The sequence below is a fragment of the Hydractinia symbiolongicarpus genome, chromosome 3 (assembly GCF_029227915.1).
Source record: "Hydractinia symbiolongicarpus strain clone_291-10 chromosome 3, HSymV2.1, whole genome shotgun sequence".
NCBI classification, from domain to species: domain Eukaryota; kingdom Metazoa; phylum Cnidaria; class Hydrozoa; order Anthoathecata; family Hydractiniidae; genus Hydractinia; species Hydractinia symbiolongicarpus.
Window position 1 is genome coordinate 30,636,588 of NC_079877.1, and position 104,029 is coordinate 30,740,616.

Below are 104,029 nucleotides of genomic sequence, written 5' to 3' on the forward strand. Positions count from 1 at the left end.
AATTGTCACCCCTAAATCGTGGCTACCGAATAAGTTTACGATCTGCTCGAGGTGATCTTTCGGGAGCATCGCGTGCGTGTAGAGCTCATTAGGCTCACCCTCGACAGTGATCGAGATTTTTTCGATCTTTGGGTTGTAGAAGACCTCGTTAGCACCCGAGTAAGCCTTCACTTTCCCCGGATCTACGAACAATAATAAGACGCCTTTTAAACTTTTTGCTGGAGTATCAATTTGCAAATTGTAGCTGGTATCAGCCTTTTTTATCGTGACAACCTTGCTACGGAGAACCCTTTCATAGGGTAGCGCCAAACGACTATACCATGACATCATAGCGCTCGCGAGACCCTCGTTATTAACCTTGTCAAACTCTAGTGCGATATTAGTGATCTTGTACGCACTGTCTGCGGGCTTAGCTGCCGTGCTTCCAACAGCTGGGGTACCACCATCTTTGATAACGTCACCATATGATGCAAAATGTATAACGAATTGCAGCCTATCGTGTAGCCCTGGCTGGTAGAACGGCAAGTCTCGTGTCAATTCATTTTACCGATAGGGATGCAAAAGGTGTTGCCGTAAGCTACCACGATCGCTCTTTCCTCATCCGTGCCTACATGATCAGTCGCTTTTACCTGTAGGGCGCGGATTGTACCGTCATTCGGATTGATCCCCTCTAGGATCAAGTTGTTTTCCCGATCAAATTTTGGTAGCCAGAGATCCCGGTAGACTGCCAGGGTGCTGAAATCGCTAATATTTTGCACCTCGTTGCCATTCAAAGTGATACGAAGATTTTGCACCAGGGCTTTGCCGATATTGCTGACGATAGTGCGCTTCGTGTTTGTTCCCGTAAGTTCCAGATCGAAAAGTAGTTTGATACTGCCTGGAAAAATTACATCGTTCTGCCCCATGTTGGGAATGTCAACATACAAGTCCTCGTTCTGATTAATCGTACTAGGCACATGACTTACTTTTACACGCTGCTTCTTCCCTTTCATAGCCATCATTGTTTTAATCTCCGCGTAGGGATCGAGCTTAGTTCCGAATATGTTACTCATGCTTTATTATTAGCTGATTTTCGTTTCAAATAAATGCAATGCCCCAGTAGTTTTGATAAATTTTTTATGGTTGTATAATGATTTTTCTTATTATCGGTAAGCAATAGCAGATTAACCTGAGTATCCCTTTCATTAAATGCCGATCGCCGTAAGATATTAAAATTTTTACCTGTTGCATACAGAATGTTCACAGCAATGTCAGGGTTGTTACGTTCAAATTTTGTGATGTCCTTGATACTAGTAGGGAATTTTATACCATCCCAATTATACCGCTCTGCATATGGTCGAAGCTTGCTTATTCTTTGATGGTTTGTACCTATCTCTTCGTGATGTATGGCGGCGATAATTGACCATTTAAAGCACTCATCATCATCATTAATAGGGTTGATGATGGCTTTTTTCATTGAGATCCATTTTGGTGTTTCGATATATGATAAGCCTCTCGTTAACTTCAATTTATGAAAATCTATATCCATGCTAAAATCTATATCCATGCTAAAGCCACTCTTGGGTAATGCAGGATTCTCCACATGTGTTTTAATTTGAGCAAACATCGTATCCATCACTTCATCCACATTGGTTCCTTGAAATATCGATGTCATGTTGCTGCGGAATACCTTGTCTACTTCTATAAACTCGTTAGTACCATCGATTTGTTTTTTCCACAAAATCCATAGAGAGCACCGGATTTTCGCAGAGCCCATTTCCTCCACTTGGTTTTCGATGAGTTTTTTTACATTTGATCGAACCATATCCAAGTACCCATTAATGTCTGTTCTATCTATACCAGCTATACGATAACTTCTAAAAGTCTTATGAATCGCATGCTTATGCTCCTGTGGCGTAAAATCTTGATTCGGTTGCTCTGAAGCATGATCTTCCCTCGCTTCTTCCTCGAACTCGCCAACCAGGGTCTTCTTGGCACCATCATATAGTGAAAGTATACTTTGCACTGTTTTTTTTATAATCTCAGGCACATGTGATAATAGCCAATCTGACCACTCCCGCAGCTTATTATTGACTACTGGACGAGTTCTCTTCAGTTCTTGGCGTTCAAAATTGTTCATTTCCTCTAACGTGGGTACATGTGGCTTGATGTTCCTCTTAATAGGTCGGTATCTAGCCATCTCTTGTTTTTCAAAAATGTCCATGGCTTGTTGTGAGAATGGCTGCGTCTTTAATAAAGTAATAAGATCTGCTTTGCGTAATTTTGAATAACGCGTAAGCCCACGTCTTTTTGCAATTACGTGTAATTGTTTTACAGTATTTGAATTTAAATCCATCTCCTTTATATTATATATATTTTTTTTCAATCAGCAATTTTTCTGGCACGGTCATGATAATTTTTACTCGTATTCTGTATAATAGCATATATGCTATTGCTCATGACGTCATTTATATTATTTAATATGATTATGTGTTAGTATTTAATGTATTTATGATTTAATATTATTTTGTGTTGGTGATTGGTAGATGACGTCATGTATCTTACATTTATATATTATTATGTGTTGGTTATTGGCATATTCATATTATTTTGTGTTGGTGACTAACAGATGACTTAGGGAATTTCCCTTTTGGTCGACGTCGACGTTTATAAAATTCATTTTGTGCCTCGTTAAATTTATGGAATAAGGTAGACAAATTTCATTTCTCAAAAAAAAAAGCAAGTAATAATATAAAACACAGTTATATTAAAAATATTTTATTTTTATCAAAACTCTTCAGCTATATACAAAAATTAAAGGTAGACAAAGTTATTTTACTTCTACTCTGAAAATGTTGTGCTCTAATATTATAAGACTAGTCGTTGCCCGTGGAAAAATCCACGGGTTCGCCCGCCCATTATATTTACCCGTCGCAACAAAGTGGATAGAAATAGATCGCATTTGATATTCGTGTTTCCGTAACATCATTTTCTAACTCAGCGGGGGTCCGCGCAGAGAGACACAGACGACGGCTATTATTTTAGAGACTAGCCGGTTACCCGTGGAAAAATCCACGTGGTCGTCCGTCCTTTATATCATGCATTTCGTGTTTCCGTAATACGACGTTTTTCTCGCAGACAGACAGACAAAATACGGCTATTATTAAAGAGAAGCTTTTGCTGATGACCATGTTTTAGGAATTTACGGATGGCTAGTTTTCAAGATAGGGAATAACCCAGTAAAATAGACATAATTTTGCTGCACAATCTTTCTTGATGCAACCTTGCATTTTGCCTTGTTGATGAAGTTAATAGCGGCAAAAATTGTTAGCCACTCCGTAAAAACGGCTCAGGGCTCATAAGACCCTGGGGACGAGGTTGAGCTTGATGGCCCTAACGTTAAAAAGAATTGGATCTAGTAAATTAAATATTTTATCAATCCAAAAGTGGATGTAGTATACTGTTGCATACTTGTCTTCAGGGCTTATAAGGTTTTATATTATTTGGAAGTAGAATGTTACTACTGTTTTTGATGACGAAGACAGTGATCTATGCTAGGAGTGGATCAACTAAATATTATTACAGTAACACAAAATTTAAAACAAGGAAGAATTTTGCTCATTTTTATTAAAACAGTATCAAAGCGACAAAAAACAAGATACCAAATTTTATCGAAAACGAAACGCGCCCTTGTTAGTAAGTCAGATAAACGCGCCCTTGTTAGTAAGTCAGATAAACGCGCCCTTGTTAGTAAGTCAGATAAAGATTACAAATCCGAAATCATGCTACGTACAAACGTATAAACACGCCATTCATATTTGAAAGTGTGATTAAAATAATCTTTCCGTGACTGTAGGTGCCTGTTTAAATAAATCATTCTGCTGGACTAAAATACAAGTTGTCGCCAAAAGAAAACATGTATTTTAAATAGAGTTTTTTCGTTCACTAAATTAAATTTCCGTTAAAATAATTTTTGTTCTCCGCTAAATTAAATTCCCGCCATAATAATTTTATTATCGCAGTTTTTTGCACAACAAAATGACCAGACTCGTATACGCTTCTTCTTTTACAAGAATATTCCTTATAACAACATCAGGCTAAAATTTTAGGTTTAAAAACAATAGCTCTATTGTTTAGAACAACAGAGTAAATAAGAATAAAAACGAGCCTGGTTAGAAATTTGATATTCTTATAAAACAAAAACGTATTAAATTAAAGGTTTTCAAAATTACCATTAACTGTTCTTTTTACTTAATTATCTAAACTTCTTCCAATGAGGTATTCTTATACAATTTATGTGAAAATAAATGCTTCACAAGTTATCATCAGGATAATTAAGCTAGTAAACAAGACTTCAAACCTTTTTTTCAAAAGCCAATTGCTTTATTTACATAACAAAGAAAAAATATACATATTTCCGACTATACCAACATTTTCATGGTATAGTTATCACGTTTGAGCCTACAGACTGTTTATTTCATTTCTATCTTAAGATATCATCTTCAAGTAGATTATCCAAGAAGATGAGTTTATTACTGATACAACGAAGCAAGTATTCCAAGAGCTGTAACGATGGACGTTCCAACAACAAAATAACCAGTCTTGTATAAAGTCTTCATATCGTAGCCACGACCGGTATCCCATGCCTGACGAAAAATTAAAACATATAAATAATAAAAGCACGCCTTTAAATTATACAATATTAGTATTAAACAAATAAAACACTTTAAACAACTATATGGTAACATTACAAGGTATATGTAGCCAACCATAGGTTTATAGGTAGCCAACCATAGGTTTATAGGTAGCCAACCATAGGTTTAGGTAGCTAAACATAGGTTTAGGTAGCCAAACATAGATTTAGGTAGCTAAACATATAGCTACAATATCAGGCCCTGATAAGTTCTAGGTGCCTAGGTAGAAATAACGTATAGATGACCATACATATGGTTTAGATTCACATAAGGACTAGATGTCCAATATAAGGTCTAGGTATACATGCACAATGTTTATATAAATGCCCAGGTAGACAAACAAGGTCTATATAGCCACATATAGGTTTTAAAAAATAGACGTACTAAGTGACGAACGCCATTAAATGTGTGATAAACAACTGGCCATATTAACAAAAGTTTTCCGGATGCCAGGAACCAGGTCGGAAGATCAAATGCTCTAATAACTTCAATATAACTTGATGGATTGCCAGGTAAAACTAATGATCCAACACCAACCAAAGCAATAACTAAAAGCAATTGAGATGGCGTAATATGTGTTGAAACGTTCGCTGTATTTTCATACAACTGCAGGTGCACATAAAGCGAGGACAAGAATGATGTATTGACAAAGAATTTTCTTCTCCACTGCCTAACCAAACGCGAAATGTTCTACTACATTTTATGTTATTAAACTGAAAATCATTACACAAACTATAAAAAAGTAATTTTAGCTGTTACCACGTACTTATCTCTCCAGTGAATGAAAAAAACGCCATGAAATTCAAATACCGTATTCTCTGGCGTTAATTAGAGAGTGGGCGTTTATTAAAAGCAATTAAAACTTTAGTAATAGGTTTTATATTTTTAAGAAAGCTGTGACAAAGAACTGGTAAGTCATGTGCTGATTGAAATATGAGGCCTGATTTTTCATTTCCTGAATAATAAACGTTTACACACTTCGTCCAAATATTGTCTTTATTTCACCCCCTTTACATAAAATATCAGATGGGCGTTAATTAGAGAGGGACATTAAATAGAGAGGGGGCGTTTAATACGATTTTTGATGTTTTAGGGTGAGCGTTTATTGTGGAGGGGCGTTAAATGGAGAGTTGGCGTTAAATAAGACTCACTTATTTTAAGCATTAAGGATATTAATAAAAAAAAATTTATGAAATATGTATATATAGTATTCAATATGGAAATATTACCTCCAGACAACGCAAATCCTGTAGCACGATGTGACCCAGACAAGAGTGCAGGTAACTCAAACCTAGAAGAATAGAATTTTTCTTAAAAACCAGGGTTCAAATTAAAAAAGTAAAGTCGGTTCGCAAAAATTTCGGCACTCCGTAACGAAGTAAACCACCATCTAGATGTGGCATGGGAACACTTTAGATCAATTACCATTTTTCTATTGCCGTTCTTAAGTTTTTAAAATGCGATCTAAAAAGCATTTTTATCGCCGATTTCGTTCTTAAATTTATAAAACGATCTAAAAAACCTTTTCTATCGCGGTTCTTCGTTCTTAAACTTTTAAATGAGACCTAAAAAAGCATTTCTATCAAAATATTTCTATAAAAATATTCGATTCGCAATTTTATTATTTTCTTCGCAAAGTGATTCGCAAAAATGGCATTTCGATTCGCAAATTGCAAATTGCGAACTGCTAATTCGATCCCTGAAAGCTATTTTAATTTTCAAGATATTGAATCAAAAAAAACAATATAATGCTAAAGATTCTATTTGTAATTAGCTTAAAGCAAAAAACTTATGTACAGTATTAAGAAACAAACTGAATTCACTTTGTTCTAATGTAAACAAACCCTTTTTCTACTAAACAGGGTCAAAAGAAATTTCCCTACTTGTAAATAGTAAGATGCGGTGACATTGGTCGTTTCATTCGCTCATTCTTGTCCCAGAATCCTTCATTAGGTAGCATCTTTCTTGTAATTTCTTGTGATGAAGATGCACTTGTTGACAACGGCAAGCTGGCCACAAAAAAGATAAAAAACGAAAATACAATATAATATATATATAAATATGCATAAATAACTATTGTTGGACAAAGTTTGCAAAGGTAGCAAAAAGCATATATACAGTTTTCCATAAAAGAACAACATTGCATGGTTTTTATTCTGAAGCATACAGTTGCATTGCAATATTTCTAGGGAGTTTCATTTTTGTTGCATACTCCATTACATCACATATATACTGAAAGTTAGCTTAATCAAAAGTAGCTCACTTCATGTGATGAACAAAAAACAGGCAAACTTTGTATTTTATCTTGAGCACATTTAAAAATTCAAGAAAAGAAATTTATATTGGTAAATCCGAAGAAACATTGATTCGATTTATATAATTTTTCTTTATCAGTGGAGATAAGCTTAACAGTATTGCTATGGCATATAGGGTTATGTGAGATTTTAAAAAAGCATGGACAAATATCCGAGAGTGCACAGTTTTTGCCAGACATTTTTTGTTATTGGATAATATGAATATTATCATGCCATATCAAGCCAGTCAATTTAAAGGTGAGCTTTTGACAGCTAAAGATGTCATTGTCTCTGTCCAAATTTGCTATTACTTAAATATGACATCATAATTCATGCAGCATAATTAAACTGAAATTCTTTAAATGTGAATATCTTGAGAACGAAAAGAGCTTTTTAAAAATATTTAAAAAGACTTGTTAGCTAACTTTTTAAGCTCTATAATATAAGTCCAACATCATTTCAAACCTCTGGCTCCCAGTAAGCTCTTTTGGCTTTGGCATTTACATGGCAGGAAAAGAGATGGAGGCATTAGGTGAAGCAAAGTAATTATCAGTCCATTTCTTCAGACAAAGGCATTCTTAGGACTTTTAACGAATTCAAATAAATCAGAAGGCATCGACCTACTACTTTATAACCATAACAATGTTTCTGTTAGAAGAAATCCACATTAAAAGACCTCTCTTTACCAAATCCTACCATCTTTTTCCTGACACGCAAATGCCAAAGCAAAGGAGCTGACCGCTGAAAAGTAAACAAAAAACGTCACGCTAGGCAACTATATTGAATATAGCTGGCCAGGGGAATGGTTTCCCCAGTCTCCTGCACAAAAAGTATAACTACTAAGCTAAGGTGTTATAAAATATTATTTCAAAATCATATAGCTATAACTAAACCTACAGATAAATGACAAATCAACAATATAATACTATATTTTACCATATTTGTTTTGTTGTAAAACTTGACATTCTAAATACCATTGATCTTTTTCCATGTTGTGAAACGATTCTAAAAAATCACAGCAAATTACTAGAAATGGAAAAAAATATAGCTAGCATAATACATGCATAACAAATCAAATCATAGCATATAAAAAACCACTGTGGCATTGAAAAAACTGCAGAAGTTATACCTGATAGTTCGTAAATGCGCCGCCATCTTGTAACTTTGTATCCGAAGTGTGAGCAGTCGCACGATATAAACACGGTCCGATAAAAACGGGATCTGGACCCTCGCGCAATTTCCACTTTCGGTTTTGCAGAAACAAACTTTGATCAGATCAGATTTTTAAAGTAAAGTAATATATTTTTATATCTTTTATATATACTTTGTAATATATTAAAGTAATGCATTCAATATATTTATTTTTGTGTTGAATGTTTATAAAATCCGCCGCCATTTTGTGAACACCCAACTTTTTACTTTTTATGTTTTACTTTTCTTTAACAATTATGGTCAAAGAAACATTGTCTCCTTTTTCAGCAGTATCGTGCAATAGGTTATTTGACTCAGACCTTGTCTGTGTGTTGTACCCAGGCATTCTTCACATATCTTCCATTTCACACAAGTATTAGTTTCCTTTTATGACTTCAACACTACTTTATGGCGCCGTAGATTAGTGGTTATAGCTCTCGTACTCTGTGCGGGAGACCGGGGTTCGTTTCCTCTTGACGGTGATTCAACATGGGAGAGTGAATGTTACCATAGCCCCGGGTTAACCCAAGCCATGTGAGGGAAATTGGGAAGATGGCACACTGTGTGGGCCGTTGGATGTTGCCGGGAGTTGTCTAGTAGAGCGCGGGCTCTAATTGGGTCTGCGCAGCTCAAAAATGGGTCCGCGTAGCTCAAAATGAGCATTAAATACTCTAGGACTCTCCATCTACGCCATGGCCCCTCCTGGAAATAATAGACAGGGTATATCCCTCGATATTTGTGAGGCTAGACATGTAAAATATGCACATCTATCTATCTATCTATCTATCTATCTTAATGGTATATTGAAAAGTCGGACACCTTTTTGAATGAGAGACTTGACTCTTAAATGTGTTTAATTGATGTTGAAATTTGATTTATTAGAATATTGTTTGCAAAAATCTACCAATACGTAGTAGATTTTGTAAACTATACTATAATATATATATATAAGATCTGAGTTTTCAATTTTAATATTGCAAACAATTCCTTCCAGTATTTTCCAAACATAAATTGTTGTTTGATGTGTCTTAATCGCTGGAAGTAATTTAATTCATTTTCACATGCTATGTTACGAATAAAGGATCGCTGCACCTTCTCAATTATGGCAATTTGTCTATTGATAAAGACAGTCAAATAAAACGAGACCTGTACCGGCAAAAAGTACACTTTCGATTATGCAGAGACTTTGAAACATTGTTCAAGTACTATAACATATTTTTCCTTGCGATATGGGTAGGTAACTACATGCTTTTGCTAATCTAAATACTTCTTAAAACTATACTTTGTTTTGAATTGTTTGTGGCGCCTCTAGTATTTAGTGTTTATCACTCTCCTTCTTTGTGCAGGAGACTGACATTCGATTCCCTTTGGCAGTGATTCAATATGGACAATTTAATATTACTATAGCCCTGGGTTAACCCAAGCCATGTGAGGGAATTTGGGAAGATGGCACACTGTGTGGGCTGTTTGATGTTGCAAGAAGTTGTCTGCCAAAGCGCTGACCCTAATTGAGTTTGCATAGCTCAAAGAGAGCAATAAATACTCCAGGACTCCCCATCAAAGCCATAGCCCTCCTGGAAATAATAGACAGGGTATATCCCTCGATATTTGTTATATATGTGATTATATTTGTGATATTTTTGATCAAAATTTGCTATAAATGCAAGCTATGATTGTGAAAACTTAATTGAGTTGTCTGGCAGAGCACTGACCTTAATTGAGTTTGCTTAGCTCAAAGAGAGCATTAAATACTCCAGGACTCCCCATCAAAGCCATGGCCCCTCCTTGAAATAATAGACAGGGTATATCCCTCGAATTAAAACATTTCAGATTTGTGTTGTTATTATTAAATGTTAAGTTGAATGTTGAGTGAATGTTACGATAGCTCCAGGTTAACTCAAGCCATGTGAGGGAAATTGGGAAGATGGCACACTGTATGGGCTGTTGGATGTTGCCGGGAGTTGTCTAGTAGAGCGCGGGCCCTAATTGGGTCTGAGTAGCTCAAAATGAGCATTAAATACACTCTAGGAATCTCCATCTAAACCATGGTCCCTCCTGAAAATAATAGACAGGGTATGCCTCTATATTTGTGAGGCTAGCCATGTAAAATATGCACATCTATCTATTCATGGATTTTTAAATCTTGTATTTGGCATCTTTTAAAAAATCATATAACTTGTTACAAAAGAAGGCCTAAGAGCCTCAAAATATATTATTGGTCTGGGTTCCTCGGTAGTAACACATCATAATAGTATTGTAGCAGCGTCATAATAGTATAACATCCTTCTCATTGGAAAGCAATTGTGTATTCGGAAATGGATTGGAATGCCAGGAAATAAGATTAAACATGGACGGGCAGGACAGGTACATGTATTGCCAAATAATCGTAATCGGATAATTACACCAAAGGCTTGCTAAAGGCAAGGACAGTAATAACTCCAGCATAGAGATAGATAGATGTGCATATTTTACATGGCTAGCCTCACAAATATCGAGGGATATACCCTGTCTATTATTTCCAGGAGGGGCCATGGCGTAGATGGAGAGTCCTAGAGTATTTAATGCTCATTTTGAGCTACGCAGACCCAATTAGAGCCCGCGCTCTACTAGACAACTCCCGGCAACATCCAACGGCCCACACAGTGTGCCATCTTCCCAATTTCCCTCACATGGCTTGGGTTAACCCGGGGCTATGGTAACATTCACTCGCCCATGTTGAATCGCCGTCAAGAGGAATCGAACCCCGGTCTCCCGCACAGAGTACGAGAGCTATAACCACTAATCTACGGCGCCACACATATGCACTTGAATGATGTAACACACTCACAGTGACATGTGCAAATTGGCTGCACTCCATTGTGAGTGTCTCCCACAGCATATCTCATTTTTCCCTTCATCATAATGCACTTAAATGTTGTGACACACTCACAATGACATGAACATCTTGTAGTCTTTGTCATATAAAAATTGAAGGCGAGTGACGAGCTAAGCTTTAATTTACAGCACATCTAAATTATCAAGGCATGCGATCTCGAAGAAGATAATGAGGCTGAAGATAAATTGTTCATCTTCTTTTATCGGCCGTGTAGATAATTTGGACACAACAAGGTCGTTAAGTTCACTTTCGTATTACTTATGGCTTAACCATGCATTGAATACGCATACGTTAAAGCAATGTTTTTCCATTGAATGATAAAGAAACTGTCATGGGACATAAATAGAACAAAATGACGCACGTGGTTTGCACGTTATCAAAAGAAGAAACAAATCGACTTTTAATTTCCTTTTAATAAATTTATTAGTTTAACAGGTTGCTGCATGTATCCATTTTATTATTTTTATTATCCCAAAAGTAAGAGCACATGCTGCACAACTTTATTATAACAATTTTTTAAATATAACTTTTTCGCAATATGTATTTGCTGTCGGTCTACCATAAACGCAAATAATCTAATAATTATAAGCTCCATTTTCGTGCTCCACAGTGCTTGATTTTTTTACTAAGCAACCTCAAACGATCGCAGTTTTGTTACTGGTCATACACTTTCTTCACAAACAGAAAAATTTAATCATCTACGAAAAAGAATATTTAAAAAAATTATATTTAACTCAGAACATTTCAAGAGAAAATAAAATGATTAACTCAGGCGTGCTTTCTTTTGCTTGTCTACGATGAAAATGAACACTTTAGAAGTGTGATGTTTCGCACGTCTAAAGTAAACAAGGCGTGTGCGAGGGTGTGCGCGTGCGATCGCACGCCTTATGTGACGAAGCGTGATCTTGGCTGCACTCCATTCACAGCATTGCATCATTATATCTTGTTATTCTCTTCCTATTCCTCAATATAAATAATAATATAAACTAATAATACAGTTCTGTGAAAAGGTTTGTTAACATCGTGTTTGTGTAACGAGCGTGGTGCACACGAACCACGATAAAATTGTGGTCTTTATGTATAACTAACATTCAAACATTCTATCGTGGCCATGACGCTAATATTATTATCTCCACGAAGGATCGTGTGTCCCACGATTATTTTCGCGAGCTCCACGATTTTTATAGTCAGTATAATTTAATTTTTTTTCTTTTCAAAAAAGTCTTTCATTAAAGTTAATTTGTTTGTTTCAGGTTTTATCAAGTTATAAAAGCATACTCATAGGTTTTGCTTGGTGTATACTCCATGGACGCGGTTGTATTTTTACGAAATGTCATTTGGCTAGAAAAGTTAAATTTGTCTGTGGCGATAGAAATATTTTTTAAGATCGCATTTTGATTCACGAACGATTAAAATCTATTATATAGCTAGCTTTATGACAAATTAAAATAACAAGTGTTAATTTATTTTTTTGCCGTCGGTTTTTTGATTTAATTGATAAACTAATACGGTCTTTGTTGTTTTACAATAGAAGTTATCTATCGTGGACGCCACGGTGTAATGTTTAATTTTTGTTCGTGTAGTCCATGAAACATGATCGCGAGGTCCACGATTGTTAAAAATACACATTGTGGGCTATTGTGCGTAACATGAAATAAACACGAACCACGATGTTAACAAACCTTTTTACAGTACTGTAGCACACAGTAATAATATCAAGTAATGATATAATAAACAGGCCACACACATGTATCTGTCCCAAATTTCCGGCTGACTTAGAAAGCCCAACATCCCCAAATTGATCCAGTCATGTAAAACATGCACACCCATCTCTATTATGATGGTTTTCATTTTTGAGTTCTTATTGCTGACTGACCCTATTTTAACGTGTAATGATTTTAACACTAAATAATTGTGATTTTTACACAGAATTCCCACGCCTCCTAAAAATCTTAAAAAATCCTAAAAAATTAAATCCTAACCAATCCAAGAATATCCTAAAATTTCCTGATTTTTGCAAATACTCCTAAATTTTTTAGAGAACAACTGTTTTTGAAACTAATTTGTATATTGGATTTTTTTGTCGAATATAAGTCAGATTTATATTCTGCATCAGTTATCCTATACTAAATTCTCCTAAAATCTTCTAAATTTTTGTGTCGTTTTCCTGCTTATTGAAAAAATCTCCTAAAAAACTAGTTAAAATCCTCCTAAATATCTTAAAAAAATTACTTGCAAAATGAGTGGGAAGCCTGTTACATTTTCAGGTCTTTTTACATACCTGACTTTTCAATGACATTTACAAAAAAAATTTGCATAACAATTTATTATTTTTTCATTTTTTCTTACATGTCTGCCTCTTTAGTGTGTTGCTCCACAACCCAGAAATGGCTAAGTAATAGTAAAATTGGGTCATTAAATTTTGCCTTCTTTTTCAATATATATTTTTTTCTAGGGCTGTAGATCTATAAATAATGATATATACAATTCATGTATTATAAAATCTAATTGTGGTTGTAGGAAACATTCCATTAAAACTCTTTCGATTTATTAAGGATCCCACCAGTGTAATTAAAGATCTTCAGCCCTCACAAAACTTTTTCAAATATTTAACTAAGAAAAACCTCCTATTATTATCCTGGGTTGGAGTGTCCATTTAGGTAATTGAATACTTATTTAAAAAGGTTATTTTGCCCCGTACCCTCACCTTGTCGTGATAGGCCTACTGTATGCTTTGATAATACAAAAAATAAAAATGTTTAGGTGAACGTTTTGATGATAAGTTGAGCATGAGTATGTCTTTTTAAGGAAAACAATTATATAACTGTATTCAATCAAATTGCAGTATTTTGTTTTAGTGTGAAGGGTGCTTTTAGTTTAGTTCCTGTTGTGATATGCCAAAGGTGCAAAAATATCATTCTTGACTTGATGTCTGAAAAAGAGTAAATGACTTCTGTCTAATATAGACTGTGTTAAACTAAATTCTTTTTCGACAAATCTGTCCTATTCAACAAATCTGTCCTAATTTTTGTTGTGTTTTTTTCTAATCTGTCTCTGCTTTGTGTCAAGGACATATGGTTTTAGAGTTTCATTTATGTTCCTCTTCATGTGAAAATATATATAAAAACAAGCACCATTTTAAATGTTTCATGTTGTCATTTTTTAAATTTAGAATTTGCATTTAATACAATCAAAACTCCGTTTTGGTAAGTTACTGTAAAGGGTTAAGTTTACAATTACAATATTTTCACACTTGTTTGTATCAATTTTTTCAGTTGCAATATATTTCAACAAACATTTAATAACTGCACCTCTTGTTGTTGTGAATTGCTGATGTAAAAAATGTTGCTTCTTGTTTATAGTTTCATGTAAAAGATGACAGAAAATACAGCAGCAGTGTTTGGAAATTATGGTGATTATTCCAAAAGGTAATGTATGGTCAAAATTATTAAATTTGTCATTAGGCCACCAAAAACAACTTTTTAAGCTCAGAAACCTGATACTTGTTAACTATATATGAATATTTTTTTCAGTAAAGTCAAATTGAAAAAGAATCCTCATTATTATCCTTCCTTGTCAAAATACAGTGACCAAAAGGTATATATCTCTGCTAAAAGTGATTTGATACTGAAGTTTGGGAATTAGTGGCAAAGTTAGTACATTGTGCTATATAATATTTTTTATTTCAGACTAGATTAAATCCACATTTTATTGATAAGCCTGCCAATGTTGATTATGGTAATCCAACTGAACAAAACAAAGATCCTTCCTTTGAAACAGATGACCAATTTATTAGTTTGATAGAACTTGATGGCAAATCAGATAGAACTACATTTGTAGAGGATATATCCAATTCAACAAAGTATAACGAGTCATGGCCGAATATTGAACAAGTTTCCTCTTTTGAAAGTCCATTTTTTGAAAGTTTTTCTGATGGAATATCAACAGTAAGAGCTGTTGGAGATTTTGGCACACAAAAAGATGTTGAAAATGAAAACGAAGGAACATTGGCAAAGTAAGATTCAAGTTGTAGATTTTCTTGAAAAAAAAACCTTTCCAGACTAAAATGATTATTGTGTGGCAGAAAGTGGCACAAATCAGTAACAATTTTCATACAAAGGTGTTGCATTGTTTCTTTAAAACAATGTTGCTTATCTCTATAATAATAGCCATATTTTGTCTGTCTCTGCGCCACTGAGTTAGAAAATCATGCTATGGAAACACGAATATCAAATGCTATATATTTTTATCCACTTTGTTGCGACAGGTAAATTTAAAGGATTGGGGAACCCGTGGATTTTTCCACGGCCCACCGACTAGTTGTTGAATAATATCCCGTAGAAAAATTTTCATTGCACTAAGTTAAATTTAAGAAAAAAGACCATTTTAACTTGATTTGAAATATTTTCTTGTTTTCATTACTTAAGAATAGGGATTTTATTCTTTTTTTTAATTAAGTTGTTTATTGCAGAGAACGGCAGCCTAATTAAAGACCTTATAAGCTGTTATATGTGACAATCTTTCAGTTACATTCTTAGTATCCACTATAAATGTTGTGACTTAATTTGAAACTATATAGGCATAAAAAACTCCAACATGCTTTTTATATGTTTGATAGGTATGTTCAAAGATTTCGAGAACAGCCACCTCAATCACGACAGGAAAGACAGGGAAATGCATCGGATCAATTTTGGTGGACGCTATCTTCACCAAGTAACGCTAGTACACCTAAAACCTTTGGATCTGACATCACAAGTGATGCTTCCAATGTAACAAGTGGCGTTGAAACACCGGTTAAATCTAACAAGCACAGGATACAAAAGCACAAGGTAGGTGCTTTGTACCAAAGTCACTCTAGTTCACGTAAGAGCAGCATCATTATATGCGAGTTTGTACAACAGTCAGAAATGATAATTATCCTAAGTTAATTTGAAGCATGGTGTTGAAAAAACAAAAGTGAAGATTGTGTTTTTTCTGACTTAACGAAAGATTTAGTATCTTGTTTGTATTGAATGACATGCTGTGCTAAATGCCTTGCATTTTTATTTCTTTTCAGAATGGTCATTTGTTTCGTAGAGATGAAGAAACAGAGAGTGAAACAAATCGAATTCAACTTCGCGCTAATAAACTGTTAGAAATGAGGTATATGAACTTTATTAAAGAAGGATAAAGACATTTAAAGAATCAAAAAAAATTTTTATGCTGGATTATACAATTCATTGCACAGAGAATCTTAAGCTTAAAATTTAGGGCTTTATTTTTTGTTTTTTTAGTGAAAGCACGTTGAACAGTAGTTATTCGAGTCTTTCGCAAGGTTGTAAACAATCAGCTAATAAGTATCGCACGTTAGTTTCAGATTACAAGAAGAAAACAGCTGACAATGCTAAAAATTCTTCATTAAGTTCTCTCACTTTAACAAGTCAGTTTACTGAATCGCAGCAAGACAGGCAAAATAAAGATGTGGGAAGTCCATTGAGGCCTGAAGACGATATCTTGCAGCAATGGAGACTGGCGAGAAAAATGGAACTTGCCTCCTTGGATGCTGAGAAGAAGACTAATGCTTTTCTCGAGCGGAAAGTTTCCTTAAATTTCATGCAACGTAGAAATAATTCAAAAAATAATGAAGATATCAAAACTTTTAATGATGCAGCTTCTGAAAATATTCAGAACACCAACGAACGTAATCCTGTCAATGCGATGACGAAACAATGCTGTGACAGTAATCGTTTACTTATTAGTTCTTGTAAAGAAAACATCAGCAAGGAGGAACATGAAAATTCTAATCAGGTTCCACAAAGAATCTTAAATAATTGTCAATGCAGACAGGAAAATATTCATATAAGAGAGACGCAAGAAAAAACTATGGTAGATAATAATGTTGTTTGTGTGTTTCATGATACTAGTGCTCCATCACCGAGTACATGTACTAAGTGCTTTTGTAATCACAGAAATAAAAGGGATGTTAAAAATTGTGGTGATAGATCTCCTACGGAGAGGTCAATGCATCAATTCTTTTGTAGCGTAGAAGATCGACAGAGAAGGTGCAAAAAGAGCTTATCAAAGGGTAATAGTAATAATGACATTCCTTTGCAGAAAAAGCATGACAAATTTTGTAAAGACAAGTGCTCAGACAGAATCAACTCTCCTGATGTTCATAAAGGAAGTGACGTATTACCGTGTGTACATAGGGGTGTTCAACCAGCGTTAGTGAACACGCATTGTTCCAGTAGAAATAATGAAGGTAGACGCATATCCAGTGAACTTTCTAAAACATCCACCGATCCAAAATCTTCCAAATGTAAAAATAGCACGCTGAAACCAACTATTAAAAAGGTAGTTATAAATTTTTTTTACAAGGCGTTATCAAAGTATATGTTGACAACATTATTAATTGATGTACCAAGTTGTTTTAAATCCTAAAAGTACATATTTTTATCCTATGTGGAATTGATTTCCGTGAAAACTTCGTAACGCATGTTTTGCTGTTTTAGGTTCCGTTGTTTCCTTACCCTTGCTTTAAATTATTTTTAGGTTATCTCTCATCATTTGTTCGCTGCTGAGGAGCCTATACCAGACTCTGAAAGCGATTTGACGATTATATCAAATAGTGACAATTCCTCACCAAATAATCACGACAAACCAAACATGAATGAACTACAGGCAAGTGACGTAACAGAGGAAAAACCAGTACTTGAACATCATAAGGATAGAACTGCAAGAAATAGTGAAGGGAAGAATATGTCACATATTGAAGAACCAGACATAGAAGCAGAAGCAGAAGTAAACATGTCAACAATGTTAGGTAAATTTGTTCAAGCATATTTGCTCTATTTAACGTTTTGAGAAGAATAGTTCCTTTTTTGTTTTGCGTTTAGATGTGTCTTCTTCAGAAGAAGAATTCGAATCAGATGAAATATTAAGAGAATTACGAAACCGTCGAAATATTAACAAATCAAAATTAAGGTATATTTTATGAAATTACTTTATTTCTTACAAAATGCTTTACAATATCGTAAAATTGAATTTTAGTCACAAATTGATTTTTTTCCAATGTGGTCAACAAAAAGGGGATCCGATACGAAAATAGGCAGTTCTTTTTTCATTGATTGTTTTTCTGTAAGGAAAATAAAACTGTATTTTAAAGTACCGTAATGTGGATTTTCAATTCCAGTTTCTCAATTTCAGGCATAAGTTAGAATAAAATGACTTCGGAAATAATAAATATTAACTGCCCCTTAAAGTAAACAGCAGATTTTAAACGAGGCCAACTTTGCGTATCTTTAACCCGCGCTAGTACACCGCGCTATCACAAACATCACATTATCTCACATTTGTATTTGCTTCCTTTTTTCCAGAAAATTTTGTTAAAGTACGTGTTAATTTTTGAGTCGTTGCATGTTTCTAATTTTTTTATTCCAAAAGAAAAGAAAGCTGTACTTATAGACTTCATGAAATCGGTGGAAATTAAGCTACAGGATTCAGTTTAAATAATTTCTTTCTTTCGTTATGTCGAAATTTTCTCCAGATTACTGGCTGGTCCATGACATCGGAAGTGTACACGTCCATTAATTAATAACCTCACGCAATAAGGACGACAGAATTCTGCAAGGGCACTCGCGAGTGGGAATCACGTGAGAAATTATATGCCATGTGTCAACTAACTTACATCTTTTATTTTTAACTTTGAAAGTTATTACTGTAAAAATCGGTAAGATAACTTGATCTCTTTCTACGTGGATACTTATAAGTATGGTCGTGAATAGGTTCAGGTCTTTGTGTTTTACCCATGGCCGTCTAATTCCATTGAATTTTTATATCGAAATTTAGCCTTTTTTTTAGATAATTATTGAAGTTCTCATTTCATTGAAATTTTCTGGAAGTTCATTATATAGCATCTTGTTTGCTCTTAAAACGTTTTTTCTCTATGATTAAGAATGTCCGTTTGGTCCTCTGGATCATCGAAAACATCTTTTTTTTTACTAAGATGTAAGGTGTGGCATGGACACTGACATCATAGGTAGGGAGAAAATTAGTATGCAACACTTTTTTTGACATATTACTGATGTTTTACAATTAATGTTTTACATTTTGTTAATCTACAATAAATTGTCCAAGGGGTAAAGTCTTTCGTTATTCGCTATGCGCTTCTCTCTCTCATCAAACTCAACCGTCAATCCGAATATGTACTCTTTTCTTGCTTTTTAGATGGAAATTCGTTACGGTCAAATAAATTGATCAATTCTACTTGTAAAAGATTGCGTTTGTTTTGTATTTTAAAAAAAAACTGAAAATATGATCTCACAGTGATAATGTTTGAATGAATCTAATTTTCTTGAGGACCGATACCTATTATTTGAAGCTCTACAAATGCCACACTGTAGTGAAAGTGGACGTCTTCTTAAACTCTTCTCTTTTTCGTGACGTTACATTGAGATGATACCTAGACTCAGAAGACCTGTGATGGAGATACGCATGGTTTTCTCTTCATCGCAGTGATTTTACTAGTGATTTAAACTGTCTTTAATTTTCCATTATTTTGAGTGTATGGGCGCTCTATAAACAACCTCACAACTCTACAACGCTGCTTGTCACGTCGGCACCGTGCTTGCATAACAGCGGTGCAACTGTGTCGTGAGAATTCGTCTTCACTGTTGCGTAGATTCATCATTTTTCGTTTCCTTACGCAAAATTAGTCACGTAGGTTGTACCTAGTAATTTCACCCCCCCCCCCCCCCCCGCATTGTTTTTTTTTACTTTTATTACCTTAACAGGATTCATGCAATCCTATATAACATCCCCGCAACCCTATTCAAAGAAAATTCATACTTATTTTTTAGAATATTCCTGCCAATGTCCACGCAAACCCTCAACAAATATTGCAGCAGTTATATCAATGCACACTTGTACTCGTTATGATTGTTTTGAAGCTTTTTGCAGGTCTCAATTCTAAAAAAAATTTCTTACTTGAATAATTATTTAGGGGGACAGTAACATAAGCGGGGAGGGAAGGAAAATACTGTAAATATTCACAATTTTCTGTTGTCCCGACCCTACCATTACAATACCAAAGATACATCAGTCTATTACACTCTACCTTTGAATAACTTCACCCGCACACCCAGCACCCCCTCCCCACACAATTAAAACCAGATTCATCCCTGACGCAGAAGTTATATGCGTGTCGAGTTACTGAGTGAACAAATTTAGCTTATATCAGTAACATTTGAGAATATTTTTTCTAAGGCGGGGAAGTACAGCATCCCCTTCTCCATATGAATGCAATTGATTCTTACTTTTATCCTTTTTAACTACCTTACTGGAAGAAATCTGCGCGAGAAATTTTGTGCTTTTCGCGGAATGTTTTAATTTCCACTGTTACTATTCGAAAATTATATTAAATTATATTCTCGCGAAATTATTGAATTTCCGCGCCCGAAGGTGTAGGAAATTCTTTAAAACCGTCGTTTTTTCTTTTGGAGCATTTTTTGAGAAAAAATCGACCCTGGGATTACACGTTCCACTCGTCACAGATGTAAACTTCGTACCCAAGCTCCCTAACTACTGGGAACTCATCTAAATGACGTTTCAGGACAAAATTTGTTTTCGACAAAATTTGGCACAGTTAACAAAAAAAGTATGCTGAACATAATGGTGACATAATAATTTTGATTTTTTGCCACCTTAAATGTCATTTTAGGACAAAATTGGTCCAAAAATTAAAACTACTTCATTTTCAACAAAAATTGGCACAGTTAATAAAAAAAAGTATGTTGAAAATGATGGTCACAGCAAAATTTTGATTTTTTGTCAACTAAATGCCGTTTAAGAGCATAAACGTTTCAATCGCAAGACTTTCAACCATGAATGATAGGCTGTATTTTTTGTTAGCAATTTATTTTAAAATTTGAGTTTATTATGACACGTTTTGTTTTGTTTGCGTTTGTTGTAAGATATAATGTCACTTGTGTGCTTTATCTTCAGAGGTTCATGCACCAAACCTCCTCGAATGTTTGGCACAATAACACAACGAATTAGCAGGTTTTCTTTAAATATTTTGGTAGCGAGCGGAAATTCTTAGAGCCCCCAGGGCTTCTTGTTTTTTTTCAAACCTTGTTTTTAGTAAAATTAAATTTTTTTCAACCCGTCTGGAAGTTTGAAAATTAATTCTCACAAAAAAATATTCGATTTGGTATTATCATTATTTCCTATTTATTTTTTAACTATTTTTTATTTATTTTATTTTCACCAATTTTTATTTAGATCTGTGGAAGACGCGCTGAAGAAATTTATTGTAGTAAAATAATGTTTGAAAAATAAATAATTTATTTTGATGTTCAACAACTTTTGTTTTGTTTAGTGGACACTTGTATATAAAACGAAACCAGCAAATTTAACAAGATAAGTAAGCGAACGTAAATGTAAAATTGATTTTGTTTGCATGTTTAAAAAAATTTACTCCATCGCAAAGGTTAAATAAATTTGTTTTTAAAACTTCTTGAGTACTTTTTGCTCCAACTTCCATGTGAAATGGCCGAAGATTCAATAACATATTGTAGCAATTCTGACTTCATTACAACTTGTTTCCCCTTTTATCCGCCATTATGTTTCTTACCAACTATCCGCGCTAATGAAGAAAAAGTTAAGAAACTTTAGGTCCGCTTGTGATTATGTTATGTTTTTGTAAGCAACCAATGAGATTGAAGAACTCTAGCGTAAATATTCCGCCTAAATTAAAATTACCCGAATGGAAAAATAGAACTGATTTTCGCGAAGTTGGCAAGTCGTAGAATTTCGCCTTGTCTTGAGTTATATTATTTTTCAACGGTTTGAGATATAAAATAACGACTGGTGAAGTTGAAATTCTCAATTAAGTTATGTAGTTTCGATTAAATCAGAAGGAAAAAATTGTGTAAATTCTTTTTTAGCAGGAGTTAATTTTCGCGTGTATAGCGAATAGAGAGTTTCCAAAACTTCCGCAGGAACTAATTTTTGCAACAACAACACGCGAAACTAGCAAAAATTAAATCCCTGAAATTTTCTTCCTCTTCCAAGCCGCACATGTACTTGCGGTACTTAATTTGCACTTTTGGGTCTATTTACAAATGCAAGTTCCACCAAATATAAAATTCGCAAAAGTAGGCGTAAAATTTGAGTGATTATTTTCGATGAACAGGGTAGCGCCAACTGTTGCTGGTGTTTTTATTTAAACCGGAGTTGCGATAGAGGTCACCATCGTTCCTAGGGTTTTTTGGCTTCTTAGTATGAGAAATGACGTCGTCTTCTCTTATATCAAAAGACAAAAAACCCTGGGGACGAGGGTGCGATAAAGACTGACATGGGGCGCATTGTTGTAAGCATTTCACACAGATGTAATATACAGTATCTGTGGGTGTCTGTAGTAAACGCTCAGTCCGGTGTCACCATTAAAAAGGAAACTATTTGGCAAAATAAAAAACTCTGACCGACTGTATTTGCTAACGGGGGTAACAACACGTTGTACCCGTGTTTTCTTTCAGCTGAAGTTGCGGGAAAGTTAAAAATATATTACACCCGAAACGGTTCAATGGATTTGCGACATACCGTATACCTACAGCGCGTGCCACGAAGTGTGATACGGTTATGGGCACAACCAGACGTTCACAATACTGGAAAGATTTTTTGCTGCGTTCCACTTTAGCGCTTACAGCAATAAAGCCTTCCCTGTGGTAAAAGCCTCCAATTTGAATATGCAACATGGTCTACCTGCGCTCAACCTTGCATTCAATGGTGGCTTAGAACCATCGTTTTGACATCAGGTCTCCCGGTTAGTTTTGAATAACAGAAAGGGACCAAAATTTGTTGGAAATAGCGGTTGTTTATTCGAGTAAAACTGGCCATCGTTGTGGAAGCATCGTCTATCACCGAAGAACAGAAAATGCGAGAACTGAACATTTACGGCCTTGTATGCAACAAGAACACAAAAACTCAATTTCTTTAGGTAAATATTCGTTTCATACAAACTATACTACAGCAGGGTAAATATATAACAACTGTACATCAGTCTTGATCGCTCACTTCTAACCGCTTCAGTCTTCAAACACTCGATACGATCGCAATAACAGCTGTAACAGCTCTGAAAACCGACCCATTGTATATTAGATTGGGTAGAAATTTATAAAATATAATTTTTTCTTGGCTTGAAATAGACAAAGATGTACACGATCACTGAAACCATTTCCACATTTCGACGAAATTTAATTTTTTTTGGATCGCCTTTTGCACACATTTTTTACAAAATCAGTTCTGTTTCTGAACAAAAGAATATTTCCGCGAACTACTGACACGCACGAATGCACAAAAATTAGTAAAAGTACAATATTTCGCGTGATTAATTTTCGCGCCATTCTGTTCCATGCAATGAACTATACGAACTATTATATACGCAACTATTCGAACACAAGGTTGATTCCCATTCGCGTAATTTTAAGGCAGGCGAAATATTCACGGTTGGAAATTTGGGAAAATTTTAATCGAAAACAAAAAACATGGCGGATATTAACAAATTACTTTACTGAAAAATAAATAAATTTTGGTTTGTTTCTTTATAAGAGTCTATAGAATATAGAATGAATAAATAGTGACCTTTAGTACAAAAAAAAAATTAACATTGATTTTTTTAAAAAATACTGTATCAATACACGTTTCCCAAATTACATGTTTTTTAAAATTTTGGAATTTTGATGTTTTGACCTTAACATCATTTTCAGCATCAGTAAATTGGTTTATGTATAAATTTTCAACTTAATCCGACATTGGAAAGTGCTGTTTTTCGACTTGTACTAAAAAGCCTTATTTTCAAGCAAAGGTTAATTAGTACAAAATTAAAAAAAACTGTTGTAGCAGGTCGTTGATGTATGAATATGAAAATTTCACGATTTATCACTTTTTGATGCGAGGATTTCGAAAATTACATAGATTTTCTTTAAAAAAATCGAGAAAGTGCTGCGGCACATCAAAGAAAATAAATTCGGGAAAGGTGTATTCCGACTTTATTAGAACTTGTTTCCCTAGCTCTTATTAAATATTCGTTCCCGTCAATTCCAGTTGTGATTACGTAATGTTTTTTAAAGCAACCAATGATGTTGAAGGGAATAAATAGTCCGCCAACCTCAAAATTAGGCGAAATGGAAAATAGAAAACATATCTATTCCAAATCTATATGCGAAATTATTAAGGCACAACCCCTCCAACTATGGATTTGAAATAACTGGAAACATTTAAGGGTCAAGCACTTACTTTTCATAGCACTTAAGCACAATAATGTGAAGCATATGTATTAGCTAGATGTTTGGAGTGGCAGAATGAAAAACCAATCAATTTGCCAACATACATTTTATAATCTCTGAAGACAAAGAAAACAGGCGTTTTTGTTTACTTTAGTAAAAAAAATTCCACCGATTAACATCCTGTATAACGCAGAGAAGCATGTAAACATTCTTTTGCTAAATGTGTTCTTTTGAACCTGTTTTTAGTGGGAATTTTGCACACCAGAAATCCATTAAATACAATATTAACCGGACACAGTTTCCTAATTAAAAATAAATGACAAAGGTTCAAGTTATTCCTGATGACTGGAATTTGATAAAATTTGCTGAGTCAGCATTCACCAATAATAAAAAACTCCAAGGAACTAATTCACTTCCCTCATCTTTCTTTTCCTTGATGCAGAAGAAGACGATTTTATTGGTTACTGTAAAGGAAAAAACTCACTTGATGAGTAGTCTCAGAAAAACCCTTATAATTTATCAATACTTTTATATTTTATGTTCTTTTGTTTCTGAATGCTTGATGAAAGACTTTTTTGATGGTGTTATTTTCGTGAGATGGTAATTTTTCAAAAAGAAAATATAATGAAATAAACACGCCAATTTTTTTTTAAAATGGCTTTTTTTTCCGAACGCGTGGTCGCAGACTTTTCGTTTTCGCACCATTATATTTAGCATAAATTAAATTAAAAAAGGTTCCCGGTTTTTTTTTCTAATAACGTCGTTATGAAATTATTTGTAATTATATATAATCATTCAAAAAAATGCATATCTTTTTCTTTCTGTCGTCATAATTCGCTAATCTGTAATTTATACAAAAAATCCGGGAACCTTTTGTGCATAATTTATTCAGCTTTTCATTACCGAAAATTTCAATGAGCCAATAGGAAGCTTTCAGAAAAAGAGATCACAAACGTAAAGGCATGTATGCGAAAATTTAATGATGGAAGTGTGAACTTTTTCTTTATGCTGAATATGCGTGCATGCGTTCAGAATTATTAATAGACAGAAAGTTAGGTTTACAAGAGACAGCTCATATGCATATTCCTTAACTTTGATTTTTTTTTAATTCGATAGTGAAAGTAAACTATCTAAAAAATATTATGATGCATATTTTTATATGGGAGTTCCATATTATGCACAATGTTTACAAAAAATATGCTCAACTCATTTTACACATATTTTTTTTAAAGGTGTGAAGGATATAACACCTCTAAAAAGGCTTTTTCTAGAAAAAAGGGATGTTCCAAATATTTTCATAGAATATAAATATGTCATTGGAAAGAAATTTTTTTTTCTGCATGTCTTGAATTTTTTGCAAAAAAACTAAAAAAAAAAATTGTTTCCTTTACAGTAACCTTAATTTGAAAACCTTTGTACAATAAAAAAAACCTGTATAAAAACGAAAATAAAAAATTAAAATAAAACCTCACACTTTTAAACGCTCCCTACAACCCCCATCCTTTCCTCCTTAAAAACTGAAAAATCAAACAAATATCCTAACTGTTTATTTTTTTTACTATTATCTCACAATGTTGTTGAAGAAAATTTTTTCAAACATAAACTTTTACGAAAAAAAGCTAAACCTTGCAACGCTTCAATAGAAATCCATATACTTTCTTCGTTTAAATAACTGAGAATTTTTTGCAATAGGTATTAATACTCACCAATCGGTCTGTTGCATTACCACTTCTGTATCGATGTAAGGGAAGTAAAAAATAGACATTCCATGAAAACCCAAATCTCCAAAAAAAGCAAGATTTGGTCGTGATGTACTTACTTCATCACATTGTTAGAAAAAGGTCACTAAAAATGAAAACCTTCTTAAAACTTGTAAAATGCAATGAAGTTTTAAGTAAACCAATTAAGGGGACTTATGAGGATAAATATTCTGCTGCATGTTTCTACTGAGTCGGTCTTCAGATAGCACATCCACATGGGACCTGTGTATTTAAATACATACAAATATCAATACAAAGACACTCTGCTACAACATACAGTAGCCCTTGTAAGGTTTTTATATTTGTTTTAAAAAAGCTACACAAAAAGATATTATCTACAGCACTTTTGATAAAAATGTTTGGGTGACCAAAAAGACTTCATTTGACAAACCCAATTTTGTTCAAAAATGATCGAATCTCTCCAATTAACAAAGCAAAACTTTAAACGAAAATTGTCCTGTTCTTTCTCCAAAGATTAAAATGCAGCTCGAATGTAATGTATGAACAATATTTGTTAAGCGCTGAAAAATAAAAAGCAAGAAGTGCAAAAAAAACAAAACAAAAGCAAACATCACGATAGAGAAATTAATTTACATACCTCTAGTATGGTGCATATCTGCCACGTCCATAAGCACCACCTCTTCCTCCTCTCCCTTGACCTTGTGGCTGGCCATAGCCTCCACCATATCCTCCATAGTAATCATAGTTATAACCATAGCCGTCCCAATCTCCATACCCATATGCTGGAGCACCACCATAACCACCATAACCCCCATAACCACCTTGTTGGCCGCCGCCTCTTTGCCCACCTGCTCCACGACCACCACCCCGTCCTCCACGACTGCCACCACCTATGTTAAAAAAGCTTTATTAAATCTAAATTCATATCTATATTTTATAGCTGTGCTATCGTGATTTTCTCGGGTTTTACTATCACCTACATTAGTATTTTATACTATCCGATGGTCTCCCCTTAGGTATTTATTTATTGTAAAATATACAGTTATCTCACATAAAATAAATACTACTACTACTGCCCTTGTTTAGGGTAAAAAAAAGATCAAACCTTCAGTTGTAGGAACAGATTTTTTTAATTCAATTCTTCTTCCTCCGTAATCGAAAGTAGCATGTTGAATAGCCATTTTATCAGCCATATCTGTACTTGACACCATTATAAACCCATAACCCTTGTTTTCCTCTAATTTGTTGCCTTGCTCATCTTTCTTTTTTATCAGTTGTATTGATTCTATTGTACCATACTTTGGATCATGGCGTGCATCGAAATACTTCTTTAATTCTTCTTCAGTACAATTAAATTTTGGCAAGTTTGCAATAAAGAGTTTTTTGGTTTTTTCATGAGCACCTGGCGATGTGTTATTCCTTGGAACTGCTCTATTGACATCCAGCACACGATTATCAAATTTTAACTCTTCTCTTTTAAGCAAGACCTCATCAACCATCTGTGATGTTTCAAAAGTAATGAAACCAAAATGACTCTTTTTCTCTGTGTCTTTTCTGATAATAACATGGTCACTGACCTTGCCATCACACATTGATTCAAAAAACGCCTTAAGTTCCTCATCTTTAGACTCTGGTGATATACCTCCAACAAACATTTTCCTCATCTCTTCTGTATCCAATATGGGTTCATGAATGTAACCTGTCTCTTGGCCCTCGACTATTTGCTCAGGTGGCACACCATTGTCTGTCTCTGCCATTTTTGATAATCTGAAATTTACAAAATATGTTATTGGTAATTTTATATGCATGTGTTCTCTCACGTTTCAAATTTTCATTGGATTAAACTAAAAATGTCTGTGTTAAAGTTGTACTACACGACATTATAAATGTAAATACACAGCAACATTCAGGCCTGACAGTAAAAGAAAACCTACTGATTCTGGTAAATTTAGGCTTATGTTTGCAGTAATAATCTCCCAGACCAAGTGTCTGGGAGATTATTACAGTCAGGAAAAACTGCTAACTTAACGGAATTAGCAAATTAGTAAAAGCTCCACAAAACATAATTATTGATTAAACCAAGATAAAGGCATAAATGCTGAGTCATCCATTAATTTCTAAAATTTTGCCGGAGCCAACTTAAAGGGATCCTGAGGTACTTTTACAAGTTCGACTTACCTGAAAGATTTTCATAAGAAATTCCCAATCACATATTCACTTTTTGTTAAAAGTTTATGTAACCCCAGATATCGTTTTTAAATACTTGTTTTTTTTGCTGCCTTGATGGCCGCTTCAATCTTCTTGTTCGTTAAAAATTTCAGACTAGCTCCAGTTCGTTTTAGTGGCACGTGACCCTATTACGTAGTATCTCAGTAGCGCTCACAAATTAATGACTTTCACTCGCTATTATTAATGACTTTCATAGTCAAAAACAATTAATATACTGTCGCAACAAAGTTAAAAAAAATCAACGTACTTCTCACATCGATCTCTGTACAAATGATTTGTTTTTTTTTTTAAAAAAATAATTGTACATGATATACTAGCCGTCTAAGCAAGAAAACAAAAAAATAATATATTAGCAGCAGGTGTGTGCATGAATTCTTTTATTTTAAGTTACTCAGTAGATGGATATATTTTTTATTAAAAAACTAGTTGTTAGCCCGTGGAAAAATCCACGGGTTCGCCCGTTCTTTTTTATACTGCATTGCGTGCGTCTTGCTACTTGCGCATCTAAGCTACCATTACCCGTATGACATATGTATACGGGTATTTTAATACAAATATTAAAAAATCAACAGAAAAGAAAACTACTTTAATTCCTCCCACGATACAGAAGGAGACAGAATTTACAGACTAATAATGTTTGTTTTCATGATATTCTTCCCATATGTAGCGCAAACATCAACGTAGTCTAGTAAACTGAACTCATCATTTTTCCCTTTTGTGATAGCGCGCTAAAATAAGCAGGGTTACAAAAGCAGGACAGACATCGAAGCGCAAAAGCAAAAAAGAGAGACAGGTATCCTGTCTAACTTGTGGCATGGTTCCAAATGGTCTTCCGTTCGAGTCTCAGTGTAATACACCAGCCAAGCATCAGAGTATCAGCATAAAGGAAAGGGGCCCGCGACTTAAATGTTCTCTATACCTTACGTTCTTCATAATAACACCGACCATTTTTAATTTTGGCATTCATAAGCTTTTTGATTTTGGTGACGCTTTGGTTCAGCCTAATGGCCTAACTTACTGAAAATCGAATTTAATTATTTTGTAGTCGCATTGAGTAAAAGAAGCTCAAACAAAACCAAAATTATTGTTATTTAAAAATTTCACAACAAAATTACGTCAGCAATTTTCTTGCCGACTTAACAGCGGTATCTTCGTATTTTACGTCAGCAATTACGTCGGCAGTGCCGAATGCAGACGCTAATTTTAAGGGCTGTTTCATAACTTTTTATGGGCCTATAGTCACACCTCCATATTTTATTTGCCTTATAAAATATATCCTTTTGAAGTAAAAACCATACACAAATGTGTGACATGTTGAATAATCAGTAACTTTCACAACCTGAGTCTCAAATAAAAGTCTTTTGAAATAAAAATCATACACAACTTGCGTCTCAAATAAAAAGTATGTTAAAATAAAAATCATGCACATTTTATTTTTCGTTTTATTTGCTTGGCTATATGAGAACATATGCAGAATTATTTCTATTTTTTTTAAAAAAATAATCGTTTGTAAAGAACTTTATGCAGAATTATTTTAATTTTTTTTAAAAAAATTGTTCGTAAAGAGCTTTCGTTTCACTTTGCCGCGCAAAGGTACATGTTTTGGCTATGCAGTTAGTAATAATTAAAGCGCTACTGAAATAATACGTAACAAGGTCACATGCCACTAAAAAAGACTGGAGCTAGAATGAAAATTTTTGACGAGGAAGGTCAAAGATAACCAAGATGGTGGTCGAGCGACGAAAAAATAAATATTTAAAAAGCTATATCTGGAGTTACATGAAATTTTAACAAAAAGTAAATATATCATTTCTCATGCAAATCTTTCAGATGAGTCCAATTTGTAAAAGTACGTTGGTATCCCTTTAAGTAAACAACTATTGACTCTAACACCAGATATGTGACGTCCACCTAAAAGAAATCTGATTTCGTAAATTTCATCATTCTTTTAATGTCATCTTTAAAATTTACGATGCTTAAACAGCCGAAAGCTCAAGTGATTTTTTTCAAAATTCAGAGCTCAAAATAACAACCACACAATCTGCCATTAATTGTGGATACCCTAAGAAGATCGATATCGATTAAAAGTATGGTAATTTAAGCAAATACATGTTGCGTTTTTAATAATCCTGTATCAGCTATAACTATTCTGTAGCAGGCCAGCTATCAGTTCCCACACTGACTGTTACAAGATAGGGTAAACTGGTAACGTCTGCCTTGGGTAATACTTTATTATGCTGACTTGAAGTGTATTGTACAGTAAAACAGAAATACAAGTATCGTTTCCTTACCAAAATTGATGTGGAGCGTGTGTAGTAGGTGAATGCAGTCAGAGCGCAAACAAAAGAGAGATGGATGTTCGAAATTGCTCGAGCATGATCTGTGGCGTGGTGACTAGCGCTCTTAGGTCTTGCTTACTCAAAATTAATTTTGTGTGTTTACAAGCATCTTCACAAAATTCAGCGAGTTGTCACGTGATTGAACTTACGGCTCTTCTTCTTTGGTATTATAATTCACGCGCATTGTTAAAATTATTTAACCAAATGTGAATTTTTTAAATTACAATAAAAATAAGTATTGCTATAAAATAATAAGCAGTCAGGAGGAGTGGCATTTATTTATCTCGATAACCTGTACCGAAACAAATATTTTTTCGTTATTTTCTCGGAATTATGTTTCGTCGCAACAAAACAAAAAAAAAGGGAAACTGCGCAGGACCAGCGGCGACCTTTTAAAGGGAAGAAGAATATGGGGAAAGGTAGAGGTCGAGGACGTGGTCGTGGTAAAGGTACAAAATTTCACTTACATATATATGGCTGACGAATTATTTAACAGATTTTTGTATTGGCTAAATGTCTCAAAATTCGTAGCTAAATGTCCAGAAATTTTCCTTTAACGGTAGCAGGTATTTAGATAGATAGCTAGATGTGCATAGTTTACATGGCTAGCCTCACAAATATCGAGGGATATACCCTGTCTATTATTTCCTGGAGGGGCCATGGCTTAGATGGAGAGTCCTAGAGTATTTAATGCTTTTTTTGAGCTACTCATACCCAATTAGAGCCTGCGCTCCGTACAACATAACACTTCTTACACAGGCCTCATACAACCTACCTTTTACCTCAATTGACAGGACTCCTGCTAGTCAACAAAGGAAGTAACTCTCTGAACTTTTTCCAAGCAGAACCTATCCTGCAAGTAACACTTCTACCAATACCCCATTCACTGCCCAACATATCACCTAAGTAACAGAAGTTCTCAACTATATAAAGATCAGAAAGGTCAAGATTTTTATCCTAACGATTGAGATGTATAAACGTTCAGGAAAGTAGGATAGACCATCCTGACAGCAACATTATTGGTACCCATTGCACGTAATGAACAGTCCACACTTTTAGGCGTCCTAAGTCCAGCGTAGCAGTGGAGAGTGTTACAACAAGTTTATTCTGCCTTTTCTTGAGGTTGTAAAACAAGAAGACAAAACTAGCTGCTTCTTTCCGTACTTCGCATAGCCTTTTATATTTCTTTCTCAGTTTTAAACTTTAATTTAAAAATTATTTTTGTCAAAACAATGCTTAAAAATCACACATGATCAGTTATCAACTGAAATCTTTCAATGAAACGTTTAAAAACTCCTTTACAAGGAAGAATTATTTCAATGACTGTCTTTGATTGACTTCTTTGCACGTTCAAAACCTATTTTTTCTTTTGACTCAGTTCTATGGTAGAGAGTTTTGTTTGTGCAATGGCAGGCATTTGTCTCACCAGCAAGATTACTAAAAACAAAACTACCCAACTTGTCACTTAGTGGTGATCAGAGATAGCTATGTATACGACGGAACAAAAGTCAAGCAGTTTGAATAAACATTAATAAAACAAATTAGAACAGAAATCAGGCCCATTGTCAGACATCATAAGTAAACCTGGATTTGACGTTATATTGGAACATAACAAATTGTGTATGTCTGTAACATAAGTCACATTCACATTCGTATTTTGTTTCCTTTTCTTGGTCCTGTTTTTGGGAGTGATTTACATACACTTGAACTTGTGTATAATAGTTATAAAATATTCTGTTGATTGTTTTAGTTCATAAGGTACAGAAGATTTATGTCTCAAAAACAACTTTAACCTTTGCCTCAAAATTCTGTGATGTACTGATTTTATAAAATGTAAAAATTTATATATTTTCTTATTAACTTAGTATAATTTTTTAAATTGACTTTTTACAAATTCGAACTTTTTATTAAGAACTACATTTCTCAATAGGAAATCTGCAACAGCAACAACAAAGACAGCAACAGCAGCAACAACCACAACAACCACAGAAACAGCAACAGCAACATGTGTCATCTGCTACTAAAAAGGGAATTGATGAAGAGAAAGAAGCACAGTTTCAAGACATTGTGTTACAAAATAATCCTTCTCAAATTTCTGAAGAACCTAAGCCTACGGAAGAAGCCTTACCAACTGCACCTAAATCTTGTCCAATCAAACCTGAATCATCACCTATTGAACCTAAGAAAAATGTTAAGCCTGGAGCAGAAACAGTTAAAATTGATAAGGAAAATGACCCACACAAATCTAAAAGTAAGACAGTGGGTCGTGGGAGAGGATGCAATGCATCTACAGGTAAACCTCAAAATCTCTTATTTTAATCTTTGAATCATTGTTCTCTCATTTTGCTTTCTTTGGTTTATTGTAGGATTCTCACCTGGGCAAACAATAGTAATAGGGTCCTCCATCTCACCGACATCAAATTCAAATAGAAAAGGTTTGTTTTTGTATCATGTAATTACAAGTTGATAAGGCCCATGGAAAAATCCACTAAGCCAAAAGAACAATAGAAAAAATAGGCAGTTTTAGTTGTTTTGCTGACGTCAACAGTGCATATACAAAAAAATTATCAAAATTTGTTTATCCGCTTGAAACGCTGATGAAAAAAATGCATTGCACCATGTGCTCACCACGGATGAGAGAATAACTTTATAAGAAAATTCTAAACCCATTGCTTTTATGGTAATGATCTTAAAATGCTGATCGAACTTTTGACAAATGGTTACAGAAATATTGTGTTTTAAAAGTTTTTTCCTGACATCAACCCAAGGCTTACCTAATTTGGTCCCAGATGTCCCTAATTTGGTCCCAGATGTCCCTAATTACCTGCGCATTGAAAAATAACTGATGTCACAACTTCGTTTCCAATTTATTTAGCCTCAAATTTATATGTGCATTGGAATGGTTTCATTAGAGTAATTTTAAGCTATTAAGTAAAATTCATGTTTTCGACGTTGTGACGTTTAATTCACCAATTAACATTTAAGACGAACGCAGTCTTCATTATTGCTATATACATAATTATTATTTGGGAAGTGGATATTAGTGTATTAAAAATTCCACCCTAATTTTTCCTGGGCTTCTATATTTCAAAATATATCGTTTTTTAAAGGCATTTTATTTTGTTATAGATTTTCCAATTCCAAAGAGACCAGATTTTGGAACAGCAGGTCGTAAAATTATGTTAACAGCAAATTTTTTTGCCATTAAATTTCCTGACACCGACATCCATCATTATGATGTGACAATTACGGAAGGAAGTTCTGTTGACAAAACTCCAAAAGAAATGAATCGTCGTTTAATTGAACAAATGGCTTATTCAAATCGGAAACTATTTGGTGTAAGACCAGTGTTTGATGGAAAGAAGAATTTGTATTCAAAAAACCCTTTACCATTTCAGGGTCAAGTGAGTTTAATATTAGTAGAATCTTATTTTTTTTTATTATTATTATATCAATTTTTTTTATCTTAAAGTAATCTTTTTGAAATCAAATTTATGATGGGAAGAAAAATATGTATTATGCCTGTTTTTATTGACAAATATTTAGAAAGATTTTATTGTCGAAGAAACTGAGAACGAGAGAACGCGAACATTTAAGGTAAAGCAGATTTATTATGACATTTTGTATAAAATAAAAATAGAAAATCAGTCAGAAAATAGACATTACTAAATATTCATGTCTTTAAATTAAAATTTAAAAATGTGTAAAAGAAGATCAATTGTAAATAGTATATCTTATTCATTCACCTTATTTTTCCTTATATGTTTCCTACCAGTGACATCAAAATTTTTTGGGGCAGAAATAACTGTACATATGGCATTATTTTTGTATTACTATTACACTTTAACATAATTTAGATATCATTAAAATGGGCTGGTCAGGTCAACTTACTGTCGTTGAAAAAGGCTGTTGATGCTAAAGGTGAAGTAACTCAAGATGCGATTCAAGCACTGGATTTGGTTCTTCGACATGCTGCAACATTAAGGTTTATGTTGTTATATTTTTTCTTCCATAAGTATGCCTATCAATAAGACAAAAGCACGCATTGATAAATTCGTTTGCACAAGCAATCTAAAAATATAAAAGTTACGAAGAAAAATTCAAGTGAAGTAACAAATTTCCTCTGCTGTGTACAGCGGCACTAGAGAAATACACTGCCTAAAGCTTATGAAAATTTCTGCAACAAATCATGTTGGTAGATAGAATTAAAAAAACATAACCTTTTTATGTGTTGTTTATTTGTAGGTACATACCTATCGGATCAAAATTTTTTACAGACACTGGTGCTGTAAATATTGGGCTTGGTCGAGAAGTATGGCATGGATACCATCAAAGTGTTCGACCATCGAGATGGAAATTATTGATTAATATGGATACTTCAGCTACAACCTTCTATCGCGAGGTTCAAGTTATTGAGTTCTTGTATGATATTACAGAATATGATTGTACTCAAAGCATGCAAGATCTAAGAGATGCAGATAGAAAGAAGTTCAGTAAAGAAATTAAGGGTTAGTTATCTTTTACACTTAATACAATTAACCTTTATTTACTCCATAAAAATAAGAAATAAACTTTTTTAGTAGCACTAGATTGTGCATTGCCGTAATATTACAATTTCCTCTACATGATTTTGGAGAAAGCGTAACTTTGCCATAAATTGCAGTTATTGTTGTTTGTTACATACAAAAGTTAAACTGAAAAAATGACACTTCAATCTTCATATATTATACTAGTGGATAAAGCCTGTGGAAAAAAAGCGTCAAAAGAAATTTGATGACGTCAGCAACCCATCTGAAAAAAAAAATTAGAACCTTGTTTTTACGTTGCCTCTATTGTGCGGAGTTTAAAGCGCTGATCAAGAATATGTATGTTATCACGTGCTTTTGATGAATGGTTAATGAGATATAAGGGTTTAAAAATTTTGCTGACGTCAGCAGTCCCTAATAAAAGTACAAAAAATGTTTCTTTTGAAATTTGTATACCTGTTGCCTTCATCTTATAGATCTTGAAACGCTGATCAAGAAAATGTATAGCATCATGTACTTTTGACAAACGATTACGGAAATATTGTAGTTTAAAGTTTTTTTGATGACGTGATAAACCTGTGCATTCCGGAACGGATTTGGGGACCTAGGTTTGAAAAATTTACCCAAATTGGTCCCAGGTGGTCCCTAGTTACACACGTGGTGAAAAAACATTGACATCACCACCTTGTTTTCAAGTTATTTGGCCTCAAAGTTTTAATTGCACTGTAATGGCTTCATCAATTTATTATGGGATATTGTTGTTAAAGTAGTGTTATTTACGTCGTGCCATAACGTCAGAAAAATTAACATATTAGACATGCATTTTTCGGCAACATCAAAGGAAAATGAACACATCCACTTTGCCTGTTACAGAGACACAGAACTGGCGTATTATTATATAGACAAGTCGATAAGGCCCGTGGAGAAATCCACTTAGGCCGAGGGACAATGGTAAAATAGGTTGTTTTGGATTTTTTGATGACGTCAGCAGTGCAGATACAAAAAATAATATTTGGAGAAGTTTAGTTTTCGTTGACTGTAATGTGTAGAGTTTGAAACGCTGATCAAAATAATGTATAGGATCATATATTTTTCAAGGAACACCCAAGGAGAAATAAGGGTTTAAAAAGTTTGCTGACGACAGCATTGGCTCGTCAAAACTCAAATTTTTTTTTAAGAAATTTGTACACCTGTTGCCTTCATCATATAGATCTTAAAACGCCGATTAAGAAAATGTATAGGATCATGTATCTTTGACAAACGGTTGCAAAGATATTGGGATTTAAAGGTTTTTGATGACGTCATCAACCCGTCTATTCCGAAACGGATTCGGGGAAGCAGGTTTAAAAACTTACCCAAATTGGTCCCAGGTGGTCCCTAGTTACCCACGCGGTGAAAAATCATTGACGTCACCACCTTGTTTCCAAGTTATTTGGCCTCAAAGTTTTAAGTGCACTGTAATGGCCTCCTTAACTTAATATAGGATATTGACGTTAAAGTAGTGTTATTGACGTCGCGCCGTAACGTCAGAAAATTTAACATATTAGACATGCATTTTTCGGTTACTTCAAAGGAAATTTCGGTAACATCAAAGGAAAATGAACACATCAACTTTGCCTGTCACAGAGACACGGAACTGGCGTATTATTATATAGATGTGATACATTGCACCGTAGAAAACCAGATAACTATTGATACTAAAACCATAAAATAATTAAGAAACCTAGACTAGCCCTTTGTTTAATATTTTTATTAAAAAATATATAAATTGAAGGGGATTAAATGCAGCTACAAAATGAAACTAACTTTGTTTTAATTGCAGGGTTGAAGATTGAAATTACATACATGGGTAAACAGAAACGAAAGTATCGGGTTAATAGTTTGACTAGGTTTTCAGCTAGTAAGCAAACCTTCCCATGTGAAAAAAATGGAAAGCAAGTCCAGGTTTCTGTTAAAGACTATTTCCAGACTGAAAAAGCTGTTACTTTGAAGTAAGAACATGTTTTTGTTGTTAATTACATTGTGTGGTTTCACAAAAAAAGGTGTTGCAGTAGGTGTTTCTTTATTGTCATCAATTTTATAACCTTTTCTTGGTAGCATAATTAATTGTTTTATTTAAAATTAACTTATATTCCCTTTAATGGACCTTTTGTTTTGTGATTTTTAAACTCTGACTTCTGTTTTTTTTTAGATATCCTTCACTTCCCTGCCTCCATGTTGGTGATCCAAAGAAAAATATCTACATCCCAATGGAATGTTGCAAAATTGTGAAGGGACAACAATGTAAAAAGAAGCTCAATGAAGATTTAGTAGCAAAGATGATTAAAATCACTGCAAAGAGACCTCATGAAAGAAAGAATACAATAATGCAAAAGGTTCATATAACGTTGTTGAGTTATAAAGAACAAATCCTCTTATAAGCATCCTCTTTTTAAAGGCTTCTTTTTATAACTGCCTTGCTCCAATAAGAATCCTGAGTTAAAAAAATTAAGTGTCTTCCTTTTTTATTCACATCCCTTGCAGATTTTGACAAGCATGTCTTTTGCATAGTGGGAAATGCAGATGCAACTATCAAACTTTGTCAAGTGTAGGGAATTTATACTGTACAAAGGATGAAAAAAATATTATCTTAATGTATGATTTTCTTGAAGCCCTTTTGGTAGATAAATTATTCGCATAAAGTTACTAAAATATGGTCACACTTAAGTTGCGTTTAAATACACTATGAGTTATTCAATATATTATTCCTCTCTGTTGAGTTTGTTATGTCCAAGCTTCAGTCATCACCCATTCTATTTAAAAGTGAAACTTTACTGCATGATAATTATGTACAAGTTTAATTTTCACACTTAATAGAGGATTTTCTGGGGCATAAATGTATAGAAGTGATTCACAAAATTAACAACTGTCCTTCCTAGGTCAATGATGCTAACTTTCAGAATGATCCTTATTTGAAAGGGTTTGGCATATCTGTTAATCCGGAAATGGAAAAGGTTGAAGCAAGAGTACTACCAACACCTGGCATTGTTTACGACAATGTAAGTAAAAGCATCAACACCTTGCTTGGACCATGTTGCGAGAGGTGTGCGATATAAAAACTTTTGTCTTTTGTCGTCTTTTGGTAAATAAAACTAAAAAAAATAAATATAATCATTGGCAAAAACGGAATATTATTTTAAGTACTGATATTCATGACCCATTGTCAGCGTTGTTTGCTTTTTAATGTCAAATATCGTTATCAGCAGCCCTTCAACTTTTTATAATATAATTTGCTTTAAATATTATGTCTTATATGAAATGGGCTGCTTGCTTAATATTTGTCAGAAAACTATAGAAATTTATTTTCTATAAGTTCTTTATGCTGGATAAATCACACATTTTACAAATGCACCCCAAATTAATATAATATATAATGATGTGATGATAATAACTCATATTCTAGCGGGAGTTAAAAATTGGATTTTTAGTAGCTACGGCATCTTCTTATATTTTCAGAATAAAAAGATGGTGCCATCTGGAGGTATGTATGTTTTTTAAGAAATAAAATGTCTAAGTTTCAAATTTTTTGTTGTATTTAGTCATTGTAAACCTTAGCACAAGTAATTGCAACTTTTTGATGCTAGGAATGCTAATTGTTTGACAACATTTAACATTTTTTAAACATTATAGGAGCATGGAATATGAAAGGTATTAGATTGTATCGTGGAGCTAAAATAAATTGTTGGGGTCTTGTAGTTTACAGTTTCGGAAGACCTATGCAAGAAAATGCTATATTAAAGTTTCAAGATGAGTTAATACGAACAGCGTAAGTATAATAAAAATCAGATAAAAACTTTCATGACTTTTAATTTTGCACTTTAATCTTAAGGAATCATAAATAAAACAAGATAAGTATAATTGTAAAGATATAATGTTATTTTAAAGTCAATGTTCTTTTAAAGTGAACAAGACGTATGATATACGTAAACAACCTCGCGAATAAAGTTTACAAAAAGCTGTCAATCAGATTGTGATTTCTGTTACGAAGTTAGACACGACATATTATGCTATTCAGATAGGCTATAATATTTGTTACGCACTATGCAGTTATTTTTTCAAAATTGATATGTGATATCTTTTTGAACGGAAAACACTTCGAAGGTGAATCCCAGAAGAACAATGCAGAAAGCTGATGGTTGATAAGTCTTCGTTTCTCTCTTACTTAATGTCGTGGAAATTTTGCAAACTACTTTCCAGGCATTTGGGAGACCTTAAGTCTGCCTACATTCACTTTTGTAAACTTTGGTAGAGACACTTTTACTTTACCAGTTAGTTAAAAAATGATTTTGAACACTTATCTTATATAACAGCAAAAAAAAAAATAAAAATAATTACCAAGATGAGATTCGAACACACGACTACTCCTGTTTCGGTGCTCAGAGAGGCAAAAATTTCCATTCTTGTGGGACACATTTGCGTTTTAATACAAGCTCACAAGCTTGTAACTAACAGAGTATTTTTATTTCTTTGTTAATGTTTGTTTTTTTATTTTATTCTTTCAGACTTTAAATTTTTTCTCTCACGAGCAAAAAAATGCTGTATGTAAACCAAAATATAAATATAAGCCTTATGTAAACCAAAAATAACTAAGGAACTGACTTTCAGACAGAAAATTCTGGACACCCATTCACCATCATGTATTACATAATAATTATAAAAAATTTGTAGTTCATCTATGGGTTTGACTATTGGGAAGCCATCATATCAACGAATGGCAGATACTCGAGATTTGCCTGAAGTTATTGTGACAGAAGCTTTTCAAAAAGACAACAATATGGAGTTACTAGTGGTTATTCTACCTGGAAAAACACCTTTTTATGGTAAAGAATTCATTTTATAATGATTGGAATATGTTAAACAAACAATTATTTGAATGGTGGTATTAAAACTAGCTTTTGGGCATGGTGATTTTTTTCACAATTATTTAATTAAAATTACTTCGTCATATTGTTATTGGAAGACATTTGCTTATGAAATGATGTAATACAATGTTTTAATCAAGTTATGATGTTTAGCTGAGAAGGTTATATCCTCTAAGGGTGTATACCTCTGTTACATTTTATGGTGTCAGCCAGCTAGTATAGTAGATAAAATGCTTTCTGCAGATTGATGTAGTTGTAAAATGTATCATGTAGCAATTCTAGGTTCAGAAAAAAGCCCATCACTAAATGTACTCATGAAATTTTTTTATGAATCTTCCTTCCATGATAGGTGATTTGAAAAGAATTTGTGAAACAGAAAATGGTCATACCAGTATAAAAGTTGATAGCATTAAAAAACGCTTAGAAGAAAAAGGCTTATGTACACAGTGCATTCAAGTGAAAAATGCATTAAAATGCAATCCAATGACATTGGCACAGTTGTGTTTAAAAATAAATGCTAAGATGGGTGGAGTAAATAATGCGATTGATGTTCAAAACAAACTGACGAGGTATGAAAAATATAAATTTAAATATATATCATACAGCTGACTGCAGTTTGATTTTTTGTATTTATTAAGTATTACTTAAATTTTGGATTTTCCAGGCCTGTCAAAGTTTTTTGTGAACCAGTTATATTTCTTGGTGCTGATGTTACCCATCCTGCAGCTGGAGATAAAGAAAGTCCATCAATTGCTGCTGTAAGCTATTTTAAAGTTCTGTACTAAATCTTGCTGCTTTTAAGCATAGGTTTAAGTTGATTTTGTCAACAGGATGTGTTTTCTACCAACACTATTACACTTATATAGCTCTAGAGCTAAGATTTTTTTGTCATTTTTTTGTGATATAGTGTCCTACTCATTGTTGTCTCTCTTGAAATTTATGGCGGACACCATCAATAGCAAACCCTCATTTCTTTACAAATCCATCTATGTAACCTGTCTCCATTATTTGATTAGTTTTTCAAGTTCTACATGATAAAAAGAACATGTTTAAATTTTTTTTTTAAGCATAAAGTCATCAAAACTACAAAACCTCATTATTATTTCCTTTGATTACCTACATAAATGGATTCTTCCACAAGGCTTATTAGCTAATATTTGTGATGATGAATAAATTCTAGCAATGAAGGATGAAGCCACATTAATTTTTTTCTATATTTCTACTTATATTTATACTCTAGGTTGTTGGAAGTGTGGATTTATTTCCAATAAGATATGCTGTCTCTGTTCGCATACAAAAGCATCGCGTAGTAAGTTCTTGTTTTTAAAGCTTAAAGTAGTTATTTTTATTTATGGATTGTGTATATTGCAATATTCTATTTCTAGGAAGTTATCGAAGATTTAGAGAACATAACAAAAGAGTTATTGGTGCAATTTTATCGAGCTTGTAAGGCAAAACCTGCAAAAATTATAATGTTCAGAGATGGAGTATCGGAAGGACAGTTTCAACAGGTACAAATTCTAAAATGCAATGCTACTTTAAACTTTAAAAGGAAATTGTGGTGCTTTAGTTGTATTAAATGATATCACCGGATGTATTACATCAGATTTAAAGTTTTGAAACCTTTTGAAAATTTTACAAGTTGATCTTTTTTGATTTCAGACATTTCCTTGTTAAGGTAAATAAGTTGAAATCACGCCACAAAAATTCCCCATATTGTACACAATTGCTAAACAAATAAGGGGGCGAATAAATAGTGGAAAATTAAAACATTTACTCTGCAAAAAATTGTTCAAATAACAAAAAAATCCCAATATATTTTAAAACATTTACAAATCTAACTTACATTGGCACTACTTTAGAATTTCAGATTAAATAGTCATCAAATAAATATTGTTCTAATCTTAACACTTTTAGCTCGTTTTGAATTATTTTGGAATAACAATTCGCTCCGTATGTTTTTACCAAACATTTTTTGGGTCTTTTTCTCTAAGGAACTTTAGCTACTTAGGCAAAAATCTTTGGACTAAATGCATAAATTCAATTGTTTATAAAAAGTTCATAACATGTATATTTGTAATTTTTAACAGGTCATGTTGAATGTTTATTGCTTGCACTTTTAGGTGTTGATGTACGAGATGACAGCAATACAAAAAGCTTGTATTTCTCTCGAAAAGGGGTACAAACCTGCAATCACTTTTATCATTGTTCAAAAAAGACACCATGCTCGGTTTTTTGTTGAAAATCCTAAAGATGCCGTAAGTAATTTACCATGACTACGTTAAGGAATTTGTGCGATAAGAAATTTTTGCGGAAATTAACCTTAAGAAATTTTTCAATAGTTCCCAAATTTCTTCCGCAAAATAAATTAAAATTCCCATTTGTGAATGTAAATTCTACAAAAATTTTTCTAAAGTAATTATTTTAATTAAACTAAAATAGCTTTCTGACCTATTTTTTAAAACTCGAAAAGTTAAAGACTGAATATATATATTAAAAAAATTCAAAAATGTCCACATTTTCTATGTGCCTTTCAGTTTCAACTCGTGAAATTCACAATTTTTGGACACCACTTTAATTTGTGCATCATGTTAATTTACAGTTTTTTTAGTTTTTTAGGTGTCTGTTATCGAAACTGGGAATATAGGGTTTAAATTAGCAAACCAATATGTCAGCATTGTTTTTTAAGAGGAAAATTGTTTAATTTGTAAATTTGCTATTTTTCTTCTTTTCTTTTTTTTACCCGAGTGCTTCTATTATAAACTGGAACAGTCTTACAATTATATTTTATTTGCAAAGTAAACTCCTGTTTAAGTACGAATTAAAAAAGAAATCTAGAAACCACTGTTGAAATAGCGTAAAGTTTTTACTTGTACTACCCTCTCTATGTTTTACAACACAGAAAGCAAAAGTGAAAGGGAAAGCTATACTTTGTATTTAGGATCGTAGTGGCAACTGCCCTCCTGGTACCACAATCGACAAGAATGTTTGTCATCCATCTGAATTTGATTACTATCAGTATAGTCATTCTGGAATACAGGTGCGTTTATAATACCAGGGTGTTTCTTCAGATGCTTAGATTCATCCAAAAATTGTAGAAATTCTATTAAATTTTTGTATTTATTTGAGTCTTTGTGAATTCCTATTAAGATGAGTCTATAGAGGAGTACTAAATTATTATAAGCGACTAAGTTATGAATTAATGCAACCTATGGCTTTGTAGTAACATTAAGGAAAGTAGAAGTTATTTTGTCTCCATCTGTTTTTGATGTAATGAAATCTTCTTTCTTTGTTCTTGTTTGCATGCAGGGTACAAGTCGTCCAACTCACTATCACGTTCTTTGGGATGATAATGACTTTACTGCTGATGAACTACAAGCATTGTCATTCATGTTGTGTCATTTGTATGTTAGATGTACTAGAAGTGTTTCTATTCCTGCTCCAGCTTATTACGCACATCATGTGGCTTTTCGAGCTAGATATCACTTGCAAAGGGAGCTCGGAAGGTTTGATATCAATTTGCTTTATATTTTACATTTACTAAAATTTGAAAATGCACCCTTGACACGTCCAAAATTACTGGTTATTACTGAAAGAAAGGTGGCATTACAAATTTTGCAGCATAAATAGACTTTTTTCCATATACTGCATTTTCCGTTATAGCGTAAAAAGCTCTCAAGTATTTTTGTTGTATAGGCAATTGGATAAAATCTCAAATTTTATTAAAGTTGGCATGCACTAACAGAAAGTCTTGTAAAATGGAAACAAGCCTTAAGTTTTTAAATGCGAATATTTTGAGAACAAAAGAGCGTTTTAAAGGATTTAAGTAAGATTTAAGTGAGCGGATGTCATTCCAGTTACAATAAACAACGCCTGTGTCACAAAAATGTTTCTTAAACTGAATGTTTTTTGTTAAACAGGAAAGTTCCATTATTCTATCTGGCTGTTTTTAGTATTGTATTTCCATTCCGCAATATCAAAATGATTCAGGAACTAATAGCTGTTGACAAGTAGGTCAACCCCACTTGGTATGATAACTGTGCATCAACAAGGATCTGGTTTTAATAGAGCCACAAAAGAATTGCTTGTTAAATATTAAATACAGTGCATAAATGCCTTTACATGAATGTGTGTTTAAAACTTCGCTGTCACATGAAATGAATTTTTTGTTTCATGTTTTAAAAATTGACTAGCAGGTAGCTTTTCGTCCTATTGAAGTAAAGGAATTTGTGATTGTACTTAAATTATAATATAAATCCATGCAACTGTATTTTATTATAGTGCTTCATCTGACAGCAGTGATTCTGGAGACGTAGTAGATAAAACGAAACTTTTGAACATCAAGGAAATTGTCAAGCCGCATCGTAGATTATTAAGCATGATGTACTTTGTGTAGGGGTGATCTGTTACATTTATTTTGTCTTACTTTCAATGGGCAATTTTAAATGTAACTATAATTAAAGCTTAGATTTATAATGCTTGATTTCCATATCAAATTATTTTACTGGCATTTTTGTCCTAAATAACTTTATCTTTGAGTTGCATGTTCAATGAATGTTTTATGGGTTTTTACTTCTCAAAAATTAAAAAATATATACTGAATATTGCCTATTTCTAATTATGACAAATAAAATCAATTTATTTTACAGAGTATATATTATTTTATTAAATTTTAATATTATGAATTATCTTTTTCTTTTATATGTAAATATATATTTTAAATGATAATTTTCCATGTTTATTATTGCTGAGCATGTTCTCCTGTGTGGTGTGTGTGTAACCTGTATCTTATACCTTAAAGAAAGTTATTTTTTTGTTTGTGTATTTATGGAAAAAAAAACACACTTTTTATAGTAACATAAAATAAGACTTTGCACTCAAAATTAATTTTTGTGAAAACTAATTCTTACAGGTCAGAAGGTCTTCATGCAGAAATGACTTTTTCTTCTATTTGGGAATCAGAATTTAATGTTTCAAAATCATTCTGTAAGCTAACCAATCAATAATGGCTGTACTGAAGTAATTTGACACATTTTTAATTTTGATACTGTCATTTATTCGTAATGAATACTCAATTAGTTGGGATATAGAAATAGTCATAGAACAGAAGTCTTTTTTTTATTTTTCTTGTCCTATTCATTTTCGTCTTGCATAGTTTATATACTCATAATAAGATGTCCAATTGTTATTATTCAAGCATAGCAAAGCATACCTGAAAGTTGAACAGAAATCAGAAATAAAGTGAAGAATTTATAAATAGTTAGATTAAACATTAAGAGATTTATTTTTTAAAAACAAAAAAACTATTATTAAATTGAGGGAAACCAAAGTTTTTGCTCTGCTTTTAGAAAAAGTGGTTATGTGTAATAACTTCTGGTTGGTGTAAATATAGCCTAAAGTAGTTAAAGGGTAGGTTAATACTTAATTGGTGTGTTTCTTTTAAAGGTTTTATTGTGCCCTGGTTTTTTTCATTGTGTGTTTTTAAGAAAAGCTGTATCATCTGGTTTAGCTCTGTTTTTCCAAAAGCTTTCTTATCATGGTCTAGTTTCACTTTGTGTCTTTTCTGAAAGCTGTTGCACCATGAAACAGTTATTACCAGTTTGTGTGTATTGACTTTCTTTAGTTTGTTTCTATTAGTGCAGTTTTCTCTGAAGTTGCTTTACTACCTGGTTTCTATGTGTGTGTTTTTAAGTTGAATAATAACGGATTTCAGAGAAAAAGTTTGCATTTTTTAAGTGAAACATGTTTCAACGTATGCCATCATCAGTCTACATAAAGGTTGGTCAAATAACACATTAACAATACATTTGTAATTACAAAATGTTTATTGTATTTTTAATAATTTATTTTACGACCATCTTTCATGTAGTAAAATTTAAAAATCATGAAATAAGATATTGGGAAACATGTATTACTAAAAAAAGTTTTTTTTTACTTAAAATTATTATTCAACATGTGCTGTTTTAATCATTTAAATAACAATTAGTTCTACCAAGCAACATGAAAAACACAGTTGCTATACAATCTGATTTGCTTTTTTCTGTTCTGTATTTTATCGTTTAGTGTTCTATTCACGTGTTTGGAATGTTTAATTTGTTGGCTTTTCAATTATCTTTTGTTTACCTTTCATAAAAGGATGTTATCTGTCTTTTGTGGTTTATAAATTATTTAAGATTTTTTAATGTCTTTCATATCATTGGCTATGAAAACAATTATGTTTTTGGTGCCATTGTTTTGGATGTTTCATGCTTTCAGGTTTGTCATCTTGGGTAGTAGTTGGTAATCTGATGAAAAAAATGGCGCTTTTAATTTCAACGATAATGTTTAACGATGGGAATATATACTGTCGTGTTTTGAATGGGTTTTGGATGTAATACAATGTCAAGATTTTGTTCATATAAAAACAGTGTTCCATTAGATCAAAGAAAGCTAGAAAAAATGTGAATGAAAGAAATGAAAGAAAGTAAAAGAGAGAAACAGTAGAGTTCAGTTTTTCTAGAAAACACCAGGGAAAACACCAGTTTTATGTGGTATATATGTATATATTTTTTGGTATTTAAATCTTTATATTCTCATGTTGATGTTTAATGTGTTTTTTTAGAAATAAATTTAAAACAACAACCACAGTCAGATAATGACAGAAAAAGTTCATGAGTATGCATGCAAATTAACGTGTTATTGTGTGACAGCCACTTATGCTGTGCAAGAAGTTATTCGATGTTTGTCCAAGCAATGTGACGTATATAAAAACCTCACAGATGTTGATCCTGAAAGGGCATTTTCATCAGTAATATCAGCATGTAAGGAATCTTTGGGTTATGTTAAATCAATCAAATACAGTAATAACAAGGATAAGTTATATGCATCAAAAGGTGTTGTTAAAGAGGAAGTCAATGTAAATGCTTTTGATATAACTGCACTCATAGACTTTCTAGAAAATTTACCAGCTTTTCCTTTGTGTAAAATAAAGTATATTGCGGCGGATGTAACACATGTGAAACACGGTGATGTAAGCTGCGGAGATGTTAAAAAGGTATGTTGTGCAATATGTTTACATTGCACAAAATGTAAAAAAGATTGTAAATTTATAGAATTATGTTCAAAGTTAAGGATTATTCAAACTCTACGGAATTATTATTCTCATAAAACTTATGAAAATTATGCAGAAATTGAAGCAGAATTAAAGAATGAGCCACCAGGTCCACTAGCAACAGAATGGAAGAAGAACCTGAAGTCTTGGGAAGAAGCAATAAAATGGTTATTAGGTTTTTTAAAGAAACATTCCCATATAACAGAAGAAACTTATGGAACTAAGGTATTCGAAGTTGACATAGTAAAAAGGTCGAAAAAAGAAGTTTATTGGAATTATTTCAACAAAGCACCCGAGCTAAAGCTTCTTGTAAATAATATTCCTAATAAGCGATTAGAGTTTAGTGTTGAATGTGATTCAACATCGCCCAATTTAAAGAAGGTTAAAGATTTGAACTCCCAACCTTCCAAGATTTTTCAAAGCATTGTCGAAATGAAGGCCTCAGACTTGTTGGAAAAACAATTATGTTTAGAAAACTCGTCAGAAAAATATCGTATTGATATGGATACCATGAAGTTTACTAATAATGGCCAACAGGAAAATCTTATGTGTGTTTGTGCCACATTTCATGTTAATGGTAACATACCTGATAGCTTTAATAAAATGACATCGAAAGAACCTGAAAAATTAAGGCTTGATCTTACTAATTTATTCCAATCAGAGCTTTGTAAAATATTTCAAGCAGTTGTTAAAGTGACTTGCGTAGGGTGGGAGTTTCATTCAATTCACGTCCATTTTGAGATAAATTTCATGAATTCGGAAATCCAAGCCTTAAAATCTGTCATCCAAAACGCACTTTCAGATATAATTAAAATTTCACAAGTGGGAAGCATTTTGAAAAATTATGATTTAGAGAATTGTGATGTTGATATTTCATTTAAAGAATTTGAAAGTTGTGTGTATAGTCAAAGGCTTACTGTTGGATTCACCATAACTATCTATGATGATGGTCTCATTGATACAGTTGAAAAAATATTACCAAGCATTGAAACAGAACTACACAGTGAAATTAGCAAGGTATGTAACCATTCAGCATTTTTTTTAAATTATATCTTCGTATTTTTTATATGGCCTCTTTTTGTGTTTTTAAAAGTACAAATTGCCTCATCTTACCTATATTATTAAGGTTGCCATTTTTGATAAATGCAACCACAAACTTTGCGTTGAATATCCACCTACTAGTGTTTTTTTTGTTTTGTTTTTTACAGTAACCACATTATTTGATCATTATTCTCAAATCTTTGTGATATTTCGTGCTATGACTTTTTACTTTTGTAAGAGATTACTGCTTCCTTAAAACAAAACAGGCTATATAACATCTTTTATACTTGGCACAATCTAAAACCTTATATTTGGGTAGCAATGTTGAGCTACAAATAGTGCAATTCTCATCCATTCACCACAACATTTAGACACCAGTCAATTCCATGGTGACAGGTGACAGGTTTACTATTTCAAGGATAACTACTTTGCTAGTATCTTTATTTAATAATTTTTCATCTACCCATGTCCTTTCTGTTTGTGTTTTATGGATGCTGATATTTGCGACATTTACCAGTGTTTGAAAAATGGTATGACTTTTAAAGCTTCTTTTTATTTTTATTTAGAAAATTGCCAAATCATCCTATACTCAGACGGAAGAGAAATTTGAAGAGTACATTATTACAGAAAAACCATCACAAAGTGTTTTTAGCCATTGCAAACTAGGAAAAGGTATGTTCTTAAAAAATTTATACTTTAATAAACTTTTGGAAGAGAAAAAAAAGTAATTGTGCTTTGTTAGCATTTTATGCTGAAGTAAACATTCAAACAAATTTTATGCACACCTCAAATTGCGGTTCATGCAATTATGATGATACTGGTGATTCATACTGGAAAAATTAATTATAAAATAAAATCTTTCTCTGTAAAAACTTTCTCCTTTAAAATAGACAAGCCTCATTTCTGACATTCTTATTTAGGTACTATTTTGTCCTCAGTCGTTGAAGAGAAATATAATATACAGCCAACAATTAAAAATAGAAAAGCCATCCTAAATGAAGATATTTACAGTTACGATGTCGATATTGACGACATTTACAGAAGCAAGTCAAACAATATTGTAGCTGCAAAATTAGCTCTTCAATATCCAATGGAATTTCCAAGTGAACCTGTCTGTGATGGGGATTTTTTATATACAAAGCATCCGATTTCATCTTCAAAGGTAAAGTTCGTTTTCTAATTTTTAGTACCATAAAGAAAGAAACTTTTGTAAGTCAAAAACATGGTGAAATGAACAGAAATAACTTTCACAAATGGCCTACTTTAAAATTTTTCACAATAAATAACTGTCCCAAATGATCATTTCAATGATGCTCTGCGAGAATTAACTTTCATGATAATGTGTAGGTGTTAATTAGTATTTGTTAAAACAGGTTTGAAAAGGTACAACAATTAAAAAACACAATTTTTAATCGATTCAAAGAACAATTATTACATGAAACATTGAACATTAAGGATCCCTCCAAAAATTAGGAGAGTAAACAAGAACCCATGGGAATTAACTTTCGGAAATAGCAAATCTTGAGATGTTTTCAGGGCATAAACTTTCACGATTAGGCGTCTGATACGTGTACTAACTTAAATTCTTTGTTCTTTTAGATTGTGCTTTCGGTTACTGATGAAGATGGAACACTGCACCAGGTGTGTTTTCATTAGAGTTATTTAAGGACTACAAAAAAAAGTGACTAAATAATGTAAAGACCAAAAATGTATAAAGTGATGAAATATTTTTAAGTAATGCGTATTTTTTCCAATGCAAATTTTTGTCTGACTTAGAAAGAAAATAACACAAGTAAAAAAGCAGACACATGTTGTGAGATTAATGTGTTTAAACAAAAGATAAAATACAGTTTCTTTGTTTTTTAAAAAAGTACATAATTAGTAATTGCAATTGCTCATCTGTTACATGATTTCGAAAATGAGGTTACATTATCACCAAATTTTATTCCATAGAAATGTCTTTTTGTGAATCTTTTTTTCCTTAAAATGGCATGTTATCAAAAGGTTCACAAAGCCATTTTGGTACAAAGAAGGTATGCATTTAGCAATGTTTTATAATTTAGGTTGTAATAAAATTACGTGGAAAAGTTAACCTTGTAGATCTGAAAAAGGCTGCTTCGTCGATGGTGAAGGAGCCTGGAATCAAAGGTGTTTTAAATCAAGCAAGAAAGTTATGGTGCGAAATTATTTTGTTTCACATAGCTGTATTAAAAATTGCTTCTTTATTTTCTTTTAAGTTCTTACTGTATGTTGCTGACTATTTCTATGAGATATTTGTACTTCATAAGGTGACCTTCCGTTTAATACAAATTTTAAAAGTAATTTTTGTTAGTATTGCTTGCTGAGAAGGACAGCCATAAAAGTGTCAAACTTAAGTTATTTTTTAGCTGCTTTAACATTTTTTATTTAGCTTGTAGTTCAAATAGGAAAATTAAACAGAAATAATAAAATTGTATGGATTTAAGTTCTATACCTTTTTACAATTTAAAAGTAGTTTCTGTGATGTTGTGTATTATGTACCGCCATTATCAATCTTAAGTGTAATACTACTGAAAAGCATTACCTCTGTTTTTTCATGTTATTTTACATTGCATTTTTTAGTTACAATCCCATCTCCATGACCTACGTAACACATTCGGGTGCTGTTAATGTCAGTATGATATGGAGTCCGTGGTCTGACTTTTCGTCAACTGCCTTCATTAAACACTGGGAAATGAATTTTTTGTCAAGAGAAGTGTTCCACAAAAGTGTATCTGTGATTGAATATTTGCATGAATTAACAGGATTTGATGCAACAAAATCTCCAAGAAAGTTAACAGAAAAAGAGCGAAAACTTCTGTTGAATCATATAAAAGGTTAGCATCTAAAGTTGTTAAGTGGTGTGATATTCTTTTAAAATACTATTTGTTGTTATCTTTCGTTCAACAAAATTTAATTGTCAACCTTGTTGCTTTATCTTTAGACTTTGAAGTAAAGCTTACCTATGATGGAACACAATTTTATGTCAATGATGTTATGACGAAGGGACCAAAAGAACTGACATTTGAAAAGAAGCAGCCTGATGGAATAAAAAGGAAATATACCATTGAAGAATACTTTAAACATGAAAAACAAACCACTTTAAAGTAAAAATTATTATAATAAAAATCCGCAGATCAGTTTAGCCACTTTGTTTTCACATTCTCCTTCTATACCTTAAATCTTAAAGAACTGTTATAGGCAATCTAGTTCAGGGCGTCTATCGGACTTTAAAAACTTTAAATATAAAAATTATAACATCTGTCTGATTAGGGGACATTGTCTTGTAGCAACTTTTTCTGATTGCATCTTTTCGAATATTCCTCTTCAGGACCATGGAATTAGTAAAAAGATTACAAACAAGTTAGCGTGTGCACACGTTTTTGTGTTTTTAGATATCCTGATCTCCCATGTCTGCACGTTGGAAGTGTTCACAGGAACATATACATTCCCATGGAATTATGTAACCTCATGAGTACAGAAAAAAGATTAATAGTTCCGTACAAATGTTTGGAAAGAACAGATGATGTATGTGTAACTATGATTTATAATATTTAACTATTCAACTTGTAAAAGTATCTGTTGTTCAGTATTACAATAAAAGACATTTTCGTTCTATCTTCTAATAACTCTTTAAACTCTTTTTTTGTGTCAATTATTTAAACCTGTTTTGCATTATGTGGTTAAAAAAGGCTTTATGTTAAAAACAGATATTTTAATTTTCAGAATTTCAAACATCAAGTGAATGGTAAGTGAATTTGTCGGTAATGTGAAAAAAAAAGTTATGGATTATAATAAACTAAAATAAATAAATGTTTCTCACTTTAGAGATGCTACAGGACCTTGAACAAAACGCTACTGTGAGTTCATGGGGGTTGGTGTTTCATAACATAGAAGCACCCATACCTGAAGAAGACGTGGAGAAATTTCAAACAGAGCTAATAAAATCTAGGTACGGATGAAACGTAAATGTTGTTTATAAAAAGTATAGCCGAATCATTCAAAATAGTTTTATGTCACCATCTACAAATAATACTAATGCAACATATTTCTTCGACTTGCTCTTGACAGGTTTTTAATTTTTAATTATTAATTGCAGAATTAAAATTTTGACTGAGATTTTTATGCTTTTTAGCGCATCTGTTGGGTTAAAAATCGGGCCACCATTGTTTTGTGAGAAATTTAGCGAAAATGATACAGCAGAGAGAGTTGTTTGTGAAGCATTTGAAAGAGATAGGAAGATTGAGTTCCTTCTGGTGGTATTAAATGGGAGATCAAAATTTTATGGTGAGTACAGACATCACACTTAACAATAGTATGATGTTAAGCATTTATTTATATAATTACAGAGGATCGAAATTCATAAGAATTAACCAATCAGGAACAAGTGGAGACCACCATTTTACTTTGATGGAAGAAGTATCTCCCAAAACATTGCGTATTAAACTATCATGTTTAAGAAATGATAAACGTTCATCAATAATATAAATACTGTACAGACAAACTGAAAAATATCATCAAATATAAATAGCGTCAAATATTTAGTTTTTGTTTTGTGGTAAAACATTTTAAAACAGCAAGTTTTTCACTATCTCTGTCTGTGAAGACAATCAGGCTGCCTTTGCCCTGTACGCAATGTTATCAAAACTGATTTTTTTTGTCCTCTGAATTTTTGAGTGGTCAGAATAACCATGTTGTCGTTGGTGTGTCTAGAAGGTTAGTTTACCAATTTATTCCTTTAGGGAACTTGAAAAACATATGCGAGAGTGAGCTTGGATATAACGTTATTGTTGATGGCGAGATCAAGTCTGTATTTAAAGAACGGGGTCTGGTTACCCAGGGTGTTACACTTCAGAATTTTCAAAAACACAATAAAGAGTTGGTTGATAATTTGTCCATTCAGTTGCGCGAAAAGATAGGTGCTGTTTTGACTGAAATTGTTGCAGAAAAACCTGAGAGGTGGGCTGACATTCTGGATAATGTGGACTAGATAATACACAAATTTTTAATAATAATTGTATCTTCCTTTTTTGTGATAAAGGACGATATTTACAACGATTTACCTTCTATATGCCAAGAAGGAATAAATGAAAGTCTGAATTTTCCATAGACTAACAGCTTGTTTTTATTATTTGATTTTTTATTTTTTTTACCTTTCGCAAGCTGTTAAATGTCTCGTAAGTGAGTACTGAATACAATTTTTTTCAAATTTCACTTTCACTTATTGTTTGTTTATGTTTTTTTAGACCATTACACTTATTCAAGGAACCTGTTATTTTCATTGGTGCTAGTCTAACTTTTCAGGCTTCAGGAGAATGTTTTGCAGCAGTAAGTTAACAACAACAAGATAGAGTGTCAACAGTAAAGTGTACATTTTCGAATACACAGTTTAATTTTTATTAAATGAATGACTGCTTTAAAAAACCCTTCCAGTGCAACTTCTAAAAAGTGAATACTCCATAATTTTTTCTTGCATGAACATTACTTTATAAAATAAAATCGACCTTCATAAAGTAAATACAAGTTGACATTCTTTTATTATCTCAATTTGCTCTAAAAATTTTTTACAACAATAAATATCCGTTTTTATATGGCTACTTATACATATATATACGATAGTATCTTGTTTTTAATAGCGAAAGTATCTTGTTTTTGTTAATTTTTTAAGTGGGTAGTCATTTTACATCTTTATTTTTCAGGTTGTTGGTAGTGTGGATCACCTTCCAATGCGATATGAAGCAAGTGTATTTCTGCAAACCAATGAAAAAGTAAGTTCTTTTTTTGTAAATGAAACACAATGTTAAAAATTTTTGCTGTACAATATTTTAACCTCGTAAACTGTCGATTGCAACGTATTATCAGATATGTTACGTATCATAAATTTACAGAAAAATTTAAGTGTCCTCTAGTTCTAAATATTTTTGCATTTGCTTCACAGTAGCAATGTTAGTATACTGCAAATATTCTACATTTTTGTTGTTAAATATTTTTTTATTTTAATCGAAACTTGTCATAAGATGTAGACGCTGCATAAACTATCTATTACAAACGCACCACTATGAAATATCGGAAATAGTGAAACACACAATTCTGCAACTTCTGCTAAGCATATTCAATCTAGCATGGAAAGTGGAAAGCCATGCTAATGAAAATGTTGATGTTGATCTGTTTTTTGTGTTCTGCTCTAATTGGACATCGGAATTTTTTGAGGAAAATATTTATTAAAAAAATTTAGAGTACCCAAAACCGATAAACCATATCCAGCCCCTCATTCACTGTGGAAAGTCACCTATCGAAAAAAATATATTTGGTTCGTTGTTTTTGTGACCTGCTGTTGTTGAACATAATGTTATGTAGAAATAACTATAAAAATTAACAACTTGTCAGAAGGCATGTTTTGCTTAATGGGCAACTTTGCAATATCATCCAGAAAAGTCAATTGAGGAATTTAAGGAGCGATTAATAACACATAATAAGAATATCTATACTTGTTAGTAACATAGCTGTAATTAAGTCTATATCAAATGTTTTTTTTTCTGCCTATCAAGTTGTTAAATTTTTTGCTAAGCAAATGCAATCTATCATTGAAAGTGGAAATCTACTCTAATAAAAATGTTGATGTTGATCCGTGTTCTGCTCTTTTTTTTGATGAAAATATTTATTAATAAAGAAATTTAAGGCACAAGACCGATTGTTTTTTTTTTAATAATTTTTAAGGAAATAATTTCTGATAACGAGAAATACAAAAATACAGAAGTATATATTGATTTGTTGTTTTTGTAACTAATAACTTCGCAATATTAACCAGAAAAGTCAATTATATCTATACAATAAAAATGCGAGATATTTTCTTGGTTTTAAGTATAAAAATATCAAGGGGAATAAATACATTTAAAGAAGTTATTAAAAAAATTAGGCTCAAAAGACCGCAATGTGTTAAGAAAATCTTAAAAAAAAATTAAGAAAATTACCAGGTACAAATGTCGACTTAGTCAGTTTTTTTTGTTAATCTGGTCTTTTTTTTTGTTAATCTGGTCTAAACACAACTCAGTTCTACAACTTGATATTACCTTGTTCTTTATGTGGGCCTCATAAAATAAGTTAAGAGATTCTGGCTAAATTTAAGAAGATTAGGGCTGAGGTAAAAAGTAGCTTTCCTATAAAAAAGTACATGTGATAACTTACAATGTCCCAATAACAGTTATAACAGAAGAAAATAGCAGTGTGTTTTAGATACGAGATAAGTTTTTGTGTTAATTCAAGTAAACCGAGGATGAGAAAAAAATAGGTTTATTTTCTTATATGAAAAGGGGCGCATAATATCTTAGAGAACCCCAATAAAAGTTATGAGAGAAGAAATCACACAGTCGCGTTGAAAACAATATTGGAACGACATTTTCCATGTCAATTTATTTAATATTATTACGTGTAGTGTAGCGATATCCGTAACTTGCTTTTTAGTTTTAACATAAACTTCTTCCAAACGATATAAGCTGGTTTTTTATGCCTGCTGATATTACCAAATTTTGCTAAAGGCAGTGGCACTGGCGAACCACTAGTCCAAAACCTATGAAGCAGAATCACGGCCATAATTCAACTGAAAGTCCTCAAATTAATTTTTAGATTCAATGTTCAACCCCGTAATTGGGCGCTCTTTCAAACCATTACAATATTTAGTAAAAGACGTATTTTCTATTTATTTTCAAAATACATTTGCTTTTTTTTGGTCATACTGTATAGCAAACTATCAGTGGTTGGTTTCAACAGAAAAATTTTTGCATGTTGACGGGGGCGAAATGTGTTTATAAGCAATACTTGTTTATCAAACAAGAACGTAGAAATAGCATTTATTTTATGTAAGATATGCAAAACCACAACTATGTGCAATACTACTAGCTTCCGTTATAAAATTTATTTGTACCTTCAGTACAAAAATTGTAAAATATTTAAACGATATGGTTAAAGTTTAAAGTAATGAATGTTTATTTGTTGAATGTTATCTTTGATGTACAAATTTCTGTTCCTCTTTTTGTTTCTGCGAGAGATTCTCATTTAGCATGGTTAGAAAAAGGCGATAATAAAAATAAAAATAAGCAACTTTTCGCGCCTTAGATGCTGGACGTTTTAAATTGACTTAATTCCACTGGTGTGTTAAGCAAGTTTTCGAAACAGTATGACTGTTAAAGCTTTCTTGTTATTGTTATTTTAGGCTGTTATCCTCGATCTTTTAAAAGCAACAAAAAACTGCTTGTTAAGTTTTTGGAGAAACCTAGGAGTAAAGCCATCAAAACTTATATATTATCGCCTTCGTGTGCACGACAGAGAAATACCAACGGTAGCAATGTTCAGGTTTTTTTTTAAATTCATCTCAATAAATTTACCTTCTGCGAAATAACAAGTTGGTTGGTGATATATGTTTTTACCCATTGAATTTCACATGAATATTAATACTTACTTATCATGATCATTATTCATACCAGCAGTCGTTTCTTAGCATCTAATTTATGATGTCATAGTTAGGCTTAATTACCTAAATATTGGATATGATTCTTTAAACCTTTATAAGAAACCAACTTGTTTTTTTGTGGTAGGTAAGCTTAAAACAATGTCCTTCAAAATCAATGTTTTCAAGACCAAAAATTTTCCCACTTTTATATTGTGTCCAACTTGAAGATTTAAGGCCAAGGTTGGACCAAGTATTATTCTGTAAAGGCGCTGTCTCTATTCAGCAGCCTCAATGGAAAAGTGTGGATGAAATAAGAGAGAAAAGTGAAAGTTTGAGAGAGGAGAATGGAAAATAGTAATGAAACAGTCACCTAAAAGATTTGGTCGTTGTCGCGGAATTTAGTTCAGAAAATTGGTTAGAAAATATGAGAAAAACCAAACGAAAAATTAAAAAGTAAACTGGTTGAAACGAGTGTACATTCTAGGGGGTTTGTATGAAGAGGGTTACGTTTCCGTAAGATATCCTTGGTCACACCTTCGTACCCTGAATAGAACATGTAAACTCGTTGCCATAGAGATAGAAATAGAGCTCCATGCACTAACTAAACATACACCAATGGATTTGTTACTTTGAGAAGTGCGAATTAGCGATCTTCTTGAAATGTTGAGAAGACTAAAGGAAATTGTTATCAAAACTATTCAGACAGGCATGATGTTATATATAACTGTCGTGGCCATGGAGAAATTTGTTTTACAAGAATACCCTGTTTCACATTCGTATAAAGAAATAAAACGTTGAATATCTTTAGTAGTGTATTGATTGGAAGTGTCCAGGACGAATATAAGTGCGACAGAAGTTAAATGCTGCAGCACTGAGCAAGGCTATCAACAGGCTTTTTGGTGTAAAAAACACCACACAGATATTTTAAGACAGTTCAAATATGTGGTTTGTTGTTTAAACAAAGAAAAGAGGTTGTATGTAGTAAGGGTTTTGTTACAACTTTAATCAAAAGTTAGGATCTACTCGATAAAGAATAGATGGATTGTTGTTTGGCGTTTGTTATACGATGTGTTTGTTACCATCATTGCTATAACGAGAGTGTTTTAGTGGAGTCAGATTCTGACTCCAACATACCTAACATCTGCTGCGTGTCTTCGTAAATAATTTTATGTTTTATCTTGTTATTGCTTTTTTTTTGTAAAGACATAATATCGAGAAAATTGTTTAACTACCCGAAGTATAACTTTTTAAATGCTATTATTTTATTGTCATGTTTTCTTTTTTTCCAGGTTTTAAACGCAGAGTTGTATGCGCTTCAAAAGGCATGCACTGGCCTACATCCAGACTATCAACCAGGGATTACGTTCATATCAGTTAAAAGAAAACCATTTCTTGTTGACGAGGTATGAAAGACTTACTGTGTTTTACACATTGTTGTGATCTCAAATCAGACATAACATTTCGTTAGTAGGAATTAAATTATTTCTAACTAACAGCTAACGTTATGGTTGAAAAATGATTTGGATGTTTTTGCTGATTTGCAGCAGAAATCTTGAAATTAGTTTGTGTAAGATTTATACTAAAAAAAGTAAAGGAATATTTACTTAAAGTTCCAAAAATAAAAGATAAAGTAAAGAAATAATGGTAGTTTGTGTTGCCATTAAAACGCTCAGTGTTTTTGTTTTCGTTTTAGTTTACTGTTACTTTAAAAATTAAAAAAAGACCTGTTAACCAACTTTTTAAGCTGGATAATAGAAGCCCAACATCATTTTATACCTTGGTTTTCCTTTAAATATCATATTGGGGATCCAAATATAACTAGAAATAACAAAAAAGTCCCCTACATATTTTGGAAAATTATGATTTTTTCGATATAAGCACTTACCTTGGTTTCAACTCAAGTTTTCTGATAAAATAAAATTTCTTTTTCAACTAGCTAGCTAGCTTTTTAAAATTTTGCATACAGACAGACCGGTTTATTGTACATAAAACCCAATTATTAAACCGGGTATTAAATACCTTCTTAATGCTAGTAACATAGCATTTTTTTTAACAAATACATCTCCTCGTGTTGTCTCTGTTTCCTCGTCAAAACAATCTGTCGATTTACTGATATTTAATGCATCCAATGAACGTAGCTTATTTTTCCCGCCAAAAAGAATACTAAAGGAAAATTTTTCATTTTTTAGAAAATAAAAAAAAAAGTAGCAAATTCATGATAAAAAATTTATTATTCATAAACAGGTTGTCTACACGTCTATGTTGTTCTAAAGTGTATATAATTTCTTGCATCTTGACCTTTTAAGTGGTTTGTTTATTACACGCCATTCTTTAAAAATTGCGGAGATTGAGCTTATTGAATCGTTTCGTATTTAAAGATGCTTTTTTAAATCTTTTTAGAAGAAAATTCTGAACGTACCTGGATATTGTCACGCTGGATTCAAGGTACCTAAGATCTTTATAGTAATTTATAGAGACTTTCCTGTCATAAAAGTGTTTCAGAAAGTTCTGTCTCGTTGTTTTGAACATAAGTGAAGATGTATGAAATATTTGTATCAATATTATCAGAATAAAAATAATTTTATATTCGTTGATTCACAAAGGCACTGGTAAATAAGCTAATCAGCTTTATTTCCTGGTAAAATTTTACATTCTGCAGTCGGTGCATAGGAAATACAAGTGATGCCTATAATTTGTTAGGTTTTGACTGAAAGTATTATTTTAGGAAAGCCGACCATTCATTTACCACATTTTATGGGACGACAGTGGTTTCGCAATTGAAGATTTGAAAAAGTTATCTATTTTTCTCTGTCATGCTTCTCCATGCTATTATTATGCTCATCTGGTCAGCGAAAGAATGAAGTATTTCATTACGACAAAGAGGTAAAATTGTTATAACAAATTATTGCTTTTATAACATGTATTGCGAAACATCTGTGGCGTTTTTTAACGTTTCATACCGTGAATACTGTAATAAACACCCTTCCCCCTAAAAATCTTAAACATTAAAAAACGTTCAAGCATTTAAAAGAGCATTTAGCTACGGTATACTCTAAAATGTTAATTACTAAAATAAAAACAGACAAATTCTATGATTAGCATAAACTCTTGTTCATCTTTTTAACTGGCGGAGAAAGGGCTCTGTGAAGGAGATTTCTGACCTTCCCCACTGTACATTTTGTTATTTCAGAAAAAATAAACCATCTGAGGGTACACGGGGCAGTGGAAAAATGTCGTATGACATCACAGAGCGTATGAAACAACACCCAGCGTTAGGGAACAAATTTTTGTATACGAGAAAGAATGAAGACGGGGATTCATGCAGCATTGTCACCAAATCGTTGAATGCAACAAAATCGAAGGACTCAGCTGGAATATTTTAAATTAGCACAAAATATGTTTCACATGGTTGCTTAACGAAACAAAATTTATGTTAGAATTTTAGATTAGATTTTAGCAAATAAGCAAGAGCCACATCTCCATTACTTATTTGTTTGAAGCATTTTGAGTTTGAGTAAAAAGTGCTAATCACTTGACATGGAAATATTGATGTAGTTCTGTTCTTGTTTTGAAGGAAATGCGGTTTTTGTTATTTAGAAAAAGTAAACGAAATAATATACATTATACAGTTATATTGGATTATATTGCGTTTAACTTTTCGCTCGTCGCGAGCTAAGATTGTTCTGCAAGTAAAGTTTTTCAAACTTTTCGTTATTCCTCCAGCGACGAAGATTTTGTTTTGTTGATTATCTTGCAATTCGCAACTATTCACTGAAACAAAATTCTTGTGGCTGGCGTGAAACGGGACGCTTGAAACAACGTCACTCGCCCAAAAACTCGCCAGCGACAATCGAAAACCGTAAGTAAATAATCAAGTCAAGTTATTCTTTATGTGATGGTAACGCGCTAACCTGTCTTGTTAAACGGCGGGTAAAATGGATGTGAACCAAAAACTCGAGCGTCATGTACGAAACGACACATCTACACGTATTTTTTTTTAAAATTATAGAATTACACTGACTTTTAAAACGTTACATTTAATTTTAGTTGAGCTTTTTTTTTTTTCTGTATTGCGCCAAATTATTTCTTTCATTGACCAACAGTACTCACTGTAATAAGGTATAATTGGAAAATATTCTGGAATCTAATTTTTATTTTACGGCAGTTTTATATTTAGAATTATGCTTGACGATCTCTAATTTTATTCTCCGATTGATGTCATTTCTAATTTCTCTTTATTCCGCCAATGGCAGGGAATCGCCCGTGTGCTTAAATTTTTGTCTCGCTGAGTAGTTGGAAAATTCGAACTATTAAGCGAGACAAAATCTCTGCCCTTGGCCACAGGACGTGATCTTCGGAACTTTTATTATATAAGATTTGTATATGGTAAAGGCTCGTTTCCATTTGACGGCATTTTGCGTCATAGCGCGAAAGCTCACGAGTTTTTTTTGTTATCGCATGCGCACAACAACAAAAATTAGAGATTTTGTCCAAGTGCGCATGTACTAACAAAAAAGCTCGTGAGCTTTATGCGCTGTGGCGGAAAATTCAGTCAAATGGAAACGAGCCTTTACTAATACATAAGCTTCAGAATTTTATCATTTATATTTTGTATTTTGTATTCCACTCATAGAGAGATGAAGATTTGTATGTAATACACTCACTCCTCAACTTTATTTCTTTTAATTTTTTCCAATCTTACATTTTTGTTAAAAAAAAAAAACGTGTATCGCCGGCACTATCGATCCTGATTTTTGGGCAACTTATCCAACCTTTTCTTAATAATCAGTTGAACATTGAAAGATCATGCTTGACGCAAACACATAAAACAAACGTATTTAAATTTTAAAAGGTAATTTTCTTCCTTTTTGAGGTCCTAAGTACCTACCATAAGGGAAGAAAAGTATACGCAACATTGCGAATTCATGGTCAAAAAAATCGTAAATTGCGGAACTAAAGATTGCGCATCTGATATTTTGTAAAGAATTGCGGAATTTATTGCAAATTGAAGCAAAAATCCATGAATTTTTCCACAAAATCGCTTGATAAATTTTTCATCTCTGTGCTATTTTAATCTCATACAAACCTGGAGAATTTGTTTCATTGTCTCACATTTCGTGATGGGGAGACGCTATTATACCAGGTTCTTTTAAATTCTATGCATGAAACATGTATGAACTGTAAAATCGAGCAACCCTACAAAAGCTTGTACTGGAAATACCATTGTATTGCATGATTAAAGTGTCTGACTTTTTCTTTTTATATGTAATTTTTTATCGTTAATTTTTAAACATTACATGCAAATTTCGAACTACTTTACAATATTGCCTAAATTTACTTTTTTCATCTTGGTCATTAAGATTTGTTTCTTTGAAAATTTCTTTCGATGCAAATAATTAAGGATTTTTTCCTGTAAACCTTTATATAGAAAAACAACGACAGAAATAACTCGTCTTTTTTTTGGAAAAATTCAGGTTTCTACCTAAGCAAAATTGATCAAATCCATTCATGTCGATTGATTGCAAAAGTAGGATGACCTTCTACTTTTTCATTAGGCGATCAATTTGACCATTTTCGTTTGAGTCGAAACCCGAAGCAAGCAAAACTGTTGTCTTTACAATTCCCTTTACACTAGTGGTAAAGGCGATATCAACTTCCATAATAAATCTCACATGGATGTCTAACGATACAAAATGTTTTTTTTTTGTTAAAGCATTAAAACACGTGTATAACGCCCACAATAAACACGCGACAAAATGACGATCGGAAAAGAAGATGATATGCAGCTCTCCATGGATGTTTGATTAGGTGATTGTTAAAATGTGTATGTTTTTTTCACTTTCGCAGCAGCAGCTATATTCGGCATCAGCACGTGATCAAGCATATATGCAACCAAAGCAATCAATAAAAACAATGTGATAAAAACTGCGTAGAGAATTCTTGGGATGGCAAACGTATCCACACTCTGAAAAAGATAATAAAATTAACATTAAAACGAATTCTTAAATACAAAAAAAAGCAATAGAATTGTAATCCAGACCAAAGTGTACAGAGGGAACTAAAAAACAACTGGTTAGCTGAAATACATGCTGACAGTAACAGCCGGTTCATGAAAAATTATACTCGAAAAAATTTACCTGTAATGTGTAAAACGTAAGGGCGGACATACTTAACAACTACAATGTATGTTATTTCTTGTAGCCCAGTAATTCTCAGTTTGTTTAAGAAAAAACATACTTGAATGGGACTTGGGGCAAAAAACTTACGCAAATTCCCACGTCTGTCTCAGTCGAAAATGTAATAAGATATTCATTCACCTCTTCGTTCTGATCTATATCCACTTCGCCAACTTCTTTTCGTGGATAAAACACCATGACCAGTGTTAACAAGACAAGCAAGAAACCGATACCGAATACTCCAGCTCTACAAAAACAAATCTTATTCAAAACAAATTTATCTAAAGATTCATTTCTACTATATTTATGTCTGCATTTTACAGTTGCTGAAACAAGTGCCTATTTGAGTGAGAAGAATTTGAACAAGAAGGTAACTTACTGCTTTCCAGATCTAGATAACAACAAGCATACAAAAATTCCAACAATCCAAATAATCCCAAGTGAAAATAACCCAGTTCCAATTCCAAACACCAAACCCATGATATGGCTTCTGGGTTATATCATCAGCCAGAATATATTCACTGTCTGTTCAAATTTCATATTTTTAATTACTGAAAATCACAATAAAAATATTTTTACAATTTATATACAACAACATGCTGCATGTTTTTGTATATAAATTCGAAAACGGCTCAGATATGCTTATGTTATAAGTAACTGTCAAAAGAGCTTATTGCTGAAAATGTAAGCAGAGAGATCCAACTATTTAAACAACGCAATAGGTTTACAACAACAATATTCCACGCCTTGTTTTGCCGAAATTTGATTATTTGAATCCCTTTAAAAATATTTTCAAAAATGAATACAAATTTTAAATAATCATTTAATAATCAGCGTTTGAAGCGCTTTAAATCAATGTTCACAATGTCATTCCCTTTCTAAGGTTTCTTTTTGCATTTAGGCTTAAATGCTCATAAATGTCTGAAGCTTATGCTGGAATTATAATGTACTTTGTTTAATTTTTGGAATTTCCCATGCTTGCTATGCTTATATAAAGAGTTCTATTATAAGGATACTATTCGTAAGTAAATAGTAAGGAATAACATAAACGTAAAGTGTTTATGTCTATAATATTATACATAAATACCAATAATACATAAATATTAAAAAAAGAAAGAGAAGTTTTACATAAAAATATGACTTAACACTTATCTATGCATTATATTATCAAAACTACACAAAACACCTTCACCTACAACAAAATATAACATGCATAAAACATCTTCATATGCACACTACAAAAGCACAAACGACCCATCCATGGTATCTGATTTACCTGTCAATTTTCCCGGAGTAGATTTCTCTTTAAGTTTGTGTCTATCAACAACTTTATTCTTCACAGCAACTGGAGTACTTTGGAAACCATCAATGACAACTAAGCTGGTATCTGCACTCCCACTAGTCAACACATCTGACATATCATCGACAACAACACCACTATCACTACTGCTGGTAAATTGGTGCTTTCCAAAACGTGGAATGACAGTAAAAAGAAAATAGTTTGTCAGTGGTTTTCAGTAGGTTTGCTGCTTTTTATCATTTCTTCCTTCCTGAGTGCTTCTGCTAAGGAATTGTCTTTCAAGAAATCAATAACTTTTCCTGTATGAAGGTTTTCTTTTGCAACATGCTCTTGCTGTTTTACAAATACTTCATACTCAGGAATTAGAAGCAACATTGCATCAATATTTTGTTTAATTTTCTCAATAGCTTGGGAGATTTCGTTGTAATATTCGGACTCTATAATAGCTGAAAGTATTTCTAAACATGCATCATAGCAATCTTCAACAAATTTCACATCACCTATATCATTCTTTGAATCATCATCATAAAGAAGTCCTTTCTGAATTATATTGAATAGCAAAAAACCTGTAATATCATCAAGCACATCCTCATACAGGTTCATCTATGAAGCATACTCTTTCCGGTGCCAACGCAAATTTTTTAACAACCACTTCATATCATGCCTTTCTTTGCATTCTTCTGGGTTCCCAAATATTTTACGCTGAGAAGTATTCCAGCTTGTTTTAGCTTTAAAGCCACTTAAAAAAAAGTGTTTTTGCTTTGTCTTGGGCTGTTGTTTATATGTAAATACTACAGTGTGGTGGAGAGCAACAGCAGTTTCTTGTAAGCAATAACGGATGAACTGTAAGAGTGTTGAATGAAATGGATCTCTTATGAATGATGTCCTGCCAGTTTCTTTGAAAATTTCTGGTGATTGACCAAGCAAATTTACCAAATCTGAATTGAGTGTTGAGTAACTCATGTTAACACTAAAAAAAAAAAGCTAGTAAGATAACAGATATGCAGGTACATACTCCAAGATACTCCTCTGTCTGTGGTTCATTTTGTGGTTTGGCTGCAAAATTTATGTTAAAGATGGATGGATGGATGGATGGATGGATCGATGGATAGATGGATGGATGGATGGATGGATGGATGGATGGATGGATGGATGGATGGATGGATGGATGGATGGATGGATGGATAGATAGATAGATAGGTAGATTCCAGGAGGGGTCATGGCTTAGATGGAGAGTCCTAGAGTATATAATGCTCATTTTGAGCTACGCAGACCCAATTAGGGCCCGCACTCTACTAGACAACTCCCGGCAACATCCAACAGCCAACACATTGTGCCATCTCCCCAATTTCCCTCACCTAGCTTGGGTTAACCCGGGGCTATGGTAACATTCACTTGCCCATGTGGAATCACCGTCAAGAGGAATCAAACCCCGGTCTCCTGCACAGAGTACGAGAGCTATAACCACTAATCTACGCGCCACATAAATAATGACCATTTAATGGACCTTGTTTAATAGGCTCAACATGAAAAAAATGTATTTTAGATTACGAACAGTTTAGATAGAACAAATACAAAAATCTAGCTATGGATTTATTTCATCACAGTGTGTATGCATGATCAGTCAATCCCAAACCTTATTATAGAGAGGAGGATAATTGGGTAAGAAAGTGTAGAGACTTGATAGTTCCTGGGGCAAAGCCCAGAGGCAGACCGAGAAAGACTTGGCAGGAGGTTATAAGGACAGACTTGATACAGAGGAAGTTGAGTTTAGATCTAACACAGTCTAGATCAGATTGGAAGAGGGTCATTAATATACCCCGTTCAACCCATGCTAGCATGGAAAACGGACGTTAAGCCGAGAATGATGATGATGATGATGATCTTGAAAATATAATTTACATTTGGTTGGTCAGTGAATCTGTTCTGCCCAATCTTTGGACATAAAAATGCCCAGTCTTAAGACTGGCCGGCTAGTCTTAAGACTGGGCAAGGCGTCACAAGATTGGGCAGGAGACCATGCTAGGCTCATCTTTAGACGCCTTTTAAATTTTAAAGATGGGATGTGCCACACAAGCTCTGTTGTTTGCGAGACCCAACAACCATTCTCAGGCACATTAAAACATCATATTTTGGGGTATATGGTAAACAAAAAACGAACAACAAAAAACTGTTAAATTGACCAGGCCAGTTTTTTGGCATAGTGAAAATCGTAGATAGCTAGCACGTTTTATACATTTGACATTTATACATAGCTCGTAGTGACCAAATTTTTTTTTAACAAAGGTTTATATATAAAGAATCAGATAAATCGTGAGCTGTTAACTTCATTTTGAATGACAAGTTTAGCTAGCTAGCTAGCTAGCGATAGTCAGCCATATATGGTTGAATAGTTTCAATTTTTTTATACACATATTTATATAAATTATATAATTTTTTCGCCTTTTGATTTACCAAGAAAAGTTTCAATTTAAAGTTCCTTTTAAGAGGTACAGTCTAAAATCATCACTGTTCTCTTTGTTTTCCACAATTGTTCTAAGATTGGACATGTATTTCTATAGATTGGGCAGTCCAGTCTTAAAACTGGCTACCCATTTGTCACTGTCAGAAGATTGGCCTGGCCAGTCTTAAGACGGTCCATGTTCCAAAATTGGGCAGAACAAATCAATCTACTAATCCCAGCCAAAGTTTTTAAACTATAATTTAATTTTATTCACCTAAAGTCTAGCTACATTTTATTGCCTGTTGATTTTCCTGATTTTTCACACATACACATAAACTTTGACATTCTTCAATAAAGCTGAACAAATAGGTTTATCCTACGTAACAACAGGGAACAAGGTAGCTTGCCATTTAAGTAAAATTGGATACAAAAATTCCATCTTTTTGTTGTAGATTGAAAAATATTCTCAAAAAATACTCAAACTTAACATTTTTGAGTTGCATGTAAGCAATACAACATATAAATAAACAAAGAGCTTTTCTTGAAACATATTTGCCTGACATTTGATTTTATTAAAAATATATGAATTCCCTGTTTTCCCTGATCTGGCAGTGCAGTCACCATATGATGCAACATACAAAACAAAGAGAATCTTTTTTAAAATAACATTTAGCAAAAATTATCTAGTTAGCTACTAGCTAGACCTAGAGACTTGCTGTCCATAACATAAGTGTTCCAAATGTTACAGCTAAATAGAATTAAGTAATAGTTTCAACAAAGGCAGACCAGACACTTTTAGATTTTTACAGTTGGGAAATAACAAATACACTCTAATTTGGCTCCGTGGGAACAACTGTTTTTGAATCAGATAGTTGTCAGTACCGTTCACCATATACAGAGCTGATATTGAAATTACGAATTACGTTATTATTGTTGTTTCATGAATAATAAGAAACAGAAAATGCATTTTCTACCACCAGCTAGAGTACAAAGTTACAAAGTTTCTTTCTGTATCAAAAAGAACGCTGATCTGGCTTATCCAGGCCCCCTGCCTCTACACCCTGGAGCACTTCGCAGACGAAAGTATGGAGCGGGAGAGGCGGGTCAACAACCCTGAACCAAGGGCCTGTAGCGTTTTTTGATATGGAGAGAATGGAAACGCGTACGTTTCATCCTCGTATCAAAAAACGCTACAGGACCAGGGTTCGAAGTTAGCGAGTCAATAATGCGTAGTCCAATTTTGTTTTAATTTATTGCGCGACCACTATTTTTGAAAATCGTAATCCAAATCAAACAATGTTAAACTCAGCAGCATCAAGCTAGCCAGATATGATGCTGAGTTTGACTAGGTTAAGATACAGAGTCAATAATATGATTAAACTTATACTTAAATGCAACAAACTGTTTATTATTTCTAAAGAAATTCGTGTTACTGAAAAAAAATTAGAGGACCATGAGAAAAGTAGATCCATAATGAGTGCTACCGGTAAGAAATATTCAACTTAAATTTCATTATCGAAGGCAGTATAGAGTCTCTGGCATTCTTTCTCTCTGGCATATTGATGGACATCGGTAAATCATTTTGTGAGTATGAGTGAAATTTTCATTTTTTATTGTTTAAACAACACCCAACAACTGAATATTTTTGCCGATTAATGGTATTTTTTTTCGACTCTTGTTTTCAATTATTGACGGAAGGAACAGGAAAATAATTTTCTTGGAATGCAATACAAACAACAAATCAAAAAAGGTTGTTATTTTTAACAGCCGTGCGAAAGTACGACCTGTTGTCGAGAGTCAGAGGTGACATTGGGCTTAAGAATGTTGATGTACCTTGGTACATGTACACTCATTCCAAAACAGGTCCCAGTCGAGGAAGATTTTTCTCATGAAAAACTGTGCAAACCCATTCATTGAACATTTGTGGGTTGATGTATATCTTGGTGTTATCCACATTTACTATCATTTGTTTGTAAACTTAGAAAATTTGAATAGGAACATTTTAAATATAGATGATGAAGTGCATATGATTGCGCTACACAACTCTAAGGTGCTGAATACCCCTTATTTTATTTGGAAATCTTACGGACCTCTTTATAAGAGCACTATTGGGTGATTTAAGCATACTGTCGTTGACTTTATGTCAACAACAGTATGCTTAATGATAATTTAACATTTCCCTAATATCCACTTCCAAATAGCAATCAGTTGCAAATGTTGACAGTTTATGTCTGCAAATTCTTCCTTCAAATATTTCGCATTCGTTAATAGATTTATGCCGCGCCTTTTCTCCAATATTCTGAATATGAAGTAAAAACCTTTCTGTCTCAAATGAGGCAGCATTACAAGTGGCCATATTATACAGCATGACTTTTTTCTTTGTCGTTGAATGGATACATGGTTTCTTTGATCACATTAATGACGTTGTGACTCAGATTTTATTGTTTTTCTTTAGATTTCTTTAAATAATATGAAATATCATCGTTCTTTCTTATTCCTAGTCGGTCGAGAACAATGGCGATAATTGTCGTACACACAAATGAGATTCTGTCCATTTTTGCCTAGTTGATATTGAGTTGTTCATTGCACTGATACCGATCCTTTGACTTGCCTCTTCAGCATTGATAGTTTGCTCTAACGTTAAATCAATAGGTGTAGTAGAAAAGGTTTTCTTGTTTGTGTTATACCAAGCCAGTCTTTTCTGAAATTATTACAAACTTCTGGTTGTGATTTACGAAGCGTATTACTAGAATCACCTTATGAACAGTTAATTTGATTCATCGCGTAAAAATCAATTCTTACTTTTCACACTTCCATTAAAACTGTCGTATATTTGCAAACCCACGTAATTTAACCAAAATACAGAAGTTTTTTCCACGATTTCCCTTCTTAGTTTTAATGCAATAACTTGCATATTTGTGACAAATATCTTCTATTCCTTTTGATAATTTGAGCTCAGTTTTATGTAATTCATCTCAATCTCACAAATCTACCTGACCTGCTTATAATCACACATGTAGTCATTGTCAACGTCTTTATTATTTTGATTATGTTTGCAGAAACAAACATAATCAAAATATCTGAAAAAGAACGGAAAGCTGAGACGAGGCGTCGACTTTCAGGTTTTCAACTAACACGATTCTAGAGAGAGACTCATCATACTCAGTCCACTTTCATTACGTTCGATCTGTACAACATCACACAAAGGAAACAGTGTCAGACGTCTGGGACGGCCACCACAGTGTTTCACTGCGCAAAGAAGACCAGGTTTGTACTACTTGCATTAATCACTCCATAGGGTTGTTATAGAAATTTCACCTTGTATCACGGATACATTGCCTATGGGAACGGTTATTCACAACGATTTGATGCTTTAGTATCTGACTTCTCGAACAAAATCAAGGTAACCGATAATTTTCTTTTTTCTCAGCTGCTGCTATCGCGAAATAAGGTGTACGCATTTTCGACAGGCCAAGGCTCACATGTATAGCCATCGATTGGCCAAAAACAAGTGTCGGATTCTGGTTATTTCAGAAGCATTCTTTGTGGGCAGGGAAAACTCTGTTCTGTTGCCATACTGGTCGGAACGCTGCTCTTGATGATAGTCGATTCGTCCATCCGACCGAAATAAGGTATGCATCAATTGAAGACCAAGCATTGGCTGTTTCTCATGCTTTGGCGTTTCGCCTTAGGTTGTCAGGATCTTACCATTACAGTAGACCAAAAGCTGTCTATTGCACTCTTTATGAATAGATCTCTCTACAGCATTCCTAACAACCGCCTACGGAATTTAGAACAGCTCATTGACGGTACCGTCCCTTGTTTAAAAAAAAACGAGTTTCTGATGCACTACCACAGCATCTTGCTGGGGTCCTAAACTAGAACGGCTAGTGTGTTATCTAATGACGTATCATATGATGCTGCATCGACTGCATTGGATTCTCTGAAGTTGAGGAATTTTACGTCATTTCGTGTTTCTCTAGTAATGACTGGTGGGACAACTATTGACAAAAACTATTGAGATTGACATAAACTGTTATATCCTTTGTGTATTAACATACTAATATGCATATTTGATAACTATATTATAGCACAAGATTCCTCAATCACGTTAAAAATTGCGGAAGAACAAATGTCTGTATCACAAGATCTCTAGCCTAATTATTTTTCTAACTAAACACCAAACGGAAATAAACCTGTTAATGAACTCCCAGAATTGCATGAGCCATTGGTCAATTGCAATTTTGGTGAATGAGATAAATCTTTAAACTATGAAGCAAAATCACTGGAGACCAAAAGAAATGATAATTAGCATTATTTTGGCTAATCAAATCAGTAAATATCCTTACTTATAAGACGTGTCACGGCATAACGCACGTCCTAAACTTCTCACACCACACAAGTTGTCCACCTACAAGGGTGAGCACAATTGTTTGAGAAATAGCAGTTTTTTGGCCACTGCTCAAAATAGCAAAACAACATCGTCTGTCGAATGCTCCGCAGCCAGGAGGTTACAGAAGTTCTGCTTTGGGAGATGTGTAGGGTGGGTAAGGAGCGTACAGTTTCTGCGATGTCTGCATTATGAAAGAAGTAACATACAGCCCGCGAAAGTCCAGGAGAAAATAGGCCATACTGACGTCCGCAAAAATAGTGTTTTTGAGAATTTAAATCTAACGAAATAACTTGAGATGCGGAGAAATTATATGTTGTACATTGGGGAGGAAAAACACATTTTTATAAAAGAAGATTTTATATTATAAGACTATTTTCAAATTGTGAGTGATATATACATTTTACCTCGTGAAAACATTATAACGGAAATTAATAACAAATTCACGATATTGAAAACAAGAATAATTTTTTATTGAGAGGTCAAATAAAAACATGGGTTAAAATCTGAACACATACACAAGAAAGTAAGCGGAAAGTTCTATGAACTATTTGAACATATTTGTAAAATGTAAAAACATAAACACATAAAATAAATATTTTCGCAGCTAGAGAACCGCGCTTTAAAAACGGAATCAATTCAATCAGTCTGGGAGTTATTGAACCACAGAAAAGAGGTTCAATTTGGCGCGAAAATCCACGCGTAACATCTCATTTGCAATCTCTGAAAATAGATAAGTAAAAATGGCGGTAAGAACAATAAATTTTGATAAATTTAATAACATGAACAAAAATCGAATATTCTGAACATTCTAAACATGTGCACGAAAAATAATGAATGCTAAAAATTACTTGAATAAGAATAAAACTACAAATACTTTTTTTCTCAAAAAGAAGGTTGAAAAATCCTCGCTGTTTTTCTCTACACAAGGCTTTCTTAATCAATGACAAAGTAGCAAAAATAGAAATATTTCACAAGACTTATTTAAATTAAATATTTGCTTTATAAATTTTAAATTTTAACAAAATTAATTTCTGTTTTAAATTTGTTCTCCTCCGCAGATATAAAAAATTACAACATCTCGTAGTGAATACTATTAACATTATCATAATAAGACTTGCGATCATTATCATACAACGATGAAGGTCTTGCAGTTTGCTTTACATTTACACGACTATTTCGCTCGCTTCCACTTTTTAATGTTAAAGGAAAACTACCAATCTGTTTATTTTCACCAAGATAATGATCCGAAGATGATTTGTGAACGGAATTCAACAAGTGCGGGTGAGATCTAGCCGACGCAAGTGACGTTGCTGAAACATGATGAGGACGGGGGTTCCGAGACATAAACTGATGAGTACGATGATCATTGGATGCAGCATCACGATAGTCACCCGATCTAAAATGTGGATGAAAATCGTCTGATGCATGATGGGAACGATAATCTGTAGAAGTAATAGCTGAGAAGTCCATTGATATCGGTCTCGGCACTTCGGTCCTACTACTCCGATTAGGCGAGTGTGTATTTCGTCTCCGATCAATTCTTATGTTACCATGACTACCGTCTACATTATCTGTAAAGTCTTTCAGTGGTTCTTTATTATAATCCCTATGTGGTAGTTTCGGGTCATTACTTCTAGTTTTAGTCGACATTACTAGCCTATCATTAGCAGGGTGGTCCAGGCTACTTTCCATATGCGAGTTTAACTTTGGAACAGAAGAAACATTCAATCGTGGTACAGATGCAGAAGAAACATTCAATCTTGGTACGGACACGGCGTGCAGGCGACTATTTATATATTTACTATCTTCACGTGAACTACTTAACAATTCGTCGGAGTCAAATCTCCTTGCAATATAACTAGAATGTCGATTTGTTGTATTAATATAATTTTGTGTGGTGTTCTTGTTAGAAGTTTTAGAGTTTCTTGTGACAACATTGTGTATCTTTGGTTGTTGTTCTGTTCGCATGTATAAATTTGGATGAGATTTAGTTCTTTCATGTTGACACGGTGTTGTTCTCGACAAATCAGGCTGAGAAAATTGTGAGTCTTTTGATGTTACATTCAAGTCTTTGTTAACACTGCCAAACAGGGAGACTCGTTCCTTCACAGAACGAGACCTCGGTCTTATCTCGTCAACAGTTTTCGGTGTGTCAATTTCGTCCATGTTAATATATCTTGATAAAACTATTTCATGTGATTTATTGGAATCAACATGCTTACGATCATGTGACCTGTCACGTGATTGAACACGCTGGCTACCATTTTCTTTTTGAAGTTCTTCCGTTGAAAGTGACACCGCTTGTTGTTTTTTTAGTATAAAACTTTTAGTTTTCGGTGACTCATTGCCGTTGAAAGTTGGACTAAATCGCTCTTGTGTAGATTTTACCAGAGCTCCCGCCTTTGCACTTTCGAAACTATTTTGTCCGTCATTATAATCCTTTCTTGGAATCCCGCCATATTTAATGTGGTGTTCAGTCCTTTTTACTAACAAATCAAGCAGCTGTTCATCGTTGTCTTTCGGTGCACGGCTTTTTGGATCAAGCGCATCCTCAATCGACACATACACATGTTTTGGGTTTGATACCGGTGACATATCAACAACACGATTCTCTTTAGTGTCAGCTCGCTCGTTTGAATCCGATGTAAATTTAGCTTCGATGTGCGCCTTATTCAACGGTGTGCCATTGTTAATAGTTGGCGTTTTGGATAACGTTTGTGAAACAATGGAATCTGAATTTGTGTTTACATAATTATGTGACGATTTTGTAGGCGTATCAAGTTCTATATGTGAAAAACTTTTATGTTTGACATGTATATTACTATTCGAAGATTTAACGTTACTTTCCGTCTTATTAATTTGTGGTTGTACATCCCTTGATAAATCAGTCATACTTCTTGTTAAAAACCTATTTTGGATGTCATTAGAATGAGAGGATTGTGAACTTGGCCGCGGTTCAGTATAAATATGTGTAGTTATTTTACTTTCTATGTGATAGTTCTCTGGTGATAATGAACGAATTTTCTTTTGAGGAACATTTTCATCGATGTCTCGCAAAACGTTTGATCCGGAACGTTGGTGTTTTCTTTCAGGTGAAGTAATTTGAGTCGAGCTCGCCTCAATTTGTTTTGATAGTACTTCAGAATTAACCGTTGTATTGGTTTGCGACAAATAGCCAGAATCGTGACTATCTGAAGGAGCGTGCTTACCTTTAAAAGGCAGCTGCGAGGGAGTGCGACTCTCACTTATAGGTAACTTCAAATCAGAGTTTAAACCTTGTTCGATTACATCACAAGTAAAATCACTTTTTACAATACCATTTTTAGAAGGTACGACATGAATTTCAGTGTCTTCCAAACGTCGGAAATCAGTCGGTTCACCGATGGTGAAAGATTTTCGACTGCCTTTTTTACGAATTTCATCGATCGGTTTCGTCGTACTAGTCTTACGTAACACTTCTGGCGGATTTGACGTACTATTTTTACGCACATCCTTAGCGTTGATGTATTTTGCCGTGACCGAAACAACGGCTGACATTAAAGAGGTATTATCATCATCACTGTCTTTGAAGTTATAATTAAGACTTTCAACAGAAATAGCAGAACAATGTTTTTCAGTTGGTTGCACATCGAAACTACTAACACGTGGAATATGCCCACTGTCTGTCTGTTGTTTAGGAAGGTCTTGTAGGCGATATTCGCTTTGTGAACGTGTAGGCGTCCCAATGTGATGGATGTTCTTCATGCTTGTTTTCTTGCGATAAGCGGAGGTTACGTTTGACTTCAGAATACTATCATCCTCAGATACACCGTCAGACTTCATTTTGGAAAAAAGACCAAACCACTTCTTACTTCGTTTTGGAGAGTTCATATTATTTCTGATTTGCATCAAGTCTGCAGATCCGCGCCGGGTTGGATTAAATTTCAGTTTCGTACGTGCTTGTGCTTCTTCGATGGATAGTAAGGTGGGTAAAGGAGAAATTGGTGAAGCTGCAACTTTTGGTGGAATACTTGAAGAACGTAACTTGTGACGCGGACTGTTTGAAGCTAAAAATATTTAAGAATGGTCAAATGGAATGAAGGTAAGCTTGACAATCCTCATCTTCAGTCTCACAATAACATTAAAAATACGTAACAGGAAAAAACGTAGTAAACAAATCCCGTGGGACCACAATATATAGTTTTCCACATTTGTTGCAAAAATTTCAAGTTATGAAAAACCGAGATACAGATCGCGCATATATGGATGTTCAACTTACAACTTCCTTCCAGAGACAAACTTTCTGAAATTTTCCTGTGTGGGAATATTCTCTGCCGCGCTTCTTCCAGTGAGATTAGTTTTGGTCCAGCACTAATAGTTGCTGATCGAGCGATTGTAGCTGAGTCTATACAAACAAAAAGGGAAGAATTATTCAGCATCACTATCAGCATATTCTTCCTTCGGAAGAGGATACTTCCGTCATACGACATTTTTAAAGTACAAAAAGAAAGTAACAGATAAATAGGTGAAAACAAATAACAAACAAAATATTAGAAGTGAAGTGGTGCATGGTCACACTAAAAAGTTAGTTGAAAGTCACATACAAAATAATTGGTTATAAGGACGCTATAACGTCAGCAACATCAGCAGTGACAACACTTAACCAACAAAACGCGAATCAGTCAAAACTCAACTTCAAGTTAAGGTAAGTTACCTTCGGTTTCTTGTACTTCAGGGTAATATGCTATCGCTGCAGAAGCTAGATTTTTATCAAAGAACACATCCACATTTCGAATCATGTATTCGACTATGATGGCCTGAGTACGAAATTCAGTCAATGCAGAAATTGAGTCGTCCGATGGGGGTCTAAAACACGAAAAAAAGAGTTTAGTGTAACTAGGGTAATAAAAATGACACAGTGACAAGAATAGCAGTACCGGTGTCGATTGCAAAGATGATGATGAATTAATTTCGTTAATTCTCGCGCAAATTAATTACTGCTTGATTTATTTTCGCGTCCTTAGCAGGCTAAGTTTTATGACCAACACTTATATTCGCGCAGAATTCACTTAGCGCATCTAGGATTGATGTGACACCTTGTTAAGGTTACAAGATACTTGTTCCCCAAAATCTTCCGATTTATCACCGCCATCCTTAGCGTATTTAATTTTCTCTTTATGTTTCGGCGTGGAATATTTTTGATATCGCGCACTTTTAATTTTTGTGCAATAGATATTTACATAGCCTTTTTTGTGCGAAAATATTAACAGAAAAAATTTCAAGACATCACTTGTACTCTGCAATCATGTAACAAATCTTGTCGTTAAAAAATAAATTAATAAATATTCTAAAAATAACTTTACGAACATACTACATACCGTAATAAATTGGGTGCCCAAACAATTGCAAGGTTTTTCGCAGTCATATTCGTTTCAGCAGCTTTTGAAGCGCAAAAATTTAAATGCCGTAGAAGATAATTCATAGTCCTATAACAATGAAATTAACCGGTAATAATTCATGGTTGACACTCCCATTAAAATAGGAGATAGAAGACACAACATACCTGTAATGTGGAGGAGGGAGTCTTTGTATCACGTGATGAAAAGCTACAGTTTTTTCGGTGTCGTCATCTTTACCAATAGCAAGCTAAAACAAAAGAAGGACGCGTTTTAGTGAATATGTTCTTTCTTTTCACCAAGCATCAATAAAAAGCAATGTTCTTGTAGCAATGTTCTTATGATGTCTTGGTACAACTACTATTTTAACCATCGTCCCACTCAAAAATATATATCGAAAATAATAAATAAAAATAAATCTTGGGCGAATTAAAAAATGATGTTATAAATAAAAGACTTGTAAGGCTATAGCCAATATTACGGTAAACGAAAGAAAATTACAGAGCTTATCTATACATGTAATTATATATAAAAATTAAACAAACAAAAAAATACACTTAAAAAAATAAAAGCTTACCACAAACTTGTCATACAGTTCGTAGGTGAAAAGTGGGTTCGGTAATTCTCTGAAATAAAAGGTTGATATATTAAATCTTGTCGTGAATCACGTCCTAAGGATAGACACAAATGTATGTTTGATGAAAGTTAAGCAAAAATTTACCTGAAGTATGTTTTAAGTAAAGAAGAGATACAGTGAATGTCATGTAGATATCTTGTGTCTTTTAAATTTGGTGGCTCGTCATCGTTATCAAACGAAACTCTACAATATAGTAAACTTCATTATCAGCAATATAGTTTTCATTATGACACAGGTATGCATCAAAAAATTGACAGGTATTTCTGTTGAAGAAAATAAACCAGAAAAGTTTCATGACTTGAAGAAGTTTTGAGGTGGCTAGCATACAGATTTGATAAGGATTATAGGGATGTAAAGATTTCTTTAAAAGCAAGTTTATTTAGAGAGTTTTTAAAATGGTTCTCAATTTGAAAAAGGGTCAAATTGCAACCCTGAAAAAAAACTTTTTTAGTCATAGCAATAATGACGTTTTCGAATGAAAGTTGACAGGGTAGTGGTACCTTAATCGTTGCAAGTTCGACATGATACCAGACAGTCGATAAATACCATCAACAACACCATGTTCTTCAATCACTTCAGCACATAGCTGAAGCACAAGTGGAATATCCCGTCCAATATGAGCTAATCTTTCGCCCAAATCACAACCGAACACACGTTCACGCAGAATACCATGCTGCATCAACTCGTCCTTACTCGGTCTGGATTTAAAGAAGAATCGCAAAAAATTGATAAACTTTCCTCTTCGCTTTGAAATTGGTCTTGATTGAAGATGAGCGAGAATTTGATCATTGATTTCTTTTTCGCGAAGAATTTCAACACAATGCGACGGGAAAAAGCCAACCTGAAAAACAAAAAAAAAAGTCTGAAAATAAACCAAAAAAAATATCTATAAGATATTTGAAATATGTATAAAAGTGATGAGTAATGAACCTCAATTTATCAAAGAAAACTACGAAGGTAGACATCTGTTTACCTCAAATCCTTTCTTCCCTCTCCACCATATAGTCTCCTCCACAGGTGGGATGTCAATGACGGATATAAAATCACCAACTTCAAGCGTCATCTCATCTGGTGCTTGTGCTTGGTAACGCTTTATAACACGCCCTGCAGCAACGGCCGGTACATTTATTGCTGAATCATCAGCTTCCATGACGACCAGGTGGTTGCCGTGGTTATCAAGCTAAACAAACAGAAATATACATACTATATGTAAAACCAAATGGCGGATCACTGTAGTTCGATTTCATAACGAGAAAGGAGTTATTAGAAAATCCTCAAAAATGAATATGGCTTTAAAAGTTCATAAAAAGAAAATATAAGGGGAGCACGTTTTCGAGTTAGAACTAGAGTAATTCAAACAAGAGTCGTAACGTTTGCAGAAAACAGTTCAACATGCCATATAAACAAGTATGGCGGATGTAGCAATTATTTACACAGCTTTAAAACGTACCTCTAGCCAGTTCAATATGGGTCCACAATTCACATTGTTGCCAGCAACTTCGGAGAATCGTGATAAGTATAATTGTAATTGCTGCACCATACTCTAAAGAAACATGGTACATTGTTAGCAGAACTTGTACATTGTGACGAGGTCATGAAATGTAAGACACATCTCTGAATCCACACACAGCAAAACACACAGTGCAGACAACGATAAAAAAAATGTTACTCAATTCCAACAATGAACACTAGCGCTCGATTTCGTTCATAATAAAAACCACTTCATTTTTTTTAACTTTTATATCCCAAAAATATCTTACTTAATGCTAAATTTAAGCGAATTAAAAGCTTGACAAGAGATTTTCATAACTGTGTTACAAGAGTGTGAACAAGAAATAATTTATGAGGATTTAAGAAGTAAACACGTTTTCTGTTACTTGATGACATTCACAGTCGAATTGTGATGAGAAACTTTTTTAATATTTTTTCATTCAAGCACGAAGACAAACTTTAACATGATCACGTGTCATCTAGCTACTTGCATTGTAAAATCATACTTTCATTTAACACATATGTAATACGAAACATTTTTTTAAAAAAAAAAACGCAGAGAGAAAATCTGTATATGCGTTTGTGTTTCGTCAAAACCATTTCTACGTGTACTAACTCTAAAGTTAAAAATATAAGTATTAGAAAAGACTTTATCGTACTGCTTAAAATATTATTTCTTTTTTACTTCTACAAGCAAAACATCTCTTCACACAAGAGCATAGATAACACAATAATAGCTTTGCTCATTAACCTTTAACAGCTCTCATTAGGTAACAAACAAACACTTATAAAGTGAAATTCTTTTTATCAATGTACACGATGCAGATATTTGTTCTGAGCAAGGTTTATTTGCACAAGTTAGTTGGTAGAGTTTGAAGTGCAAAATGACAAAAAAACATCAACAGATAAACGAAAAAAAACACATGTATATATGTAACAACCTCCCGCTTTTAGAAAATCTAAATTGAACTCAGTAATTAAAAAGTAAATTGTCACATATTATCAAAATTTTTGCAACTTCTGAAGTACGTCTTTTCTTCTAAAAGTTGCACAAATAAAACAAGCCTAAAAATTAACTGCATGTCTTGGGAAGAGTATAAATTCTGAGATGAGACATTAAAAAATTAAAATGCCTTATTAAAATGTTAAGCAATCAACCAACAAGTGTTGGCTAAAATAATCTACAAAATAAGCAAGAAGAAAGAGAGAAGGAGAGCAACGAAGAAGAGCAACGGATTATTCAAAGTAGCATTTTAGACAGACCATAGAAGCTACGTCATAAAAAAATCAAATAGAAAAAAATAATTTCTGCAAATTTCATACCATAACAAACGTTCTTTATAACTCGTGCACTGAAATACTTCTGAGATGACGATATTGTATATCTGTTGTACAGACAGTGGTTATTTAGATGGGAGAAGAACATAAATACTGAGATTATTGCTTCTATCTAAACTGTTACTAGAGAATCTATATACTGCTGCTGTCGTCTGTTTCTCGTCTATCCTTAAACACAATCGTTAGCTCGTCAAAAATACATAGAAACTGATTTATTCTGCGGGGTATAGTAGGCAAATCGCTAACAATATACCGCATTTGTTATTTAATACGTATATATTTTATGCATCCTCAAGCATGAATTTGGATCTGAGACAAAATACGACTATTATTATAGAGGCAAGTCATTTGTTTTCCCGGCCAAAAATATTCTGTATATTTTCAACATGAAATCAGCCGGTGTGACAGACGTTCACGTCATTTCACTAGAATAAATTACAAGTGAAGTTTTCTATCCTAGCCATCAGTAAATATTGCATACAAGAATTTATTAACACATTGGACATTTTAAGTACAATTTTGAAAGATTTGCAGAAAACAGAAAATTGCTGTATCTTAATTACATAATTCTCTTACTGATGAAATTACAACACTATAAAATATTTTTCTGTGCAACATGCAGTCAGCTAATCTGCATTATATCCACAGGAGAATTTAAACAACCTTATGTCAAAAACAACTTTTTAAACAGATTAATTTTATGCACTCTCATTCGAAAATATTTTTCTACAGTATCCATTTCATCGCTAAACACGAGGAACAATGTCTGTAATGTAAACAGTCATTGAAACCAGCACGAGTCACAATAAAATATGTGTTTATGTTCATAGTTATGAAAAAATATCAACAATAAAATGAACAGACAAGTTATTATTCTTGCAACTGAAACTTCATAAAATTTTATTTACATCATAATTCATCCAATGCTCAAAGAAAAAATTAAACAAACAAACAATTACATAAATTAAACAAACAAACAAACAAACAAAACAATAATAATAAATGTAGACACACTAAACAATCAGTTTCACAAGACTTTGTTCCAACTACATGCAATATCTTTAAAATCAACAAATCAACAACTCTTACTAATTAGATTAGGAAATAATTAATATTTATATAACATGAAATTTTTTCCTGTTATGTATTCATTTAAAACATACCAGAATCGGTTTGCAGTCATTCTTTAGTAAATAAAATGTTTCCAACACGTTGTACAGATGCTAATTGTAAACTTTTAGGGTAAAACAATTTCTTTTTTTTTTTAATTTCGATGACTAACTGAGTAATTAATATAGTTAATTGTTTTTATAATTTGAGATTAACGCTGTGAATCTTTTAAGAAACCAGTTAATTTTACAAATGACACATTGTGGCTTATCATGGCAAGACAAGAGCCAAAGAACAGGAATTAACTATAAAAGAAACACTATAAATGTTGTTCCTTTTCCCTGGCAAACAAATGTGAGTTGATGATGAAGCCATTTACCACGTTCCCAACAGAAGGAAACCAATTTACCCATAAGCAATTAAAACTTTGCATAAAAATTTCCCTACACAAAAAGCTATTGTAGCGATTAATCGAAGAACACCTGAAGGCAACTTTTTTTTTTAAAATAGATAAAGCAAATGGTTGCAGTATTGACATCACATCTAAAAAAGTATTAAAGCTATTTTGGATTTAAAATAAAACGAAAAAAATGGTTCTCAAAAAGGATAGCACATAATCTTCAAATTGTACACTTAAAAGTTGCAGTGTAAGCGTAAGTGTAAAATCAAATAACTTTCATACACACCCTGGTCATACATAACCTATTTTTAGAAATGTAAACCAAACACTTTCATTTTTTAAGAAGCCTTATCCTTATACGTTGTTTCTGCAAGATGCAACTTACTGCGTTTAGTTTTGTCTCCAGGTCGTATTCCTTTAAAGGTGGTAGTTTGCTGTATTTGCGACTATATAAACATCTAAATACAGAGAAAATGCAGTATTAGAACAACATAGGTTACAAGAACCTTTAACATAACAAAATAAAGAGAAGTCAGGTATGTCACACGTAGAAGACAAACTGGTGGGGTAGTGGAAAATGGTAACCTACCGATGAATTTGATGATCTAAACCGACAAAATCTTCTTGACTTCGTTTTACTACCCAAGATTTGTCGCCACTATTAACTTGAACCTGTATGTACGAAAATGTTAACAATGTTTGCCACCACAAAACTTGCTTTGATTGTAAAAAAAAACAAAAAAATCAAAACTATAACAACAAAGGGTGACAAATTGCTTGTGTAAATAGTACACGACACCATAAGAGGTGTAAAAATAACACCGACATATACTTGCAGATAATAAATAAACAAAAACTTAAGACCAGGTGCCAACACTTTTTAGGAACACTGACAAGAATGAGAAGAATTTGAGTGTCCAGTCATGGGTTGTGTTAAGAAAAATATTAAAATGCTTTCATTGAATTCATCGCCATTTTAACGTGAAGGATTAAACGACTGAGATTAAAAGATGTGATCAAAATTCGTCATAACGTTTCATATTTCAAAGTGAAGGAGTGCTAATGTTACTTAATAACTCTCTATCGCAGTGGTTAGATGGCTTTAGATGATAAAATTGTGGTCGATAAATACAAATAAAAGTTATTTTAGTTATCACTACCTTACTACTCAAACACTTTGCTAGCTTTTTAGCTCTCTTTTTAGCCCCATTTTCATAGAGAAATTTTGTTTTCAGAATCCAGATAAAGTAAAATCTTCAAATTTGAATTTAACAACAACAACAAAAACAAAAACAACAACAACATACCAGAAGCGCCTGTCCAGTATCCAGCGTTGATATATCTTCATTTTCATCTAAGCATAATGCAGCCTAGTAAAATATTATATTCGGATAATCAGGATAAAAAATATATATAATAAAAACGTCCACAATTTTAAAAGACCACAAAATAATAGCAGCAGACATGAGTAACAGTGTAATAATAATATTCATGATAAGAAAAGAAATTTGAATGAACTGTGAATGATAAAAACATTTTCTCTTTATAAGTCTGAATAATATTAAACAAGTTGATAGAAAAAAGAAACAGAAAAAAGAACAACCAACCAACAGAAGACGTCTGACAAAAAATTACTTGTGGCAAATGCATTATATGGATTTAATGAAATGTTGCAAATGTGGTGATCAGCTTTTTAATGAGTAGAAAGCATGTTTGGCATTTAACCTTGTCAATTAATGTTTGTTAGATTGATTCTTAGGTAAAAAAAAACAAGAAAATAATGCAAGAAAATAATACAAGGAAAGATTTAATGCAGAACTTTTTAAACATGGTAAAAGCTTTCTTTCTTTTTTTTTCTTATTTAAAAATGAAAGTGAAATAATAATACTTAATATTTGATAGTGTTGCAATTAAAAAAAAGCTCAGAAAAGATGTTGCTTAAAGAAAAATTAAGTTACATAATAATTTCATGTCATAATGTTTATGACGCTTCAATTAAACACAATCTTTAATTTCTCCTCCCTCCCCCCCTACCACCCTCACTTCTAAAGCTAAACTTGTCATCATGCATTTCTATCTTTAGTATTTTTACCAGAAAAAAGGATTTAATTTTAATTTCTTAATTTGCTGTAATAAATAACCACAACACAAAAAGTTGATTTTGGAATAAACACTCCTTTGAAAAGTTTTGAATATTTCAACGTTACAGCATACTGATATGTGTTAGGAAACTTAAAATTAATATTTTGTTGAAAATTTAAACTTAAAAAAGTACAAGGAGAACTGGACATTTTTTAGACCAGTTGTGTCTGTGTAAATGACGGTCCTAATTTCTTTTAATAAAATATACATTACGTAAATTAAGTATACACCAAAAAACAAAATATAACATCCAGTATTCCATGAAAACAAAGCAAATAGTACTCACATAATGTAAAAAGTGAACACAAGGTAGAAAAATATATAAGGTGTATCTGCAACTTACAGTTGTCACATATTCCATAAAAGACGCACGATACATTTTAGCTCGTGTACAAAGAACTAATTGTAAAATAACAACTCAGTGAGTTGAATAAGTTAAAGCGTGTTTCATCACAACAACGACATACAAAACACTTCTCATCACTTTCGTCCGTTGTAATCAATACTTTAGATTCGTTTGTACGAGTTGATTTTAAACTTAAAACTGTGAGAATAAACAACAAATCATATAAAGAGAAAGTAAAAAAAGTTCAAATTTATTTTGGAAACACAGACATATAATTTTATTACAACTAAAAACAAAACAAAAATTTCACGATATGAAATATTGATGTTATATATAAATTTAATTCAGATAAGATGCCCTGAAGATAAATTAAGTATCACACAAATCATCATGTTTACTAGTTCTAAAAAAGTTCTAAAAGTAATAGAGTATATTACTTGCATTTTTTTTTCTTCAGCTTACAACCTTTTAAACTTTTCTTTGGTAAATACTTTTCCCTAACATTTTTCTTTCTTTCTTTTTTTTATTTTGCATTTTGAAAGTCCTCTACTTCATAATTATCAATTAACCAAGCAAATTGATTCTGTTACCAAAATGCAACAAGATACATATTTTGCAGGGAACTGCTAGGTGATAAGTCAAGGTGACAAGCAAAAGCAGTGTCCTTTGATGTTTTGGAGGATGACAAGATCATTACCTTTAGTAGGAACCAGGCTTAACATCGTGTTTAAAATTTTTTTTAATTCTTATTTTTCTTCAGATAAAAAAATTGAGTGGAGTGGTATTGCAAGTTTCCTTTCAAAGTACAATTGATAGGCATTTTACATTTTAATTGTTAAAAGATTACAGTCATATGGAGAAAATAAAGTGCTTTTTTCAACAAGTCCTATATATGTCTTTTCTCATTGGAGCTCATGTGGTTGTTAGTGGCATAATGAAAGTCGTCACAACTAAAGACTGATAGTTAGTGGTGGTACAACATTTTATTATTAAACTTCAATTTTGTTATGAAAATACTTTAATTGGTGTAATGTTAAAAACAGACACATCATTTTTGCACTTGAATGGGACTAGCCAGTTATTGGGGTTATAATAATAATAATAATAATAACAATAATTGTAATGCTGTACGATAAGAGTTTTGGATGTGATCATAACGCAATTAACACGGTGAAATTGAAACCAAAACACTTAAAGTAAAAGTCAACACTCAAATTAAGAAGATTAAGAAAAACTTGAAAATAGAAAGAGAAAGCATTTCATACAGTTATTGGTCCACCAAAATCAACATTGTTGTAATGAAAATGTGACATTTCCTCCATTCGTGGAAATCTTGCATCCTCAGATTCATTCGACCTAGAAAGTAATTGTGAAACATATTTTGACAAGTTTTAATCTTCAAACCTTAACTCTAAAAATCTTTTTGATAAAAAAGGTTTTGGATTGAAAGGAAATAACAATAACAACAACAATAAAAAACAATTAAATATCCACCATCATCAGCTTATTTTACAGAAATAATGTGATATATATATGGTATAAGTGATTCTACACATTATCTTCTCATTATCTAATTAAATGGTTGCAACACTAGCATGTTATTACAACATAAAAAGTAGTGACAGCAAAGGTCATTTCTTTTTTGTTTTGTTAGTAGTTAGTAGGTTTTTTAAGGAAGATATGCGTTAGCACGTAGAGATGCCCAAACACACATGTAACAAGATTTAACCAATTATTCATATCATGTGCACAATGCAAAATTTTATAAAAAGTTACTTTATTGGCACTAAGTCATCAATTATCCATGTACACGAATTTTATGAAAAGTTGACAAGCGCTTCGAACCTAAAGTATTTTTGGGGGTTGAAAGTTACTACATTATTGGCAGCAAGTCATCAATTTTTGGGATGTCATTTTCACAATAGAAAACACAGATTTAAACATATTAAAATTTAGAACTTGTTTTTATTTTAATTAAAATTTTCACTTAAACAAAGTGGTTATAAGAAATTAACTGATCAGACAAAAATAATTTGCTTTATTACAGGACGAGACATTCTGTAATTGTCACTAAAATAAACTCCAAATATTTCTGTATTTTTAAATTATTTTTATATAATTTCATTAATTAATTTTAATTTAAATAACTAAATTTCAACCAATTAAGATTTGAATCAACAAGACAAAAAAAAGAGGGCATTCTGTTTTCCAAGATCTGCAACAAAACTCCTAAATCATCATACACTATTATTTTATCATATAAGGGTTCATCAACAAAATGCAGCACTAACACTTTTAATCGTCCAAGACAAAAAGAAATGCACTTAGAATTATTTAATCAATATTTGTGATAATCAATGACAGTGAAGTCACATATTAACAAGGCGACCCTGAATAATTCTAATGTCTAACTTGACCATACAGAATATTCTGTCCAATACACATTCATTCTAGTTTATTCCAGCAAACAGGTTTGTGTGTTTCTCTATCTTGCATGTTTTTATATAAACACTGTGTCCCCACTGTGTGTGAAAATTCTTTGTTTTCTTCTACTAATGTGCATAAAAATGCACCCGTAAAGAATATACAGAGATCAGACAGAGTTAAAAAAAATAAGAATTGTAAATCTTTGATAATAAAAAATTCATATCATTCCTTTGGTCCATATTTACAATACAATGAACAATATTTGCTTGCTCCCAATTATTTTTAACATTTTTTAGAGCCTCATTTATGTATGTCATAAGAAGTAGTTAAAAATTTTAAACCAGAAGAAAAGAAGTCATGTTTTTATTGTTCACCTTAATTGTAAAACATAATAAATTAAAATGATATTAACTTTTCATAGATAAATTCTTGTTCATGGACTGTAGACTCAAGTTTTGTTCTAACCCATGAAGCATCACTGTAACTTACCACAAATCATCTCTTGACCTGTTGACACTAATGCATTCAAAAATATGAGATAAACTAGATGAGACAGAACGTCTTCGAATTGGCCGGTAACTTGAATGTCCAACTCCCACAGGTGCAGAATTACGGCGACTTCGAATGGTCATTATTTTTGTGTGACACAATATTATGCAAGTAACTTTAACACATTATACACTGATCATGTTGCTTTTGTTGTCATCCAAAAGTTAAGTAACAAATAAAAATACTTGTATGTGTGTATAAATCAATCTCAATATAGCTGCAAAGTTGAAAGTGAAATAAAAAGCCATCAAACCAAATACAAGTATTAAAACCTTAAAAGAAAGTTCCACATAATATGTCTGAAAATAGGTTCACAACTGCTTTCAAAGATCAGATATAATAACTGTTATCAACGCAAGTCATAAGCATGTCAATTTTAATATCTTAAACATCTAACCATTATAATGACATCTTTGTCAGTTGTCCAACTATTTAAATTTTTTTGAACATTTAATTAAAGTTTAAAAAGATTAGTTTTATACACTCTTAAAAAGAATTCACAATATAAATAACTTTTATTAACTTATCAGGAAATATGACGTTAGAAACCCATGGTTTTGAAAGCATGTTTTAATTAGCTGTAAGCTGTGACTAAATTTTTTATACAACTCAAAGAACAGCAAACAGCGGCAACAACAACAACAACAACAACAAAAATAATACCAAAAATATCTGATAAACATTTTAAACCAGTCACTTATCAGCCTATACGATTGTATGGAAAGTTATTTCCTCAACACAAGGACATGTAAAACAAAACAAACTTTATGATGAAAAACCTTCAGAAAATGGAATGTCAAAATTATGCATAATCATTTTAAATCATCAAAATTTATGCAAAACATTTTCTAGCAGCAAATTAAAGGTCCCATATGAATACATTCAATTTTGTCTCTCCTCACAACATCAATTTGAAAATAGCTTTTATTTTCGTTTTGTGTGTGTAGATATTGTACAGCTATTGGTTGAATTTTTAAAGAATATTTTTAAAGCACTTGCATAAATAATACATCAACATGAACAAAAGTTTCTTTTAAATAAACTTTACTGCTATCAGATCAGTTAACAGTAGACAAGAAAGATGATAAATTTCAACATAATTATCTTCTTGCTGTGTCTCCTTCTTTAGTATTCAAACTTTAAAATATAGGTGAGATATTTACCATTTTAATTAACAAGTAGAAAATAAAATATTTGTGAGCTTTGCAGAGGTCATCAACACCCACAACAATAAATTTTTAAGGAACACCTTTTCACAAAACTTACGTGGTTACACAATGTTGTTTCACATATTGTTGAACAAACTATTACTTAGTTGATATGTTGGGTAGTGGAATGGTGTGTTTTGTTGCTTGCACGAGAGGGTCTGCATGGAAGGTCATGAAGTCTGTATACGAAATGTTATGTTTTATTAAGATCTTAACCGTTTTGAAAGGTATGATATGAGAATGGCTAGGCGGATGTGTAACACTTGTTTAAGAGACAGAAAGAGTACAGATGAGCTAAGGAGCAGGCTAAGCATTAAGAACATTAAAGATGTTATCCAGATAAGAAGATTGAGTTAGTTGGGACACTTCGAAAGAATGGGGGAGGATAGTTGGGTAAGAAAGTGTAGTTAATGGTTCCTGTGACAAAGCCCAGAGGTAGACTGTAGAAGGCTTAGCAGAAGATTAAAAGGACCGATTTGATGCAATCCAACCCATGGGAGCATATGTTCATGGGAAACATATGTTCAGCTAAAACTAAGAATGAAATGAAGATGACGATAATGAAACAGAAACAACACTTGTGTCTAATTTTAATTGTTTAATTGTTATCATTTATACATAAGCCAGGTATTAGAACTGATATTATATGTTTACTACTGTATAATCAGTAAATAAAATAAATTCAGTGAAACCTTGTTACATGTTCTTGAACACTCCCTCCTTCCCTGGCTATGTTCTCCTCAATTTTTAGATTATTATTGATAAACACTCTATTAATGCTAATTAAGTGGGAGGGTCAAACCATCTATTCAACATACTTTTAAATTAGGTATAAAATTGTATAAAAATTAATGAAAATTCTTACTGTCCAATTTTCATATTTGAGACTGGAATATTGTTCCCATCTTGTGCTTTTGTGCCTATTGATTTTTCCTGTAATAATATAAGCATTTTATTACAATTAATTGTATTTACATGACTTCCAATGATGAATTCTTGTAAAATTGATAATCTCTTACCCTGTGTATGGTTGGTGTAGGCTCATCAAACATAGCACTGGACCGTTTTGTACTTGTTCGGGAGTCCACAGCAAGCCGCATCAACTTCTTGTTAACCCTGAAAAATAAATCAGAATTATTACAATAAGAAAATTTTAGCAATAAGTTTGAAAAGTTGCAATATATCAATTCATTTAAGCACTTCAATAAACCTTAAACCTGAAAAGTATGCATGTTACCAACCACTCAAGAAGTACATGAAGAATAAGTACAACAACAGATGATAATTACACAAAGTTTCTTATTGTAAATGCCATGGGGAGTGGCATAGGCCAACTAGATATCGGTCTATTTTAGAGTTTATTTAGACACCCAATATAAAGAAGGTAATTTTTAAAATGATTGAAAATTTCTTTCCTTCTGGATGTTTTTCAGGTGTTAGCTTTAAAATTGTACATTTTCTAAATAAACACAAAACATAATACTGATACAACAACTTATGTATAAGACAAAAATTACTTATTGTTTTTTTAGTAATAAAACATCACAAAAAAGTCATTGCTAAACCACAACATCCTGAAAAGCTTAGGTAACATATTTTTTTGTATAAACTTCAGGGTGTCTGCCAATAATTTAGCTTTTCAAGGGTTTTTTCAATTTTTTTACTATAATTTTTGCAATTTTTAAGGTCCCAAAGCTTAAAGCCCCAAAGCAATACATAAAAATAGATAGACATTACAGTAATGTGAAAATACCCAAAAATGGATGTGCTAACATTTAAATCTATGGAAGTTAATTATTTAAAAAAGTAAAAACATAACATCCTGCTATAAGGCAATGTTACATAACCAGACAGAAATGTTTCTGAGAATATATTTTAAGGCTATCTAGTCTGATTTTAATGTTCTCAAGGTTCAGTAGATACCTTGTGACTTGTAACAACATCATACAAGATTTTAACTCTTACCGAGAAACTTGGTCCTTGCATGGACGGAAACATGCAAATAAAACCATTTTAAGTTATTTGGCAATTACAAAGTTTTTTATCCCTTCATATCGATAACTTCTTTATAACATATTTCATTACTAATCTGAAGATGTTGGGAAAAAATTCATGATATAAATATTTATACATGGAAATTATATTGGGTGATATATAGAAGAAAAAAATGTTTATAATCCAAAACTTAACAATAACAACCATGTGTGTGACTATAGGAATAGTTGAATACATCTTTTGTGATAGAAAATAAGGTAAACAGAGAATCCATTAGAAGGACCATCTGCTGGCAATTTAAACAAAGGAAATGGAAAGGAAAATATTTGAAAGAATTGCTTTCATTTTTTCCATAATTACTGAACAAATATATAACAAGATTTAAACTTTTACTTGAAATGAAATGGTACTTCCTGCTGGTGTTAAATTTTTAGTTATTTATATTGGAATTTTATTTAAACAAAGAGAAGCAAAAAAACACACAGGAGTTCATCTATGCAACTCTATAAAAATGTACAAGTTCTACTTATGAGTTGGTTGTAAAAAGTAGTAAAATTTTTTTTTTTAATGCTGTGGTAAATTTTAAATCCTAATTTATTTAGCAATAATATATTGTATAATATATATACCTCATTGTGATTTCGTAGTTGTCAAGATGGACCTTTTTCTCAACTTCATAAATTTCCGTTAAGATTTTTAATGCAATTTATTATGAATCCATACAGAGTCCATCCTGAGGCCTTTTGATGATGATTACACCCAGCTTGAGATATGACAACCATTTACAACAAGCTTATATGCTTTTTATCTTTTTATTATTCTGACGTTAGTAATGTAAATAAAAACAGCTTTCTTATGGTTTAGAATATCATTACATTGATTTCATTACTTTATAACTGTCGTACCCATTGCAATGTGGACACAATTTGTCTGCACAATTTGGTGACTATTCTCTTATGCAATGACAACACTCCTTTTCAGTATTTTTATGATTTTCTTAAATAGGACAAATATTTATGGGTCACAACGTGTTATGATTATGATTTAGACAACAGGAAATTGATTTTTATTTTTAAAACAAAAGAGCAAGTATAAAAAAATTTTCAATGAAGAAAACTAAAAAGATGTTTTTGAGTAACTGGGTGTTTGTTGCTCATTCTTTCATTCTCTCCTTCATTCTCTCCTTTCTTTCTTTCCAACAAGAAAACATACACATTAAGAAAAGAATGAACAATATGGTTTTTAATACAATTTATAAAAATTTACTCATGCTAAGATGTTGAGAAAACCATTCATTTATTTTGTGAGTGCTCATTTACTGATTTAATAATTAATGAAGAATTTAAAAAAAAACACAGAGAGGATTATCAACTCGATGCTAATGCATAACTCCTGATATTTGTACAGAGTGTAGTAATTTTTCATGCAAAACGTTTTGAGAAATTAGTTACTTAAAAAAACTCATGTTATGATAAAATGGTTTTTGACAATTTTTTTTTAAATATTTGCATTTGAACTTAGAAAAACCCCAAAGAAATAAACAATGTGGGTAAATATGACATTGAAGAAGCTGCATGTTTTAAATTGTTGTGTGACTGTTTTTGTAAAACACCAAAGAAATAATAAGAATTTTTAGACTAAAAAGTATTTTAGAAGTTTAAAAAAATTAATAAAAAAACACTTGTGTGATGCTTATTAAAATCCAGAAAAAAATCAAAAGAAATTGCAACAACCTCTCAGTTCATTAATTTCTTACCCTTGAGCTTCAGCGTCCCACATAATTGTTCCATCTTGAGCATCAAAAGAACAATCTGGACTTCGTGACATATCCATGCTATGGAAAGGCATCAAACTAGTTGATGCAGTTCTTGGTAAAACCTCCATTTTTTTATTTCACTAATGTATTGCACCACTAAAAAAAAATTATTATTTTCTAAGTACACCATGTGAGGCATTCACATAGGTATGACATTTTTAGATTTAGCTTTAAATCATCTCTATCTTCCTTAATTCAGTAATAAAAAGTTTTCTCAATTCTTTTACAGGTTACTTTGCCATCTATATTTAAAAGTTTGTTCAATCAATGTCATTATTCAGTTTTAAACAGAGATGCTGAATGCTGTGAATATCTATCAAACAATTAGCATCTTAACCTACCTAACCTAAAAATGTACAATTCTTACTTAAAAAAAACAATATATAAAAAAGCCCAAATATTCCAGGGATTGGTAAATTGTATTTATATGTGTTTTGTAAATGCTCATTGTCTGGGCGGTAATAATAATTTATAAGATACGTAAAGAAAGTTAATGAAAAGAAATACTTCCTTGATTAAAGGAAATAAAAGGTAATGAATGATGTTAACTGATGTTGTGGGCCTTGAAAAGTTTTTAACAAGCTTTTTAAACTTTATTGTTTTCAAAATGTTGACATTTAAATATTTTCACATTTATTTTAAGGTTTAAATATTTTGACATGTAGTTATTCTACGTACATTGCGCCTTCAGAAATCATACTTATGAAAAGCTTCCTAAACGCAAATAAAAATATGATTTAGATGTTGTTATATTTTTCAATAAAATTTCTTTTCTCTTTAAACAAAGAGAATGTTTTTATCTGTATATAACCAATTACCATTAATTACTTTAATTGCCAATTAATCAGAATTTTTTTCTCTTTCACAATTTGCAAAAATATTGTTAATGACAATCTGCAGTTACTTGACAACAAATAAAATCAAATATAAAATTTTGCATATAAAATTTATTGAAATATAAATATAATAATATATATATTATATTAAAAAAAAAAAGATTTCCCTTCTTCTAAACTGGTACAAAGCTTTTTAAAAAAGCCTACTACAACTTGCTAAATTATATTACAGCTTGATGGCAAAAAATTATCAACCCCATTTGTATTACTGCCCTCACCATCCTTGTTTCATGTGTTTGGAACAGTAAACAAAGAATAGGGACATCACACTTGACATGATTTCAAAGCAGTAATTTTGCATATGTTAAAAGATATGCAACAAAATTTTCGTAAAAAATCATGGAAGGTGCAAGATAATTTTAATCATATGCCAGGCCTGTCTGTGACTTTTGCAAGAGTGGATTTTTTTTGTCATCTACAATAAAAAACATATTGAATTAGTTTGTTAAATACGCAATGTGAAGCCATTGGACTTTACTTGTGACTTAGAGTTACATGGCAACACAGAGCATTACCAAGGCCAGGCAAGTTTTGATCATTTTACTCCCTACTAAATTTTCACCCTACCACTTAACCTTTCTAATTTACATCAGCACTCAGCACTTGGCAAGGTAAATGCTGACATGTACACAAGAATTCTTGATTCATGTTGCTAAGTTTTTATTGAGATGTTTTTTAAAGCTAGTTGTAATTCAAACTTATAAAAGTTTTGCTCTGAGTATCCCATAAATTTAACTGTTGTTTATGATGTAAACATGGCAATTTTTTTCTGACATGAAATATAATTGCACTGGCTGCTAACTACAACCTTCATTATTTTAAGCACAAATTGCCAGATTTCAATGCTAAACTAGACATTGCTTTTCTCACGACTTATAACTTTTTAACAAAGCCTCCCAACTATAAGTTCTTTAGTGAAAAGTGTTATGAGGGCTCACAAACAAACTTCTTTGGCCATTCTTTATATTAGTACTTTCTTTTTTTACCATTATATAAAGGGAGACTGAAATTTTTCAGAAAATTTATGCCAATGTAACAGATTAAATGTCACAGTTGATGCAATATTTACAGTGACTAGTATGTTAAGTAGGTAAATTATTCTAAGTTGGGCCAATTGACTAAATTTAGGACCAATAGGTTGACACTTTATCTCTGCAGCTCTATCGCTGCATCCAAAAATTTGTTTAATAAACTCAGCCCTGACTTATCAGGAGCAACCACATAACATGTTTTCCCTGGAATCCAAAAAAAAATTTTGTGGAAAATTTTTTTTACTAAACATTTTTGTGTAACTTATTATTGTGATCTTAGAGCTTATTTGCACTGCCAGATTACATTATGTATATAGAGCGAATTGTAGAGTTGAATTTAATAAAGAAGGAAAAAGCTGATGTATCACAAAAATAAGTTCTGCAATTTTATAAAAGATCTTTTGGATCACAAAAACATTTGCATAAGACACGTAATTGCAAAATTTGTTCTGGATGATAAGCACGTCATTTGCCAATTGAGTAAGACAGGATTGCTAGCTAGCCATATGGAGTGCGTATACTGAAGGATTTTTTGTACCCTGATTAAAAACAATAAATGAATTCCAGTGTGCTATTATTTGTTTAGTTTTCAATGGTAACCTCTGTTGGTCTTGGAATGTGCATGGCATGAAAAAAGATAGTAAAGCTTACTGAAGAGAGGTTTTTGCAGATTTTTTCTCACAGAAACACATTGTTGAGGTTTTAAACTATTATCGAGTGTAGCTAGACTGATGCCTTCTGATTTATTTGAATATATTTAAAGTCAGAAGAATAACATTGTGTGAAGAAAAATGGACTGAGAATAACCTGGCTTTACCTTGCTTCCCCTATTTTTCCTGCTACACTGATGTAGCCAAATGAGCGTACTGCTGAAAATGCAAACAAGGGAATTCATCTATGCCTTACTGTTAAATATATACTCCTGATACAGGAATATAGACTTACTTACTTACTGTAGCTATATATCGTTTAATTAAGTGGTACTATCTAGCTAGGCAGACGAAAAATAGGTAGACCATTTTTGACAGTTACAAGCTAGCTTCTAAATAGCAACCACATTAATATAGCTGATCGTTTCTTTTAAAAGGTGGAGTTATAGCTTAGTTTTAATCTAGAAATAGGAAACCAAGTAGTTGTTTACGCCAAACTTTGATGAACGCTACTCTCAGCGTGAAATATCCTATAACAAACGGGTGCTAGCTACTTCCCACAAAATCTTAGGGAAAATATTTTAGCTAAAATTCTAAGCTAGCTAATACGTTCGTTAACTGGTGGGTTGTCGACCATCCATATATAAAGCAGATAGAATGCGTTGTCTGAAATGGGATTCTTTTTGTAAACCAAAATTTACTGCGAACCTAACCCGTCAAAAACACCATATTTGTTGTTTTTCTGTCAAAATCACATTGTTGTTAAATTAAGGAGAACTCAAGATAATTTTATCTCCATCATATCAAACTTCTTTCTGTTGTGTTCCATATTTGTCGCGGGCTCGGTGGAGATTATTAATTAATTTGTTTATTCTTTATTTTTTTTTAAATAGTTTCTGGCGTAGATTGATGATTAAAATAAAATAAAAACAGTTCCAATAATATACCGTTCGTGTTGGTTGTAGTTATATTGCATGGTCGTCCTCAGGGTTCGTTGCTTGATGTCAGAGCCGCATTACCTTGACAAGCCGACAAGTTTCTTCGTCGCAGAGCCTTAAGGTCAAATAGGCAAGAATCTTTGGAAACGAGGTTGGCAGTTTTAAAATTCTAGTCTTTCTTCTGGTGGAAGCAGAAGTAACAAGCCCTGGGTTATTGGGTTATTTTTTGCTGCTTCTCTTCACAATTGAATATATGCAGGCACGCTTCTCGAGCAGGCTCAATTAGCTAGTAATGAGTGCCGTTATACAGTCAGTTTGTGTGACAAATCTTCGCTAAAAAGGTCCGCCTGAGAACATCTTCGAGGAAAAAAAGTTATTCACTGAATTTACTCTTCTAGTATGCCTCGCAGATCCCCCCTAACCAACCAGATCCCCCGGTTCTCACTCTCTTCCTGCACCCAATCTGCACATGCGCCAACTAAATTCGAAAAAAATCCGACAAAATCCGATAATTCCGACGTCATCCAAACAATGACGTCATAAAGGTAATAAAAGGTTACATCTGGCGCACCTCACGCAAATCGTTAAAATCAATGAATCTCCACGCCTCCACCGTACTCCTTCGATATCCACGCAAATCGTTAACATCGGTGAATCACCACCATAACAAGACTGCTCGAGTATAAGTCTAAGTCTAAGTATTTTTTTCAAAAATATTGCGCACATCAAGTGGTGAAAAGTGGTGAAATCGTTGAGTCTCCGCCTCAGACTATCGAGTATACATATCAATGACATCGATGAACGATCTATTTACTTTGATATTCTACATGAAATTTTTGATACAATTTACGCATGTCGATGAAGATTGATGAATTTACGGCATCACAGGTCTGAGGTGAGCACGAGACTTTATAACAATTTTTAAAAGATCATCAAAAAAAAGTATTGATAAAAAATCTAGTTATAACAAAATGAGTTGGTTACAAAATGTTCCGGATTATCTAAAAACGCAAGAAATGTGTAACAAAGTAGTTGAAGATAATCCCTATATGATCGGGTTTGTTCCGGATCAATTAAAGACGCAGAAAATGTGCAATAAGGCGGTTGAACGGAAACCCTATGTGCTCGTGCATGTTCCAGATGAATTGAAAACGCGGGTAATGTGCAACAAGTTAGTTGAAAGGGATCCCCTGAAACTCAAATCTGTTCCGGATCGATTAAAGACGAAGGACATGTGCATGAGAGCTAGAGCCCCAGTGCCTGAAGTATATTCCAATTTATTACAAAACACAGGAACTGTGTAATAAAGCAGTTGAGGAGGATCCCGAAGCGCTCAACCATGTTCCAAATCATCATAGTCAGGTGTATGAGAGCAATTGGTTTATGGTGCAGGATGATAAAAAAATAATGATATTAATAAATGAGTAGCAAATCATCATTGGAAATAATTAAAGATATGTTGGGCGTATTTTTTATCAGCGCCGGGGTCCCTATCTCAGTATTCGCGATGGCCCTCATGGACATCACTGAAAAAGAGAATTGATTGAAAAACTAAAGGGGTAGATTTATGAATTTGAAACCAAGGAACTTGTCGAACCCAGGGTTAGGGCTGGTGAGTTAGAATAGTATTGTATTGATAAAATATTTTTGTAAAATAAATGACTGTCTCAGAAATTTATCTCAATGCTCAAGACATATGTAACAAAGTAGTTGAAGATAATCCCTGGCTGATCGAGTATGTTCCAAATTATTTCAAAACCCAAGAAATGTTTGATAAGGCCATTATATATGATCCATGTATAATTTGATTTATTCCAGGAGAGTTCTGTTCATGATTCAGTGTTTCTTGAATCATAAAAAAAAACGATGAAAGAACAGTGCAATGATTGTGAATGTATACTTGATGAATATGAATATGAATTATATAACGAACATTATATAACGTTGGTTTTTGTAATTGTTTTACTAAAAAATAAAAAATATTAATAAAACTTTTTACTATAAATAAAAGAACATGTTGAAATTTGGAGACAAAATTATTAAATCAAAAGAATTTTATACTAATATCACACCACTAAATATCGAAGATGTGAAATTTAAAAACCTTGTGCTGAGTTGATTCCATTCCAGCAAACAGAGGTAAGAATGAACGATTTGTTATTGGGTATGACCAAGACGGCAACCTATCACCCTGTCTCTCAATACAGCGAGAATTCTGCGTTTACTATGTCGTTCGATCTGGATGACTATCCTGAGTGGTTGGAAAAATACGATGAGATATTGAAAACAGTACAGGATTTGGAAGGTCATGGTTTCGTCAACATAAGCGTGAAGAAAGACCGGCATATTAACCCTAAACTGAAGGAATTTGAAGGCAAGATTCGAACTAATTTTCATAAAAATAAGATACCCGAGGAAGGTTATGAATGTACGGCCGTCATCAAGGTAGAAAGCATCTATAGACAGGGTCGCAATTATTATGTGCAAGCCTACGTGGAAGAGTGTAAATACAAGGAGGTTGAAAGGTATGGCGCTAGTTATTTGAATGAATCTAAGGATGATGAGAGTACTGAGTTCTAGTTTATATAGTTGATAATGAACTATATGAAAATAAATGAACACAAGAACCGTTAAAGAATTATGTGCAATAGCAAAGGAGCAAGATATAAAGGGTTATTCAGGTCTGAATAAGGATGATCTCATCTTAGCGCCATGTAACGAGTGCAGACTTCTGGCTTTAATTACACACTTGAGCTTCAAAGCTAAAGCAGAGCAGCGCAAGGTGATCTGCGATGGTAATATAGAAATCGATGCTGATACTGGTGAAGTACTACAATGCGAGATTGACTATGGTAGATACTGATTTGCAACTCCCATCAATACTCTGGTGGATCTTCATAAGTTATGTGACATTGACAGGTGGGGTATCGGAAGTGCGGGTGATTTGCTGTAAAAAATCATGTTTTCCTTGTTTTTTACCTCCAGCTAAAATGGCTTCACGTTGCTCGGCAGTGATGGTCTCTACAACACGCTTTGATTTTAGTCGAATTTGTACTTTTAAATTACGGTAGTGTTCTAGTTCTTTAAGAATGAAATGATATTCTTCATGCGAGATGCGATCCTCTACTGCTTTTGAAATAAGGCTCCAGATTGAGTCTAACTTGGCCTCAGCCAGAGTCTTGATCTTGTAATGTTTCTTAGCTTTTGAGTCAAAGATTTTTTGCACTTTATGCACAACAGCTGAAGAGATCCCAAGGATCATTTCAGCTGAGGCTAAATCAATACTTACTGGAATTCCATCTCCTGTCGTAAGTGTTACGACTGAAGCGAGTTCAAGAGCAGTGATTGCGGTGACTACTGAAGTATCACTTATTGTAGCTGCAGTTGCACGACGCTTGCATCGCGTGTTAAGGTTGTCCCTGTGGCTCACCTCTCTTCGTAGAAACTTTTCAATTTCATCAATCTTTTTTTAATCTATAGACCTGACTTTCATCCTGCATAGTATCGTCCTCAGGTGCAGTTGGTGGTAAGGTTGGATATAATTTCATTCTATCATCCATCTTCTTTCATTCTAAGCAAATACATCGTCATTCTAGTAAGATAAACATTCCCTTCATGGTAATATTCGTCGGTTAGCATGAACTGTAATTCATCCGTCGATCCGTTCAAAGGAGTGTAGATTGGAGTGTCAAAGATTCAGGTAAGCATATCTCCCCAATCATTCAATTCTTTGGTAGGAAGCATCGCGAGAATTTTGGATTTCTTACCATTAAACAAGCAGTTATCTTCATCAATCTGATAGCAGGTTAGTCTTAACCTATGGTATATACCATTCCTGCAGTAACCATCATACTCGCCCTTCATGTATAAGCCTACATCACCAGGATCTGGTATTGCCATGAGATATTTGAGTTTCTCGGTGATATGAACCGTATACCCATCATTTACACGAAGTCTGCAAAATCCATTTTTTAGAAAAAGATTATAGCTTACCCTTCAGCTTGCTTGTTGATAGTACTCGCCAGGCCCTCTATTTTATAGAGGCCTCTCATAATTTTAATTGTGGTCAGGTCCCGTCCTCCGAATTTTAAATTCATTATTATTAAATAGGTTCAACCAGGTAGCACGAATACTGATGGATTTTAAAGCGATCCTCGTACCATTCTCAAGGTGCTTATCAAAATTAGTCGCGTTAACAATATCAGTGATAGAGAGTTGTTTCATGTTTCTTTTAAAAATAAAACATGAATATTTACTCGTATAACCCGAAGGATAAGTATGCACCAAATCATGGGAGATATCTGGAACGGGGATGATCTTACGGTGCAGAACATTGTTATGATAAAGGGTCCTCTTTCACTGTAAAATTTCCAGATATATTTGTTGACTATGAATTCCATTCTGGGACAAGCTCACTAGTAAAAGAGTGGCACAGTCACCCCTTTAGCCTTTGGTCTACACAACTTAATTTTGCTGTCTAATGTACAACACCCGCCTGCGGTATTTTAATACATCTAAACGCTAAGCTGCCTATAGTTCTTGCTGTATATCGATTCCATACATATTTTTAAATACGTAAAATTTTATCTTAACTGGAAATATCACTACCTGCCTCAGACAGATTTCGACGTTTAAACAACCCATTCAACCAACAGAAACTCCAGCAATAAGCTCTTCAATTTGGAGTACCTGGCGGTGAACAAAATTTGAGGAATGAAACCACCTTCAGCAGTTGGCAACTTCATTGCAAAGATTATCCTGGTTTAGGCCTAAGTTATTTCGATGAAGACTCGTGGAGCCGCTGGATTATTGAAACAGGTCAAGGTCTTACTCGCATCGGTATCAAATAATTATCACAGATTTTTATTTTATTTTATGCCTACTTAATCCTTGAGAGTCAGGCGAATGCGAAATATGAGATAATTGGGAGCCAAGGATCAGCGATTGTACTTAACAACCTTCGAGGGTCTGATAATTAAAAATAGCAATATAGGTAAGGAAATTGCTTAATTCCAGAATGTGTTGAAATATGCAAGATCCAAAGTTGATTTTAGTGTTGCCCATGGCGTCTCTATGATCCCGAGTGATATGAATCTTAACATTGGAAACGTTATGAATTTTACAAACAAAATTCTGATTAGCAAGGAGTATTTTCTATCGGTATAAATCCTAAGATTAACACTAATGCGAAGCATGTTGACATTAAGCACCGCCCGCCACAGGTGAGCCACGTGATCCCTAAACCCGTAGGGTGTCGCCTAGCGGCTCCGAAGAAGCACGAGGTGATAAATCGCAAAGCAGAGTAACGTGCAGATAACAAAGCTATACTAGTTACGACTGCAATAGGTGTTATTTTGCTTTACAAAAAGTAGAAAACGTTTTTTTTACCATCTTTTACCTCTCTTCCCTATATAGCCCACAACAAAAGCAACAGCAGCAGAAATTACCAGGTATAGGTGCTTAGCCACAAATTCAACAATTTTTGCAGCCACCTTGAAAAAGAAGGATACTACCGTTCCTATTATTCCAGGAAAAGCGGCACTAGCTTTCCCTGCCAGAAACTTTAAAAATGGTGGATATGAGCAAGCCTACGGCGAAACAATGCTTGCTATAGCATTGTTGCATTTATATTATTTATTTATTATTTATTTAGCACTTATAGCATTGTTTTCCCTGCTCCTTGAATAAGATTTTAAGTTTTTCAGTTAGTGATGTGTCATCTCCCGCGATTTTCATCAGTGTGTCTTTAATTACTCTCAGTTGACTCCGAGTGTTAGCTAATAATTTACTATGCGCTTCTTTTTGATTTTCCAGCTTTTCAAGCTGCTTCCTTGCGTTTGCAATGTCTTTGTTCCAAATCTCTTGCTGTTCTTCGGTTACTCCAGCCAGCGCTTTCTTGTCTTCAAGCCTCTTCACCTTGGTCTTTGTTTCACTAATCTCCCTATCGTAATCAATCTTTTTATTTTTCAATTCTTCCAGGCTTTTCCTCAAGGCTTCAAGTTCGAGGTTGAGCTCTTTTCTCTCACCCTCCGTAAAGACCTCTTCGCTACCAATGGAAGTATATATGAGGCTTTTCGTTTCATCCAGAACCTTCCCGCCAAATAACTCCATCTCAATATCATCCAAATTGATACCATCATCTATATTATTCGAAAGTTGTTGAACCGCTTCTTTTTTAGTAGTTTAATTCGTAAAACCTAGATCTTTTACAAGGTCAACCTTCAGGTTATTTGTTATTTCACCAACTGATCTCTATTCCCTGTTATTTTTATACACATCCCTGGTTATATCTCTACCCTTAAAAATAAGCCGATCTTCTTTTACTATAAAGTCGTCGTAGTGCCTCGCATTTGGTAACCCCAGCTTTTTGCCAATATGTTTGTAAAGATCGTCGACCTTCGTCCTTTTACATCTCCTATCTGGGTTAGTTTCAACGCAATCCCCTGTCGTTCTCCTTTTGTTAACACCAGTTCAATGCCAGGCTGGGCAAGGTCCCAAGGATTACTAAAATTATTATTATTATTATCATTGCCTCCAGTATTGTCCTCATCGGTAAAAGCGTCTAGGTCATAAGTTGGATTATCCATTTTATTGGAAACAAAATCATCTAATAATAAACTAAGCAATAACTAATATATTTAGAAAAACACTTGATTCTGATGCGAAGATGAAAACGATGAAAGCAATGAAAGAAAAAAAAGCAGTGTGTCAAGGTGAGCCACATGCCGATAAACCGGAAAGAAGACCTGTATGTGAATGTCCCAAAGATGGGGAAGAATGATGTTATTTTCCCTGGAAGTCTTCGGTTATTTTTTGATCTGGAATTGACTAGTACCAATACGAAACGTACTATCATTTCAAATATCGGCAAGAGTCTGGTACAGACCCTGAAAATCTGAATTAATAGTAATGAGGTGCAAAATACCGACGATTACAGAGTGTTTGCTGTCTATAGAGATCTCTGGTTACCGAAATTCGAGCGTAAAAATAATTTAATCCTAGAACACTTGAACATGGTAATATCCGTGCCTTGCAAGTGAAGGCTATCCCACTTGGAAAAAATTTCGAGCTGACTAGGAACCTACCGTTCTACCAGCCTGGGTTACATGATAGGCTGCAGTTTGTTATTACTTTTGCGCTTATGAAGATGTCATTAAAGATGCAGGTACAGCGGTACAGGATATAAAGCTTATCGATGAAGAAACAAATATGACCAATGATAATGATTGGAAAGATATCAAAACTCAACTCAAAAAATCAAAACATGCGTGTTTGTATATTAGGCTAGAGCACCCTAGAAGCTATAAAATTCTCGAATGAATGATGTTTTACCGATCGATTTGGTCCACAAAATACGGCTTTGAAAGGACTCCTTCACCATTATTTTACATATTTCGGAGGTATTTCAACATCTTCAGGGACTAGCATTAATTATTCGGCAACAAAACTACGTTCGGGTCCGTTTTTCAAATTATACAAGATGCGGCTATTTGGTTCTGCCACAATACAATCCAGCCTATATGTTTTCTTACTCTAAAAGGCATCAGTTGCACGTCTCCTTGCATCTCCGTGCTCTTCCCCTGGTTGTAACAAATATAATCCTCTGGTAGTGACTTTTCCTCTGCATATTCTGTGCTTTTCACAAGTGGTGCATCCTCCTATTTAATAGCCTTTGACGGTTTCATGCCGATCATTGCAGTCTTGGTGTTGTTGAGGCTTTTCACTATAGTGTACAGGTTTTTCACCCATATACTACTTTGGTCATCACTAACTAACTCTTGGGGGTCCTGTGGTTTGAAAAGCCTTTCTGCAAGGACTTTTTTATACGATTCTACAAAGGCTGTAAATGTATCATGGTACTTGGTTGTAGCTCGTTAAATCTCCACCTCTTTTGATTCCAAAACTTTTGCGGCATCTGATTTAAATTCAGACCCATTATTGCATTGAAAAATTGTAGGATAGCGGAGAGGGCCAGCCTTGTAAATGTCCTTAATCATATCTGCAACCTCACTGGCCTTTTTCGTTTTTAAAGGTCTCGCCACCTTATATCTTGAGGCTACATCGATCCCCGTCAGGATATACTTGTAAACATTTCCATAAACTTTATCATGAGGCATATACAATAGATTAAACTGGTGGATTTGTTTCGGTTTTGTTACGTTAAAGTGAGGATAATCAAGCTTTTTTGGCCCTCGAATATGCCGAAGCCATAGTAATTGCCTAGATAACAGCGAGCAATTTGATGGCTTTTCGCCCAATCCAAAGATGTTCTTGGTTGTAGTAAATGCTGCTTAATTTTTCTGCCTCCTTCTCTGTAACGATATGTTTTGCTTTTGACTTCTTAACTTTTGACATGTTTATTACATGTTAAAATGTGTATTTTTTTCTTATAAATATTTATAGGCTGCAAAACCTAAAAGGGCCAAGGAGCCAACGATAAAGGTTAGTTCGCCGTCCTGTTGATGTTTTGATGGCGTGTAAAAATCTGATAATTTTGGAGCTTTATCGATCGTGGCGATATAGTACTCACGCATCCCTTCATCGAATTCTTTCAAGATTTCACCGGCTTGCCTTATCAATTCTCGTTGTTTATTATACCAGTCGATTTTCATTTGTCGATCCCTTACCCACTCCGCTTGGGCAGCATGCAGTTGTTCAATTGCTTTATCATGTCGTTTTCGTTCCTCTTCACCATGCCCCGAGAGCTTACTTAACAAGAAATTACTACCGAGAAATGCTAATGCGTTTATCAAGGCCCC

General features: G+C 33.1%; 7 protein-coding genes across 15 annotated transcripts; 3 read left to right on the forward strand and 4 right to left on the reverse strand.

The window, feature by feature from the left end:
* Nucleotides 1-4,324: 4,324 nt before the first annotated feature.
* LOC130636757 (succinate dehydrogenase cytochrome b560 subunit, mitochondrial-like) lies at nucleotides 4,325-8,246 on the reverse strand. Its single transcript, XM_057446595.1, has 6 exons — nucleotides 8,097-8,246; nucleotides 7,904-7,972; nucleotides 6,557-6,682; nucleotides 5,903-5,964; nucleotides 5,058-5,221; nucleotides 4,325-4,625 (listed from the first exon to the last, which is right to left on the reverse strand). The coding sequence occupies exons 1-6, from the start codon at nucleotides 8,120-8,122 to the stop codon at nucleotides 4,512-4,514; spliced, it is 561 nt and encodes a 186-aa protein (XP_057302578.1). The 5' UTR covers nucleotides 8,123-8,246; the 3' UTR covers nucleotides 4,325-4,511.
* LOC130636753 (uncharacterized) lies at nucleotides 8,151-21,674 on the forward strand. 3 transcript variants are annotated; one of them, XM_057446588.1, is made up of 11 exons: nucleotides 8,151-8,256; nucleotides 14,206-14,239; nucleotides 14,396-14,461; nucleotides 14,567-14,630; nucleotides 14,723-15,048; nucleotides 15,652-15,862; nucleotides 16,090-16,175; nucleotides 16,307-17,366; nucleotides 17,565-17,835; nucleotides 17,909-17,996; nucleotides 21,294-21,674. In XM_057446588.1, the coding sequence occupies exons 3-11, from the start codon at nucleotides 14,409-14,411 to the stop codon at nucleotides 21,334-21,336; spliced, it is 2,202 nt and encodes a 733-aa protein (XP_057302571.1). In that variant the 5' UTR covers nucleotides 8,151-8,256; nucleotides 14,206-14,239; nucleotides 14,396-14,408; the 3' UTR covers nucleotides 21,337-21,674. The 3 variants fall into 3 exon arrangements, with proteins under 3 accessions (XP_057302571.1, XP_057302572.1, XP_057302573.1); XM_057446589.1 differs by having other exon boundaries at nucleotides 8,155-8,261; XM_057446590.1 differs by lacking the exon at nucleotides 8,151-8,256 and adding an exon at nucleotides 8,887-9,391.
* Nucleotides 21,675-22,997: 1,323 nt separating this feature from the next.
* LOC130636754 (heterogeneous nuclear ribonucleoprotein A0-like) lies at nucleotides 22,998-30,692 on the reverse strand. Of its 2 annotated transcripts, none has more exons than XM_057446592.1 (4): nucleotides 30,540-30,692; nucleotides 27,125-27,786; nucleotides 26,657-26,909; nucleotides 22,998-26,280 (listed from the first exon to the last, which is right to left on the reverse strand). In XM_057446592.1, exons 2-3 carry the CDS (start codon nucleotides 27,774-27,776, stop codon nucleotides 26,659-26,661), a joined length of 903 nt encoding a protein of 300 aa, XP_057302575.1. In that variant the 5' UTR covers nucleotides 27,777-27,786; nucleotides 30,540-30,692; the 3' UTR covers nucleotides 22,998-26,280; nucleotides 26,657-26,658. The 2 variants fall into 2 exon arrangements, with proteins under 2 accessions (XP_057302575.1, XP_057302574.1); XM_057446591.1 differs by lacking the exon at nucleotides 22,998-26,280 and adding an exon at nucleotides 26,326-26,579.
* Nucleotides 30,693-30,877: 185 nt separating this feature from the next.
* On the forward strand, nucleotides 30,878-45,033 carry LOC130636752 (protein argonaute-2-like). The gene is made up of 21 exons (XM_057446587.1): nucleotides 30,878-31,036; nucleotides 32,518-32,880; nucleotides 32,954-33,022; nucleotides 33,717-33,991; nucleotides 34,134-34,184; nucleotides 34,445-34,572; nucleotides 34,833-35,095; nucleotides 36,936-37,104; nucleotides 37,305-37,488; nucleotides 38,032-38,151; nucleotides 38,609-38,633; nucleotides 38,783-38,918; nucleotides 39,821-39,972; nucleotides 40,364-40,583; nucleotides 40,679-40,772; nucleotides 41,255-41,323; nucleotides 41,400-41,525; nucleotides 42,138-42,272; nucleotides 42,956-43,054; nucleotides 43,324-43,520; nucleotides 44,296-45,033. Exons 1-21 carry the CDS (start codon nucleotides 30,997-30,999, stop codon nucleotides 44,408-44,410), a joined length of 3,030 nt encoding a protein of 1,009 aa, XP_057302570.1. The 5' UTR covers nucleotides 30,878-30,996; the 3' UTR covers nucleotides 44,411-45,033.
* Nucleotides 45,034-46,282: 1,249 nt separating this feature from the next.
* Nucleotides 46,283-61,280, forward strand: LOC130636751 (protein argonaute-2-like). Of its 2 annotated transcripts, XM_057446585.1 has the most exons (20): nucleotides 46,283-46,544; nucleotides 46,616-48,121; nucleotides 48,712-48,817; nucleotides 49,066-49,307; nucleotides 49,745-49,786; nucleotides 50,209-50,321; nucleotides 50,747-51,000; nucleotides 51,108-51,270; nucleotides 51,559-51,691; nucleotides 51,890-51,911; nucleotides 51,992-52,115; nucleotides 52,299-52,450; nucleotides 52,906-53,122; nucleotides 53,410-53,491; nucleotides 53,863-53,931; nucleotides 56,373-56,498; nucleotides 57,899-58,012; nucleotides 59,010-59,054; nucleotides 59,335-59,492; nucleotides 59,800-61,280. In XM_057446585.1, the coding sequence occupies exons 2-20, from the start codon at nucleotides 46,649-46,651 to the stop codon at nucleotides 59,990-59,992; spliced, it is 3,828 nt and encodes a 1,275-aa protein (XP_057302568.1). In that variant the 5' UTR covers nucleotides 46,283-46,544; nucleotides 46,616-46,648; the 3' UTR covers nucleotides 59,993-61,280. The 2 variants fall into 2 exon arrangements, with proteins under 2 accessions (XP_057302568.1, XP_057302569.1); XM_057446586.1 differs by lacking the exon at nucleotides 56,373-56,498.
* A 172-nt stretch (nucleotides 61,281-61,452) lies between these two features.
* LOC130636756 (transmembrane protein 218-like) lies at nucleotides 61,453-63,694 on the reverse strand. Of its 2 annotated transcripts, none has more exons than XM_057446593.1 (3): nucleotides 63,165-63,694; nucleotides 62,876-63,032; nucleotides 61,453-62,574 (listed from the first exon to the last, which is right to left on the reverse strand). In XM_057446593.1, exons 1-3 carry the CDS (start codon nucleotides 63,263-63,265, stop codon nucleotides 62,425-62,427), a joined length of 408 nt encoding a protein of 135 aa, XP_057302576.1. In that variant the 5' UTR covers nucleotides 63,266-63,694; the 3' UTR covers nucleotides 61,453-62,424. The 2 variants fall into 2 exon arrangements, with proteins under 2 accessions (XP_057302576.1, XP_057302577.1); XM_057446594.1 differs by having other exon boundaries at nucleotides 62,927-63,032; nucleotides 63,165-63,365.
* A 7,578-nt stretch (nucleotides 63,695-71,272) lies between these two features.
* LOC130636758 (rho GTPase-activating protein 32-like) lies at nucleotides 71,273-91,873 on the reverse strand. 4 transcript variants are annotated; one of them, XM_057446597.1, is made up of 17 exons: nucleotides 91,696-91,873; nucleotides 88,964-89,060; nucleotides 88,810-88,877; nucleotides 85,026-85,116; nucleotides 82,580-82,642; nucleotides 81,862-81,944; nucleotides 81,658-81,730; nucleotides 78,384-78,476; nucleotides 77,907-78,113; nucleotides 77,434-77,774; nucleotides 77,018-77,116; nucleotides 76,874-76,922; nucleotides 76,464-76,546; nucleotides 76,279-76,386; nucleotides 75,615-75,766; nucleotides 75,180-75,305; nucleotides 71,273-74,967 (listed from the first exon to the last, which is right to left on the reverse strand). In XM_057446597.1, the coding sequence occupies exons 1-17, from the start codon at nucleotides 91,821-91,823 to the stop codon at nucleotides 71,990-71,992; spliced, it is 4,839 nt and encodes a 1,612-aa protein (XP_057302580.1). In that variant the 5' UTR covers nucleotides 91,824-91,873; the 3' UTR covers nucleotides 71,273-71,989. The 4 variants fall into 4 exon arrangements, with proteins under 4 accessions (XP_057302580.1, XP_057302582.1, XP_057302581.1 ...); XM_057446599.1 differs by lacking the exon at nucleotides 91,696-91,873 and adding an exon at nucleotides 90,569-90,753; XM_057446598.1 differs by lacking the exon at nucleotides 91,696-91,873 and adding an exon at nucleotides 89,910-90,070.
* Between the last annotated feature and the right edge of the window lie 12,156 nt (nucleotides 91,874-104,029).

Coding starts and splice junctions, on each gene's coding strand:
- LOC130636754 (XM_057446592.1), bottom strand. CDS start 27,776: ATGGCAGAGACAGACAATGGTGTGCCACCTGAGCAAATAGTCGAGGGC. Junction 26,910..27,124: donor ATCTGTTCCTACAACTGAAG/GTTTGATCTTTT, acceptor TTTTTAACATAG/GTGGTGGCAGTCGTGGAGGA.
- LOC130636753 (XM_057446588.1), top strand. CDS start 14,409: ATGACAGAAAATACAGCAGCAGTGTTTGGAAATTATGGTGATTATTCC. Junction 15,049..15,651: donor AACGAAGGAACATTGGCAAA/GTAAGATTCAAG, acceptor TATGTTTGATAG/GTATGTTCAAAGATTTCGAG. Junction 17,367..17,564: donor TGAAACCAACTATTAAAAAG/GTAGTTATAAAT, acceptor AATTATTTTTAG/GTTATCTCTCATCATTTGTT.
- LOC130636758 (XM_057446597.1), bottom strand. CDS start 91,823: ATGGAGGTTTTACCAAGAACTGCATCAACTAGTTTGATGCCTTTCCAT. Junction 76,923..77,017: donor TTACTTAAAACATACTTCAG/GTAAATTTTTGC, acceptor CTTTTATTTCAG/AGAATTACCGAACCCACTTT. Junction 76,387..76,463: donor CTCCCTCCTCCACATTACAG/GTATGTTGTGTC, acceptor TCATTGTTATAG/GACTATGAATTATCTTCTAC.
- LOC130636756 (XM_057446593.1), bottom strand. CDS start 63,265: ATGGGTTTGGTGTTTGGAATTGGAACTGGGTTATTTTCACTTGGGATT. Junction 63,033..63,164: donor TTATCTAGATCTGGAAAGCA/GTAAGTTACCTT, acceptor TTGTTTTTGTAG/AGCTGGAGTATTCGGTATCG. Junction 62,575..62,875: donor AGACAGACGTGGGAATTTGC/GTAAGTTTTTTG, acceptor TATCTTTTTCAG/AGTGTGGATACGTTTGCCAT.
- LOC130636751 (XM_057446585.1), top strand. CDS start 46,649: ATGACAGAAAAAGTTCATGAGTATGCATGCAAATTAACGTGTTATTGT. Junction 48,818..49,065: donor CCATTGCAAACTAGGAAAAG/GTATGTTCTTAA, acceptor ATTCTTATTTAG/GTACTATTTTGTCCTCAGTC. Junction 53,123..53,409: donor GTTGCAGAAAAACCTGAGAG/GTGGGCTGACAT, acceptor ATGTTTTTTTAG/ACCATTACACTTATTCAAGG.
- LOC130636757 (XM_057446595.1), bottom strand. CDS start 8,122: ATGGCGGCGCATTTACGAACTATCAG. Junction 5,965..6,556: donor CCGCATCTTACTATTTACAA/GTAGGGAAATTT, acceptor CTATTCTTCTAG/GTTTGAGTTACCTGCACTCT. Junction 5,222..5,902: donor AGGATTTGCGTTGTCTGGAG/GTAATATTTCCA, acceptor AATTGCTTTTAG/TTATTGCTTTGGTTGGTGTT.
- LOC130636752 (XM_057446587.1), top strand. CDS start 30,997: ATGGGGAAAGGTAGAGGTCGAGGACGTGGTCGTGGTAAAG. Junction 34,185..34,444: donor AGAGAACGCGAACATTTAAG/GTAAAGCAGATT, acceptor AACATAATTTAG/ATATCATTAAAATGGGCTGG. Junction 38,919..39,820: donor GATGAGTTAATACGAACAGC/GTAAGTATAATA, acceptor AAAAATTTGTAG/TTCATCTATGGGTTTGACTA.